This window comes from Gossypium arboreum, chromosome 1 (assembly GCF_025698485.1).
Source record: "Gossypium arboreum isolate Shixiya-1 chromosome 1, ASM2569848v2, whole genome shotgun sequence".
Taxonomy (NCBI): domain Eukaryota; kingdom Viridiplantae; phylum Streptophyta; class Magnoliopsida; order Malvales; family Malvaceae; genus Gossypium; species Gossypium arboreum.
In genome coordinates this window covers 5,380,398-5,524,576 of record NC_069070.1, presented here as the reverse complement: position 1 = coordinate 5,524,576, position 144,179 = coordinate 5,380,398, and the positions used below count along the sequence as shown (strand labels likewise).

The 144,179-nt window shown below is 33.0% G+C and overlaps 9 protein-coding genes and 2 pseudogenes across 17 annotated transcripts; 3 read left to right on the top strand and 8 right to left on the bottom strand.

Moving 5' to 3' along the window:
• Window positions 1–5,152: 5,152 nt before the first annotated feature.
• Window positions 5,153–8,127, bottom strand: LOC108481583 (cell division cycle protein 48 homolog; annotated as a pseudogene).
• Window positions 8,128–31,690: 23,563 nt separating this feature from the next.
• LOC108483631 (ABC transporter G family member 3-like) lies at window positions 31,691–38,491 on the top strand. Of its 5 annotated transcripts, none has more exons than XM_017787130.2 (13): window positions 31,691–31,907; window positions 32,474–32,497; window positions 32,602–33,232; window positions 33,346–33,425; window positions 34,054–34,340; window positions 34,524–34,695; window positions 34,971–35,084; window positions 35,385–35,513; window positions 36,061–36,252; window positions 36,903–36,989; window positions 37,087–37,359; window positions 37,481–37,588; window positions 37,721–38,491. In XM_017787130.2, exons 3-13 carry the CDS (start codon window positions 32,761–32,763, stop codon window positions 37,967–37,969), a joined length of 2,163 nt encoding a protein of 720 aa, XP_017642619.1. In that variant the 5' UTR covers window positions 31,691–31,907; window positions 32,474–32,497; window positions 32,602–32,760; the 3' UTR covers window positions 37,970–38,491. The 5 variants fall into 5 exon arrangements, with proteins under 5 accessions (XP_017642619.1, XP_017642617.1, XP_017642618.1 ...); XM_017787128.2 differs by having other exon boundaries at window positions 32,581–33,232; XM_017787129.2 differs by having other exon boundaries at window positions 32,474–32,533.
• Window positions 38,492–50,607: 12,116 nt separating this feature from the next.
• LOC108482115 (UDP-glycosyltransferase 86A2-like) lies at window positions 50,608–53,256 on the bottom strand. Its single transcript, XM_017785223.2, has 2 exons — window positions 52,579–53,256; window positions 50,608–51,661 (listed from the first exon to the last, which is right to left on the bottom strand). Exons 1-2 carry the CDS (start codon window positions 53,096–53,098, stop codon window positions 50,745–50,747), a joined length of 1,437 nt encoding a protein of 478 aa, XP_017640712.1. The 5' UTR covers window positions 53,099–53,256; the 3' UTR covers window positions 50,608–50,744.
• Window positions 53,257–69,530: 16,274 nt separating this feature from the next.
• LOC108483714 (dolichol kinase EVAN) lies at window positions 69,531–74,191 on the top strand. Of its 2 annotated transcripts, none has more exons than XM_017787270.2 (14): window positions 69,531–69,912; window positions 70,039–70,151; window positions 70,316–70,522; window positions 70,647–70,751; window positions 70,851–70,921; window positions 71,014–71,094; window positions 71,166–71,380; window positions 71,730–71,919; window positions 72,029–72,094; window positions 72,352–72,440; window positions 72,529–72,643; window positions 73,216–73,267; window positions 73,380–73,480; window positions 73,780–74,191. In XM_017787270.2, exons 1-14 carry the CDS (start codon window positions 69,728–69,730, stop codon window positions 73,900–73,902), a joined length of 1,713 nt encoding a protein of 570 aa, XP_017642759.1. In that variant the 5' UTR covers window positions 69,531–69,727; the 3' UTR covers window positions 73,903–74,191. The 2 variants fall into 2 exon arrangements, with proteins under 2 accessions (XP_017642759.1, XP_017642760.1); XM_017787271.2 differs by having other exon boundaries at window positions 73,682–74,191.
• A 720-nt stretch (window positions 74,192–74,911) lies between these two features.
• Window positions 74,912–78,577, bottom strand: LOC108483360 (ABC transporter F family member 1). 3 transcript variants are annotated; one of them, XM_017786712.2, is made up of 6 exons: window positions 78,317–78,577; window positions 77,995–78,227; window positions 77,271–77,344; window positions 76,957–77,167; window positions 76,624–76,858; window positions 74,912–76,403 (listed from the first exon to the last, which is right to left on the bottom strand). In XM_017786712.2, exons 2-6 carry the CDS (start codon window positions 78,217–78,219, stop codon window positions 75,346–75,348), a joined length of 1,803 nt encoding a protein of 600 aa, XP_017642201.1. In that variant the 5' UTR covers window positions 78,220–78,227; window positions 78,317–78,577; the 3' UTR covers window positions 74,912–75,345. The 3 variants fall into 3 exon arrangements, with proteins under 3 accessions (XP_017642201.1, XP_017642202.1, XP_052882509.1); XM_017786713.2 differs by having other exon boundaries at window positions 77,995–78,245; window positions 78,317–78,571; XM_053026549.1 differs by having other exon boundaries at window positions 77,995–78,251; window positions 78,375–78,571.
• An 8,041-nt stretch (window positions 78,578–86,618) lies between these two features.
• LOC108483251 (ABC transporter F family member 1) lies at window positions 86,619–90,324 on the bottom strand. 2 transcript variants are annotated; one of them, XM_017786538.2, is made up of 6 exons: window positions 90,144–90,324; window positions 89,780–90,030; window positions 88,976–89,049; window positions 88,662–88,872; window positions 88,328–88,562; window positions 86,619–88,104 (listed from the first exon to the last, which is right to left on the bottom strand). In XM_017786538.2, the coding sequence occupies exons 2-6, from the start codon at window positions 90,002–90,004 to the stop codon at window positions 87,047–87,049; spliced, it is 1,803 nt and encodes a 600-aa protein (XP_017642027.1). In that variant the 5' UTR covers window positions 90,005–90,030; window positions 90,144–90,324; the 3' UTR covers window positions 86,619–87,046. The 2 variants fall into 2 exon arrangements, with proteins under 2 accessions (XP_017642027.1, XP_017642029.1); XM_017786540.2 differs by having other exon boundaries at window positions 89,780–90,012.
• Window positions 90,325–91,100: 776 nt separating this feature from the next.
• On the top strand, window positions 91,101–94,779 carry LOC108481009 (uncharacterized). The gene is made up of 3 exons (XM_017784169.2): window positions 91,101–91,404; window positions 91,906–92,020; window positions 94,163–94,779. Exon 3 carries the CDS (start codon window positions 94,184–94,186, stop codon window positions 94,565–94,567), a length of 384 nt encoding a protein of 127 aa, XP_017639658.1. The 5' UTR covers window positions 91,101–91,404; window positions 91,906–92,020; window positions 94,163–94,183; the 3' UTR covers window positions 94,568–94,779.
• Window positions 94,780–99,343: 4,564 nt separating this feature from the next.
• LOC108481963 (heavy metal-associated isoprenylated plant protein 3-like) lies at window positions 99,344–101,044 on the bottom strand. Its single transcript, XM_017785067.2, has 5 exons — window positions 100,900–101,044; window positions 100,630–100,765; window positions 100,306–100,538; window positions 100,123–100,216; window positions 99,344–100,002 (listed from the first exon to the last, which is right to left on the bottom strand). Exons 1-5 carry the CDS (start codon window positions 100,906–100,908, stop codon window positions 99,551–99,553), a joined length of 924 nt encoding a protein of 307 aa, XP_017640556.1. The 5' UTR covers window positions 100,909–101,044; the 3' UTR covers window positions 99,344–99,550.
• Window positions 101,045–118,431: 17,387 nt separating this feature from the next.
• LOC108482491 (probable CoA ligase CCL7) lies at window positions 118,432–122,011 on the bottom strand (annotated as a pseudogene).
• Window positions 122,012–125,169: 3,158 nt separating this feature from the next.
• LOC108480448 (probable CoA ligase CCL7) lies at window positions 125,170–128,632 on the bottom strand. Its single transcript, XM_017783456.2, has 6 exons — window positions 127,198–128,632; window positions 126,700–126,889; window positions 126,039–126,184; window positions 125,758–125,825; window positions 125,540–125,642; window positions 125,170–125,435 (listed from the first exon to the last, which is right to left on the bottom strand). Exons 1-6 carry the CDS (start codon window positions 128,212–128,214, stop codon window positions 125,322–125,324), a joined length of 1,638 nt encoding a protein of 545 aa, XP_017638945.1. The 5' UTR covers window positions 128,215–128,632; the 3' UTR covers window positions 125,170–125,321.
• A 7,332-nt stretch (window positions 128,633–135,964) lies between these two features.
• Window positions 135,965–136,477, bottom strand: LOC108481582 (uncharacterized mitochondrial protein AtMg00810-like). Its single transcript, XM_017784694.1, has one exon. It carries the CDS (start codon window positions 136,475–136,477, stop codon window positions 135,965–135,967), a length of 513 nt encoding a protein of 170 aa, XP_017640183.1.
• Window positions 136,478–144,179: the final 7,702 nt, after the last annotated feature.

Genomic DNA, 144,179 nt, shown 5'->3' with positions numbered 1-144,179 from the left:
GTGGAAATTTGGCTTTTTCAAGTCTTTTTTTCTTAATTTGTACTTTGATTGCTATTGAAGAATATAGACTCATATCTGCCTTGAAAATCTGGTTCCTTTGCCTTATCATTCATGCAATAGTTAGACTGATGAGATATGGTCTAATTATGATTTTAGTCCCTTTATTTTTATAATAATATTAAAGGTCTAAATTGATAACACCATTACTTACATGAACTTTTTTTTAAAAATAAGTTTAAGCATTCGATATGTCCTTGAAGGAGGCCAACTTTGTTGGGAGAAGTTTGTGACATATCATTTGTCACTCTCTCAAAAGTTAAGAACTTGAAGAGACAGTAGGTTAACAAAGTAAAAATGCCTCGTCAAGTGCTTGAAAAAGAAAACCAAGCAAAATTAGACTCAAACCCTTGCCTTACAGCTTGTAGGGCATTTTTGGAGAGAATGCTTCGTAGACTTTTTCTAAAGAAGTTGCCCTTCCCTTATTACAAGTAAATTATTATTGGTTAAATATGGCTGACTAAATTACCATGTGGCCTTGATTGTGTGTATGAATAATAAAAAAAATCAATTCCCATCACTTTAACAACAGCAATTGGTAGTGTCATCAATTTAGATCTATTAGAAAAATAAAAAGACTTGATTATGCTAAATTAAAGTTTGCTTAAAAAGTGAAAAAGAAAAATTAAATTCTCAAAATTTTGCATGACTAAAACCAGAATTAGGCCCATGAAAAAAGGAAAGATAACTTGAGAGACGAAAACCGCTATTTTTAATTGTATTATTATATGAGGTATTGAAATTAATTGATGTTCCCCAAGTTGCAGGAGAAGTTGACCAAAACATATGATAAGCTATAACAGTTTGTTTAAACGAAAGGTACACTTTCTTTTTTGCTGTACACATGCCCAAATCTTTACTCTTCCGTTTTGCACATTAATTAATTCATCTATTTTAGTACCGCAGAGCATATAAATATTATTTTATTTTTATTTTATATACATTTAATATGATGGACGAAATCAGAAATTTTTAGAGAAATTAAAATTAAATTAAATATTTTACGATAGTAAAAATATAATTTTATTATTTTAATAATATATATTTTATAATTTTAAAAATTAAATTAAATTTTTATCAAGAGGTCAAAATGTAATTTTGTTTTTATTAATTTAAAGAATTTAAAATTACGGGATGGGTCACTCTAAGACAAAATAAATCTGAAGCAGTGGAAATTCCTGTTTTTTTTTATTTTAGTTTAAGAAAAATAAAAATTAAATTATTGAGATTTTTAATATGCATTAATTATATAAGATTAGATAAAATATGAAAATGAATCGGATGGTATATGCTGGGTGTATTCTACCAGTGGCATTATGCAAGTTTCATGCACCTAATTAGTGTGGGAATATTTTTATTTAAAATTAGCAAATATCAATTATTGGCTAAATTATGTTAGAGGTCACTCAACTATAATATTTTATTTTTAGTTATCCAACTATGAAAAGTTATAAAATACCGTTCAATTATTAATAAATTTCTTTTTAATCATCCAACTATAAAATGTTACAAAATGGTTACCAAAATATTCAATTTTATCTTTTTACTCGCCTACTAACTAGCGTAAAAATATAACCACCAAAGAACTTAAAATAATTAGATGGCAAAAAAAATTGAGTGACCATTATTTAAACAATATCAAATCAATTTTCACATTTTATATATAAAAAGTTTGTATAATGTAATTCTTTCCTCAAATTATCAAATATGTTTAAAAATAAATAATTGAAAATATTAATTTTAAGTTGGGTTTTTTAACGAATTATTAAACGAGACCCTGTTATCTTGATTCAATTTCTTAAAAAATAAATTCTTATTAAATAGATATATAAAATTAAGAATAATAAATCAATTTAACGTGTGAATGTAACGTGTAAGCTTTAGATTCTGCTTAGAAACTAAAATACTTTTCATTTAATTAAATTATTTGCTTCATATGAAAAAGGCATTGAAAATTATAAGAGTAGGTGAGCAACTCAGTAGATTCTCAATCCCGGTAATCTTTGAATGAAGCAATCCAATGGTACCAATATTTCAAAAAGTCATGTACTTCCACTCTATCTACCACCCTCTTTTCGAGGATTTAGTACATGACTAAAATGAAAGTTAAGTCTAAACCACGTTATTTGCATTGAGTTGCTAATATCTTCCTCTAAAAGTCTTTGTACATGTGACGGTGAATTAACGAGTTCAATCAATTAATTCATTCCACCTCTCATTGCCTTTGCGAAGTAATCAGCAGCATTGTTACTTTCCATCAAGACATGTCGAAGTTCAACTTGACATTCTCTGCTGTTACATTTGAAGTTAAAAAGAGAGAATTTTATTACATTGCTAGCGGGAGTAGTCAAAAGTTAATAGCTTTGGCTACGACATGGGCAAGATCATTTGGAAACAATGGCAGCATAAAGCAAATGGTATGCAAGTCAAGGACAAAAAATAGTTGGCAAAGGCTTGAACTGAAATGGGTCAAGATTAATATTGATGGCTAGATGTCGACAAGCAGACGGAGAGCTGTAATAGGAGGAGCGTTGAGAGGGCCAGGCAGAGGGTGGTTGGTGGTTTTGAAATGGTAACAGGTATAACTGATATCTTCCAAATTGAAGCTGGACCAGGCAGAGGGTGGTTGGTGGTTTTGAAATGGTAACAGGTATAACTGATATCTTCCAAATTGAAGCTTCCTCTTAACGCTCCTCCGATTGCCGCCCTCCGTCTGCTTGTCGACATCTAGTCATCAATATTAATCTTGACCCATTTTAGTTCAGGCCTTTGCCAACTATTTTTTGTCCTTGACTTGCATACCATTTGCTTTATGCTGCCATTGTTTCCAAATGATCTTGCCCATGTCGTAGCCGAAGCTATTAACTTTTGACTACTCCCGCTAGCAATGTAATAAAATTCTCTCTTTTTAACTTCAAATGTAACAAAATTCAAATCATACAATCATTTCAATTGGTATTTATAAATCTTTACCTAAATTCGGGTTGAGTTAAGTTGGATGAGTCACTCCATTCATGAATAATATTATTCGTATTTTGAGTCTTAATAAAGTTTTGGCAATACCGATCAAATTTAAAGTCTTAAAAATTTAAGCACTTAAATTTGCTCGAGTGTCATATATTTATTATTTTATATCTAAGTTTAGATATTTTATTGTTTCTCTAATTCTTATTAAAGTCGAATGTCCAGCACTAATAAATAACTATTATAATAGAAGTAGATATTTCAATTATAATTCAAAAATTTAATTGGGATAACTTGAATGTAACTCTGGATTTGAATAGAAAATGTTCATAATTTAAATAAAGATAACTTAAACCCAAATGATCCGGACAAAAGATAAATTGAATAAATAATCTAATTTAATCTGAAATTGAAATGATTCGATAAAAAACCCGAATATCCCAAACTCAAAATAATTTAAATTTAAAATATTCAAACTTAAAATAATCCTAACTCAAAATAACTTAAAATTTTTAAAATTTAAACCAACCCAGATTTATAATAACTTGAATCAAAATCAATCCGATAGGTTTACATAAAAGTGAACGAAATGGGCAATAGCAGGTGAGATTATTATCTTGAGAACTTAGAATTATAGTCTTTTTATTTGACAATGTGGACTACGTATTTGATGAACTCAAGTTCGCAGGAAGAGAAGAAAGAAAGAAAAACTACTTCCTACTTCAGAAAGTCGTACAATTTCCAACTTTTCCACGATGGTGTGTCAGATGAAGTTGAATAAGTGTTACAAATTTTTAGTATTTTTAAATAAAATCTCCAATTTCAATATTGTAAATGGAAAAAACAGTTTTGAAAATGCTTGCCTTCCTTCTCAATTGTCGAAATTTAATGTAATTACAGAATATTCAAAAAAATTATTACAGAATTTAACCTTAGGAAAATCTTTATTTAGGACTTAAAAGTTTTTCAACATTTTCAGTTAAGTTGTTACATTGGCAGCCGTTGCCAAATTTGAATAATAATCGTAAGACAATATTCCATACACATTATTTTTTACTTGTCATCTAAAATTTTTTAATCTCAAATCGTGATCTATCGGTTGAGTATTTATCATTTCCAAGAATAATTTTGATTTGAATCATTGTTATATTAAAAGACTTATAAATTTTTATCTTTTGCTTATTGATAATATGAGTTGTTACAATACGATTACGATAAATGAAACTTATGTATTGAGCGTCGTTAAGTATTATTCATTTAAAGATTAACCATAAAACATATTAGAGAAAATATATCTTAAAAATGTTGAAACATGTCATAAATCCATATACTTTTCAAAAATTTAAAATTTAGTCTATCTACTTTTTAGATTTTAAATTTCGAAAGTGCAACTGTTAATATTGTTATTTTTTGTTGTTGTTGTTAAATTTAAGTTCATTACAACATTTCTTTTTTTTTAATTACATGGCTATGAAGTGAGTAAATCGTTTTAATTCTAAAATGTCACACCAATAAATTTAACAGTTGAACCTGAAAAATACAAAAATTAAATTCCAAATTTATGAAAAAAATACAAGAAACTTACAGGATATTTTAAGCTCATAACAAATATAACTTGAAATATCATACGCCCAGCATGATCAACATTGAGGTTAAGCAAATTAAGAACATGATTGATAAGATGAGGATGTTATTGCAAGTAGAATGAATACAACTTTGGCTTATAATAATATGTATGCCAGGACGTTTTACTTAGAATTAGGTGTTAAATTACTGATTTGAGTCTTAATTTGATTGGTGTTGATATTATTGTCAGTGCAGGAGGTCGTGGGTTTGAGTGCACTGAAACATATTATTCTTCTCTTTAAGAATCGGGGAGAGACTATGAGTAGTTTTAGACATTATAAAAAAACATAGATATAAGAAGAATCTATAAAAAAAAAGAATTAAGTGATAAGAAATAAGAAAAACTTTGTATAATCATATTAAGAAATCAATGATACAAAAGCCCATAGGGTCACACCACCCTCAAAAACCATGTCATGTAGTTAGCAATTTAATGGCCCAAAACTATAAAAACTAGTACTAGTAAATAAATCTTAAGAGAAAATATACGCTGGGTAACATAATCCTAGTTATACAAATCGTCTTGGTCACGCCCAGCAGCAGTTGCGGATGTTGAAAACTTGAATTCGGATCCGAAACCTCTCGACTGCTACAATGCCTGAGCAAATGACAAGTGTTTTCGGATATCGGCATCGCTAACACTCCTTCGAGCGGACTTCATGGACTCCTCGAAATGTGCAGCCTTGATTTTTGCAACCTCTTCCTCATCGATTGCCTCAGGATCCTCTCTTCTTCTCCTTTCCTTCTCTATGTCCTGCAAATAGTTCCATTTTGATTTAATGTTTAGTTATGAAGTTATTGACATCCCCCTAGCATCTTAAAACATGCATATCAAATATAGCTCGAGCTTTCTATAACCATTTATAATGAAACTACAGGCAGCAAAGTGTACCTTCTCAATGTTCTCTCTGATGGCATATTTGCATACTCGTTGGCAAATCTCAGTAATATCAGCCCCGCTAAAACCTTGGGTGTAAGTAGCCAGTGCACTCAAATCAACATCTTTAGAGACGGGTGATTTTCTCAAACAAGCCTTGAAGATTTGATGACGTGATTCCTCGTCAGGGAGAGGAATATAGATTAACTGGTCAAGCCTTCCAGGCCGCAAAAGTGCCGGGTCTATAATGTCGGGTCTGTTGGTGGCGCGGATGATAAATACAGTCTTTTTGGCTGACATGCCATCTGTTTCAGATGAGTTAAAATACCCCCAACACTGCTTCCTCTCTGCACCAATTACATAATGTCATCAGATGAGTTAAAATACCCCCAAAACATATGCATATAAGATTGAAGTCATTGATGGAGCAAATAAAATACCTGTATAGCAATTGAATCGAGCTCATAAAAGAAAAGGACACAAGGTGCAGACTGTCTGGCCTTGTCGAATATTTCTCGAACATTGGCTTCACTCTCACCGAACCACATGGTGAGCAGTTCAGGGCCTTTGACACTGATGAAGTTTGCTTGGCATTCATTCGCAATAGCCTTTGCGAGGTGAGTTATACCACATCCGGGAGGACCGTAGAAAAGAACCCCTTTTGAAGGTGGCATACCGAATTTCTCAAACTTCTCCGGGTGCTCCACTGGATATTGCACCGTCTGCCACAACAAACAGAAACACACAAACACAAGTGTTAGCAACAAGCTTGAAAGCAAATTTTATTAAAAAAATAAAAAAGAAAGTTAAGGCTACAAAGTGATGAAATAATGATAAACACCTCTTGAAGTTCTCGTTTAACATTCTCAAAGCCTCCAATATCCTCCCAGCTCACATTAGGCACTTCAACCACCTGAGTCACCAAATCAAGCACCCAATTTAATTTCAAATGAAAGTAAATCACTTACTGCTTCACGCAGAGCAGAGGGACTGCTAGTTCCATGGGCAGTTTGGAAATGCTCGTTTGTAAACGCCATTGAGTATGTCGGCATCAATGGAATCATCCTCCAAGTCAATCACATCCATCTTCTCTCTGATGCATTGCAGCGCAGCTTCCATGCATAAAGCAGCAAGGTCGGACCGACATTAGCATGAGTGTCATTTTCAATCCGTTCTAGATCAACCTCATCGGAAAGCTTCATATTCTTGGTATGGATGCCAAGCACTTCAAGATGACCGACTTCATCCTGAACACCAATCTCTATCTCCTTATCAAATCTGCCCATTCTTCTCAAAGCAGGATCGATGCAATTTGGACGATTAGTAGCCCCAATAACAATCACATGAGCGCTTGATTTCAATCCATCCATGAGAGTCAAAAGCTCCGAAACGGTCCTTCTCTCGACTTCACATTGGTCTTCTCACGCTTAAGAGCAATCGAATCAATCTCATCCAAAAAGATGATAGATGGAACATTCTTCTCAGCTTCTTCAAAGGCCTTCCTAAGGTTGCTGTCACTCTCTCCAGCCATTTTGGACATAATTTCTGGACCATTAATGCAGAAGAAGAAAGTTCCAGTTTCATTAGCAACTGCTCTGGCTATTAAGGTTTTGCCAGAACCCGGAGGACTGTAAAGCAGAATCCCTTTAGGTGGCTTAACACCGATTGATTTGAAAAGTTGAGGATGCCTTAATGGCAATTCCACCAACTCACGAATCTGAGTTATTTGCTTCCTAATGCCACCTACATCATCATAACTAACTTCATCCAATCTATCCTCATCTTCTCTTCTAACAGGTTCCCCCTCGCAAAAAAATTCGGTACCTGCTGCAACAACACAATACTGTGCTGGGTCGGTCTCCATAACCTTAAACTCGACACTCCTTATCCCTCCTCGAACCTGGAATAGGTCTCCTTTCCAAACATTACGGTAACAATCCGACAAATAAGCAAACAACAAACTAATGATACAAATATATAATACAAGAACAGCAATCATATGTGCAGGGAGCAGATTTAAAACTTACGCTTCAAGTATGTATGAAATAGATTCCCCGAAACCCTTCAACAGTATCGTCGATGGGAAGGATGTGAATACGGTTTGCGTACGGAATATCAGCGCATAGATGTACAGATACGACATCTCCAAGTCGAACTCTCAGATTTGACCGAACAATTTTATTCATTCAAATTTTTTATAACTCGCGTGTCTCATCACCACAATGCAAATGGTATCCTTTTGTTTCTTTCCCTACAAGAAACCAAATCCCATCATCAACCAGAGATAACATTAAAACTTTTCAACTAACATCACTTTATTCAATAAAATCTAACTATTACCTCAATATTCTAAAACTACAAAGCAGGCTTGATGTAAAATTAATTAAAAAGCTTTGAAACTTAATAATTCAAATAAATATAATAGTAACTCATTGTACCTTGATGAGAATAGTGTTCCCATGGAAAAACTGCAAGCTGTCTATGGTGTCGTGGTGGAAACAAATAACGGAGTTATCGTCGTCGACTGCTTCATCAACTACCTGTCGATTCGACGACCTTTTCCTTTCTAAAATTGCTGTCGAGTAATCTTTCGTCATCGAGTTGTAGCTATGTTAGGGAGACTCCAGCCAAGTCATTAATACCTGCAAGCTATTTGAGTTTAGTTAATAAATAAATAAATTTGATTCAGTAATTACCAAACTAAATTTAAGCTATTGATTGAGTCAAATTTAAGCTTAGTAATACTCGGTTCCAATGTTTTACCAGCCTTATCAAACTTTCCATTTTTAGTGTATATATGTTAAATATTTTATATTATTAAATTATTTTATTGCCTTTAATATATATTATTAACTCAACTTGATTATTAAATCAAGCTCGATCTTGAATATGTACAAACTTAACTAAATTCGAACTTAAAAATAGATATTTGATTTACTAATTTCGAGTTGAACTCAAAACTCGAATGAGCTGAATGATAGTTATAAAGTGACTTGCTATTGTTTTATCTTTTTACTCATCAAGTTTGTTTGATAAAGTGTTAATAAATAATAAAATAACTCAAAATAAACAATTAAAAAATTGGATGAAGGAATTAAAAGAGTTGCCTTCAAAATTTAAGATTAATCAATTAATAAATAAAATTATAATTTAATTGGTGGAAAGTGATAATTTATTTAGAAATGTAATTAGTAGAAGAGTGATTCTTATATTAACTTTTTGGGGATGTAACATTTTTTACCATAAAATTATAAAACTATTTAATTTTATATTTATTTTAAATACGATTGATTCAATTTAATCATATATTAATGAGAATAGATATATTAAATTACTTGTTTGCTAATAATAAATGTCACTAAAAATGTTAATAATAAGTTAACTTGTGTTAATAATAAAATCATTAAAATGTCAAATTAAAAATTTTATTTTATTTGATGGCACAATTTCAAATTTTAGTATCACATTTCTAATAAGTATATCAATCAACTTTTAAGATTTTAATTAATACTTTTCAAGAGACTAAATACTGAAATCTTACCATGCAAATGTACTAAACACCACTATAATTTTTACTTCATGTAATCAAATATAAATGCATGCAATCTTAACTCATTTTTAAATAAGATCTTAACCTTTCGCAACAAAACGTCTTAAATTTGATACCTTCCCCGTACCAATTTTCTCAATATCAGAATAACCTCTAGCCGCCACTTCTTTCTCCATCATCCTCGTCGTTAGTTGTTTTGTCCCTGGAGACGTAACACACCAAAATACCCCTTCTATCTCTTCTTCTCTTCTCTGATATAGTTTCTTTTAAACTGAATGTGAAACCCTTTAAATCTATCACTTAAACTTGAAAGTACTCTCCTAATTTACACACATTACAAAAAATTTGACATTTCACGACTTTTTTTTTAGTGATTTTAAACATAAAGTTAAGTCATATTTTCAATTATTTTTTTTTTTGCGAAAAGATAATAGTAAAAAAAACATGTCAAGATAGATGACACTTTTAGTGACGTTTTTGGGTAATAGTCAGTGGCATTTTTAAAACGTGACACTTGAACATATTTCGTGACGTTTTGCATTTTGGTGATATTTTGTATATATTGACATTTTGCATTTTTGGTGATATTTTGGAAGACTCACAAAATTTATTTTTTAAATAAATATTAAATTTATTGTTTTCCTACTTGTTTTTGGCCTATTGATTTATAATATTTTATTTTTATTATATAATAAGCATGTGGTTATAAAACTAGAGTTTTATATAGTATAAAAATATTATAATATATAGTTCTAGGCAATGATGTTTGAATTAGATCGACCGATTGGAATAAGAATCAATTGGGGTACTAGTCTGGAGAATGATATCAGTTCAGGTTTTTTGTTTTTAATATTTTTATGGTTTTTATGATTTTTAATCGAATTGGTTGGACAAGTAAATCGACAATTTGATTGATTCTTTTATTGGTGCAGTTCTAAAACATTTATTATAATTCATATAATTCTTATTATAATAAAATAATAATATTAATAATAATATTGCTTTTAAAAATTTGAACCTATGACTTTTTTATTAGTAATCTAATTCTTTAACCACCCACTAATTTTAAAAATTTTAAAATTTATATTAGTTATTATAATAGATATAATATTAAGAAATTTTAAAATGCCCAAAATGTTTTAAAACCTTGCACTCTTACTTAAAGACTAATACAACATTCATCACACCAAGACGCTAAAAAATATAAAATTAGACTTTGGGTTGCCTCCTTAATAGATCCTTCAATTTTTTTTCTTTCACTTCAACCTTTTATTTCATTTCTTTCATCTTAAATTTTTTCTCAAAACCCTAGCTATACTATAACAGTTTGACTTTTAGTGGTACCAGAAAAGGTGATTTCGAAGCTCTATTTTCGTAAACCGGGTCCGTAAATATTTATGGAATTGGTATAATAGAATATTAAAGCTTGATCCAATAATTTTGTTGAACTAATAGTTAATTTTGGTGTAGGGACTAAATTGTAAAAGTATTTTTGCTATAGGTTTTAATTGGCCAAAGACTTAAGGACTTAAATTGCAATTAGCCAAAGGTTCAAAAAGGTAACTAAACCATTTTGTAACATGAATTAGTGGCTTATGATGACATCTTCCAGGGCTTAGTATCGTGATCTCAAAGATAGTAGCCAAACCTCCCAACCTGAGCACCAAATTGTAAAGTTTATAAAATAATTTAGGGCCGATATCGTGATATCCAGTGTTGATATCGCAATATTGAAAACAGTCCAGTAAGTCCCTGTTTTAGGTAAAATACCATTTGGTACCTTTTTCAAAACTTTCTTCAACCTTACACATTCAACTCAACAATGCACCATTTTCACTTGAATCAACCATACCAAAAACATGCCACAACAAACTATTGAATCATTTCTAATCAAACAATTTATTATAGCTTCATTTTAGCTCAAATCATTCCATTTTAAATTGTTTAACTATAAACATTCATCTAACCAACTAATCATTTAAGAATCAACTTCTCTATTTGCAATTTATACTCAACCATGCTAATTAACTGCCATACATAACTCAATCACATTACCCAAAGCATACCATTTCATGTAGGCTTTATCCTTACCAAAACCAAGCATTATAAATATTGCAAGCTAGAGTTTATCATTTCACATTAACATATACAAACACCTATGTACATGCAACAAAACCAAATTTTAAAACGATTGAAAAGCTACCGAATCAATAATGGGATAGTGTGAGCTTCTTGACGATTAGATAGACAAGTTTTGTAAGTTGGCAATCTACAGGGGAAAATGGAGGCAATGGAGTAAGAACATTGACTGCTTAGTAAACCCATATAAAATTTACTTAACTTACCTTAACAATTCAATAAGCTAAGCATTAAACAGAATAACAATCAAATGAAATTCTTTGACATATCTTGAAATAGCTAACACATAAAATCATATACAACTAATAGGTTAGCCCATTTGCATATCAAGAACATATAATACAAATCATATACAACAATTCAATTTAGTAACATGTACAAACCAATTCATATTCAATTGGACAGCATATGTAATTCAATCCATTTCAAAAATTCCATTTCCTTTAGGTTACATTTTCGCCCAAGAAAACCTTAGTAAATCGAACTCAAATACACGGGACTATAGTGCTCACACAAGCTGACAGTGATTAAGGTTGCTCATACAAGCTGACATTGCTCACACAAGGTAACATTTATGAATTTGCTCATACAAGCTGACATTGTATCGAGGTTATCAGTCTAGGCTAAACTAATGATACATATAATCCGAGAATCCACAACAAATGTTGGATCTCATATAACCATGTAAATCCCTAATTGTTTCCATAATTGACCCGAATGACATGTCATATGTATCCTAATCTTTTACTAAGTTCGTAGGGCATTATTACTATAATCATATCATTTTAATCCCTGTAACAGTATATACATGTCATATCAATCTTATAAACATTCCATTTCCATTTTGGTACCTTGTACATATACAAAAATACCATATTTTTCATACTTTGCAATTGAATCCAATTGATGCCAAAATCACCAAGTTCACATTTCTATAAAATAATTAGAAAAACAATTACAATTCAATTATAACATGAAATAAAACATTAAGTTCCATATGAACTTACCTGGAAAAACAATAAAAGAGCAAGTCTTTAAGGACTAGTCAATAATTTTTCTTTTTTTCCCGATTATCTTCGATTTGGTTCAATTTCCGATCTATAAAAAAATTCGATTCGATTTATAAATTCCAACATTTTAAAACATCCTATTAAATGCATGAATGAGTCCAATTTCATTTTTTGAATGCCCCTAATATTCTGCATTTTATTCAATTTAGTCCCTAAAACAAAAATTGTCATAACTTATAATTTTGAGCGGAGTTTTAAAAACGATCTTAATTACAGTCTTCTATGACCCTCTAGTATCTATTATTACAGAAATTTCACATTGTTAGAATTAAGTGACCCAAATTCTTATTTAAATAAAATACGATGGAAAATAAAATAAAAGTAAAATCCATATAGAACTAGACTTCTTTTATTTTATTTTAGAATAAGGTTTTTAAACCTTATTAAACTTTATCTATTTTATATTGATTAGGATAAGGTGTTTCAATCCTACTAGAATATGGCTTTACAAGCCTATAAATAGACATAGTCTATTCCTCTTGTATTGATTCAAATTTTCGACATAGTGAATTTTCTTCTCCTCTGCCCGTGGTTTTTTTCCCGAAAGGGTTTCCACCTAAATTTTGTATGTGTTCTTTATTTTTATTTTATTTTTTCACAAATTGGTATCAGAGCTTATGAGTTATTCATCTCGATCACGGTAATGGCGTCTTTGAAGTATGAAATTTCGCTGTTGGATCGCAACACCAGATTTGCGTTGTGGCAAATTAAGATGCAAGCAGTTCTTACACAGATGGATCTGGAGGATGCCCTGCTAGGGATAGATAAGATGCCTTCGACATTAACAGATGAAGAGAAGAAGCGTAAGGATCGAAAGGCGTTAACACAATTACATCTGCATTTGTCCAACGAAATTTTACAGGATGTGATGAAAGAGAAGACTGTCACTGCATTATGGAAGAGGCTAGAACAAATATGTATGTCGAAAACTCTAACAAGCAAGTTGCATATGAAGCAGCGTCTTTATGCTCATCGTTTGGAGGAAAGTGCGTCTGTACACGAACACTTAACAGTGTTTAAAGAGAAAGTATGATAAGAAAGATCTAGGGTTGATTCTACTTTGTTCGTTGCCCCCGTCTTATTCAACCTTCAAAGACACGATTTTATATAGCTGCGAGTCTCTCACAGTTGATGAGGTTTATGATTATTTAACCTCGTATGATGAAGCATCTTGTGGTTAAACCCGACTCTCAGGGAGAGGGTCTCATTGTTCGTGGGAGACAAGATCGGAATGCTGATGATGATCGTGGTAGGACACAGGAACGAAATCCTCATGGTAAATCTAAAAGTAGATCGAAGTCTTCAAACAAAGGTAAAACTTGTAACTTCTGCAAGAAGAAAGGGCACATTAAATCTGAGTGCTATAAGCTACAAAATAAGATTAAAAGGGAGGCTGCAAATCAAAAGGGAAAACAACCAGAAAATTCCGGTGAAGCTGATGTTGTAGAAGATTACAGCGATGGTGAACTTCTAGTTGCTTCTATCAATGATTCTCAAGTAAGGGAGGAATGGATACTTGATTCAGGCTGCACCTTCTACATGAGTCCCAATCGAGATTGGTTTACAACTTACGAAACAGTGTCTGAATGTGTTGTTTTGATGGGAAATAATGCTTCGTGTAAAATCGCAAGTGTTGGAACAATTAAAGTTAAGATGTTTGATGGAGTTGTCAGAACACTTAGTGAGGTAGACATGTTCCAGAATTGAAGAGAAATTTAATTTCGTTAAGTACTCTTGATTCAAAAGGGTACAGATATACAGCTGAAAGTGGGATTTTAAATATTTCCAAAGGTTCCCTTGTTGTGATGAAAGGGCAAAGAAAAACTTCCAAGTTATATGTTTTGCAGGGTTCTACTGTTACTGGTGATGCAACTGTCGCTTCCTCTTCCTTGTCAGATGATGATATTACTAAACTTTGGCATATTTGCCTAAGGCATATGAGTGAGAATGGCATGGTAGAATTGAGTAAAAGAGGACTTCTTGATAGGCAAGGAATTTGCAAACTAAATTTCTGTGAGCACTGTGTTTTTGGGAAGCAAAAGAGAGTTCGATTCACTAGAGGAATCCATAACATGAAGGGAATATTGGAGTATATTCATTCTGATCTGTGGGGGCCATACAGAGTGCCTTCGAGAGGTGGAGCTAATTATATGCTAACCTTTATTGATGATTTTTCCAGAAAAGTTTGGGCTTTCTTCCTGAAGCAGAAAAGCGATGTGTTTTTCGCATTTAAGTCTTGAAAAATTATGATTGAAAAACAGACGGGAAAACAGATAAAATACCTCCGCACAGACAATGGCTTAGAGTTTTGTTCTGATGAGTTTAATAGATTGTGCAAGTCAGAAGGGATCATGAGACACTTGACAGTTCGTCATACTCCACAGCAAAACGGCGTTGTAGAATGAATGAACAAAACGATCATGGAGAAGGTTCGATGTATGTTGTCAAATGCCAACTTATCGAAATCATTTTGGGCAAAAGCAGCCTCTACTGCATGTTTTTTAATCAACCGATCTCCATCCGTTGCCATTTAGAAAAATACTCCACAAGAGGTATGGTCTGGTAATCCTGCTAATGATTCTGATTTAACGATTTTTGAGTGTCCTGCGTATGCTCATGTTGATAATGGAAAATTGGAACCGAGATCCATTAAATGCATTTTTCTTGGTTATAAAGTTGGTGTAAAAGGGTATAAGTTATGGTGTCACGAAAATAAAAAGTTGTGATTAGCGAGAGATGTTGTTTTTGATGAAGCGCTATGCTACCTAACTTATCTCTTAAAGACTCTTTCAATAAAGAAAATCAAAAGCGGTGGAGCATCGAGTTAATCTGAGTTAACTCCTCAAGCCGAACAAAAGTTGAGAATAGAGTTGCTTCTTCACCACAATACTCTATCGCCAAAAACAGAACTAGAAGAGAAATTAAACCTCCAAAAAAGTATGTCGAGGCTGATCTAGTTGCTTATGCTTTAAATGTGGCTGAAGATATAGATGCGAATCAAGAGCCATCTAATTATTCTGAGGCGGTTAGCTGTGAAGACTCAAAAAAGTGGATGTTTGCTATGCAAGAAGAGATGGAATCACTCCACAAAAACAGAACATGGGACCTTTTGAAACTTCCTAAAGGTAAAAAGGCTATTCGTTGTAAATGGGTGTTTAAAAAGAAAGAAAGGACTCCAGGAGTTGAAGAACCCAGATATAAAGCAAGACTTGTTGCAAAGGGTTACAGTCAAATTTCAGGAGTGGACTTCACAGATGTGTTCTCTCCAGTTGTTAAGCATAGTTCAATTCGAGCTTTACTTGGTATTATGGCCATGCATGATTTGGAGCTTGAGTAGTTAGATGTAAAAACTACATTTCTGCATGGAGAACTTGAGGAGGATATTTACATGCAACAACCAGAGGGTTTTATAGTCTCAGAAAAAGAGGATTATGTTTGCTTGCTGAAAAAGTCCCTTTACAGTTTGAAACACCAAGACAGTGGTACAAGAGGTTTGATTCCTTTATGACTTCTCATGATTTCAAAAGAAGTAGTTTTGACAGCTGTGTTTACTTTAAGAAAAACAGTTATGGTTCTTTTGTGTATCTACTTCTTTATGTTGATGACATGTTGATAGCAGTAAAAAATAAAGGAGAGATAAGAAATGTCAAAACCCAACTAAGTAAAGAATTTGAGATGAAAGATTTAGGACCAGTAAAGAAGATACTTGGAATGGAGATTCTCAGAGATAGAAAAACAAGTAAATTGTACCTAAGTCAGAAGGGGTACATTGAGAAAGTTCTTTGCAGGTTCAATATGCAGAGTGCTGAGCCTGTTAGTACTCCTTTAGCAGCCCATTTCAAACTTTCATCAGTTTTGTCTCCACAATCAGATGATGAGATTGAGTACATGTCACATGTTCCATACTCTAGTGCAGTGGGATCTCTCATGTATGCTATGGTTTGTTCACGTCCGATTTATCATATGCGATCGGTCAGGTTAGCGAGATACATGGCGAATCCCGAAGAAAGAACAACGGAAAGTAGTTCAGTGGATTCTAAGATACTTACGAGGTACTACTGATGTTTGCTTACAGTTTGGAAGAACTAGAGATGGAGTTATAGGGTATGTTGATGCTGATTTTGCTGGAGACCTTGATAAAAGAAGATCTCTCACAGGTTATGTCTTTACAATCGGAGGTTGTGCAATCAGTTGGAAAGTCATTTTGCAGTCTACAGTCGCTTTGTCTACCACTGAAGCTAAGTATATGGTGATTACTGAGGCTTGTAAAGAAGCTATTTGGTTGAAGGGACTCTTTAGTGAACTCAATGAAGACCTTCAAATCAGACACGATATTTTGTGACGGTCAGTGCCATCTTTCTTACAAAAGATCAAATGTTTCATGAGAGAACAAAACACATTGATGTTCGGTATCATTTTGTTCGTGATATTATTGCTCGTGGTGATATTGTTGTGAGCAAAATTAGTGCTCATGAAAATCCTGCAGATATGATGACTAAGTCACTTCCTATAACCAAGTTTGAGCATTGCTTAGACTTGGTTGGTGTTCATTGTTGAAGTTAAACCCTTAAGGGGTTTTATGGAAGAGGTGGAGAACTTGTTTATTGAAAGTTCGCGATGAAGAACTTGTTCATTGAGAATTTGTGTCAAGGTGGAGATTGTTAGAATTAAGTGACCCAAATTCTTATTTAAAAAAATACGATGGAAAATAAAATAAAAGTAAAATCCATATAGAACTAGACTTCTTTTATTTTATTTTAGAATAAGGTTTTTTAAACCTTATTAAACTTCATCTATTTTATATTGATTAGGATAAGGTGTTTCAATCCTACTAGAATATGGCTTTACAAGCCTATAAATAGACATAATCTATTCCTCTTGTATTGATTCAAATTTTCGACATAGTGAATTTTCTTCTCCTCTGCCCGTGGTTTTTTTTCCGAAAGGGTTTCCACGTAAAATTTGTGTGTGTTTTTATTTTTATTTTTATTTTATTTTTTCACACACATCAATTTCAAAATTTATACATTTTAGTCCTTATGTTCAAAAACTAGCAATTAAACATTACAATTAGTCATTTTTCATTATCTAAGCTTAAAATTTATCCATTTAACAACTATTTCTTCAAGAACTTATCAATAGAAACTTTCAAAAAATTTAACATTTTTACAAATTGGTACATGAGCTAGCTAAATTAAGCTCTCATGATCTCAAAAACATAAAAATTACAAGAAAAAGACTTAAAATTACCTATTAATAAAAGGGCCGAATGCCATAAAGCTTCAAAAATGGCTTCTTGGTTTCCTTTAGGTTAATTTCGGTGAAGGAAGAAAGATAAAAGATGACAAAAAAGCACTAACAATCCTTTATATACTTGTTTTAAACTTAAGCATAACTAATTAATTAAAATATAATTACTTAAACTTTAAGCATCTTAACCATAATTACTTAAACTTTAATTTCATTAAATAATTAAATGTGTTTAACCTTACAAATTAAAATATATATAGGTAATTTGTGTTCTTCATAGTGTTCTTCCACAATTATTTTTTTCTATTTGTTCTTCATCTACAAATTTAAAACCAATATGCTAAAATTTATAAAATTTGCCTAAATTCTAATTAGAAAAAAAAACTCAATGTAAATAAAGACAACCCAAAATTGTTTATAGTAATTTAAGAATTCTTTTGTACAAAGTCAAAAATTTTCCAGAAAATATATATCAGTGTGATAGACCCAAACAAATCTAAACAAATCTAAACAAAACTAAGTGAAAGAGCTGCAAAAAGTGGAGACCCCTTCAACGATAAGAGATTATTGCTTGCAAATAAATGGTCAACAAGGTCCAAGAAACCATCTTTCTATTCATAGCAAAACCCCAATTATTTTATTCCATGGTGAGAGATAATTAGCAGAGGCAATGGCGATGATACAATGGTCAACAAAATCTATCAGTTTTTCTTACCTTTCTGTTGTTGTTCTTTCTGCAATGGTGTTTTAAGGATTAAAAGGAGCCATGAGTGAGGTAGAGAAATGGGTTAGGGGTGAGTTTAGGTTAGGCTTTTTAATAATATAATGTGTTAGGATTAAGAGGAGGCATGATTGTCTGATTTTTTTTTATTTTTACGTTAGTTAAGTTTTGGATTTTTTCTTCTTTTTGCAAATAAGTTTTGTATTAAAAATCATAACAGAACAATACTTTTAGTTATTAAATTGGGATAAGAAATTTAGGTATCAAAATGTAAAAAAAAGTATATGTTAAGAGCAAATCATGAACTAAGCCAATTTAAAATGAAGATAATATTTAGAAGTTATATATATTATATTACAAGGTTTTAGGCTCCCGACCGACATAGAAGCCTAATATTTTAGCACATAGCATACTTATTTTGTCGACATTTCACAATTTTTTATACAACCAGATTTTAATTCCACATTAACTAGAAGTGTCTTTTATAACTCACACTTACCCTATGTAGCGACGTAAAAGTTTTTTTGTTTTCGGTCGCTAATTGTGACAATTTAGTGAAAACTTGAAAACTGAAGTTTGATTTTAAAATAAAGAGGAGTCGCCACCGATCCTTTTTTCTAGGTGTGATCGGATACCTAATAAATCTTCATTTTAACCAAAAGTTTTATTTTTGGTAAAAAGAAGGCCAAATTTAGGTCTACGTTACAATCCAGAGGAAAATAGAGTCCGGGAGTCAGTTACGCACGAGGAAGGTATTAACACCCTCATGACGCCAAAAATTGGTATCTTATTAAACATGCGCCGTCTTGATTTTCAAAAATACAAGTTCAATGTAGCATTTAATCGTGATACAATTAAAACACGAGAATTTTTAATTTTTGATTTTTGAGAAGGACATATCGTTTTAACACGAGTCGATTGAAATTCACCCAACATAGCGATGAAATCGATGACTTAATGTTAAATCGGTATGTTGCCTTGCTTATTGAAATTAATTTTAAAACATGAATAAGAATATATATATATATATATATTTTAAAAGCGATAGAAGCTTATAATAATGTTCTAATAAGATGCGATTTACGAATATATGAGGTAGATGATAAAATAATAATTATAGAGTATTCACGATGCATTTGATATTATGCATGATAATAATAACATTAAACACGAAATAAAACAATGGATTATATATATATACATATAATATATAATAATATGTAAGGTGACGGAAAATTTAATATTAAAATACTAATAATACTACGTATAAATATGTATATATATATATATATTAAAGATATGTACATAATAATAGTATTGAAATATGCATATAATATATATAAATGTAGTGTTTAAAATATATACATAGCATAGCATTCAAAATGTACACATAAGATAGTATAAAAAAACTAATATAGTATAAATATATACATATATAATATTAAAAAATGTATATGCATAATATATAAAAGAAAATATATGCATGTAAATATATGTACATAAGATCGTATAAAATATATAACTATGATACTAAAGTATATACATAATATATATGAAAACATAATATAGTATTGGAAATACATATACATAATATAGAATAAAATATATATATATATAGCACATGTTAAAAGAATATACACATAAGTATGCATATATATGTACTAAAACATATATGTAATACTATTATTTAAAGAAATACATATTAGAAATGTCTATACGTAATATGGGATTTAAAATATATATACACAAATAATAATAATAAGTAATGAATAATTATAATGAAAATAGTAAATATAAAAGTAAAAAGGAGAAAATATAATATATAAACAAAACCTAAGTATAATAATGATATAAAGAAAATAAAATAATAATATGTTAAAAATAAATAATAAATATAATAATGTAAAATAGTAAAAAGTATGTCTATACGTATATAATAAAACATATATTAATAATAATAATAATAATTATAATACCAATAACAATAAATAATAGTAAATATAATTAATTTAATAGTAAAGAAATGAAAATAAACTAAAAGGACTAAAATTGAATAAAAAACAAAGTTTTGGGGCTGATTTGAAATGAAAATAAAAAGAAAAGGATGAAATTATAACATGCGTGCAACCTGGAGGGACCGAAAGCACAATAAATCCCCCTGGTCAAAACGCAGTACAACACAGGGGACCAAATTGCAACACACTACGTATTTTGGGCCAAATTAAAATAACTAAAAATTTGATTGTAAACTAATAAAAATGCGGAAGGGCCAAAAGCGCAATTAGCCCTTCCGCTATAAAAACACGCAGATCCTAGCGGGTCGGGTCGGATCAATTCGACACGTGGCCAGAACGACGTCGTTTTCTTTTAAATGGAGAGGACCAAAACGCACCGTTTTGGTCCCTATAAAGGACAAAAAAAAATTTAAAAAAATTCATTTGAAACGGGGAAAAGAAAAAAAAAATAAGAGAAAAGGGAGAGGGGGAGGGGGAGGGAAAAGAGATTTCCGGCCATGGGCCGGTCACCGGTCCGACCATTGGACCGCCGTCTGTCGCCGGCGCGGCCGCCGTGCACGGTGGCTGGAAAAGGTAAATCTCCCTCTTTTTTTATTTTTTTATATGTTTTAATATATATATGTGAGAAAATAGGCCCAAAAACGAAACTAAAATGGGATTAAAAAATCACCTTGGTTCTCGGTTTAGGTTTTTGGTGTTTGCTTCTCTGATTTCAAAATTTTTTTTAAAAAAATTCATTTGAAACGGGGAAAAGAGAAAAAAAGGAGAGTAAAGGGAGAGGGGGAGGGAAAAGAGATTTTCGGCCATGGGCGGTCACCGGTCCAACCATCGGACCGCCGTTCGTTGCTGCACGGTGGCCGGAAAAGGTAAATCTCCTTATTTTTTTATTATTATATTTTTTTTATATGTTTTAATAAATATATATGTGAGAAAATAGGCCCAAAAACGAAACTAAAATGGGATTAAAAAATCACCTTGGTTCTCAGTTTAGGTTTTTGGTGTTTGCTTCTCTGATTCGTGACTGTTCTTCTGCTTTGACACCACTATGGTCACTTGTTTTTGCTTTAGTTTTTTTTTTCTATATTAGATCTGCTCTGGTATTGCTAAAAAATTGCTAGTTCCTATCGTTTTTGTATTCAAAAATGCCGAACCCCTTACAAAGCTTTTTTTATCGGCTTTTATAGCCATTGTACAAGCTTTTTCTATTATTACTTTTGCTATTTCTTTTTTTCTGTCTTGCTTGTTTGCTTTGTTTTTGTAGGGTATGACCGGTGGAGGTGACTGGTAGAGCAGGTGATGCCAGGGGTGATTGCGGCTGTCAGTGCAAGTGGGGAGGCTAGGCAGAGGCTAGGCAGAGGCTGGGTAGGGACTAAGGTTTTGGGTTTGGGCTTAGGTAGGTTTAATTTGGGTTTGAAGATGGGTTAAATGGGTAATTGGGTCTTGTTTTGGGTTAGTGGGTTTAGGTGAAAGTGGGTTTTGTAAAATGGGGTTTGGGTTTCTATTGGATTAATTGTTTAGGTTAGTTTAGGCATTAGTTGGGCTAATAGGGTGTTGGTTATTTGGGTTAAATTTTGGGGTATGGAAATAGGTTTAAACTTGGGCAAATTTTGGGCTATACACCCTATAAATAAGTGTAAATTTCTTCACTATTTTCATAAGTTCTATAGAGTTTCTTCCTTTGAAGAAATTTATTGGTTTAAATTAAAAAGTAATAAAATTTCTTTTCTATTGGTTCAAAAATCATTTAGAGCTGTCATTTATTTTTAAAAAATTTAATTTACAAATAAAATAATAAAATAAAAGGATACATAATTAAGTTTTGATAAACATTCTAAATAGATTTTTTAATTTAAAAATAAATTAATAAGATAAAAGATACATATTTTTAGATATAATGTAAGAAATTAAAAGTTAATTTTAATAAATTAATAAGACAAAAAGATAGATACTTTTAAATTTAATTTAAGAAATTAAAAATTAATTTTAATCTTACATTAACTAAGAGACCACTCATATATTATAATTATCTTATAATTAAGTGATAATTTTCATTAAAAAAGTTAATTTTAATCTCACATTTACTAATGAATACTCTCATCAATGCTTCACTATTTTTATTACAAATTAATTTTTTTTGGTGAAAAAAAACAAAGAAACCATCTAATTGATTACATCCATACGATCAGAGAAAAAACCTCTAGACTGGTCAATATCCAAGTAATTCTGAACTATAGAAGGGGGAATATCAAAGAATTACAAATCAACTGTAGAAGATAGAACTCCTTTTGCCAAACAATCTGCTACTGCATTTTGCTTCCTGGGAATATATTGTAATAACCAAAAGTTCTTCTGAGAAAAGATGCTTTGGATACGCCTAATCAAAGCGGAATTCGACGTGGCTGGACCACTCCCTTGAATGGCTCGAACAACGTCCAGACTATCCGATAGGATTATTTTACAATCATGACCTCTTCGTTGGACTAGCTTAGGTCTTTAAAAAATGCCTCAAAGTTTAACTTCGAAAATCGAGCACTTTTCAATATATCGATTAAAACCAAAGAGCCACTTTCCATTCCCATCTCTCGCAACCCCCCCAGCAGCTGCAGTTTTAGTATCCAGTCACACTGCCTCATCTATATTGAGGAAGATCTTAAACCCATAAGCTTCCTCTTCCAAAGAAGGACCAAAACCACCACAGGTAGTAACTCTTGAGGGTAAATAACATTGAGTAGCCCAACACAAAGAATTATTGACAATCTCTCTCGAACTCCAAGCATGACCTTGAAAAATAAGAAGATTACGATTTTTTCAAAGCCTCCAAATCAAAATTCCAAAAAGACTAGCTCAACTAGCTCCTCCCTTTGGGATCACACATTCAAAAAAATCCAATCTTGTAAGTTAAGAGATAAAAAATTCGTTAAATGATTACCTGTTATGACCCTGCTCCACACATCCTTAGCTACATTACAATCTTTGAGGATATGAAGAATATCTTCTGAAGGAGAACCATATGTAGAGCAAGAGGGATCTACTGCTAAACCTCTTTTGACCCTTTCAACATTACTGAGGAAACGCTGCTTAAGAACCAACCAAATAAAGAAACAAACTCTTTGAGGGCCTAGAGTATTCCAAACACACTTCCATTTTTTATCATTCAAATTCCAATCATCATGCTTACAAATCTTATAAGCGCTTTTGACCGAGAAGTTTCCAGACGAAGTATGGCACCAAATGATTCTATCTGGCCCCTCAGAAGGAAGAGGAGGGGGAATACCCATAATCAACTCGATCATTTCCTCCGGGATCCAAAGCTTGAACAAATCAAAGTTCTATGAACTATCCTCATTGACCCTATCATTAAGACAGCACCCTGAGTCAATATTAACATTAGCTAGAATATACTTGATAAACTTTCCCACAATAGGAATCCAAACATCTTCTGAACAATGATTTTGACTCCCATTACTAACAGACCAACATAAGTTTTCTCGAAGCAACAACCAAATTTTAGTGAGGGAATTCCATAGAAACGAACTCCTGTCTCGCTTAATAGTTTCAGGAAGAGTATTCTCCATACGATATTTAGCCCTGATAACCCGAACCTAAAGGGCCTCTTTATTAGTAACAAGATTAAAACCTAGCTTTAACAGGAACGAGATATTCTGGTTTCGAAGTTTCCGTAAACCAAGGCGTCTACAACATTTAGGTTGACAAATGGAGTCCCACCCAACCAAAGACTTCTTCCTTTTATGCTTAGAAGAACCCCAAATGAACTGCTTCACCAAACTCTCAATTTCATCACAAACTTTCCTAGAGATCATCACGGATTACAGAAAGTAGCTAGGAATAGATAGAAGAACCGACTGTGCCAAAGTGGTGCAACCAGTAATGGATAATCTTTTTGCATCCCAGCTTTGGAGCTTACCTCTAACTTTCTCAACAACGAAATGCATAGTACTATTAGTCACCCTTTTATGAAAGAGCGGAACTCCAAGGTAGTGACCAAGATTCTGAACTTTCTGGAAACCAAACAAAGAATTAATTGAGTCCACCACCGTCGTCTCCACACCTTTAAAAAAGAAGATGCCCACTTTCCTAGCATTTATTTTATGACAAAAAAAATCACAGAAACTACCCAGAATGCCCTTTTATGAGTCTACTATGTTTCGTATCAGCTTTACTGGAAATAACCAAATCATCCTCAAAAAATAAATAAGAGATAGGAGGACCAGAATGGGATAGCCGAATAGGGCTCCATTCATTCTCCAAGATAGCCGAATGAATTGTTTGGCCAAGCCAATCCATACATAATACGAAAAGATAAGGGGAGAGCAGGCATCCTTGTCAAATTTCTCTAGCATGCCTGAATTTAGATAGAGGAACACCATTCCACAAAACCTACATCATAGAATTAGAGATAGAGGACATAATAACATTTATGAGAAAAGTAGGAATACTGGCTGTTTGGAGTGAGTGTTGATAAAGTCCCATTGTACTCTGTCGTAGGCCTTTCCCAAGTCAATCTTGATAGTCATCCATTTTCTTTTAGAAAAGCTCCATATTGAGTGGATTACCTCTTGGGCAATAATGACATTGTCAGTAATATTCCTTTCTGTAATAAACCCAGCCTATTCGGGACCAATAATCTTAGGAAAAATAACTTTAAAATGATTCGCAATAACCTTCATCACAAGCTTGTATAAAACAGAGCAGAGGTTGATCGGACGGTATTAGGCAAAATCCTCAAGGTTGTCAACCTTGGGAATAAGGACAATTAATGTATTATTCAGCTCAGCATCAATGTTGGCCCCATTAAAAATACTCCTAACCTAATTGCAGACTGCATCTCCGACAGTATTCCATTGCTTCTGGAAAAAGAGTGCATGAAAACTATCACTACCCAGAGCTTTAAGAGGAGACATGTCAAAAAGAGCCCCTTTAATTTCCTCATTAGTTACCTGCTTCCCCAAAAAGGAGATATCATCTTGAACAAGACGAGGAAAATTACTAGGAGGCAACCATCCCATAGGACTAGGGAACTCCCCGTAAAAATTCTGAAAAAATTTATTAGCCTCAGCTTCAATATCTTCTGGCTCATAAATCCAGTCCCCACAATCATTACGGGTTGCAGTAATACGACTATTCTTCCTTTGACGCAACGTATGAGCGTGAAAAAAACTTAGCATTGCGGTCTCCAAGATGAAACCAATCACAACGAGCCTTCTGTTTTCAAATGAGTTCTTCATGATGAAAAACATTCTCCAACTTCTGCCGAATCTTTAACTCCACCTAAGCTAGACAGTTAGAACCAGAGAGATCCATAATCTTCTGAATTCTGGTAAGCACCTTAACAACAATTTTTTTCTGAAAAGTGATGTGACTATAAACCGACTTATTCCAATCTTTAAGATCATAGGAGAAAGTACTTAAAGTAGTCACCATGTCACCGGAGAAACCCTAATTATCTTCTACAAATTTTCTAAAATCCAGATGCTCAACCTAACCTGCCAAAAACCTAAAAGGCCTGCCTCTAAGAAGAATAATCTTCAGATTTAAAGAAATGAGAAGAGGCCTATGATCAAACTTAATTTTTGAAAGATGGGTGACCAAACTATTTGGAAAATGCTGGACCCAAGCATCATTTTCCAGAGCCTGATCAAGCTTCTCAAAAAGCAAACCTTTATACTACGTAAAAGGGGGTCCTCTGTACCCTAAATCATGAAGCTCTGCTTTATCCATAAAATTGCCAAAAAGAGGGCAATGCCTACCTTTAGACATACCACCTAATTTCTCTGAGGAAGAAAGAATAGCGTTAAATTCATCGATTGCAACCCATGGGTGATTTTCCATTGGGATCGAACGTTTCAAGGTATCCCACAAATCCTTCCATTTTTGCCTATTTGGGCTCCCATAAACAAAAGAGATGAAAACTGAATTTGAGGAAGACGTCGATCCCACCGAGCCAGAATAAACTGAGAGTGATCATAAATGATCTCAAGGCGGACAGAATCCTTCCACCCAATCCAAATGCCTCCCGAAAAAACCAATCGCTTCAACGCGATAAGAATAAGGGAACCCGAGCTTAGCAATAATATTATCAGCTTTGGAATCACTAACTCTCGTCTCAAGCAAACTAATAATATCATACCTATATTCCCGATTATACTCTCAAAAAATACGAGGAAACTTATCGCTAGCACATCTTTAACAATTCCAAGAAAAATAGTATAATTCATAAAAAAATTATAAAAAATAAGGAAATATACCAGTTACTGTGGAGAGACAGTATCCCCATCTGTGATCAAGGTCGCGCCGTCTGAATCAGAGTTAATGTCATTACTAAGATTCGGATTTAAAATGAGTTTGCCATTTCTTCCATAGATTCAGCTAATGGTACTCTAGAGTTCCCGGAAGCTTTGAAATGACTTCCTCAGCCACGCAACACATTGGAAACTTTTTGACTACTATGCCCAAAGGAATCTTTCCCTCCATGCCTCTCTTCAGGAATGGAAATTCCGTCACCTTTCCTTCCCCGGGATAAATTGACCGAAATATTTTTTTCCCTTCTTTTAAGAATTATCCTTAAAACTAATTGCAGAATATTTCTCGAGGTTCAAACCACCATCAGAAATGGGAACAGGAGAACTTTCAGAGCCTTCAAAAGAAGGATTGAAATGAGCTTTTATTTTATCAAAAATTTTAGCATTTAAATCCCCTCGAGCCTCAATAGAAAAATCACCACGATTAACATCCGTCAAAATCACATTCTTACCCGTAGACAATTGAGGTGAATATCCTGTAACACTAAAATTTAAAATAGAATTAGAAACAAATTTATTAGTAGAGGGATTTTCATTCGAAACCTGTACGTTCTCATTGCTCATCATTGGCCTTTTCTCTATATTTTTCCCTTACTCCCTAATATTCTCCTGGCCTAGAAAACCTTGCTTAACAGACTCCACCATAGGCCCAACCCCTAGATGACCCGAACCCATTAAAACCAACTCTGTTGTAGCATTCCCCTTAGAAGACCCAACGCCCGAAATGGGCTTGCTGTTTGGACCAGCAGAAGAGTCCAAATCTCTCAAATTTTTGTCTCCAACCCTAGTAATAAAAACCCCTACTCCCCCAACATTCATTTCAACATCTTTCACCGGCAAATTATTATTAGTTACAGCAAGTATATCGTGATTCTTATCCCCCTCCATTAATGCCGAAAAATGTGAGTTTAACATCTCCTTACAATTTTTGGATCCGTTAATCACTCCATTGTTCACTCTGGTAGTGCCTCGCCCGTTCTTTAAACCTCGTCGGGATCTACGCTCGACCAACATCCATGGACCAAACTCCGATCCCGTTTTTCAGCAACACCACTAGCGGCCGTAGCCGACCCAACATTCACCAACTCCGACGGATGGTCAAAGGTACGATCCGCAACCACCGTCTAACAGAAGTCCTTGACGTGTCCATATTACTCCACCTTCTGAACGGCGTCATCAACCAAGACCTAAGAAACTAGGGGCTTCTCGAGGTTCAAGAACATTACAAGGCAAACGAAATGACCTCTGGACCTATTATCCGTCTGGAAGTTTAATTTGACAACCTTATCAATAAGCCCCCCAATAGCCTCCATAATTTGTCGACGAAACAAAAACCCCGGGAGACTTGGTAGCCAAATCCAAGCCAAAACCATACTAGGATACGGTTGCGAAGGGCTAAAGCTTTTTGTCCATGGCTGAACAGTGAGATATTGCCCAAAGATTATCCAAGGTCCCTGTAACAAGATACAATCATAGTCAGCTTTATTCATAAAACGCACCAAGTAATAACCATTCTCAATATCCATAAGATGAAACGGGGAAATAGATTTCTAAAGACTAATAATGCGATTACGTAAAATATTGTAACCAATATTTCGCCCTAAGAGTTTGATAACTACAGTTAATTCCATTTCTTTGAACATAATTTCTTTAACTTGGTCTGAAAAATTAATGGCCAGAACTCAATTGATGATGGATGTTTATACATTGCCTGCTCGTAAATCAAAATCACCATCACTTGCATTATCTCTTCCAAAGGAAGAAACATTGCATTCCATCGTAAGATGGTTTGAATTTCCATCCAATAGCTTATCCTTCCACGAAGGCATTGTAGTCAGATTAGGGTCCACGACCATATCTTCCGAAGCTTCATCAGCTCTACCCTTAAACCTCACTTTCTTAGTGGTCTGATCCTTAATAGAGTGGGGATCTCCATCGTCTCCATTAACAGCCGGTGACAAAGAAGAGGGGATTTCCTTAGACATTCTTTTTTTGTTTCATAAAACTCAATATTTTTCAGTTTAACCCTATTACAAATTAAATTTAATCCTTTAAAAAGTAATTTATCCTACATTGGCTAAACAACACCTCCATATTCACACTTACCCTATAAATAAGTGTCAATTTCTTTCTTATTTTTATTATAAAGTTAATTTTAATCCCAGATTGATTAGAGATACTCTCATAACTCATTTTTTACTATTTTTATTAAAATTAATTTTAATACCACATTGACTAAACAACACTCTCATGTTCACACTTACCCTATTTTTAATTATGAAAAATATTAATGTTTAAATTTGAATATTCAAAAAATTATTTAAAAATATTGAATACATTTAATATTTATTTTAAATAGTTGCAATTGGTAGATGATATTTTATAATGTTTCACATTTTATTTAATATTTGATCTTTCATGTCCAAATTAATGTTAAAATTATAAATTTAATTAAAAATATTTTGGTAAATAAAATTAAAATATAATTTAATAACATTTTAGAGAAGTTATGAACTTTTAACTTATACAAAGTTTAAGTATCTTCTTTTAAAATTGTAAATATTATTAAAAATTTTAATTATATATTCATAAAACCTAATATATTTACTACTGCTATCAATTTGTTGTGGGAAAAAAACTAAAGATTACGATTATCTTTTTTTTTTACCTAAAATCTATCCTTTGAAAGACAAAGATAAAGAGAATGGAAAAAAGTAGATATAATATTAGTACTTAAACTTGTCAAATCTTAAATTAAAGCTGCAATCACATCTCTAATTACAACTTCTTTTCTTTTTAGGACATTTTCTCCATCAAGTGTTTTGGAGCATTATTGGGTAAGAGAAAAAAGGTCTCACATGTTTCATATATGTGTCCCACACGCTTTTAATTTTTCCACCTTTATTTGGTGGTTTAAATGTTTAAAATTTAAGAGTTTAGTCTTTTATTTTTAAAATTTTAAATTTAAGTGACACTGTTAATTTTTTATTAAATTTATTACTGTGATATTTTTAAAATAAAAAAATACTCACTTGATAGGTATGTACTTAAAAATGACTTTATAATTAATTTAAATTTAATAAAAAATTTTAACAATTTTAACAGTTAGATCTAAAATTTAAAATTTAAAAAGTAAATAGACTAAATTCGTAATCTTTGAAAAGTACATACACTTCTAGCACATTTTAACCTTATTTTGATATATGATTGTACTATTTTATGCGTTCAAATAATAGTACTATTTTACACTAAAGAAAAAAGGTAAAAGCAAATTTCTAAAATGATTGATATGAAAAACAACAAAATAGAAGAGTGGCAAATGTTGTAGACACAATTTCTTTCGAAGGGCTTACAAAAATTTGTCTATAACCCAATAATTCCAAATTGTTTCTTTAAAGGAAAATTATAGGATTTTTTTTGGTGAATTATAAAAGAAGGGTAATGTCTTAACAATAATTAATTAGCATCACTTAAACTTAGATTATATTTATGAAAGTGAACACCTAATCATTAGGTCAACACAATAAATTTTAATATATAAATTTATTAATGATCGTGTTTATTATTCGTACTTTGTTTTATTATTATAATTCAAAAAAAATTATAAATTTTTACTTTTTGGGATGAATATAATAATGCTGAAAAGGAGATAGGAATTAAACCCTTACTTTTGGAATTATTGAGTGGTTTAATTGGCGGTGTTACTAATTAATTATTTAATTGGTTTAAATGTCAATTCTGTCAGATTTTTATCTTACAATCTACACCGTTCAATTTTTATATCCAAATTAATATATTGATCCAATTGGTCAAATCGATCCTGTTCTTTATTTTTTGGGCAAAATCAAGCACATAGTATTTCCAATTTTGGAAAATGTTAGCAAGATGTAATTTTCCCCATTTTTAAGAAAGTTAAAATTATAAGTTAATTTTTTTAAAAAAAAATAATAGAAAGATGGATTATTTAATTTATAGAGAGGTTGTGGTTGGGTTATAAAATATTTTGAAGTCTGGATTTGAGTTTGGTCTAACTCAACTCATCAAAATGAAATATTTTATTCTTTGAAAATAATAAAAATAATTTTTAATAATATATTAATAATTATATATATTTTAATTAGTTTTGAATATAATTTTTGGGAATTAAAATGAAAGCAGAAGTGAAGAAGAGAGGAGCGCTTTTTCATATGCTGAGTTGGCAAAATAAACATCATTATGTTCTTCCACAACAAAAAGAAATTAAAGGCCACCCCTTTAATAAAAAGAAAAGAAGAGAAATATCAAAGACTATTCGTGGTCTAATTCCATAAAAAATCACTAAATTATGACCTAGGTTCTAAATTAGTCCCTAAATTTCAAAATATTTTAATCCAATCATCCAAATATTATCAGTCTAAGCTCAAATTTGAACTGAAACGTTTGAAAACTTAGTTAAATTTCAAATACGTGTATACTTACGGTATAGATAGTTCGGATTTGTTGTGTTAAAAAATCAATTAAAATATGCTTCAAGTTCTTGTATTCTTCGTACATTTGAAATTTAGTCTTTTTACTTTCTCGATTCCGGAGTATAAGTCTAATTGTTAACTTTGGCTAAATTATTCTATTAAATTGATTAGTGTGGCATTTTAAAATAAAATAAAACTCACTTGATAATCACGGGGTAAAAAAAAATGTTGGAATAAACTTATATTTAACAAAGAGAATTGTAGCGGTGTTGATAATTGAACTTATATTTTAAATTTGAAAAATAAAGGATTAATTTTCTTGAAATAAAAGTAGGATCAAATTTTAAATTTACAAAGAATGTAAGAATTTGGAGCAGATTTTAATCTAAAAATCGAACATTGTGAATAAAATTTAAGAAAATTAATACTTTTCTTTAACACATCGACTTTAAGTAATCCATGCAATATTTATAATTCCAACTGAAATTTAATGTATAAATTGATTTTTTAGATTAACAAAGGAATTTGAATGATACTGCTAAATTAGAAAGACTTGAAGTTAGGGATGAATTTAAAAACTAAATCATAGTTTAAGTATGCAGGATGGAATTAATCATATATAAATGTTTATATATAAAGAATTTAGTGAAGTACTCTCTCAGTAGACAGAGAGATGCCAGCAGTAGAATCAAAAAAGAGACCCGACAAAAGCGGGTCAAGTAATCCAGGAAACATTTACCGAGTTTTTAGTTTCTTTATTTGTTTCATTTAACTCAGTGACTCACTCGTCACCCTACACTCTTTTCTTTTTCCACATCGAACTCTTTCTTTCTCTCTCTACCATTGAAGTTCTTTCTTACTCAGATCCAGGTTTGTCTCTTGCACTTCTTTTTTACTTCTTAATTCTTCTTCTTACTTTTTTTTTAGTTTATTGTTTTGTCTGCTATGGGTACTTGAGATACTATTAGAACACCAAAACATTCAAGGTTTGGGGTCGTTTGTTGGTTGGTTGTTTGGTTGTATGTAACTCAGCATCTTGACCTGAATAAATTTTTGGGCTCGTCTCAATAATCTGTTGTTTGTAAAAAGAAATAGTGGTTTATGTTTTAGTTACTTAAGTTGCTTATTTTCTTTTGTTGAAGCTTTCAATTTTGGAGGATTTTCCTGCATTATTTTGTTTTAGTTATGAAATTTAGTACTGGGTAGTTTGAGTTTATCAAATAGATGGTTAATATGTGGTCAAGGGGAAGGTCCAATGCATTAGTATTTTGCTTTCACATGCTGGCAAACATGTTATGTTGCTGTGTGGATTGATGGATTATTTTAATATTAAGCTAGTAGTTTCTTTTTTTAACTTTGTGCTCCATTGTTGGTGTTCATTCTCTCCATGGAAGTTGAGAGCTTTTTGTTTAATTAATTCCTTCCATTGAATGCAGGCTATGCTTTTCTCACACCTAATGGTAGACTTTAAGCTTTTGATCTCCTACAGTACCTTGGTACGAATTCTGTAATTGTTGCTTAATATTTTGTTTTCGTTTAACAGGTGACATATTGTTTTAATTAGGGTTGTGAAAGTGTGGATGGTACAACAACTCAGTGTGCAGTTATCAGCCAGTCTCATCCCTTAATTATTAAAGTGGGGGCACTAGGAAGTTTCCCATAGCATTTGCCAGAGGTATTTCTACAATTGGAATTTAGAAGGTTTAGAAATCAGGAGTGAGCAATGGAAGAAATACAGTCTCAATCGGACAATTATAGGTCTTCTTCCTCCTCAGCCAGTAGTCCTGCAAGTAGGGTGCCCTCTAGTAACTTTTTCTATCTTCGGAAACCTGGTTCTCTTCGACAACCCATCTCATTTGAGGATTCGCCTGAGTGGGAAGATACAGATGCCGATGTCAGGGTGGAGGAAGGAGGTGACTCTATCAATGCTGCAACTGCGCCAGTCTCACCATCTCTCTCAAAACTCAATAGTGGGTCCTTGCCATCACCGCCGATGCCAGAAGGTACAGCTGTTACAAGAAAAACTGCCGGTGCATCAGTTGTGTGGAAAGACTTGGCTGTTACCATAAAGGGAAAGCGGAAGTATTCTGATAAAGTTGTGAAGAGTTCCAATGGTTATGCATTGCCTGGCACGATGACAGTAATCATGGGTCCTGCAAAATCCGGGAAGTCCACGCTACTGAGGGCTATAGCAGGTCTTTTAGTGTGACACTTGTATTGGCTACTTATCAAACAACAAATTTTTTTAAGCTTTTATGTTGTTTCATTTCAGATTTTTAAGACTGAAAATTTCTTTTCTTGAATTTAGGAAGATTACATCCTTCAGCTAAAATGTATGGTGAAGTATTCATTAATGGGGCGAAAACACGCTTGCTTTATGGTTCATATGTGAGTTTCAGTTACATTTTCAAGGGCAGTGAAGTTTCTAGATGTTACTTTTGATGCTTCACATGGTTCTTGTCGTGACAGAGTGATTTCTCTTGGTGAAAGTGATTACTCTTGATTGTCTCTTTTCTTTTTGGTCCAAATTGATATATAAAACCTTTTGGATTTGGTATTTTGCAATTATAATATGTCCAACTGACTTTAGAGAAGTTGAAATATACAAGCTCAAATCTCATTTCAGTTTTGAACTATAGATTATAGGAAAATTTCTGATGAGCAATCATCTTATGTAGTACATAGGTCCTTTTTTTTTTCGGTTTTACTTGTCTCATATTGTGAATCCGTTTAGGTGATACATCTTTAATGCTCAATCCCACTTAGGTCCGCAATTTAACTAGCATCATGAGTACGGCTTCTGTGAATTCCCTTATTTAAACCAATATTTGATTTTTTTTCCTTATACCTTTTATCATTTGTGTTGAAAGCAGTCTACTTTTTCTCATTGTAAAAGTCGTAGTTTTAAACCCTTTCCTTATCAAAATTATTTCTCTTTTAGTTCAGCAGAAACTGCAAGGAAGCATTGAGTTTCAAGGTTGTTTTTTATTTTTACTTTGTAACGTCCAATTTGCAGGGATTTGTTGACAGGGAAACCACTCTAATTGGTTCACTCACAGTCCGGGAGTATCTATACTACTCAGCTTTGCTCCAACTTCCTGGTTTTTTCTGTCAGAAAAAGAGTGTGGTAGAGGAAGCCATCCAAGCCATGTCCTTGGGTGACTATGCAAACAAACTAATTGGTGGCCATTGTTATATGAAAGGCCTTGCTAGGGGTGAAAGAAGGCGTGTTAGTATTGCTCGGGAACTTGTGATGAGGCCTCGTATCTTATTCATAGATGAGCCTCTTTATCATCTTGACAGGTAGACTTTTTATTATTATTCATTTTCCTTAATTTAATTCTTTAAATTGTTTTATTGTCTCTTGTTCCTCATCTCCTGCATGCTTCACAATGCTGACCGTATGATTGGTGTGCTATCTACTTTCCATAGAATCAAGATCATTTATAATGTTTCAGCGAAAATTTAAGACTATATGTTTTTCAGTGTCTCTGCCCTTTTGATGATGGTAACACTGAAGAAACTTGCAAGCACAGGATGCACTCTCATTTTCACCATTTACCAGAGCAGTACAGAAGTTTTTGGTCTCTTCGATCGTATCTGTCTACTCTCAAATGGAAACACCCTGTTTTTTGGGGAAACGTTAGCTTGCTTGCAGGTAAATGATAATATGAATATAATTACTTTTTATCTTGTCTTTGTTTTGATTTTCTATTAGCAGTGACTCCATCATGTAAGCATAAGTTGGTATGGAAGATTAAAAGATGTCTATTTAAAGGTTATGTTGTATGTGCACTTGGTTCCTGTAATGTGGAGTGAGGAGAAGAAGACAGAATCCATTTTAAGTATCCTAATTGTTTTTCTCTTAGTGTTCCTTAAGAGTATCTATTTTGCCTCCTTTTATTCTAATTTATCTCCCTTTTCTTGATGAAGCACTTCTCAAATGCTGGATTTCCTTGCCCGATTATGCAAAGTCCTTCTGATCACTTTCTACGTGCCATAAATACAGATTTCGACAGGATCATTGCGATGTGCAAAAATTGGCAGGTATTCAATGATTCTCATTTTGTAAGTTGTAGTTCAAAACCTGAATGGTACTTACAGAAAACAAGTAAAACCCGAAAAAAAAAACAAGAAAAGAGTATAAAACTTGTGAGTTGGATCTTAAAACCTGTTAGATGTTGTACACTTGATGGTAAATTAAGAGGATTAGAAATACTCGTATGGTATGTTATATTATTTGGCATGAAACATTTCTTTTTACTGTTTTACCTTTGAATAATGGCTTCTAGAGTTTACTATTGCTACTTGTGAACTTTATTTTGTATGAACTGGTACACTGTGCAGGATGACAATGGGGACTTCTCATCTGTGAACATGGATACTGCTGTTGCAATTCGCACTCTTGAGGCAACATATAAATCATCAGCTGATGCCGCTGCAGTTGAAACTATGATGCTGAGACTCACCGAGAAGGTGCAATATGTATTCTTTTTTGTGTTGAACCATAACCATTTATCATTTATTGGCCCTTACTAATTGGATAATAGGAAGCTTTTAGTTACATGTGTCATCATGTATAACTGGTTCTTGTTTGGGGTGTGTGTTAGATTCTAACCTAATGGTGCTCTCATATCCTTAAATTGTTTTATCATACACAAGGAATAGTTGTTTTTGGTGCAAAGGAGGCTAATGCCTATGGGAAATTAGGAAAAGGAATCTTCAAGTGCTGAGGGTCAAACCCCGTCCTTGTGGGGATCCCCCTAATGGAGGTGGGTGAACCATTTGGGTTAAGCCTGGGGTTCAATAAATAGTTTAACATACCTCACTTGTATTCTTTAAAGGTTAAAATGAGCAAAGGTAAGTGAATGGTGGAGTATAGCTGGCTGACATCTGTTGACAATGTATATTAAATTATTAAGCATTTTTCTTGCATGCTTTCCTGGAGCCTAATTAATGGTGGGCCCGGTGACTGTAAGTCACCCCTTTTAAGCATTTTTGTTCACTTTATTGCATTCTACAGGAGGGTCCTCTTCTCAAAAGCAAAGGAAAGGCTAGCAATGCCACACGAATTGCAGTATTGACTTGGAGGTCGTTATTAATCATGTCAAGGGAGTGGAAATACTACTGGATTCGCCTTATCCTTTATATGATCCTTACACTGTGCATTGGAACAGTATTTTCAGGCTTGGGGCATTCTTTGTCTTCAGTTGTGGTGAGTAAACCATTCGTTCTCAAGTCAAAATATCTCTGCTCTTATGTTTAAGTGAATTGGACTTAATTTAATCTAAACGTGTTCGATAAGCATTTATACCAGTGTGATGCAAACATTTGTATTTATTAAATTTGCATCTTGTTTATTTTCTGTAGAATATTTTTCTTATGTTTATGCCCTCTAAAGATGGTTTTTCATAATCAGCATGTGCTGCATGCTTTTATTGCAAATCTCCAATGTTTTTGAGCTGCAAAAATCTACTTCTACTAGCTTTCTTTTGTGAATGTGGAGTTTTCTCAAGGAACTTCAATTTAAAAACCATCATTGGTGTATTTCCGAATTTTCTTTTTCTCAATACACCGCTTTATCCAGTTGATGAAGCAATAGTCCCATAGATGCATTTCTTGGGAATGTTTTCAGTAAATTATATTATGAGACCTTCTTGTGATAAGCAAATAGAAGTAGTTTGATTAACACGCATGTGATATTCATCATTAATTATTACTCCTCTCGGATGCATGGTGTAAGTTGTTCTCTGTCCTGCTTTTGAAGTTCAACTTATTTTTTGAACTTTTTGTTTCTGATTAATATAATTGATTCACTCATGAAGCATGGGCGTTTTTCTGACTTTTTATCTTTTCTCATCTCAGAAAAGAGTCGCTGCAATTTTTGTATTTGTGTCATTTACTTCACTTTTAAGCATCGCTGGAGTACCTGCACTACTCAAAGAAGTCAAGGTGATCCCCTTGTTTTCTGAATTTTGATTGATCAATTCTTTTCATTTCCGTCCCCCCAATTTTGAAAGTAGCATAATCGCTGCTATTCAATTTGCAGATTTATGCGAGCGAGGAGTCAAACCAGCATTCAGGAGCTTTAGTCTTTTTGTTCGGCCAACTTCTGTCCAGCATCCCATTCCTGTTCCTCATCTCCATATCATCGAGTCTCGTCTTCTATTTCTTAATAGGATTGCGAGATGGATTCAGCTTGCTGATGTACTTCGTGCTGAATTTCTTTATGTGCCTCTTTGTTAATGAAGGATTGCTGCTGGCAGTTACTTCTTTGTGGCAAAATATTTTCTGGAGTATCTTAACACTTGTAACGATACATGTGAGTTTTCACTTATTCATTCGCCATTCGTTTACATTCTTATAATCATTTTGCTTTCCACTCTTTACCTTTTTACCTAAGCATTCTCAAATCTTACGACCAAAATGCATGATGTTTTCAGGTAGTAATGATGCTTTCTGCAGGCTATTTGAGAATCCGCAATGAGCTGCCCAGACCCATGTGGAAGTATCCATTATCATATATTGCTTTCCACACTTATTCCATCCAGGTGTGTGTAGATTCGTTACTTCATCTATTTCTTGTCACAAACCATATCAGTCACTTCATGCTTCACAGAAACCATTTGGGGCTGTTTTATATTTTCCGTATGGATCATTAATTACCTATGTTTTCGCCATAGGGACTTTTGGAGAATGAGTACCTCGGGACCAATTTTGCCGTCGGGCAGGTGAGGACGATATCAGGGTTTCAGGCACTCCATAGTGCTTACGACATCTCTCAAAGCAGCAACTCCAAGTGGGAGAATTTACTGGTATTGTTCCTCATGGCTATTGGATATAGAATCCTTGTGTTTGTTTTGCTACATTTTCATGTTAGGAAAAATGTATCCCTACATAGAATTTGGCAGTGCCGCAAATCAACAACCTGAGATGAATGAAAAAGGTAGAATCGATCTTTAATCTTTGCCGGCTTTTCGAATCGTATAATCCCTTTTTTTTGTAAGTTATATATCTCATTCATATATTAGACTGTGAAAAGTGATGTTAAATGGTATGCCCATTGATGACATTGATGCTACTCTTCACGACGACAGTGACAATCCTTCTAATCCAGTCATGGATTTAGTATGGTCTAATTATGGTCTTCATCCCTCTAGTATGCTATAATTTGAGATTTAATCTCTTTAATTGGTATAATTTGGTCTCTCTCCTTTTATAATATTGTTAGTTGTTAGTTGTTGAAGTTGTGATGTGAAATTTAATTTTATTAATTTTGACCTACTAATAACATTATAAAAGTTGAGGGACTAAAGTTTGTCAAATTTAAGGGATTAAATTTCAAATTTCAGCATAGTAGTGCTAGGATCTAATGCCTTTAGTATAGTGATTACGTCTATATACTTGTATATTTTCGAACAATTTGGTGTAATAAAATTACATCGTTATCATTAGTATTTTTTTATATTGTCCTCAACTATTTTTACGCACAAAGCAAAATGAAAGCAAATATTAGCCTATTGATTATCTAACATTTAACTAATAATAATTTAAATTATGTGGTTGGATTATGATGCAAAAATATAACTTATATTAATAGATAATTTAAATGAAATTGAACAAGTTGATTAAAAAATTAATATGCCGTCTATCAAGTACAATTAATGAAATTTTTTAATTTGGGGATTAAAGTGGATGATTTTCAGATAATACAGACATAGATGTGACTGTCTAGATTGACAATACATCGGACAAGATCTAAATAAAATAAATTTAATATTTGTTTATGATTTATTCACTTGTGACAATTATAGTGTGATTTACCTCAATCTTGGGTAAATGACAAATTATATGTTGTGACTCGTATATTTTGATGTAGTGATAGTTTGAGTTCAATTGATAATAGAACCGAAAAATGGTACATTGGGTATACGATTTCTCTATAACATAGTTTTACTTACAATAGTGAAATTCATAGCCTAATAAAGTGTAAATGACATCGTTTCATCAATATTACATGATAGATGGAAAAGTAATGCGGTCACGGGTCATTTGTTTTAAAACGAATGATTTAATTGCTATCTGTTAATAATTGGTTTTTTTAAGGAAGGAAGACGTAATGATTATCATAAGATAAAATATGATTATTTATTGAGAATTTATTTTATCCCAAAGAGATCAATAATCCTAATTAATGAAGAGTCGTAACTTAATTACAAATTATTTGAGCCCTAATTATATATGTTCAATTGATCTCTTCGCTAGCTCGGTATAATCTTAATAGTTTATATTAATCAATGATATGAAAATGTGAAACAACAAATTAGAAAAATAGATTGCATATTTCTTTATCTATAATGAAAGTAATGAAAATGTGGAATGACTTGGTAATTAATTAATTTTTCAATTATTATTTAATAGATTTATAATTAAATAATTGAAATTTAGAAATTAAATTTATTAAGTCATTATAGTTTCATAAGAACAAGTTAATTAAATAAATCTACTCATAGATTCTAGTATGCTAAAATCATCATTATTTTAATAGAATTGAAATTGAGTTGAGAAAATAATTTAAATAGTTTAATTAATTTAATTAATTAATATTTTAGGCATAGAAAATATATTTATTGGGTTGGATAAATTATAAGTTGGTTTAAAAATTAGAAAACACATTTAATTGATCTAGTACATGACGAGATCCAATAAGGCCTGGTTTAATAGAGAGGAGCGACAAACCTTAGTTCTTGATAGGGTGTGCTATTGCCCCTTCATGTACTCTCCTAATGGAAGTCGATTTTCCTATTAAAATACTATTAGATTACTGTTTACACCTTATTCTATTAGGCACCATTAGTTTGACAGAAAATGGCTTTCAGAAATTGATTTCTGGAAAATGACATACTTTTCTAAAAAATTAATATTTTTTCTGTTATTTGCCAGATTTCCTGAAAATTCAAAAAAACTATTTTCAATGAAACAAACATGCATTCGAAATTTTCTTGACTTTTCATTGTTTAGCTAAATTCACTAAACAAAATGTATTGAGTTCACAATTTTTTTTTACATGTACATATACTTACATAAATATAAACATGTTACACAAGGCACTTGCACAATGAAAAGGAATAAAAATTCAAAAATCCATTAATACACAGGCTGTGTCCACAAGCAAAGGAGCATTCCCATATTATCATCATCGTCTTGCTGTAAGGGACCAATGAAAGATGGCATACTTAAAATCCCAATTTCAATGACCTTATTATCTCTTATGCTTATTTGGTAATGGCTCTGTTTGTGCTTCATTCTAAAAACACACAATAAAAGATTCCATGTCAATTAGATAACAAAAAAAAAAAAGTTAAAAAAGGGTCTAATGATGCATCGAGAAGTAGGAGTAGACCTATCAATTTTTGGGTTTGGATCATTCTAGTTTGGGCCATCTAGTGTTTTTCAGGTCTAGTCATTACGTGTCAGGATCATTTTAAGTTCAAGTTAGTTTCAAGTTTCAGTTTGTTTGGATTTGTATTGTTGACTTTTTATGATCATAAGTGAATTAGAATGTGAGATCTTATGAGGAAAGGGTAGCAGATACAAAGCTTAAACAGAAATTGAGGATAATACTGAATTCAGTTATGTCAAATGATGCGCATTGAATGATAGATAACTGTAGTTAGTAAAGGAAGAGTATGCTCACAACATTTGAAAGTTACTTTTTAATGTAGGCTATTGATCTCAACATTGCACCTAATGTATCGCTCGATATTAGGAATTTAACCTCCGATTCTCCGGTAAGAGTCTCACTGTCTTGAATCTATAATAGAAATGATAAAAAAAATCTAATAAGCAAATGACTGATAGTTGTTTAAAAGGTATTAAAAAAGAACAACAGAAGCCTTACTTTGTTGTCTAATGGAAAGCAAAAAAATCATTGACCACCACTGCATCATCGAATACAGGTGTTAATGTAACACCCCCTACCCGTATCCATTGCCGGAATAGGTACGAGGCATTACTGGAGTTTACTGAATATTTTTAGATAATTCTGAGTTATTTATTATTCATATTTTGAAGATAATCATAATGTCTCTCTATTGGGCCCTCGAAGCCCCAAACATACATTAAAAACCAACCAGAATTAAATCGGGATCATAAAAAAATTCGTAAAATCTTAAATTTTATTTTCATTTAAGTACTTACCATTTCAATGCTTCTTATAATTAAACATGTCACCATTCAATCAATAGCTTGACACTTGTCTAAACGTCCAACGACATCATTGTTAGTATACTTGCACATATTTCATATAAATTCAATATTGATATACTTATTTTCTCAACATGTCACACTTGAGTTTAATAATTGTCTTTACTTACATAATTTCCTTGTATCAACATATCAAAGATAATCATATATGTACATGTCATGAAACATATCATTCTCTTACCGTTTCTTCATAAGTATACATCAATCATTTCATTATATCAATATTTCATGCTCCATCATTTCCATATATTTTATGTATATTTATTCCGGTAAAGTTTATATCAAACTTAATATAAATTATATTCTATGTACTTATTCTTATTTCGTTTATTTATCTTCATAATTATTTCACACAACTATTTTGTACATATATTTCCATATGACCAGTTCTTGTAAACATTTCACACAACCATTTCATATAACCATTTGTCATCTGATACATATTACCTGAATATCAATTGTTTAATATATGTCATCGCGTCTCCCATCCACGGTCTTATTTATCTTTGACATGATGCCATAGTGTCTTTCAACCATGGTCTTACTCATTTTCTGTCATGTTGCCATGGTATCTTTCAACCATGGTCTTATTCATTTCATGTCACGCTGCCATGGTATCTTTCAACCATGGTCTTATTCATTTTCCGTCATGTTGCCATGGTATCTTTCAACCATGGTCTTATTCATTTCATATCACGTTGCCATGGTATCTTTTAACCATGGTCTTACACATTTCATATCAGTTTGCCATGGTATCTTTCAACCATGGTCTTACACATTTCATATCGAGAGCACACTCCATGAACCTCATCCTTACAATGGGATTACCGGTCCAGGCTAAATCACAGTAATATAAACTCATAGAGTATTGTCGGGATTACCGGTCGGACTAAATCCCCTGCAACGACAATTACTCTAATGAGCTTGGATCTGAATTACTAGTCCAAGCTAAATTCAGACCCTAATTCGGATTACTCGTCCGGGCTAAATCCATTTACAAGTATTTTTCGGGAGGGCTATATTAGGATAGAATCACCCGTCCGGGCTAGATCCTTTTTACCGTCAATTCCTTTTCAGAGATCCATCGAATTTTCCTTTCATTCAACCGGGATTTCTTCCACTTTTTATCATATATGTTAATGTTTCATCAATTTTCATACAATGAACATTCAAATCATGTTCATATCAAAAACATACATTTCAAGCATTTAAGAATATAATTCAAGTTATACGAACTTACCAAGCGAAATTGCAGAAATATCAAAATTCAGATACATTTTGGTAATTACCATTTTCCCAATTTTCACTCGATCTTAAATTGAAAATTTCATTCAATTTATTAATTTAGATAATAAAATAATTTATTCCCTTCAATTTGGTAATTTTGAATTTTTTACAAAATTACCCTCAAGTTTTTCTTTTATTCAATTTAGTCTTTAAGCCTAAAACATGCAAATTAGCCATGCTAGCTGAATATTTATATATATTTTCCTCCTTCTCCTTTCCATTCCACATCCTTAATTTATATAACACACACTTGTAAGTAGCATTATCTATAATCTTTATTATTTACTTTTATGAATATTCAAGTTGTCCATCTGTATCATAGTCACTAAATTATTTATATCTAGAGCTATAGAACTCAAAATTAATATCTAATAATTTTCCTGAAACTAGACTCATATATATTCTTACCATACAATTTTCAAAATTTTTGGTTTATCCAATAAGTACATTTTATTCTTTAAATTTACCCCTGTTCAGCTGTCTGAAAGTTCTGACCCTCCTTCACTTAAAATTAATTATCTCCTCGTACAGAATTATAATGATATTTCCGTTTATTTCTCTTGAAACTAGACTCATTCAGGATTATAAACATATAAATTTAAGCCCCTAATTAATTTTATCCAATTTTTTATGATTTTCCAAAGTCAGAACAGGGGAACCCGAAATCATTCTGACCTTGTCTCACAGAATGTATTATATCTCATGATTTACAATTCCATTGCTTACATAATTTCTTCTATAAGAAACTAGACTCAATAATATTTAATTTCATATTTTATTCATCTTATAATTCGATTTCTAAAATTTTTGGTGATTTTTCAAAGTTAGACTACTGCTGCTGTCCAGAACTATTTTAGTGCAAGATATTAATTACCATGTTTATAACACCCTTATTTTCTTTTTCTACACTATTTCTCATCACTTTCTCTTATTTTCTCTTCACTAACATGACAAGAACATAAGACCATATATAAGAAAACTCTAAATCAACATCAACTCCATGCTTTTTCAACAATATTAAACTTAAAAACATATTGAAATCTTGATGTTCTTACCTTTTCTTATTGACTTCAATCTTTAACTTGATTTTTTTCTCTCCTCCAACTTCTATTTCTTGAATCCAACTTGACATTTTGCTCCCCACCATTTCCTTGCTATCTTTCTCTCTTGATGGCTATGGAAATTCTTTCAATTTTTAGGTGAAAATAATGAATTTTTGGTGGAAGGACTAAATTGTAAAGAAAGAAAATTTCTTTTCTTCTTCTTCTTCTCTTACGTGGGTTTGCATGGGAAAGGAAAGGTGATGATAATTCTTCATCTTTCCTTCCTTTTATACTAAATAAATAATAATATAATAATAAATATCTCATAAAAATATTAATAAAATAATATTTATCTAATTAATTAATTTAAAATATCATCAACATAACCATTACATTCTAGAATTCTCTCTCTTACTAATTGACCATTTTTCCCTTCATGATCTTTTAGAATTCCATCATTGAGTCATCACTTAATTTGGTAAAATTGCGATTTAGTCCCTCATAATTTTTTACCTATTCAATTTGGTCCTAATTCATTAATTTTTCTTGGTTTCTAGATCATTCCACCCTTAAAATATTCTTAAAATATTTGCACCATTAGTCCTTCAATTTTTTATATTTACACTTCAACCCCTTAAATTTTGAGTATTTACTCTTGTGCAACAAGACTTTTCTCATCTTTGCAATTTAGTCTTTTCTTGAATTAATATATCATAATATACTTCCCAATATTGACATAACTCAAAATTTCCCTTTTTGTCACTTTATTTCCTTATTTTCCTATATTACGAATAATATTTTACTGTAAAAATTTTCGGGGTGTTACAGTTAAAGCAAAAGCCAAATCATTAAAAATTTAGATTTGGCACGATTTTATTAGAAACCCAATCTCACAAGTCGATTAATACATGATAAAACACACATGAAAATGTTATACAATCACAATTGGTCAGAAAATATCATAGGTTTATTTGCTCAAATATCGTAATCATTTTGGAAGAGACTATTGTAACACCCCTTACCCGGTCCAATCGTTTGATTCGAGCTACGGAGTGCTACAATAGTTAACAAAACATATTATATATAAAACCGACTTCACACATTCAAATAAATAATAAAACATTTCATAATTCAAATATAATATTCAATCCACATCGGTTATTTCAAATAAATATAAAATTACTTCATAATCAAATCAATGCATAATCACCAAATATAATTTTTTTCTCGGCTTTATACGAGCTTACATAGGCTCTATTACCGACCTAGAATTTAACTAGATGTGAACAGTTAAATTAAAATAGTGTTCAAATCCTTAACCAATGAGTTTGCTGGTTTTAGGGCCGCTTACAACTTGGGGAACAAGGCGTTTACCTTGGCTCAACTTATGAAGGAATTACAATCCTATGAATTGATGCTGAATGGTGATAAGATAGTTCAGGAGAAACCTGATGCAAACTTAGCTGTGAGCCCTTCGTCTTCTAAGGGAAAACAAAAAGCTAAGGGAAAGAAGAAATTAACTAAGTCTTCGATTCCATCTTGTGTGGATAGGAAGAATGCTAAGAAGTCAAAAGATTCTAAAAAGATCAAATGTTTCTTCTACAACAGGAAAGACCATTTCAGATCAAACTGCAAGAAGTATTTGGATTACCTAGCATAAAAAGGGTAAAGGTATGGAACTCTTTGTGGTTGAAGCCTTTTTAGTGAAAGAATCAATTCAAAACTAGGTTATTGATTTTGATGCCATTAACCATGTATGTGTTTCTTTACAGGGATTCAGCGAAACGAGAAGTCTGTGTGACAGGAGCCTCTCGTTCAGACCAGTGAAGGGAGTTATGTTTTAGCTGAATTAGTGGAAGAAGTTATTTTACATTTTTGATAATTTTAGAAAGATTGTTTTAAATAATGTATTTTATGTACCTCATTTTAAGATGAATTTGATTTCTGTAGCATGTTTATTTTATGAAGGTTATACCGTTATATTCAATAAAGGGATTGTTATTTACAGAAATCGTTCTTTAATTTGTAATGAATGGAGGGAAAACAATATCTATTTTATCAAACCAAATAACTATTCGATGCTTCAAACTGAAATAGTGAATAAAAAGCTTAAAACTTCTCACTCTAATGAGGGGTACTTATAACACTTAAGGCTTGGTCACATTAACCAAGAAAGAATCACTAGACTCAGGAAAGATGGTCCCTTAAGTATATATGCTTAAGAAATTTAATTTTACACAATATGAATCTTGCTTGGAAGGTAAAATGACTAAGAGGTCTTTTCATGTAAAATGTACAAGGGCTAACCAGCCTTTAAAACTTGTACACATTAATGTATGTGGTCTCATGAGCATCAGTGCCCGAGGAAGTTACGATTGTTACATAACTTTCATTGAAGACTATTCTCGATATGGATATGTGTATCTAATGTACCGCAAAAGTGAAACCTTTGATAAATTTCGAGAGTTTCATACGGAAGTGGAAAATCAATTAGGTTTATCTGAAAAAAATCTTTAGTTTGACCAAGGTGGAGAATAATTGTCCGATGAGTAATTAAGATACCTCATAGAGAAGGAATAGAACCTTACTTCACATGGTTCGTTCAGTGTTAAGTTATTCACAACTCCCTACTTTCTTCTGGGGATATGAGATACAAACGGCTTGCTATATTCTGAATGATGTGCCAACCAAGTCTGGCATAAAAAGAAACCCACTTGTAAGACACCTTATGAACATGGCATGAAAAGAAATTCGCTCTAAATCACTTTAGAATATAGGGTTGTCCAACACACATTCTAGATAAGGATGCAAAGAAGTTGGATGCACGAACAAAATTGTGCATGTTTGTAGGATATCTGAAAGGAACAAATGGTGAATTATTCTACAATCCAAAAGATAATACGATCAAAGTTTCTACTCATGCTACTTTCATCGAGGAAAGTTACGTGAATAACTTTAAGCCTTGAAGTAAAATGGTACTCGAGGAACTTTTAGGAGTTGTAGAACAATCACCAAGTTCAATTCTTGAGAAAGTTGTAGAAAGACATGCAAACAATTAACAGCATAGGGGAATCTGTCGTAGTGCGAGGGTTTTTAAAAAAAATCAGACTTCTTCATCTATGATGATAATATTTATAATATGGAAGTAAATCATTAGGATGACCATCCACTCACTTACGTGAAGGCTATACATGACGTTGATTCCAAGCTCTGAAAATAGGCCATGGATGTCGAGATGGATTCTATGGAATCCAATATGGTGTGAGAACTTGTAGACTTACCAAATGAGATTAAACCCATAAGGTGTAAGTGGATCTACAAGAAGAAAAGAAAAGTGAAAGGCAAAGTGGAAATACATAAAGCTAGACTTGTAGGGAAATGCTATACACAGAAAGAATGCATAGATTACGATGGGACCTTCTCTCTGGTTGCCATGCTTAAATCTATTCGCATACTCTTATCTATTGCCATTGCTCTTGATTACGAGATCTGACAAAAGGATGTCAAGATGACATTCTTGAATGGCTATCTTGATGAACCCATTTATATGGTTCAAGCCACTGACTATGTGTCAAAGGAAAGGAGCAAAAAGTTTGCAAACTGCTAAGATCTATTTATAGACTTAAGCAGACGTCCCACTCATGGAGTAAAAGATTTGATCAAACGATCAAGACTTTTGGGTTTGAGCAAAATGCTGATGAACCTTGTGTTTATATCGTATAAATTACAAAAAGATGGTCTTTTTTGTTTTGTGTATCGATGATATTCTACTTATCAAAAACGATATAAGGGAATTGTCATAGGTTAAATTGTGGTTACCTCAGCATGAATGACTTGAGTGAAGCTAGTTATATTCTTGGAATTTGAATCTTTAGGGATCAAAAGAACAAACGATAGCTCTATCACAAGCTTCAAACATCGATAAGGTACTAGAACATTTTGCAATGATCGATGAGGAGTTAAGCACTCAGCCAACCACATCAGGTTTTCATCTTTCTTTAAATGATTGTCTTAAGATAGCAGAAGAAAGAGAGCATGTGAATAAGGTTCCATATGCATTGGCAGTTGGAAGCCTTATGTATGTGATGCTTTGCACAAGTTTAGATATATGTTTCACAGTTGATATCAGGCAAATCCTGCTTTCAAGCATTGGCAAGCTATAATGCATATATTAAGGTATCTTAAAAGGATCAAGAATTATATGCTTGTGCATTCTGAGGAGAACCTTACTCCTATTGGATACACAGACTCAGACTTCTAAACTTGTAAAGATTCGAGGAAATCGACATTGGAAAAATGTATTCGTCCTAAGCCGTGGAGCCATAGTATGGAGAAGTGTAAAACAAACTTGCATTGCTGACTCTACTATGGAGGCCGAGTATGTGGCTACTTCTGAGGCAACGAAAGAAACAATATGGCTTCAAAAGTTCTTAACTGAAATTGAAGTCATTCCTGATATGGAAAAAGCTTTAACAATGTATTGTGATAACAATGTTACAATAGCTAGTACCAAGGAAATGAGAAGTCACAAGAGGACGAAACATATTGATTAGAAGTATCACTTAATATGAGAGGCAGTAGCAGAAGGAATTATAGATGTGGTGAAAGTAGCTTCTGAAGATAACCTTGCGGATTGGTTTACTAAGACTCTTGTAACTAGGAGTTTTAACATATCGATGATATGAGAATGCGTAACATGACACATTTACTTCACTAGGACAAGTGAGAGATTGTCAGGAAATGTGTCCATATTGTAGTAAACATGTAATTATTTTTTATGTATTTGAATGATAATTTCACATTTCATTGTTTTGTCATTTGTATTTCTGTCTTTCATATTTTGCATGCATAGCAAAATTATGACAAGCAAATATTAGCTCATTGATTGTCTAAGTTCAAACTAATAATAAGTGGCATTGTAAGAACGTTTGAATTGCGAGAAAGACAACTTACTTTAGTAGATAATCTAAATGAGTTCGTAATCTCGTAAAAAATTCAAAGTAAGCATTTGATTCAAATACTAGGAAAGATTATTATGTCGTTTACAATTCCAATTAAGGAGATGCTATTTTTGGTTACCGTAGCAATTGACTCTACGGGTAGAGCCATAGATGTATTTATTGGAAGAATGATACATTGGATTAGACCCAACATAAATTAATTTTGAACCCATTTGTGAATTAATTCACTTGTGACATTTATGGTGTGATTTACCTAAATCCTAAGTCAGTCACTGACCATGCGTATGTAACTCATGTGTTTTGATATAGGTAGCAGCTTATGCTTTAAAGATGGTCGACCCGACAGCCGGTATGTTGGGTACATGAATTGTGTATGGCATGGCTTTACTAGAAACAATAGAATTCATAACTCAATTAATGAGTTAACAATATCCTCTCATTGCATTGTGTGGATTGAAAAATATAGAACGTGGCCATGGGTTGCTTATTCTCGAATGAGCAATTTATCACAGTCATTTGTTGACAGTGATCATATTAATCATTAAGAAGACAAAATGATGACAATGAGATAAAATAGGAGTGTATGGAGTGAACAGATTTAACTCAAAAGAATCAAGAATATCATATAAGGGTAACACACGCATGATGAGATCATTAGACAAAGCAGTTGGATGAAATGCTTTTGTAAAACCTTCAAATTGATGATGACAATCCTGCTAGCTAGGGTGGAAAGTTGTTCGCTAATATAAGCCATAGTCCTCAGCATAAGTTCTAAAGTAACCCTTAAGAGCTGAAACTTAACCTCCATTTTAGCTGATGGGTTCTTTCCATAATCTTGCAACTGTATCAATGCATAAGAGAAGGGTTTGGAATAAGTTGAAAATAAGGAAAACATATTTGATTAGGCATTTTGCTACAAACCCCCAAAATTTCTCAAAATATTTTCTATTTTATTAGTCGATGAAACTAAAATCACAAATTCTCAACTCGCAATCATCGTCCAAACAATACAAGTCCCTTCACACTAATAAGTTATGATAAATAAACTAGCAAGCATCTTCAACCCAAAAAGAAAACAAAAATCGAACAAAATTGAAAACAAATATAACAAAGTAATGAGAAATAGCAGTAGGATCAAAAAAAAAAAATCAAATATAACAAAGTGATGGAGAGGCAGAGGCAAAGACTAGAGAACACAAACTGAACCAATCTTCAAATTACTTTAAGGATTTCAAAAATTACCTTGTTTTTCTAGTCTTTAGCTAGGTTGCTGGAAACTTGAAGGCAAGAGAAGGGTTAGGTCACTGGTTGAAGGCGAGGGAGGGATTGAAGGGACATGTGAATTTTTTTGGTTTGTTTGTTGGGGGACGTGAGGAGGAGAAACGGTTGGAAAATGTCTTACAAGACATTTCCTAAAAAATGCCTTCATTTTACCGTGTTTTGGAGAATGATTTCCTTTGGTAACTCATTTTCCACCAAACAAACATGGGAAAACAATGAAAATATTTTGTGTAAAATCTTTTACATGTAAACAAATGGATCCTAAGACTTTTGTTATTTTCTCTATAAATAGAGACTAGGGGTTAGGTCAAACATGTCTTTTTTGCATTGATATTCTATCAAAATATAATTTAGTTATTTTTACAAAATAAATTATAAGGATTAAATCTATCTAATCCAAAAATACAAATATAATTTGAGAAAATAAATTATTACTATAAATATCACAATAACTCAAATCTTTAAAATAATTTTTTAAAATGTATCTAAAGATTGTTTTAAATAAATTATTCTAATAAATACACTTCTATGGTAAGTTTTTATTTTTCCTATATTTTGGTAATTTGTTGCTTATCAAGAGTTACATAATATATCGATAGTATAATTTCTTAATTCTACAAACATAATTATAAATTTGTCACGTATCTTATTTATATAAATATTAATTTTTTATTATATTCTTATATATGCTTATTATTAACTAAATTATTATGTACATTTATGGAATTATAATTTTAAATAAAAAATTTACAATTTTATTTTTAATGTTTGAAGTATAGAGATTGAATATAGATATGAGAACATATTTTAATCTAATAAAATCATGAAAACCCTATTGTAAATAAATGGTTGACAAATTGTTGTAAAGACTATTGAGAGATGGGTTTGATTTGACACTTAGCCTTGAGTTGCTTGATGAACAGGTCCAGATTAGTCCCTGATGACCCATTTGGTGCCAATGCATTTTCTAATGATTTCCTCACCTCTTTGACTTTCACCTTGTACTCATCCCCTGATTTCCAACTCATCAGACAGTTGACATTATCCGAAACCTCCTCCTTGGTGATGGGTCTTTTATTGCTCAAATTAATCCCCATCTTCCAATCATCAACCACTAATTTCCTATTAGTGAATTGATCCGTCAACAAAGGGAAACACAACAAGGGAACCCCGCACCATGTACTCTCCAGTATCGAATTCCACCCACAATGTGTTAAGAACCCTCCTGTTGCAGGGTGGGCCAGCACTGCATTTTGACAACACCAAGGTATGATCATCGAACGGTCCTTAACTTCCTCTTTGAATCCAACGGGCAAGGGATCCGTATCATCAGAACTGACAATATCAGGCCGAAGCACCCAAAGGAAACTCACTTTGCTAAGGGCAAGCCCTTTAGCTATCTCTATTAGCTCGCTTTTTTTAACGTGGGCGTAGCTACCGAAGGACGCGTACAGAACGGAGCCATGGGGCTTTTTGTCGAGCCATTGGGAGCAGTCAGACTCGGACCATAGACTGGTAGCGACGTTGCTCTTGGTGAAGCCGGGTGGGAAAATGGGTCCGATTGCATAAAAAGGGACTTTGGCATGTAGAGCTGATATGGTTCCAAGCTCGAGATCTTGAACGGTGTTACACAGAACAAAATCGGCATTTTTGGCATCTTGGAAGGCATTGAAAATGATTTGATGACAAACGGATGTTGTATCGGTGTCTTGAAGGTATGACATCATGTCTCTGGGTTCAACCGCTTCCACTCCCGGTATGTATTTTATGGTGTCTTCCCGACATTCTGATCAAAAAATTCAAACCCAAAATACTTATATCTTAAAACATTAGATTTGTAATAATGAGTTAAGCTTAAATTTCAAATTATGATTTTCATCTGTGACATAACTTGGTCATTCTTATGTTCACGCACTCAATCTTGTCCTCAAATTTTGCAAAATGTTGTTCATATTTGTAATCGCTGAGTTTTGAATATTACAGCTTAAACATGGATTATATTTTAATTAGATTTATTTTTGTACATAATCTTTTTATTCAAATAGACAAATTTTAAAATTTAACAGGTAGCTAGGCTTTTAACTAGTTCTACTATTATTAATGTTATTCCTTACTCTAATTGAAATTAGAGGTGTAATTGAGTTGAGCCAAGCTTGAATTCTATCAAGCTCGAACTTGACTCGATATATAACCAAATTATTCGAGTTTGATTAAACTCATTTATCTATTTTTATACTTGAGTTCAACTTAATAAAAGCATAGATTTAATGATATATATTAAAGGCAATAGTGTAATTTAGTATTATAAAAATATAGAAAACTCGATAAGGCTCGTGATTCATTCGAATCAAATATTATTAAGCTCGAATTCAATTCGATCGATAACTTGAGCTACTCAAGCTCGAGCTTAGCTTGATAATTATCAAATCAAATTGAATTTTTTAGTCAAATTTAAATAACTTGTGAGCACTAGTGTCTTTAATTTAAACTAAAATTCTTCAAATTTGTTAAAATAACTTTAAAAAAAACTACCTTAAAACCCAAAACTAGTAAGTTTATAATTATCAAAATTTATCATTTTAAAGCAATCCTAGCTTAATTGATTTTTATATAACAGTGGATTAACAAATATTTTAATGATATTTATGATTTAATATACAATAATGTTATCAAATTATGTTAGTTAAATTAAAATAAAGTTACCTTGCTGACCAAAGTGACCATTTTCCCTAAGAAGATCCAAGTGATGGTACAAAGTAAACACCAAAGCTGGTTCCGTCCAATACGAGACATAAAGCAACCCAAATTTCTTTGCAATCTTTGAAGGCCAAACGAAGAAAGTGTCAGCAATGAGGCAATGAACCTTCTCCCCGGACCCTACTATTCGGCTGACTACCTCGTCAACGTGGGCCGAGAACTCATGCAACAACGAAGCCATGAACTGGTCGTGGTTCAACGACCGGTCGAACTCCACGGGGAGACCGTCAGAAACGGTGGCGTACCGTATGTCGAGGCCCGATTCCCTGACCTTAGCGAAGATGTCGGAACCAATGTCGGGGTGAGCCTTGGCGGTCTGGTGGTGGACGGCGTGGGTGTTGATGAAGGTGATGGTGAAGCCCTTGGATGCTAGCTTGATGGCTAAGTTAACGGATGGGATGACGTGGCCTTGGAGAGGGTATGGTATGAAGATTGCATGTGACTTTTGGCTTGATTCATCCGCCATTGTTGGAAGATTTTTCTTTTATAAGTTGCAGAGAGCAATGAAAAAAACAAGGCTTTTCTTCTTCTTTTTTTCAATAAAAGAAGAGATAGATGAGGTTTTTAAGGTTCATTGTTATGGACGTCATAACTAATTTCGGGGGAAACGTAGTCCAAAATGACCGACTTTGCCTCCTTTGCGGATATGGATGGATAGTAAGCTTTTTGCTTATTTTCTCTTTCTATCATTAATTAGGGTCACACCCCTATCAATCTGTATCTTTTAATACATCATCCCAATTTTTTCCCTTTAAATATGCCTCTTAAGATTTTTTCTTTTTTAAGTGAATTTTTATTTTTAACTCAGCTTTCATAGATTCCACTTACAATAATTGAGGAAAATTCCTCTAATTATACTTTTTTTATATACAGATATCAATTCATATTCACAACACTTAAATAGAAGATAATTATATTTTTACATTGACAATGATACAAATACTATCCAAACTAAAACTCGATTGAAAAAATTTATTTTAATTAGTACACAATAATGAGTGTTTGTGGATTTTATTATTAGAATAATTATATTATTTTGTTTTGCTAAAGTATTCTACTTTTTATCAAATTATAATTGATAGTGTATTTAATATATATATATATATATATATATATATATACATTTTAATGAATTAAATACCCGATTCGATCAAGGTTGCTTTAAAATAGATGAAAATATACGATTATATAAAAAAATTATTTTTATATTCTAATTTGATCAATTTTAATTTTTATAGTGAAAGCATGGGCAGATTCTTAGCTGTGAACATCGGTAGGTTTAAAAGAAATTCAGCAAACTATTTTTTTTTTTGAAAAACAAAAAAGAATGGCTAATTAGTTACATCTAGAAAGTTTGAGAAAAAAATCTCAATTTGGTCCAAACCTAAGAAATTCCGAACCCTTTAAGAGGGGGAATAAAAAAATTGCAACTCAACTTTAGAAGATAACGGTCCTTTTGCCATACAATCAGCAACTTTATTCTGTTCCCTGGGAATATAACGCAAAACTCATAAATTCTCCTGAGATTAAATACTCTGGATTCGCCTGATTAAAGCAGAGGTCGATGTGGCTGAGATACTTCCTTGAATGGCCCGAACGACGTCTAGACTGTCCGAAAGGATCATTACACAGTCATGACCTCTTCGTTGAACAAGCTTAATCCCTTCAAAAATGTCCCAAAGTTCAGCATCAAAATTCAGCAATGTTTTTTCTTCCTCAACATATGTAAACAATGGAAACTTTAGAAAAAAGAGAGTTCTGAAGGATTGAATAGCTCTCCTACTCTTTAGTTTCATTGACTAATGTTGTTGGTAATAACCATCTTTGATATTTGTAACTCACTTGAGCTCGTATAATTAAATATGATGAGATGGGGTCTTAAGTAAGTCCACAAAGGTAGGACTCAATGAAGTCATCAATCGGTGATATACTTTATATATAGGAAGCCATAGCCATTATAAAGGCGGCTTCTATTATTAGTTTTATCTTTTTGTGGGTGCGAAAAGGAACAAGATTTTATTAAAAGTTAACCAACAGTTCAGTACAAAAGTTCTCCATATGCATCATTCAGAACAAACCTAAAGGTGGCATGGTACAACTAGACAAAAGATCAGCACTTGTGTATCGATTCTTCTCACGAAAGACGTACTTGATTGTCCCTCGAGTGTCCTGCAGTAAGAAACAAGAGTAGATAGCAAAAATTTTATTATTAGACTCATTATATATAAGACTAAGGCTACGTCCGGGATTACTTGTTGAGTCCCAAAAGCACTTTTGGGCTGCAGAAGCAACCCTAAATACGGTATGTTTGGGATGTAAAAACACTTCGGAGAAATGCTTTTAGAGACAAACGAAAAAGTTAGAGAAAGGTGCTGTGGCTTTTGGGTTTTGAGATGTTAAAATATCATTTAACCCTTATTATCTTCGTTCAAGCAAAGTTGTTGGTTATATGCAACATACATTTTCTCTCCCCTGTTTCACCAAGAAATTGTAGAGCATGTTCTTCAGCTTTCATTAGTGGCTCAATCAACTCCCTCATCTGCACTTTCACAACATGAATCAACCTTAATTTCTAAGGTCCAACAAATTCATATATTTGCAAGTTTAAGATTATCTAAGACCTCAAAGCTCCACTTTTAAATTGTTTGCACGAGATATGTGACGATAGGAACCTATAGTCCATTTATCCTTTTTATCTCTAATAAGAGTTTCCGTATTTTAAAATTATCTATCATCATTAGTGTAATTTTATTATACGTTACAAAAAAGTATATTACAAAGGTTCTAATTAAAGCGTTACGCTTTTATGTAAACCTTAAACATTTTGGTATTGGTATAGTATTAGAAAATTTGGTATAACTTTAGAAATTTTGATAATTTGTCATTATTGTAATAACTTAAAAACATATGTTTAAACACACTTACATACATAATATTTTAGTTATAAATGATTAACGTGTTTTACTAGATAGAATGATAGAAATAAGTCTTGACTTATATAGAATGATGATTAAAGCTTTTATCAGACACTAATTTGATGAGAATGGATTGCATGAAACTGTGATTCCACATCAATAGGAGAATAACAAATCAAATTTTTCCTCTTAATTTTCAACTTTTTTCCCCTGAAAAAATTTAAATCCAACTAAAAATGATAAAAATTACGAGGAAAAATCTAATTTATCATTTTCCTATTGGAAAGAGATAGGAATGACGTTGAATTATAGTTTCATATAATTCTTTTTGTTAGTTTAATATAAATTTAACCGAGTAACTCCTATCCTTATCCTAATATCAAAATAAATAAATTAATTAACAAATATAAAAATCATTAATATTTTAATAACTCGATTGGCCCTTGCAAAATCCCAAGAGGTTTTCTATTTCGTTTTCTTCCTTCAAACGAAGTTATTAGCAAATTTGGATGAAGCAATGGATGTAAATTCCAAATTTGCATTGGACTCCAAAATCCTCATCTAGTGTGTTCTCAATTGTCAAAGGGGGTAAGAGGCTTGTACCTTACACAACAAAAATCAATCTTCAAATATACCTATTTATTATTATTTATCAGTGGATCTCAATCGGGTTTTGCTCTGGTTATTGCATTGTATTGGTATAATTTATATTTATTCAAATTTAGTTTAGCTTAAAATATCAATATCAATTTTATCTCTGTTCAAACTGTTCATAATTTTTTATTTTTATCTTACAAACAGTTATGTTTAATTGAATATTTAATAACTTTATATTTTTTTCTTTTATTAAGTTTCTTGAGGTATTATATATTTATTCCACTAGTAATATTTAAAAATTTTCACATGCCTTTTTTAATATTTATTTTTAATATTTTACTATTGTCTTGTAGGATATTGGTCAATCCTAATTTTATTTGTGGTGTCTATCAAATATTCTCCGCCCTCCCCTCCCCACATATATTATTAGATTCCCAGTTGACATAACAGACTAAATTTTTACATGTGACATACTTATTCTATCAACACATGACAATGCAATTTATCTATATATCCATTTTTTAAAATTAAAAGAAAATAAGATTCTAAAATTATTAAATTTCAAATAAAAATATATAATAAATAATTAAAATGCAATTCAAGTGAATAAATTAATCCGAATGATACAAATACAAAAAGAAATTAATTAAAAGAACTGAATAAATAGATAGTCTAAATATATATAATAAATTAACTCATAGTACACATAATATGCTATGTATATTAAATAAAATAAAATAAGTGAGTATGTGGTTATTATATAAATTAGTATAATGATATTAAAATATAAAATTAAATATTATATAATTACATGATATTAATATTAATAAATTATTACAATATACATATACGAGTATATGCATATCATATAATATATTTATCATTTAATTAAGTATATACTAACATAAACATTAATATATTAGTAATAACAATTGATAATGATTGTAAGACCCAAATTTTGCCCGGGACCCAATAAAACCAAACCCGAATTAAACCTAGCCTATTATCCAGTTACAAGCCCAAACCCAATTTTGGCCCAACCTAATCCCAACCCAAACACAAAAAATAAATAAATAAATAAATAAAAACCTTGGCCACCTACTCCACCACCTTTGTTGGCCACCCACCTTGGCCACCAACTCCACCACCCTTGGCCACCTAAACCACCCCAACCACTCCACTTGTAAAATTTGGCTATAAAAGCCATTCAAGATTTTGTTTTTAGGGGGGTGGGTTTTTGGTTTTTTGGAGGAGGATTGTTCTTTGTTTTGGAGGAGGTTTTTTTATTTTTTGGAGGTGTTTTTTTTGGTTTTTTAGAAAGAAGGTTGTTTTGTTTCTTGGAAAGGCTAGTTTTGAAGATTAATCAAAGATCAAAGCAAAAGAGGTTTCTTTTGTTTATTCTCATCTTTAGTTCTTTGTTTGTTTATTGTTTTCCTTTCAATTTTATTTTGTTATTTTTATACGAAAGTAAAAATAAAAGTAAGAAGCTTAATCATATTTTCATTACCGAAAAAAGTTTTTTTTTTGAGGTCCGCCGCCGATGTCTGGTGGCGCTGATGGTGACCCATGGGGTCCATGACGAAGTAAAGCGGACCAACGGCGGATTTAGAAAAGAGGAGAAAGAGAGTTGAGAGCTTTGTTTTATTATTTTATTATTTTTACTATTATTTATATTATTATTATTATTTCTCATGTATATATTATTATTTATATTATTATATTATATATGCCCTCTCCATATTTATTTATATTATTACTATCATTATTGTTACTTCTATTATTTTTATTTCTAACTACTATTATATATATATATATATATGTATTATTGTTTGTATTATTATTATTATTATCACCCTATTGTTATTATTTTACTTTTGTATTCTAATATATTATTAATATTACTCATATTTTCATTATTTTTGCTATTACTATTATTATTATTATATATTAGTGTATATTTTTATGTATATACATATATATATATTTATATATAGTATTGTTTTTATTACTTTAATTTAATATTTTTATTAAATTTTCTTTTTGTATTTCTATATTTATTATTATTATTATATAGTAGTGTGTATTTCTATTATATACATATATATATATATTTATATATAGTATTATTGTTTACTTTCTTGTAATATTATTCTTATTATCATTATATCCAACCCAATAATAATTCTTTCATAAAGTAATATTCCGTATTTGGTAATTCGAGACAATCGTGCCCTAACTTATTGGGTTTCGATTTTCTCCTTTAACCTAAATAACGGAATACTCTTTTAAATCATGACATGAGTTTTGAAAAATGCTTATTCTGGAGATACGAGGTGTTGTGCCCTAACGTCTTGGGTATGGCATTTTGTTACCTCGAAATAAGATTTTTGCAAGTAAAGGCAATATTCGGTGTTTGGGAATTCGAGGAAACGTGCCTAACTTACTGGGTTTCGATTTTCCTCGTTCACCTTAACTAACTGAATAACCTTTTGAAATACACGAATTTTTATATAAAAGGCAAGCTCGCTCTCGAAAATTCAAGATGTCGTGTCCTAACTTACTGGATGTGACCTTTTATATTGTGAGACGAGAAGGTCCTTAACATTTGAGCATTTTCTTTACAAAGAGGATCGTATTTTAAATTCTTTCAAGTTTTCAAATTTTCGACACTAAGACACTAATTAATCAACTAGGTACCAATTTTGGGCGTATCGAGGGTGCTAATCCTTCCTCATGCGTAACCGACTCCCGAACTCATTTTCTGATTTTCGTAGACCAAAAATTATCGTTTTAGTAAATCTTAACTTTTATTAAAATGATTAACTCAAGGTGATCCGATCACACCTAAAAAGATTGGTGGCGACTCCTGTTTTCGTTTTTTTTCTCCAAGTCGATACCCGTTTTTTTTTTAAAAAATAGTTACGACAGCTTGGCGACTCCGCTGGGGAGTTTTATAAGAGAGTCAAGCCACAAGTTAATTAACTTTTGTCTTTTTTCGAAAATTGAGAATTTGGTTTTGATATACGATCACTTTATTGCGTTTCACCCGTTTTTCGTACTGTTTTCATCATTTTATTCCTATTTTCTTTAATTGTTTCAAGTTTTTATACATATATCTTCTCGCATTACATTGCATGACCGTTGTGGTCACACCCTTAAGTGGGAGTGAGAAACTACGCCTTCGTGAGGTTTTCACCTCCGTGCAGGATAGTGGATCACTTTCGGAATACATCCGTACATATGGTTTCGTGAGATTTTCATCTCCGTGTAGCCATAGGGAAATGTATTCTCCTGAATTGAACTCGATTCAAATGAGCCTATAATGGGTGAGGATCGAGGAATCTGTTGGTTCAGGTACCCTTACTCTAGAACCAAACCACATATAGAGAGACCTAGGAGCCCACCCTAGGTAGAGCCACTCCGAACCCCTAGTGGTCATCCGAATTGCTTTATTTGTTATTTATTTATCCTGCACTAACGTGTTTTATTTTTGTTTTGTTTATAATTGCATTACATTACATCATCCTAGGAAGGAGGTGTTGATTCATATTTGATTGCTAAATAGAACAGGTTTGTCATAAGAAAACGAATTTTTGATAAAGTGGATTATAATACGGTTGTCTAAATATGATCCAAGTGAACACATGAAAGAAGACTGATAGCTCGTGAAGAAATACAAGACTTCGCTTCATTGCCTGAAGACAGAAACTGACAAAGATTATTCGAGAGCCGTCACATCTTGACCTTCTTAAAGGAGTGACAAGTATCACAAGTAATAAGTGAGCAACGAGTCGTGACTGGATCGAGCAAAAAGGAGTTAATATAGACATCTCTTGGAGAATTCGTCAGACTCGACCACAAGATCCGGATATGAAGAGGAAGATAGGTGTCTTCACTTGGAATACAAGAGAAAAGCCATATATGTAGTCCGTTTTATGTAAAAGAATTTGCTTTCTAGAAAAGTTGTTCTAATGAAATTAAATTTAGAATCAATGCCTTCCTTTTTTTTATGTTCATGCATTTGCATTACATTACATCAAAGAAAAGAATGTGTTGATTCAAATTCAATTCCTAAATAGAATAGTTTGTCATAAGGAAACGAATTTCTTGATAAAGTAGATTATAGTGCGATTGCCTGAATATAGTCCAAGTAAACACGATGAGAGAAAGCTGGTAGTTCACGGACCTGATGTAATTGCCAGAGATTCAAGCCAACAAAGGCATGACGAGAGAAAGCTGGAAGTCCACGAAGGAATACATGACTTGATTTAATTGCCAACGAAGATTATTCAAGAGCCGGCACTTTTGATGAGTATCATGGAGATAAGTGAGCAAGAGATCGAGGCTCAGATTAAGCAGCAAGGAACTAGTAAAGGTATCTTTTAGAGAATTTATAGGATTCGACCATGAAGAAAAGATCAGCGTTTACTTGGGATATGAAGGGCAATACCGCATACGTAATATATTTTCATGTAAAGAAATATGTTTTCTAGAAAAGTTATTCTAATGGAATTGAATTCAAGATCAACATCTTCCTTTCTTTTGCATTCATTCCATACATTTGCATTACATTGCAACATTTGCATTAAACTTTCACTAAAGAACCCTGATTAAACAAAATTATTTCAGTTAATCTGGAAACCAACGAGAATCAAGCAACCGAACACAGCCACTATACCCGCCGTAAAACCAAAGCAATGGACCAGAGATTAGAAAGGATAGAACAAATGCAAAGGGAGATGCAAGAACAATTACAAGAGCAGATGCAAGAGCAACTGGCTAAGATACTGACAAGATATGAGGACCATATGTTAGAGTCCCGAAAAGCATGATGGATCAATTAACTCGTCTATTGGCTGGCGGATTAGAAAAGGGGAAAAGCCCTTTGATCAATGCGGGAGAAGATAATGAAGATCCTACCTACCCTCCGGGTTTTACCCCACCTCATGTGCCCCTGCAAACCGAGGCACCTCCTAGAAGGCCATCTGTCACAGTGAGGCCTCAACATGGGCCGATGGATCTTGGAATCCCATAAATTTCCCATCCGGGTTGGGAAATAATTTGGGTGATAGCTCGGTCAACCCTATTACTCCCGATCTGGATTTAATAGAGAAGGAAAAATGGCCACTGAATCCTCAAACAATTGGAAGATCGTTGCGGTGGTTAGAGGAGAAGTTTAGGGTTTTAAAAGGCGCGGCAATCATCGGGGATCGATGCCAAAGACTTAAGTTTGGTTCCGATTTGGTGCTTCCTCATAAATTTAAGATGCGAGTTTGAAAAGTACAACGGACTACTTGCCCGAGGCGCACATAACAATGTTTTGTAGAAGGATGATCGGCTATGTGAACAACGATCAACTATTGATCCATTGTTTTCGTGATGACCCAATGGGAGCAAGCTGCTAGGTGGTACAATCAGTTGAGCCGTGCAAAGATCGGTTCATGGAGAGATCTTGCACAAGCTTTCATGCAACAATATAACCATGTGGTGATATGACGCCAGATAGGATCACACTACAAAACATAGAAAAGAAGCGAGTGAGAGTTTCAGCAAGATGCACAACGGTGGAGGGAAATAGCGATGCAAGTCCAGCCACCTCTTTTGGAAAAGGAAACGACCATGCTCTTCATTAATACTTTGAAGGCCCCATTCAAAAGTTTTTCTGATATGGTAATGGCAGGCGAGATGATTGAGAATGCCATAAGAGGTGGCAAGACTGAAGTTGGAAAAACTACCAAGAGGTCAGTTACAAAGAAAAAGGAGAATGAAGTGAACAGTATGAGCTCATACAATAGAGATCACTCAAGGTCAATAACTGTCAATCAACCAAAGGTGACTACGAGGGGGCAACAAGGTTCGACAAAGCAGGAATCAAGTGTAAGGCAAAATTTTGAAAAGCTCTAATTTACGCCAATCCTAATGTCATATAAAGAGTTATATCAAAGTTTATTTGATTCACACGTGGTGTCCCCATATTATATAAGGCCGTTGCAACCCCCATACCCCAAATAGTATGATTCAAACGCTCAATGTGATTATCATGCGGGAGTATCGGGGCATTCAATAGAAAATTGTACTGCCTTCAAGAAGACGGTTGAAAGACTCCTCGAGATGGGGATTGTGAAGTTTGATGACACCCCTGGTACAAAGAGTCCGTTACCAAATCACGATGATAAGAGCAAATGATTAAAGGACTCTGTCAAAGATAGAAAAATAAGAAGAGGATTAGTAGCATCGGATCCTGAGTAGAGAAACTTGTGAGGCATTCGTCCTTACAAACCTGGAAATGTTTTGAATGATTAGTCTGTAGAGGAACCTCTTGTAGTTTTTAGAGCTAATCTAGAGTAATATTCAAAACACGCTTGTTGCTTTAAGCCTGGAAGCAATTAAACCCCTTTTGTGAAATAGGCTTGTATCCTAAGTCTTTATTTCAATAAAATGCATCTTTTTGAGCAAATATTCTTTGATTTCATCTCATACGGTACAAATAATTGTTCTTAGATTCTTTTGTTCTTTGGAATTTATTTCAAATATTCATTTATTCTTCATTCATGATCATACCATACAAATAATCATCCTTAGAATCATTTATTTCTTTGAAATCTGCCTTCAGCGGGTCCCCAGATATCAATGATGTGAGTAACGCTGTCATTGACTCCGAGTCTCCTTTTGAGCAAAATATGGGCCTAAAGGGATCTCAACACTCTGAAGATGATAGAGATGTAGACTACTCTCTAATTTGTTAAGGATGGTAGAGTAAGATGAAAACAGATCCTCTCTTACAAAAAGACAGTAGACAGTAGGCCTATGACAAGAGAAAGATGCAAACATCGGAGTCTGCATTACCACAAAGGCAAAGCGAGACGTCATTGAGTCACTTCCTAGAATTTAAAGATTTTTTGCATGATCATATCAAGATACGCCTGGCTACTAAGATAGGAGGATGTTGCAGGGTTTTGAATGACATATGCTAATGGTTTTACGATGGCCAGGCTAATCATGAGATTTGGGTTCTGCTGACCCACCATAGAAAGGGATTGCATCAGTATGCTGTAAATGCCAAATTTATAGAGAGAAAATTCATGTGCCCCTTCATGTGGGGCATGGAGGTTATGGGCCGATCTCTTTGAAAGCTTCTAACCAATACCGATTCGCCTTTGGGGTCATCGTTTACCCCGCGAAAAGGATAAAAGTTGTTTCATATGCCAATGTCACTAGGTCGACAGTCATCAAATTTCAAAAAAGGGGTGCCAATAAAGAGTGTCAGAAAATCATGTCTAACACAGCTGTACAATATCAAAAGGTCGCAGTCTGTTTAAAGATTAGGCGTTATATGGCAAAGGTAGAGGCAAAGGCAAAGGCAAAGGTAAAAAAAAAAGAAAAAAAACACAAAAACACAAAAACACAAAAACATAAAAAAAATTCTAAAAAAAAAGCGAAAAAAAAAAGAGAAGCTAGGGCGAAACCCGCAAATGGAGCCTTAAGACTAAAAGGGATTCAAGTTAAAAACTCGAAAAGGGCAGCTCAAATTTGGATCAAAGTGGGGGCATACATTAGTCTTGCTATGCCTTAATTAACAATGAAGAAGTATGTTACGTCTTGGGGCATCGAAAAAGTACTCCGGATCCCCTAAACACATATTAAACTCAGAAAGGTCCTCAAGAAGTTGGTACAGAAAAGCTCAGGCTGCGATATCTGGGGCATCTAGCTTCCATTTTGCCCATTTTGAATTTGTTATCTTTGATTCTTCTCAAGATATGTCCAAATAAATTTTCTTCTTATTGCATTGCTATCTTTGATTAAATCATTCGTTTTGAGTTGATTTCATTCTTATTGCATTTGCAATCTTTGATTAATTTATCCATTTCGAGCTATGCTCATAATCAATTTCCTTCTTGTTAATTGTTTTGATCTTTTTCAAGCATTTTGCATTGAAATAATGATTAATGGACTAATAACACTTTCACAAAAGAAGTTTTGCATATTACTCTGGAAGTTTCTAAATAATACAAGAACCTGAAACAGGACTATTATTTAGAACTCACCAAGCCTAAAGGTTGGAAATATTATCTCTTTGGACTCTTTATTAGTTGAACTAAAAGACGAGACATTTCATCAGTGATACAACCTCGACAAATGATGAGTAATGTCAACCTAAGTGTAAAAGAGGGTCATTCTCGAGAAAAGAATTGATACTTTGCATTCATGTACATCTGGTCATTACACCTAGGGAATAGTGTAACAGATCAAACTGATTGAAGATGATACAAATACTATGCCTTTGAGTTGCAGCGGAATGGATGGAAGAAACCAAATGTTATTCCTCTGAAATTGCAGTAGGAGGCACAAACTTTATGTCCTAAAAGGTACAGTGGAAGGGACTCTAAAATTATAGTGGGGCAAGCTTTCCGAGCAAAATGTGATTGTTTCTTTGACTTTTCATCAAGAATACCGGTGAACAAGATGCCAGTAATGTCTGGCGGCGATAATGTCCTAATGAACAACGCACGATGATACCTTAGGCCTTTTTAAAAAGGGCTCATGACATTTCTACATTCATATAATAACACATCTAGTTAGGAGCATTTGATTCATTTCAATCATAGCATCCTAATTATTTGACACATTCATAACACATCTAGTTAGGAGCATTTGATTCATTTCGATCATAGCATCCTAATCATTTGACATAAGCATAGATATATGGAACTGATTCTACAGGTGATGTCCCTAGAATCGATGAATTCACAAGTCTTAACCCTCTAGCGGTAGGGTAACAGTGAAGATTTACTGATCTTAACCCCTAGCGAAGGAAACAGATCGAAGACGAAGGGTCTTAAACCCCTAATCGGTAGGGTAACAGATCAATTGCAGATCTTATCTCCTAAGCAAGAGGGAAACAGATCAAAGATGAAGATCTTAACCCCCAAGCAAGAGGGAAACAGATCGAAGATGATGGGCTTTAACCCCCAAGCAAAGAGGGTAACAAGCCAAAATTACAAGCCTTAACCCCAAGCAAGTAGGGTAACAGTCAAGATTTCTGATCTTAACCCCAAGCAAGAGAAATAGATCGAAGACGAAGGGTCTTAAACCCCTAATCGGTAGGGTAACAGACCGAATTGCAGATCTTATCTCCCTAAGCAGTAGGGAAACAGATCGAAGATGAAGATCTTAACCCCCTAAGCAGTAGGGAAACAGATCGAAGATGATGGCCTTTAACCCCCTAAGCAGTAGGGTAACAAGCCAAATTTACAAGCCTTAACCCTCTAAGCAGTAGGGTAACAGGCTGAAGATTTACAGATCTTAACCCCCTAAGCAGTAGGGAAACAGATCAAAGATGATGGGCTTTAACCCCCTAAGCAGTAGGGTAACAAGCCGAATTTACAAGCCTTAAACCCCTAAGCAGTAGGGTAACTGGCTAAAGATTTACAGATCTTAACCTCCTAAGCAGTAGGGAAACAGATAAAAAATGATGGGCTTTAACCCCCTAAGCAGTAGGGTAACAAGCCGAATTTACAAACCTTAAACCCTAGCGGTAGGGTAATGATCAAGATTTACAAATCTTAACCCCCAACCAAGAGGGTAACAGGTTGAATTTACAGATCTTAACCCCTTAAGCAGTTAGGAAATAGATCGAAGATGATGGGTCTTAAACCCCTAAGTAGTAGGGTAACAGGCTGCAAATTACAAATTTCTTTTTCCCTGAAATGGCATTGGAGCGGCTAAAAGCCACGGCAGATCTCCTTGAAGTTTCAGAGGATCTTTTCTTCCTGAAATGGCGTTGGAGCGGCTAAAAGCCACAACAGATCTCCTTGAAGTTTCAGCAAACCTCTTCTTCCAGAAATGGCATTGGAGAGGCTAAAAGCCACAGCAGATCTCCTTGAAGTTTCAGTGGAAGAAGATCAAAATAAGTCTTATCTCCCTGAAGTTGCAGAGGAGCAGACCGAAGATAGCAGATCTGACATTCCTGTGCTTACAGTGAAGCAGATCGAAGATTTCAGCATGGCATCCCTGTGCTTATAGGGAACAAGTTGAAAACAGCAGATTTGGCATCCCTGTGCTTATAGGGAACAAATCGAAGATAGCAGATCTGACATTCCTGTGCTTACAGTGAAGCAGATCAAAGATTTCAGCATGGCATCCCTGTGCTTATAGGGAACAAGTTGAAAACAACAGATTTGGCATCCCTGTGCTTATAGGGAACGGATCGAAGATAGCAGATTTGGCATCACTGTGCTTACGATGAAGCAGATCGAAGATTTCAGCATGGCATCCCTGTGCTTGTAGGGAACAAGTTGAAAACAGCAGATTTGGCATCCCTGTGCTTATAGGAACGGATCGAAGATAGCAGATCGACATTCCGTGCTTACAAAGTGAAGCGGATCAAAGATTTCAAAGATGGCATCCACGTGCTTATAGGAACAAGTTGAAAATAGCGATTTGGCATCCCTGTGCTTATAGGGAACAAATCGAAGATAGCAGATCGACATTCCTATGCTTACAAAGGAAGCGGATCAAAGATTTCAGCATGGCATCCCCTGTGCTTATAGGGAACAAGTTGAAAACATCGATTGGCATCCCCGTGCTTATAGGAACAAATCGAAGATAGCAGATCGACATTCACTGCTTACAAATGAAGCGGATCAAAGATTTCAGCATAGCATCCACGTGCTTATAGGGAACAAGTTGAAAACATCGATTTGGTATCCCGTGCTTATAGGAACAAATCGAAGATAGCAGATCGACATTTCTGTGCTTACAAAGTGAAGCGGATCAAAGATTTCAAGATGGCATCTCTGTGCTTATAGGAACAAGTTGAAAACATCGATTGGCATCCACGTGCTTATAGGAACGGATCGAAGACAAGAATCGACATTCCCGTGCTTACAGTGAAGCAGATCAAAGATAGCGGATATCGCCTTCCTGAGTTGCAGTGAAGCAGATTGAAGCCGTCAAGAGGCCATATTAAAGAAGATCAAGAACTCAAGACTCGGCGAGCCCTGGCAAAATTGGTCTTTTTGTAGTCTTTGCTCCATTCTCGTTACACGATAATGAGCAAAGAGGGGCAGCTGTAAGACCCAAATTTTGCCCGGGACCCAATAAAACTAAACCCGAATTAAACCTAGCCTATTATCCAGTTACAAGCCCAAACCCAATTTTGGCCCAACCTAATCCCAACCCAAACACAAAAAATAAATAAATAAATAAATAAATAAATAAATAAATAAAAACCTTGGCCACCTACTCCACCACCTTTGTTGGCCACCCACCTTGGCCACCAACTCCACCACCCTTGGCCACCTAAACCACCCCAACCACTCCACTTGTAAAATTTGGCTATAAAAGCCATTCAAGACTTTGTTTTTAGGGGGTGGGTTTTTGGTTTTTTGGAGGAGGATTGTTCTTTGTTTTGGAGGAGGTTTTTTTTTTGGAGGTGTTTTTTTGTTTTTTTAGAAAGAAGGTTGTTTTTGTTTCTTGGAAAGGCTAGTTTTTGAAGATTAATCAAAGATCAAAGCAAAAGAGGTTTCTTTTGTTTATTCTCATCTTTAGTTCTTTGTTTGTTTATTGTTTTCCTTTCAATTTTATTTTGTTATTTTTATACGAAAGTAAAAATAAAAGTAAGAAGCTTAATCATATTTTCATTACCGAAAAAAGGTTTTTTTTTGAGGTCCGCCATGATGTACTTGGTGGCGTAGATGATGTGACCTATGGGGTCCATGATGAAGTAAAATGGGACCAACGGCGGATTTAGAAAAGAGGAGAAAGAGAGTTGAGAGCTTTGTTTTATTATTTTATTATTTTTACTATTATTTATATTATTATTATTATTTCTCATGTATATATTATTATTTATATTATTATATTATATATGCCTCTCCATATTTATTTATATTATTACTATCATTATTGTTACTTCTATTATTTTTATTTCTAACTACTATTATTATATATATATATATGTATTATTGTTTGTATTATTATTATTATTATCACCCTATTGTTATTATTTTACTTTTGTATTCTAATATATTATTAATATTACTCATATTTTCATTATTTTTGCTATTACTATTATTATTATTATATATTAGTGTATATTTTATGTATATACATATATATATATATTTATATATAGTATTGTTTTTATTACTTTAATTTAATATTTTATTAAATTTTCTTTTTGTATTTCTATATTTATTATTATTATTATATAGTAGTGTGTATTTCTATTATATACATATATATATATATATATATATATTTATATATAGTATTATTGTTTACTTTACTTTAATATTATTCTTATTATCATTATATCCAACCCAATAATAATTCTTTCATAAAAGTAATATTCCGTATTTGGTAATTCGAGACAATCGTGCCCTAACTTATTGGGTTTCGATTTTTCTCCTTTAACCTAAATAACGGAATACTCTTTTAAATCGCGACATGAGTTTTGAAAAATGCTTATTCTCGGAGATACGAGGTGTTGTGCCCTAACTTATCGGGTATGGCATTTTGTTACCTCAAAATAAGATTTTTGCAAGTAAAGGCAATATTCGGTGTTTGAGAATTCGAGAAACGTGCCTAACTTACTGGGTTTCGATTTTCCTCGTTCACCTTAACTAACCGAATAACCTTTTGAAATACACGAATTTTTATATAAAAGGCAAGCTCGCTCTCGAAAATTCAAGATGTCGTGTCCTAACTTCTTGGATGTGACCTTTTATATTGTGAGACGAGAAGGTCCTTAACATTTGAGCATTTTCTTTACAAAGAGGGATCGATTTTAAATTTTTCAAGTTTTCAAATTTTCGACACTAAGACACTAATTAATCAACTAGGTACCAATTTTGGGCGATCGAGGGTGCTAATCCTTCCTCATGCGTAACCGACTCGAACTCATTTTCTGATTTTCGAGACCAAAAATTATCGTTTTAGTAAATCTTAACTTTTATTAAAATGATTAACTCAAGGTGATCCGATCACACCTAAAAAGATTGGTGGCGACTCCTGTTTTCGTTTTTTTTCTCCAAGTCGATACTTGTTTTTTTTTTAAAAAATAGTTACGACAATGATAAATATATTAATAATATGAATAATTATCTATTGAGTATATATCATATATATATATATATACGAAATCGGTGTAGTAATAAATTATACAAAAGTATTATATATAAAATTATTAATTCCCGTGAAATATTTGTATAAGATTGGGGAGAAATTTAGAGAATAAAAATTAAGTAAATTAATCTTCATGTGTTAACTTAATAATTAGAATATTTATCGTTTCAAGTGTAATTTAAATTGAATTGTATTAGTCATCATATTATTTAGACTTTTTTTCTTTTATAATTAAAAAAAAAGTGAATAAATCTGGGCTAAAGAATATTCAATAAGGTGGGTCCCATAGCCAGGCCACAGTCCAACAAAATTGCGGGTCGAGCAAAATCCGATCCGATGCACCTCGATTTCCGAATTCTGAAAATCTAGCAATTGAAGATAATTTTATTTATTTACTTATTTTTTATTATTAATTATTATCCAATCGATTCCCGTGTAGAATCGTCACCGTTTCCATGGCGATCTCGCCGTTGAAGGCGATGAACGGAGAGAGAGTCGTGGTTCTCATCTTCGTTCTCCGTGTTCTCTCCTCTCTCCCACTCGCCCTCCTTCCCCACGCGCTCTCACTTTCTCTCCTTTCCCTCTTCTCCCTCGTCGTCGAGATCCGCGTCGACAATTCTCCATCCCTCTTCAAAACCAGGTAAGAACAACCGAAAAAGAAACAAAAAAGATTTTCAATTCGAGAATTAGGGTTTTAGAGAATCTCAATTCGTTAAATTCTTTAATTTCTAAATGTTAAATTTTGAATTTTTATTTGTTTTGTTAGGCCAGGTGCTTCATCAGGAATAATATTAGGAGCAGTTACGTTGCCAACTGTAATGCTATCGAAATTGATCCAGCTTTCCAGAGCTGTCTCTTTGCAACAAATTGAGATTGGAGGTACTTCATTTCCGCCTCGAAAAAGATTCAAGAGCAGTTTTTTTAAATGACAAATTATGGATTCACTAATGAATTCTACAAGGAATTGTAGGGGATATATATATATATATATAATAAAAGTATGGATTACTTTGATGTTTTTGTGTTCTAAACTTTGTATATAGAGCTTGAACACATGACAATGCAATTTTGGGCTGCATCGGCTTGTAGCTGCGGTGTGCTTATATTCCTCTTCATAGTTACATGGTGTGCTGCCAACAAGAAGAATCCCCACTTCTCCTGTAGTGTTTGGGATGCGAAGTTTAGCTTAAGCTGTGTCATCTTATATTCGGCGGTTTGCTGTATATCGCTTGCCACAATATCTCATACTGGTGAGTTAGTTGTTCTGTCATGGTTCTATGTTTTCCAATTCATGCATTGGGTAAGCTGTGAAGGTTTAAATTAGCATTGGTTTCTTGCATTGAGTAACCAATGGTTTCCTTTTTATGCATACAGGATTTAACACAGCTTTAAAGTTACTGTGGTTGCTATGTCATGGATTTGCAACAGTTAAATTAATTCAACATCTTCTCTCTACATTCCCATTTTGTGCTTCAATCGGTTTGTTTCATGCTACTATTTCTTTATGTCAACTTTTATGACCCAAATGTTTGTTATTGAGCAAAATGGAAATGTTTTCTATGTCCCTTCATAATGCAGGGGAAGCGAATTTGGTGACTTCAGGTCTTGTACTCTATTTTGGTGACATGCTGGCATGTACTATTTCAAAGGTTAGAGCTGCTTTATCATACGGATACAGCATGCTATGGCTGAAATCTCCTGCAGGCTTAGCTTTTTAATGTTAACAACATTGTTAGAACAGGTTTGTAGATTGTTGATTCGACCAGAGTTGGTGTCCATACGATATGGAATTAAAAGAAGTGAGATAGGTATTGTTATCCAGGTACGGATCTTCAAGTGTTGAAACTTTCATAAATGGTCTAGCCAGATGGTAAGAGTTGTTTTTATATGCAGGGTGTGCTGCTTGGACTTCTTATTTTTTCAGCAGTATTTAAATTTCTTATCCACTTATGGGAATACTTCTGGGGAGCTAACAACTCTGAATCAAGAGAAAGAAAAGAAATTTGGAGATCTCTTATATTTTTGACTTCCCTTGGATTTATCATGATTGCAGTTGCACCATCTTGGATGATGATTGTCCTAGATTTTGATGTACATCCTGTACTATGGTATGACTTTGCTCAAATATTTTCTCATTACGACTTTTGTTTATCCCCTTCGCATTTGGTTTTTGTAATATAATCTGATATGGAGGTAAGTAGATGTTTATGAAGAGATTTTGGTGACTTCAAATTTAACTGTTTGGTGATGTATATAGATATTATTTATGTAATTGCTGGTTTGCTTGCCTTGGTATTTGATGATCCTATGTTGCTCTGGTGATGGATAGTGAAAGAAAACAGCAAACTGATTTATGCTAATACATGACTTTAAAGGAATTATTGTTATAAATAAAGATAGCTTGCTTTATCTCCAACTTTCCAATTATCTCATCTTTACATCATCTTTTTTTAACAGGATATTCCAGTTTATATTTTCGGAACCTTTTAAAAGACTTTCACTATGTATCTACTGGTTGGTTTTGATATATGCATCTGTCTTGAGGTTCTACAACATTTCTAAGAATAGTAAGATTGAGAGGATTCTTCTTCGGAAGTACTACCATCTGCTGGCTGTTCTAATGTTTTTGCCCGCTCTTATTTACCAGGTGAGCATCCACTTGAGTATCATGTATAAATTATTTAACAACTTTTTGCTTCTTCGTCCTTATACTTACTTGCTTAGATGTCATATTGACTTTATAAGTTCTTTTCCAGCCAAAATTTCTTGATCTAGCATTTGGTGCTGCTTTGGCTGTTTTCTTGGTATTAGAGATCATTCGAGTAAGTTCACTAAACTTGCAAATATTTTGTAGTTGACAATTTATCAAGTAATTATGTCGGCCGAAGTTGCTCTACTTTTCGTCCAAATGTTCACTAGTTAAGGATTTTAAAGGGTAATATTTTTGCAAGTGTCATAAATTAGCAACCATATCCTAGTCCTTACAATTTACAGTCAAGGTTTATGTTCACTAATGTACTGGGGAACTGCTGGTTTTTTAGAAGTTTCTTGGTTGATGTAACCTTTCCTTTGTAGCCAGGTTTGGAGAATTTGGCCTTTAGGGCAACTTGTACATCAATTTATGAGTGCCTTTACTGATCATCGTGACTCAGATCTTATCATTGTCAGGTATGAGATTTTAACCATTACTGGAAACTAAATTGCATATATTTGCTGCAAGCAATCCTGAATAAGGTCCCTTTTTTTGCTTATGTAGCCACTTTTCACTATTGTTGGGATGTGCACTTCCTATCTGGATGTCCTCTGGGTTCAATGATCGACCTCTTACCCCTTTTGCTGGAATTTTAAGCCTTGGCATTGGAGATACGATGGTGAGTGTGATTATTATTTTTGCCATTGTGGCCTTAAATTTCTTGGATGTTTGTTCTTCTCTACCACTTCTTCTCTCTCCATCTTCAAATAATTTTGCTAGCATGTTCTTTACTTTTTACTTAATAAAGAAAATGGTCGCATTATGATCCTAATTATTATTTCTTGCTGATATTGTGCTACATGTCACAATTATTATGATGTTTTCACTTGCTGCTCTTTTGGTTTTCATTGATGTCAAATTTGGCTCTTGAACTAAAATCTTTTACAATTTTGGATTTGCTCAATATCAAATAATTGACAGTATGAACTGCTTACATCCCCATGCAAACATGGCCAGTGTTTCTAAACCTAGGCAAGCATTCTACTCCGAGCCAATCCAAAAAGAGAGAGAAGGGGAAAGTCTTAGCGATTTTATAAAGGATTAAAAGAACCACAAAATAATTTGAAACATAATTGAGAATTAGCAGAGGTATAAATATGAAAAGGTCTAAGAAGTAATAAAATTGGCTACCTGCATGGTGCTCCTTCCAAGTGGATCATAAATATGTGATCATTTTGCTTTTATGCTTAGGCATCAATGGTTGGCCACAAGTATGGTGTCCTTAGGTGGAGCAAAACTGGCAGTTAAGGATTTTCTTTCTTTATCTCTACTTTTATTAATTTTTAATGCTTAAGCTTTCTTTTGAGGGGCTTTATGACATACCTGCTAATTCTAGCAAATTTCTTACACTTCAGAGAAAACTATTGAAGGCACTGCAGCTGGTATAACATCTGTCCTTGCTGCTTGCTCTGTTCTGCTTCCACTTTTGGCAACCACCGGTTACGTTCTAACTCAGGTCTCTCTCTCTCTCTCATCCTACATGTCTCTTCAGGATGTTTCTGTTATTATTATATGTGCATATATAACCCTGCTGTTCTGTTACGTGAATTGCATATATAACACTACTATATAGTTCCAAGGGCATGGTTTAATATTTGGATTATTAATACATAATGGATATGGTGAGTCGTGACGACCCAAATTCCAATTTCCACAGCATTGGTTCCCTATTTTCATAGCCGTGACCACAAGTGGTTTGTTGGAGGCCTACACAACGCAACTCGATAATGCTTTTATACCACTTGTCTTCTACAGCCTTCTTTGTCTGTAAGTGCACACTTCGACCTTCAAAAAGATACAGGGATGGTTACAAACAAATCCTTCCCCACATGCTTCCATTTGGAGGCTTTCTTAAAAGGAAAAAAATTCATTTACTAGAAGCTACTAACCGCGGTCAGGGAATCCAAAGAGCCTGTTGTATGGCATGCCATTTGTAGTGTCAAATTAATACAGAAATGCTTGGAAGATGAGGCATCAAAAAGAGGTGGGTTGCAACATAAAACGATTGGTTTGTAGAGTTAAAAGATTGTTTAGTGCAAACTTATTACATGAATAGAATTACTTTTACGTCATATATTGTGTCATTGTAATCTTTTGAAAACAATTTTTGCTAACATTACTATTAGTATTTAGGGAATCTTGCTGCAATCCACAATCATTTTAACAAGTCATGGTGCAAATATTATTCATAGCTTGTTTGATGTTTCCCCTAATTTCATTTATTGAATCACTTTGAAACCAACATTTTGTTTTATTTCCTGCCTTCCATTGGATAAATGATCTTCAAGTTTTTGTACTCTATACGAAGTTTTTGTTAAATTTAAGTTCGTGACCTTTTTCTGTAATATAATTACCAAATTTTGTATTTTTCATTTCAAAATATCATACAACTCGTAACAGAAAAAAAAAATCATAATATTAAAAATTGGAGTCTGAATTTTGAAATATAAAAAATAAGAAAAATTTGAGGGATTAATCTCAAATGTAGTAAATGTCAATAACTTCGGCCTATATTAAAAAAAAAATCGGTTCTGTTTATCGAAGATACTTCGGAATGATCTAGGAAGCACAACTTAAAGACATATTGTCGGTTATTGATTATTTTTAAATTATTTAGTGATAAAGAAATATTTAGTTTCCTAATGACTTCTAGCTTTTGAATTTTTCCATTTTCAAATTTTTATCCATTTAATATTGTATCTCCACATCACTTAAATATTATTTTATAAAATATAGAATGAAGTACGTGCTATTCTACCACACATTACCCAAAAATAAACATAATCTCAGTTCCATATCATCATCACAAACCATAACAAAAATTAAAAAAAAAAGGAATTAGTATGAAAAAATTAAAAACAATTTCAAACTTACCATATTCGAATACTTTTATCACAATTATTTAATCAATTCATAAACATCGAAAATTTCAAAATAATTATGAAATACCGCTATGTATGAAGGATATAATTAACAGAAATACTAGTATTTCGTAGAGTTAATTGCAATAAGTATCTATAAAATATAAGCCAAAATTTAAGTTACTCTATATTATAAGTATCACCGAAAAACCAACCCCTCGGAGAAAGCAAACCAAGGTTTGAAAAGCAAATGGCAACAAATGCCTGCTTTGCGAAACCCACCAAACAGAGGTCACGAAAACTCGATAGCTTCAAACAATAACAAAGCCTTTCCTCGTTACCACTGCTCTATAAAAATACTAAATAGCAGCTACTAAGCTTAATCCACCACGCGAGAATAACCCATCTGGGATGGTGGACACCATCTGCTTTAAAGTTATATGCTAATTACTGCTTTGTTTCAATCAGATAAACCAGCTTTACTCTTGAGATGCTGCTTGAAGTCCATGATGTCCCCTTCCCATCGTGTTGCAGCTTGATTTTCACACACCCATATCTCCTCGGCTACCTGGTTTATCAGCCGGAAATCGTGACTCACCAGTACCAATCCACCATCCCACTCGTTCAATGCTTCCGCCAGTGAATCGATCGTCTCGATATCCAAATGGTTAGTGGGCTCATCTAGCAGCAGCAAGTGGGGTTGTCGAAATGCTAACCACGCGAAGATGACTCGACTCCTCTGTCCATCAGATAGGTTCTTCATTGGCATCACTTGCGCTTTCCCTGACAATCCAAACTTCCCAATTGCACCTCTCATCTTCTCTTCCTCATTTCCAGGGTATTCTCTTATCATGTACTGGAGAGCTGACATTTCCATATCCAGTTTCTCTGCCAAATGCTGATGGAATTGTGCAATTCGCAGATGGTTATGCCGTCGGACCATTCCATCAATAGGAGTCAATTCACCTGTCATCAGCTTCAGCAGTGTACTCTTCCCTGCACCATTAGGTCCTACTAATGCTATCCTTGAGTCCAAGTCTACCCCAAAGTCCAAGTTCTTGTAGATCAGATTCTCAGGCGTGTATCCGAAAGTAACTTCCACAAACTGCAGTACCGGTGGAGGAAGTTTTCCAACATCAACAAATCGAAACACCAGAACCTTGTCCCTGACTACCTTCTCCGTGAGTCCACCTCGCTCCATCTTTGCCAATGTCTTCTCCTTACTCTGTGCCTGCCGGGCTAGTTTGGCTGACCCGTGACCGAAGCGAGCAATGTACTCCTTCATTGAAGCAATCTGTTCCTGCTCCCACTTGTATTGTTTCATCTGGTTCTCTTCCAATTCAGAACGAGTTTGAACATACTGATCGTAATTGCCGGTGTACAACTTAAGTTTTTTGTTTTGCATGTGGATAATGTTCGTACAAACTCCGTTCAGGAAATCCTGGGAATGTGATATCACCACAAGGATACGATCAAATTTCTTCAAATTTTCTTCCAACCAGACACAAGCTTCTAAATCTGTTTCCCATTAAACCAATTGTAAGCATCAGAATTGAGAATCATAGTGAAAATGTTCTCCATGTCAAACTTAGGCCGTCTAACAAAATGACCATTAAAGACCTAACTAAAAGATCGGTGGGCTATGAAGAAAAAAAAGGGTGGATTCAAGAATAGACTTCATTAATTAAAAATATTAATAAACGGCATGAAATACACATAAAAAACACAGAATACCTACCTAAATGATTGGTTGGCTCATCAAGCAAAAGAATGGTGGGATTCATGAATAGAGCCCGTGCCAATGCAATCCTCATTCTCCAACCACCAGAGAAATCTCGGGTTTTCTTTGCCTGCATCATCTTGTTGAAACCGAGTCCAAATAAAATTTCAGCAGCACGTTTCTCAGCAGTTGATGCATCTAAGGCATCCAATCGCTCATAAATACGTTCAAGTGCCTCTCCACCACCATCATCCTAAAACAAAATTAATGGATAACAAAACAGAAAACGAGGTTATAATGCATTTTTTTATGAAACTTAGCATGATTACAACACTGGGTTTGCTGAATAACCTGTGCTGCCAAGATTTCTGCCTCTTTCTCCAACTTCAACCTCTCTTCATCACAACTTATGACAGCCTGCAATGCAGACATATCTGAAGCTTCAATCTCCCTCGTCAGGTGATAGATATCCATGTGCTCCGGAATTGGAAGTTCACGCAACCCTATTGCAGTAAGCAGCGTGGATTTCCCACAACCATTTAATCCTAGCAAACCGTAGCGTCTGCAAAGATAATATGAAATAGACAGGGGTCTCATCAGATAAATATCCCAAAAAAGATTTTACAATGAATATTCCTAAGCAACATGATATAAGGTCATCAGACCTGCCATAATTAAGCTCCAATGTTGAATCAACAATAAGATCATGTCCGTGGAAAGTAACTGATAAGGACTCTATCTGCAACAAGAAAATCAATTCACCATCAACATAAATTATGATTCAAGGACACATCTTGAATCAATCAAATACATCAAAACTTTTTAACTAATTTCTCTATATTCATAAATGGATCATCCTAAACTAATGAATCGTTCCAGTATTAATTTTTGGAAGCTAAAAATACAAGCTTTACACTTCTCTTCTTTCCCTCAAACAATTTAGCATAAAAAGAAGAGTGTGCCAAAACAATTATTTGGAAATATCCTATTTTTAAGCATATGTTGTTCGGGTTGCCTGGCAGCATCGAGATTTTACTGTATTTAATAAAAACTCCATATTAAGTCTGGGTTTTAAATCTTCAAATGGATCATGACTTCAAATTTTGTAACTTAAAATATGACTAATTTAGTAAATGATACGCAAGTGGACTGAACAGGTATCGAGAAGGTTTTGAGTTACCGTTTAGAGAAAATGATTTATTTATTTTCGTACATGATTTCAAATAAGATTTTGATTATCTTTAGGACTTCGAGTGGATTAATTCCTATTCATTGATTTCAGTTTAAGGATTTCAGGCATGCGATTAGATATTGCTTAACTGTATTTTAAGAAACAAATAAAATACAATCACATTTAATCTCACAAAGGAAGGAATCCTTCCAACTTACACGAATATCTCGGGAAAGAGGATGCGAACAGAGAACACCGGTACAGGTCCGATCGGATATCTGGAGCATACTAACTTTATCAGAAACCTTATCAACGCCGTTCTCCGCGGTCGCCGCAGCTGCCGCCTTGGAAGATGCAGCGGCTGCAGCAGCCTTCCCTCCTCTTTTCGCAGCGGCAGCAGCCTTCTTCTGAGCAGCCTTCTTCTTGCTCGCGTCCGACACCATCTTCAAATCTAACCACCACAACAGACCTAGAACTGCAATTAATGCAAAAAAGAAAAAAAGAAAAAACAGGAAAGTTAAATCCGAAAAGAATCAATACCTCCGTTACTCGAGGGAAGATCAGAGAAGGTGATAATGGATCAAAGGTTTGGGCGTACGGAAATTTGGTGCTACTGTGCCTTGCTGGAGAGATACAATTAGACGTAAAACTCCGAAAAATAGGGTTTCTGAATTATAAAAGCTTTCAGAAGAGAGGAGAGAGTTTTGTTTTTGAAGCGAGTAAGAATGATGGAAAGAGGTGAAAACACGTGTGCGGTTTCGATTTTTAACGGACTCAATTCCAACCAAACGGTATCGTGTTATGTTTATAATTCAACCACGTCTCTTTTATGTTAAACTTTGATTGAAGGTTGCCTCCCTATCTTCCAGCTAAACGGTGTCGTGTTATGTTTATAATTCAACCACGTCTCTTTTAGGTTTAACTTTGATTAAAGGTTTTATTCACATTTTAGCCCCTAAACTTTCCCTATTTTCCCATATAGGTATGTAAACTTTTTTATCCCAAATAGGTACGTGAAATTTAACTCCGTTAACTTTTTTAGTCCAAGTGAATAACGTCGTTTGGAAAAAAATCCTGACCAATCCAGCTTTGGCACGAGTATTATTCTTCCATGTCAAATATTTAAAAGTATTTACTGTACATAAATGTTTTACTTCTGTAAAGTAACAGAGAAAAAGAGATTATATTCATATGTTTGTTTTCTTCTTGTTCTATTACAAGAATCTTGAAAAAAAAATCTAGATTTTGTTTTTATTTCCGTCGTCCATTTTCGTTATCAGATTACTAGAATTTTAAAAATAAAATACTGAAAAGTGTTATAGAAAAATTAATAAAATAATAAATAAAAGTTGATAAAAATATAAGAGAATTTTTCTCATTTTTATTTCACTCGTAAGGATTCTATTTATAATCTATAAGTAATTAACATTCAATATTAACATTCAAGCAATACCATAAATGAAGCTTACTTAAGTGCTTCATTAACGCATATATTAAACATTGCATAATGAATGGGAGGTTTTACCTAAAAAATGAGGGGATTAGAATATGGACATTCACATTTATTTATAACACTCCTCTTTAAATGTCCACTAGAGAAAACAGTGTCTCATTAAAACCTTTATTAGGAAAAACCCTGTGGGATAAAAACCTAATGAAAGAAAAAGAGTACACAATCTCCTATTACAAGTTGCCTCGTTAAAAAACTTTACCAGGAAAACCCAGTGGGACAAAACATTAGTTAAAGGAAAAGAGTACAACGTGTTTTAGACTCCCCTAATGACGACATCACATTATATCTTTGAGTCCATACATTCCAATCTTGTTTCGTAGTCTTTCAAATGTTGAAGTTGGCAATGCCTTGGTAAAAAGATCTGCTAAATTATCACTAGAACGAATTTGTTTAACTTTTATGTCACCTTTTTTCTTAAGATCATGACTGAAGAATAATTTTGTAGAAATATGTTTCGTTTTGTTACCTTTGATATAACCACCATTTAATTGAGCTATACATGCTGCATTATCTTCATATAAGATAGTTGGCATATTTTCCTGTAAAGGCAAATTACATATCTTCTGGATATGTGGGGTTAATAACCTTAGCCAAACACTCTTTCGGCTTGCCTCATGCATTGCAATTATTTCAGCATGGTTTGAAGAGGTGGCAGCTAATGTTTGCTTTGTCGAACGCCATGATATGACAATACCTCTACATGTAAATAAATATCCCGTTTGAGATCGATCTTTATGTGGATCCAATAAATATCCAGCATCAGCATAACCAACTAATAGGGATTTTGAATCATTTGAATAAAATGACCCCATATCAATGGTCCCTTTAAGATATCTAAATAAATGTTTAATTTCATTCCAATGTATACGTGTTGGAGAAGAACTAAATCTTACTAACAAGTTTACAGCAAAAGCTATATCAGGTCTTGTGTTGTTTGCAAGATACATCAATGCTCCTATGGCACTTAGATATGGTACTTCAGGACCAAGAAACTCTTGACCATTCTCACAAGGATAAAATTGATCTTTATTCACATCTAATGATCGTACAACCATCGGGGTACTCAATGGATGTGCTTTATCCATATAAAATTTATTTAAGATCTTTTTCGTATAAGTTGATTGATGGACATGAATTTCATCTTTTAAAGGCTCAATCTGCAGGCCAAGACAAAATTTTGTTTTTCCAAGATTTTTCATCTTAAATTATTTTTTTAAAAAATAATTTACTGCATTTTGAAGCTCTTCAGGAGTTCTAATAATATTTTGATAATCAACATAAATAGCAATTATCACAAAATTTGATTCAGACCTTTTTATAAAAACACATGGGCAGATTGGATCGTTTTTATAACCTTCTTTTAACAAATATTCACTATGACGATTGTACCACATACATCCAGATTGTTTTAATCCATATAAACTTTTCTTTAATCTGATTAAGCATTTTTCCCGAGAAACTCTATATCCTTCAGGGATTTTAAATCCTTCTAGGATTTTCATATAAATTTCACTATCAAGTGTACCATACAAATAAGCTGTAACAACATCCATTTGACGCATGTCCAGTTTTTCACATGTTGTTAGACTAATAAGGTATCTAAATGTGATTGCATCCACCATAGGAGAATATGTCTCTTCATAATCAATGCTAGGTCTTTGCGAAAATCCTTGTGCTACAAGTCGTGATTTATATGTTACGACTTCAGTTTTCTCATTTCGTTTTAGTACAAATATCCATTTATATCCTACCGGCTTTACATATGTAAGAGTTTGGACTATAAGTCCAAAAACCTCATGTTTAAAAAGTGAATTTAATTCTGCTTGAATTGTGTCTTTCCATTTAGGCCAATCTTTTCTATTTCTACATTCCTTAGTAGATTTAGGTTCAAATCCTCATTTTCTTTTGCTATTTCAATAGCAACATTATAAGCAAAATTATTGTCGGCAACTATATTTTTTCGGTTCTATCTTTTTCCTAAAGTAACATAGCTTATTGAGATTTATTTGTTATCACCATTTTCAAGTACCTGAACCACTTTTGGGGTTTTTTGATTAGTTATATCTTTGGTCTGTTCTGGCGCAGTTGCCTCTACAATATTACTATCTTGAATAATTGTTCATTTCCTTTTACAAGGATTTTTAACTTTGGAACCGATTGGCCTTCCATGCTTCAGGCGTAGATTACTTTCTTTTGCACTAACAATTTGCCTTATTGGGATATCAATTCGTATTGGAGTATTTTCAGCTGGTATGTGAGATTTTGTAATTCTCTTTAAGTCAGTAAATGAATCTGGCAGTTGATTGGCAATGTTTTACAAATGTAGAATCCTTTGAACTTCTTGTTCACATTAACTTGTATGAGGATCTAATTGAGATAATGATGATCCATTTCATGTAACTTCTTTACCAATTGTACTTTCTCTTCCCCTAATGTTGGGAATGTTGTTTCATCAAGATGACAATCAATAAATCATGCAGTAAATAAATTTCCAGTTAATGGTTCAACATATTTAATTATAGAAGGAGATTCATAACCAACATATATTTCCAACCTTCTTTGAGGACCCATCTTTGTGCGTTGTGGTGGAGCAATTGGAACATATACTGCACATCAAAAAATTCTAAGATGAGAAATATTTAGCTCCTGACTAAATGCTAATTGTAATGGGGAGTACTTATTATAACTTGTTGGTCTTAAGCGCACAAGTGCTGTTGCATGCAAAATAACATATCCCCAAGCTGTAACAGGAAGTTTTGTTCTCATGAGTAATGGCCAAGCTATTAGTTAGAGGCGTTTGATAAATGATTCAGCTAAAATGTTTTGTGTATGAACATGAGCTATAGGATGTTCAACTTTTATCCCAATTGACATACAATAATCATTAAAAGCTTGGGATGTAAACTCACCAGCATTATCAAGACGAATAGTTTTGATTGTATAATCTGGAAATTGTGCTCTTAATCGAATTATTTGAGCAAGTAGTCTCACAAACGCCGGGTTGCGAATCAATAATAAACATACATGTTACCACCTACTAGATGCATCTATTAATACCATAAAATATCTGAATGGTCCATTTGGTGGATGAATGGGCCCACATATATCACCTTGAATACGTTTAAGAAATGTGGGAGATTCAATCCCAACTTTAGCTGGTGATGGTCTAATAATCAATTTTCTCTGAGAACAAGCGACACAAGATAAATCTTTGAATTCAAGAATCTTTTGGTTCTTTAATGATTCTTCGCATCATAATAGATCCAGGATGGCCTAATCGATCATGCCAAATAGTAAAAGTATGTGGTTCTACAAACTTCTGGTTTGTAGTAACATGTGACTCAATTGCATTAATAAGTGTATAAAGCAGACAACCTCTCCAAAATAGATTTTTTTCCACATTCAACATTTGTAATATATAAATATTCAACAATTTTTTCATTTATAGTCTCAATATGATATCCATTAAGACGAATATCTTTAAAACTCAATAAATTTCTTTGAGACTTAGTGGAATATAAAGTATCATCAATGACAAAATTTGTACCTTTAGGTAATAATATAATAACTCTTCTAGAGCCTTCAATAAGTTTTGAACTACCAGATATTGTATTAACATTGGCATTACTCATTTTCAAATGAGAAAAATATTTTTTATCTTTGAGTATCGTATGTGTTGTAGCACTATCTGCAAGACACATGTTTCCATTGATTTTGGGTCCATCGAAATTTTGTTAAATATTCATATTCTTTATAAAAACAAATAAAATATAATATGAGAAACATTGCAACTATTTATTAAATATATAAATTATTCTTTATGCAAGAAAATAAAATATACTTTAAACAACATAAAAATGTCAAAATAACATCAATTTTTCTAATAATTCTCAAAGAAATCTCTCACATCTAGGTGAGTTATATTATTAAGGTCATTAAATTTACCACCCTTGTAGGCATAGTTAGTTTTAGTATTTTAGTGAATATCTTCATCTTTTGTCTCCATTTCATCATTTTGGGATATAAAATTTGTCTCCATATACTTTCCCTTCCTTTTAATGGATGCTTGATAAAGTTTCACTAAGTGCTCAGACGTACGACAGGTACGTAACCAATGCCCCTTCATACCACATCGGTAGCATATATTCTCAACAATCTTTGAAGGATTATTTTGACCACTTCGTTCTTATCTTTCATTGTTATTCTTTTTCTGGTGGTTAGAAGTATCATTGTTATGACCACCATGATAACGATTACTAATACATCCTAGACTACATCCCCCGCTACATCCACGACCACGGCCATGACCTCTATATTTTCTATTTTCATAATTATTGTGTACTGCTACATTCACTTCAGGGAATGGTGCAGAACTAGTGGGACGAATTTCATGATTTTTCATCAATAGCTCATTATTTTGTTCAACCACCAAAAGGCATGAAATCAATTCAGAATATTTTTTAAAACCTTTTTCACGGTATTGCTGCTGTAGGAGTACATTAGTAGCATGAAAGGTTGAAAATATTTTCTCCAACAAGTCCTCATCAGTTATGTTTTCTCCACATAATTTTAGTTGAGAACTAATTTTGAAAAGTTTTAAATTGTATTCACTTACAGTCTTAAAATCTTGCAACCGTAAGTGCCTCCAATCATAACGAGCTTTAGGGAGTATCATAGTTTTTTTTTTGGTCAAATCGTTCTTTCAAATTTTTCCACAACTCAAGAGGGTCTTTCAAAGTGAGATATTCTATTTTTAATCCTTCATGCAGATGATGACGGGTGAAAATCATTACTTTTGTCTTGTCTTGATTAGATGCTTCTTTATCTACTAATATAGTATTTCCTAGTCATTTGACATCTAGGTGAATTTCAGCATCTAACAATCATGACAAATAATGCTTGCCTGAGATGTCTAAGGCCGCAAATTCAAGTTTGGCAAGATTTGACATTATAATCACTTGAATCAAAATAAAAAAAATATTAGTAAAATAATAAGTATTCTCAATCGTAAAATAATTCAATTATATATACCAAATTTGCTAAATAATAATATGTATGTCAAATATTGGCATAAAGAGGAATAGTGAAAATAATAACTTAACATAAATTAAATTAACTGAAATTTCTTTTAATAAAAAAACATGTATATATAATTATCATTATTAGATTTTAATTGTAAAAATAAATGTGCAAATGTTACCCAAAGTAAATATTTCATCCGAAAATAAAATAAAAGAATTATGAAAATCATTATCGTATATAGTTTAACAAGAGTTATATATGGACAAATTATATAAAGTCGAAATGACGTGAACTTCACTATGAACTCGTAGAAGCTCGTACTGATAACGTGCTATAGAAAAATTAATAAAACAATAAATAAAAGTAGATGAAAATACAAGAGAATTTTTTTCGTTTTTTATTTCACTCAAGTAAGGACTCTATTTATAATTTATAAGTAATTAACATTCAATGCAATACCATAAATGAAACTTACTTAAGTACTTCATTAACGTATATATTAAACATTGCATAATGAATGAGAGGTTTTACCTCATAAATGACGGGGGGATTAGAATATAGACATTCACATTTATTTATAACAAAAAGGACAATATCGAATTAATTTTTTATATTGCATGGAAAAAAATTGAATTCAATTGGAATCAGATTCTTTTTTATATGAATTGGATTGAATTTTTCCTTTTTTAATTTTAATTTTATAAAAAAAATTATGGCGTATAAAGTTTTGGAGTTCGTATTGGTCAATTTTTTTCATAAATGGTCTATTGAACTTTCAATATCTATTTTAGGTGGTTCTCATCCAATTAATATAGTCGTCATGTTTTCTCATTAATGGATTTAATATATGCTTTCATGCATGCTTTCTAAAAATGCATAATTGTCAACCTCTAGTATAGGAGGTTTTGAAGTAGATTAATCTTCTGTAGCTTGAGTTTAGTAATACTAGAGATCTCCACTAGCTACTTAAGTGGCAAACTCTGATACTAATTGATACTTGAAAATAGTTGTTGAGATATAAGTTATGTGCTTAAAAGCACTACGTGAAATAGAAAATAAACAAATGAGACGAAAATTGTCTACGCAGTTCGATTTCCTTACATCTACAAAGTCTAGCTCAGTGAAAAATATTCACTATCTTTTAACACTTATAACAAGTGATCCTCAACTATCACCCGTCCATAGCAATTTCTTCACCTTTGCACCTTAAAAATGAACCTTTCACCTTTAAATTCAACGCTTAAACTCAACAAAAAAAAAATTCATAACACAAAAAAGTTTACTATCAGTGGACATTTCCTCAGTGCACTCAATCTAACATTATTTATGGTTACAAATCTTTTCAGGGGCTTTGAAACATGACAGATGATGTATTGAAATATTATTCAAAGTTGATCTAATGTTTTTAGTAATAAGCATTTCAGGTTTACAATTTAAGCAAGTTCGGGCTTTATTTTATCTCATCTGTTTTATTTCATACAAAGAGATAACATTCCAATGGAATTTGGGTCTCTTTCAGTCTAATTCAGCAGCTTCTCCAGATTTTCGTTCAATCTCCATTGCGAACCCCATCAAAAATACTTCACCAAAATCCAACCTCAAACTAGAACAAGTTTTCAAACAATTCCCTCATCATCTCTATTTGAAGAAGTTTAAAAAGCTCTCTATTTGAAGAAGTTTAAAAAGCTTAAAAGGGACAGCACTTTTATTTCTTTAATTCTTTCTAATCTCATTCTCTGTTGCAACAGAAGGCTAAAAGAACAAATTTTATACTAGGATTCTATTGACATTGAAATTTACTTAAATTATAAAATGAATAATTTAATTAGTGAAATTTGCAATGGCATCATGTGGCTTACAAGCCTTTGTTGCTGGAACAGCTTCGAGAAGCCTTTTCGGTTTGTGCTCCACTAAAATTCATATCCCTGCATCATCTGAACATGCTTCCATCATGCGCTCCCTCGGCCAACAACTCTCCTATAAACAACTCCAACAAAATGATCAAAGACATCGACGCTGACGGTGATGGGTTCAATAATTGTGAGGGATTTGTCCAGCAAAACACCAAAGGAGTCAATTCCAACGCAGTGAGAAATTTTGGATGAAGCCATGAGAGAAGAGAGGAAGCCAAAGATGATTTCGGTTTTGGGGGAAGATTTTGATGAAGTTCAAGAACTTTTGGATGGAGAAGAGGGGAAAGTTTAGGGAGCTTCGGCGTAAGAGAGGGGTGATAGAAAATATCGGGTTTAAGAAAGTCTCTGTACTTTTTTATCCTTCTCATGCATTCTGCATATTGTAATGCTTAAATTATTCATAACCCTCTTTTTTTAAATAGAGAATAGAAAATATTACACGCATAATACCGTTCAATCTGAAATCCAAGTTAATGCAAGAAAAATACAGCATAGGACTGATTATATGATGCCAAATCCTCAGCAGCACAATGCCTCAAAAGCTTTAAACCTAGAACAGGTATCACCGAACAACCAACCCCTAGGAGAAAGCAAACCCAGGTTTAAAAAACCAAATGGCAACAAATCCTGCTTTGCTAAACCCACCAAACAGAGGGCACGAAAACTCGATGGCTTCAAACAATAACAAAGCCTTTCCTCGTTACCCCTGCTCTATAAAAAGACTAAATAGCAGCTACTAAGCTTAATCCACCACGCGAGAATAACTCATCTGGGGTGGTGGACACCACCTGCTTTAAGTTATATGTTAATTACTGCTTTGTTTCAATCAGATAAACCAGCTTTACTCTTGAGATGCTGCTTGAAGTCCATGATGTCCCCTTCCCATCGTGTTGCAGCTTGATTTTCACACACCCATATCTCCTCGGCTACCTGGTTTATCAGCCGGAAATCGTGACTCACCAGTACCAACCCACCATCCCACTCGTTCAATGCTTCTGCCAGTGAATCAATCGTCTCGATATCCAAATGGTTAGTGGGCTCATCTAGCAGCAGCAAGTGGGGTTGTCGAAATGCTAACCACGCAAAGATGACTCGACTCCTCTGTCCATCAGATAGGTTCTTCATCGGCATCACTTGCGCTTTCCCTGACAATCCAAACTTCCCTATTGCACCTCTCATCTTCTCTTCCTCATTTCCAGGATATTCTCTTATCATGTACTGGAGAGCTGACATTTCCATATCCAGTTTCTCTGCCAAATGCTGATGGAATTGTGCAATTCGCAGATGGTTATGCCGTCGGACCATTCCATCAATAGGAGTCAATTCACCTGTCATCAGTTTCAGCAGTGTACTCTTCCCTGCACCATTAGGTCCTACTAATGCTATCCTTGAGTCCAAGTCTACCCCAAAGTCCAAGTTCTTGTAGATCAGATTCTCAGGCGTGTATCCGAAAGTAACTTCCACAAACTGCAGTACCGGTGGAGGAAGTTTTCCAACATCAACAAATCGAAACACCAGAACCTTGTCCCTGACTACCTTCTCCGTGAGTCCACCTCGCTCCATCTTTGCCAATGTCTTCTCCTTACTCTGTGCCTGCCGGGCTAGTTTGGCTGACCCGTGACCAAAGCGAGCAATGTACTCCTTCATTGAAGCAATCTGTTCCTGCTCCCACTTGTATTGTTTCATCTGGTTCTCTTCCAATTCAGAACGAGTTTGAACATACTGATCGTAATTGCCGGTGTACAACTTAAGTTTTTTGTTTTGCATGTGGATAATGTTCGTACAAACTCCGTTCAGGAAATCCTGGGAATGTGATATCACCACAAGGATTCGATCAAATTTCTTCAAATTTTCTTCCAACCAGACACAAGCTTCTAAATCTGTTTCCCATTAAACCAATTGTAAGCATCAGAATTGAGAATCATAATGAAAATGTTCTCCATGTCAAACTTATGACGTCCAACAAAATGACCATTAAAGACCTAACTAAACGATCTCGGTGGGCTATGAAGAAAAAGAATGGTGGATTCATGAATAGATTTCATTAATTAAATATATTAATAAACAGCATGACATACACATACAAAAACACGAAATACCTACCTAAATGATTGGTTGGCTCATCAAGCAAAAGAATGGTGGGATTCATGAATAGAGCCCGTGCCAATGCAATCCTCATTCTCCAACCACCAGAGAAATCTCGGGTTTTCTTTGCCTGCATCATCTTGTTGAAACCGAGGCCAAATAAAATTTCCGCAGCACGTTTCTCAGCAGTTGATGCATCCAAGGCATCCAATCGCTCATAGATACGTTCAAGTGTCTCTCCACCACCATCATCCTAAAACAAAATTAATGGATAAAAAAACAGAAAATGAGGTTATAATGCATGTTTTTGATGAAACTTAGCATGATTACAACACTGGGTCTGCTGAATAACCTGTGCTGCCAAGATTTCTGCTTCTTTCTCCAACTTCAACCTCTCTTCATCACAACTTATGACAGCCTGCAATGCAGACATATCTGAAGCTTCAATCTCCCTTGTCAGGTGATAGATATCCATGTGCTCCGGAATTGGAAGTTCACGCAACCCTATTGCAGTAAGGAGCGTGGATTTCCCACAACCATTTAATCCTAGCAAACCATAGCGTCTGCAAAGATAATATGAAATAGACAGGGGTCTCATCAGATAAATATCCCAAATAAGATTTTACAATGAATATTCCTAAGCAACATGAAATACGGTCATCAGACCTGCCATAATTAAGCTCCAATGTTGAATCAACAATAAGATCGTGTCCATGGAAAGTAACTGATAAGGACTCTATCTGCAACAAGAAAATCAATTCAACATCAATATAAATCACGATTCAAGGACACATCTTGAACATACAGAAAGGTTCTTTTACCTTCAATAATGGAATATATCAAATATATCAAAACTTTTTAACTAATTTGTCTATAGTCATAAATGGATATTCCCAAACTAATGAATCGTTCCAGTATTAATTTTTGGAAGCTAAAAAGACAAGCTTTACATTTCTCTTCTTTCCCTCAAAACAATTTAGCATAAAAAGAAGAGCATGCTTCAGAAGAAATATTTGGAGATATCTTATTTTTAAGCATACGTTGTTCGGATTCCCTGGCACCATCGAGATTTTACTGCATTTTATAAAAAGTCCGTACTAAGTCCGGTTTTTAAATCTTGACATGGATCATGATTTCAAATTTTGTAACTTAAAATATGACTAATATAGTAAATGATACACAAGTGGACTGAACAGGTATCGAGAAGGTTTTGAGTTACTGTTTAGAGAACATGATTTATTTATTTTCGTATATGATTTTAAATAAGATTTTGATTATCTTTAGGACTTCGAGTGGATTAATTCCTATTCATTGATTTCGGTTTACGGAGTTCAGGAATGCGATTTGATATTACTTAACTGTTTTTTAAGAAACAAATCAAATATTAACATTTTCTGCAACAATCAAAAAAAAAAAAGAAAGAAATAAATCACATTTATTCTCACAAAGGAAGGAATCCTTCCAACTTACACGAATATCTCTGGAAAGAGGATGCGAGCAGAGAACACCGGTACAGGTCCGATCGGATATCTGGAGCATGCTAACTTTATCAGAAACATTATCAACGCCATTCTCCGCGGTCGCTGAAGCTGTCGCCTTGGAAGATGCAGCGGCTGCAGCGGCCTTCCCTCCTCTCTTCGCAGCGGCAGCAGCCTTCTTCTGAGCAGCCTTCTTCTTGCTCGCGTCGGACACCATCTTGAAATCTAACCACCACAACAAATCTAGAAATGCAATTAATGCAAAAGAAAGAAAATTAAATTCGAAAAGAATCAATATCTCCGTTAGTCGAGGGAGGATCAGAGAAGGTGAAAATGAATCTAGGGTTTGGACGTACGGAAATTTGGTGCTACAGTGAGCTGCTGGAGAAATACTATAAGACGTAAAACGCCGAAAAATAGGGTTTCTGAGGTGTGGAAGCTTTCGGAAGAGAGGAGAGTTCTGTTTTTGAAGCAAGGAAGAATGATGGAAGGAGGTGAGGACACGTGTACGGTGATATCTCCACCGGTTTCTTTTTTAAACGGACCTCAGATTGCCTTAGTCAAAACAAACGTTGTCGTTTCGAGGTTTTTAATTCTACCACTTCTCTTTTTTGGGTTAATTTCTCCATACATCTTTAAATTATTATTAAATTTCAAATTCATCTCTATGCTTCAAAACATTATCTAAAAGTACAATTATTGTATATACCCCTTGATGGGTTTATAGAATGTGAATGATTAGTTTCAAGTAAAAGATGTGAATGATTAGTTACAATTAAAGGTGTTCATGGGCCTAACTGGTTTCATGCTAGACTTAGCTAAAAATTTAAGCTCGTTTATTAGGCTCGGACCTAGTCTGGTTCCAAAAATAAACCTAAAATTTTACCTAAACCTAGCTTGAATAAAACATTAAAACCTGTGCTCGACTTGGCCCGTATTAATTTTATATTATTTTTATATAATTTTAAATATATATAATACATCAAAATACAAAAACATCAAAATAAATATTTCCTAACAAATTGAAATTAAATTTTAAAAAATATGTAAACACTAATATAGATACAACTTAATAAGCTAATGTGTCTAAAATAATAATAAAATTAACAACAAAATAAATTTTATACAATATCTAAATAATAATAATAAAATAATAGTTACATAACAATAAAATAATAACAAAATAAAAAGAAAACATCAAGAAGACAACATTAATTTTTTTTATCTTTTAATGATTTCGGGCTCAACCAGACCCAGACCAAAAATATCCTGAGACTGAACCGATTTTTTAAACGGGCTATATTTTTCTGTCCAAATCTCTTTTTTTTTTTTTTATCTATATTTTTTACCAAACCACTCTTCACGAGTGGGCCGTCATTTTTCCGCCTGAAAGCCGAACATCCCTTTCCCTTTTCCTTTAGCTGTTCGCCGGCAAAGTTTTGTCATCTATTTCCATCAGCTTTCCGTTTTCACTGCTTATCCTACGCCACTAGGTCCACCACCTCTTCCGTTGTGGTAATCATCCTTCTCCATCGGGAACATTGGTACTCATGACCCAGTTTGTCTTCTGTCTCTCTCCACCTCCCTCATAACAAATCCCGCCACCTCATCCACAAGGTAAATCGTTTCCCCCCTTTTTAGTCCCTCTGTAGCCATAATGTGTGACGATTCATTTCCCCCCTAAGCAGTGTATAGAAACTTGCAGCTATGGAAAACCTCTCTTAACCTCTGTATATCCTTGATAATAGCCCCAATAACCGAATCATCTTCCCGATCGCTGCACAACTTTTTCACTACTTTTTCACAGCTTTTTTAAAACATCGTATTGAAGTTATTAATACGATATGTACAAACATGTTTACAAATTGATATATATATATATATATATATATATATATATATTTTTAAATATTTTCACGATAAATCCAAGTTATACTTAACTAACAAGGTTAACAAAAATATCTGATTAATTCATTGTTGATATTTTGAAAATTCAAGTAGGATATATTGAAGTTTGGACTAATTTGAAATTGTAACAATAGTTGGGGATGTATGGTAAAATTAATCTTTTTAGGGCGGATATGTTGGCCTGACCCATTTATCTGTTCTCACTTTCAGTTTTCACTGATTGTATCTGCAAAGACTGCAGTTTTCTTCTATTCGCTAATTGCTCTATCAGTGCATCAGTGGTTTCCTTTGGATTCTTCTCTTGATTTGGGCTTTCCGTTTTTTGGTAAGTTTTTTCTTTTCTTTTTTGGCCTTTTTTGTTTGTTTTGGGTTTGAAGTTAAATTTTATTTTGTAGCGAAGTTCATTTCTCTGCTGCCTGAATTTGCTTGTTTTCATATTTGTTAGAACGTAAAATGTTTGATCATTTGCCTCAATGAAAATTGAACCTTGTTTAGCTAAGTAATTTTTATATTCCTGTTAAACCCAAGTTCTTTTTTTAATTAATCTCAATTTTCTAAATTCCGAATCTTTGGTCATTGGGTTTCTGGTTAAGTAAAACCTTCTCTTTTGAATGAAAGATTTAAGTTCAGATAGAAAATATATGTTTTAGTTTTCTGTTTGTGTTGTTTATGGCTTTGCCTTATGCTATACATTTTGTAGTAGTTCTAAGTTAGAAGATTTAAACCCATAGTGGCATTGCTTGAAAGGGTTCAGTACTTGAGGCTCTATAAGAAGCTTAATTCACACTTCATGCAAGCATTTGCTTTTTTTCTTGTCACATTTTCTCTTCTTTCTGGAAACAAACCACTCTGGACCATCAGTGTATTTTAAGCTTCATGATATACTTTCCTTTTCCTTTTTCTTTTTATGAACAGGTACCCTTACTATAAAACCATTCATCGAAGATGAAGAGTGGAAAAAAAAGTGCACCTGTGAGGTCATTCACTAATAAGATTGTCCATACATAACCATTGATCAATACATTTAGGCAGATCATGCTACCATATAAAATTACAACCACTTCTCAATGTAGCAAAACTAGCTAGAAGATGAGTTGGTTGATTCCGTGACCTAAGTACATGTTTAAAATAAACCATCCCCAAACTAGAATAAAAGGACTTAATGTAAGTAATTAGGTGCCCTAGGCCTGACACTACACGGTCAGTGCTTGTAAAGTACCGAATTATCACCAAGTGAATCACTTTCTATAACGATTTCTAATACACATTTCTAAAAGCCATTGAACTCCAAACAAGATAGCATAAGCTTCCAACATAAATATATTGGCAGTGCTAATTTGCAACCGGCACCTTGCATTGACAATGTCTCCATTTGCATCTTGAATCACTGGCCCGAGCCCCAACTTATTATTACTATACCTCTGCCAGCATCAACATTAAGCTTTAAAAATCCATGCCATGGTTTTTCTTATTTCTTTGAGTTTCAATAAGTTTAACGGGTTATCGAAGATTGATGTTGCTCTTTCTTCCTTGGATGTTGGTGGTCTAGTAAAACCTTCCATGATATGGCATAATGTTATTGAAAAAGTGTTTACTCTGCTTACAGAGCTTATTGAGATGCTTACATGTAATTCTTGCTTTCTCTTTACTTCGTCATTTGAACTGCATGGTGAAGATAAACTATTGGAGATAAAGTTAGAAGTTGGGTTCATTTAATATTATATTGACTTGAGAATTTAGGCCGAAGCCTTGTGTTGTATGACATGACAGTTACTTTATTTGCTATATACATTTGCAACACATCCTCAAGAATTCAGATACACCTCCTCTGCATCAACTCAATTGAAACACCGTTTCTTATCTTTTTCTTTGTTATGAAAACGCCCATTTCGTGAGTGAATGAGGGATAGAAGAATCAAAGAAGGGAGATTTATTCAGGTCCAAGTATGTAAATATACATCTTCCGAGTTGACCTTGAGATGTTCTTTTGTCATGATTCCTAGGGTGACTGTGAGGCAGTTCCTAAAGTTTTCTTCAAAATTGGCTATAGTTTTTCTAGTAGTCTTATTACATAGAATGCATCACTCATTGTTGAAACTCAATTAATTGCTATTAGTTCACTATAATGATTTTGTTAAAATAGGGAAAATGCACAGATAAATAGAACAATGATACCGTTGTAGGACTTGGTAGTATGCCACAAAGGGCAGATAGAAAAGGAAATTTGAAATCCAGTGTTATCAGATGTCTTGAGGTAGTGTAACAAATTAACTTGGAAAGTTTTCAAACTTAAATTTTGTCAATAATGTCTGTGGATTGACTTTAGAAATGGTGAATATGTTTTTGCCACCATTGTAGCACAACGGTATGCTATTCTTCAATTTGGCTGCAACTTAGTGAAATGAAGCGCTATGTTATTATAACGCATAAACGGCTAAACTTGGTATTGTTTTGTTATGTTAAACAGATTGTTTGGGAACTCAAAAGGATGACAGTTCTGAAGAGGTATGTGCTGAGGTTGTTCATATCACTTAAGTACATAACAGCAAATGTCGTGGACAGAAATAATGGACGGATAGTTGCAACAGCATCAACAGTTGAACATTCCATCAAGAACTCATTGGAGTGCGGCCGGTCTTGCAATGCCAAGGCAGCAACCGTTATCGGTGAAGTATTGGCTATGCGACTCAAGGTGGAAGGTCTTGAGCAAGGACAGGGAAGAGGGATTCATGTTGATGTAAACAAGGAGGTCGAGAAGAAAGGCTTTAAGAACCGAACCAAGGTCTGGGCCGTTGTCAATGCCCTTAAGAACCATGGAGTTAAAGTCGTTCTCGAAGATAATGAAGACAATCCATCACGGCCAAGTTTCTGATATAGTTTTTGACACAGTACAGGGAAAAGAAACAAAAGCTAGATAATTTATGGATGTATATTGTATACTACTCTTGTTTCATAAGTAATTTCCAAGCCTGGGAGTTCCACAATGGAACCCTGCAACTTGGAAAATAAACATGTTTCAAGACATGTTTGAGCTCCAGTTTCATGTTTCCCAAAAGAAATAAAATATTTTTTTATGAAATTAAATTGAGTGAAAATATTATATTATTATTATTGCTTAACATTGTGACAAACAAAATCCAACCCCAGCGAAAAGTTAGTTGAATCATAATGACCAAAGGATACTTCCATGTTCATATTCCAAAGAAGTTTGTGCTGATTCTGCATCTGGAATAAAGTTCAAAATCCATGCAAAGTTATAACAATAATAACTGCACTAATTTTAAATTTTTTTTCAAAATTCTATAAGCTATATTAATGTCTGAATTCAAAAAAGGAAATACCTTTAACACCTTTAACATATAACTTTTCTTTAACACTTTTTCCTTTTTATTTATCGGGCAATATCCATATAAAATTGGATTCTTTTCTCATGCATGAAAAATGAATCCTTTTTTCTCTTTAACTCTGTTTTTTTAATGTTATCTACTTCTTTCTCACATGGGATTGAGCTTATGCAATCATCACTTCTTTAAAGGATTCAAAAGACTCTTTAATCACATGGATTTGGAATCTTTAAAGTAAATTTCCCCCCCTTTTATACTCTTTACGTTACAAGGAAGAACAGTCTCTATTCATCCATGACATTAAACACTCTTTTCTTTTTCTTTACAATGTCAAAAACTGTAATTTTTTTTTTTCGTCTAAGATATCTTAATCATGTTGGACCACAATTAAATCTAGAATTGAAATGAACTGGATTCCCGAACAGAGACAACGCTTTCTCAATGTTATTTTCTCCAATCCACGAGACTCGAACCTGAGATCTTACTTAAAAAGACACGTGGAACTCCTTATAACTTAATAAACATTATTAAATTCTCAATTTCTTAATAGTCAACTTGTATTCATTATTAAACTCTAGTCTCGAAATTTCTTGGTAAGTAGGTGGAATATTCCTCCATTTTCTAAAGCTCCAACCCTTTAATTTCCCTTTCTTGTCTAGCAAACAAAGAAATTTTGGAATTATTACAGACAACACTAAACTTGTAAAAGAACATAAATTGCTACCTTTCCCACTCCTTTGTGGAAGTTTCCCCTTAATTTCACAAGGGAAAATAGGGGCACTGGAAGGAGGGTTTGAGCTGCTATATGCTGCATGAAATGGCACATTTAGGCATCATCATCACCATGATGGGATTCATGTACATGCATGCCACCCACATCATGACTTGACATGTGCACATGCAAAAGAGATAAGCTTGGGAGGGGAAAAAAGGGGTTAAATCTACATGGCACTAAATGATGGGTTTCATTGAAAAATGGAGAGAAAATTGAATATGCTTGCAGAAGGAAATTGTTTGGAGAAAATGGAAGCTCAAATACTGCCAATAAAACATTTGATTGAAAGAAAGAAAAAGTAACACTCACATCATCATGAATTTTCTTTCTCATGTTCACTTTTACAAATTTTAGATAATATAGGTCAAATACATCATATTCAGCTCCAAGAATTAGTCATTATATTTTAATTTATTATAATTTGGTCTATTTACTATTGTTAGTGCTATACCTACCCTATATCATTTAAAAGGTGAAATTATAGTTATCAAAATAATTAATTTTCACTAAGTTGTTCTTTTATATAAAAAAATCAATTGCTTTTTTTAAAGCGAAAATTATAATTCAATAATATATAACAATATCCTAAACTGTACCAAACCTTACAATGGGGGTGATGGCAACATCCAACATGAAGCATTGGCTTGTTGGGTGACTGATTGCCTAGTGTTTGTCCCTTTTTAGCCTTTTAGTAAACTTTGTAGTAATAAGTTATATTGTATTTTTTAAATATTAATTTTATTATAGGTTTTTATCATATATGTTCCTTTGATACAATGCCTAGAACTACTTACGTCTTCTTGGACTGACAACAATACCGATACTAATCGAGTTAAGACTCAATCAGTAATTATATTGCATTTTGAGCATCAGAAACTTACGAATTTATAAATTGTAAAACGGATATAACATAAAATTTCAGGAAAGGGAGTAGAAAGAGCCAATGTACATTACAGCAAATTGCTCTTATCATGTATCCTGTTCCCTAACCAGGACAGCAAAGAAATAGGTTAAAAAATGGCTTGATGCTGAGCACACCTAATAACGACACACAGAAAGTAAAGGGGTTTTATTCACAAGGTTCATAGGCCTGCCTGTTTTCTTTGAAATAATTTGGTAGGTTCTCTCCTCCCCTATTATTCACACCCTTTTGGTCTAAGGGTTTTAAATTTGGGATTTAACTTTTTTTTATCTTAATTTGATTTTTTATTTTTATAATGTTATAGTAAGTCCAAATCGATGTGTTAATTCCTGTTGTTAAAGTGTTAACAATATTATTTATTTGATTTTAGAATGTTATAGTAATCCCTCTCTAACCCACAAATAAAAGTATAATATATTTTAGTGCACTCGAGCTCACTCCATCCTGCATTAATAACAATACTTACGTTAATCGAGCTAAAATATAATCAGTAAGTATTAACAATATTATTAGTTGCTAATAATGTTAATAAATTCGTGAAAATCATTGAAATATTAATATTGTTATCCAACTTGTGAATTTCTTTTTTGTTGTTGTTGAGTTAACTTACGAAAAACATGATTAAAATAGAGAATAAAATGATATCCAATTAAAGCAAACAAACTAAATTGGTTAAAATACGTCATAAATTTTTGTACTTTTCAGTAACTTTGGAATTTAGTTCTTGTACTTTTATTTTCTAAGAATTTAGTCTTTCTATTTTTAAATTTTAAAATTCAAGTCAAATTATTAACATCGTTAAATTTATTGGTATGACATTTTGAAATTTAAAAAATACTCACTTGATAGCAATTTAATTAAAAAAAAATGTTGTAATGAACTTAAATTTAATAAAATAATCTTTAGCAATGTTAATAATTGAACTTAAATTTTGAAATCCAGAAAGTAAATAAACTAAAACCCTAAAAAATAAAAATACGTGGACTAAATTCTAAGTTTACAGAAAGATACAAGAATTTATGGCATATTTTAACTAATTAAATTCTACAAGAGGGATTAAAACTGAATTAGGCCAACCCTTTTAATGACATTTTTTATGCTGTCGACCCAAAGAGTGTCTCTGCCAATTCATTTGTTTTGGTGATTCAGAGTGGGAGGGAAAGCTTTTGCATATTCACAAAAATTCATGCAAATATCAAATTTGTTCAATCTTAGAAGTTTTTCACTGATACGAGATTTATACATGTGAATTTGGCAGTAGGTTGGATTGATTTTGGATCGGGGTCATTAAAGTTGGGTCAATTCGAATTTTAAAAAAAAATTATATTATTTCGAATTTGAGTCATTCTAGACTCTGCCCATTCAAAGTTACTTGAGAGTATCTGAAATCATTTTAGGAGGAGTACAAAAATGAACAAAAGTGAATAGATTTGCAAGCAAATTTGAGTCAAAGAGGAAATAAAGTGTGAAGCTGTTATGATTCAAAGAAAGCAGCCTCGTAAGGTTGCAGACATTGATTGCGAACTGCAAATCTTAATTGTTCATCACATTGAATGGGGTGATGGGTAGGTGTAATCTGTACGTGCGTTTATGACCAGATGTTTTAAAACAATCGTGTATGCTAAAATCCTCTCAATAATCATGTTTTTAAATTTTCGCATTTATTTCAATTGCTTGAAAAACAAAAAGAGTGACTCCACTTTATCTTCTCCCGTCTCAAATAGTAGTGAATATGAGTTGAGTCTCGGTCTAAAATATATAATGTAAGTGTTTGGTCGAATCAAGTTTAATCAAGTGAAAAAATATTAAATTGATTAGTCTTATTTTATCAACTTAATTTGATTCGAAAATTTTTCGAATCGAGTCGAATAAAATTAAGTGAAATTGTTCAAGTTAAATTAAAAATATTAAACATGTCAATTTAAAATTTTGTTACAATATAATTAATTCCATACTAAAACACATAAATTTAAAACTATATATATTTGAAAACTTTTTCAAAGCAAATATATGTATTTTAGTATAATAAACTTAAATTGTTAATTAACTTATTTAGGTCCATAAAATTATTATTTTAAAATTATTTTAAAATTTTAATTTTCTTTATATATTTGAAAATATTTGAAAATTATTTTGAATTATTTTTATATTTTTGTTGAGTGATACCAATTTACTCCTTTTTGAAATTAAAATATTCATACAAATCTATTATTCAAGTTATTTGAATTATAAAATTTAATTCAATTTGAACTCGAAACTTAAATAACTTGATTCAAACTCGAAATTTAAATAACTCAATTCAATTAATTCAATTTTTATTTTTACACCTAATGTCATATTTTCATATTCTCGGGAAATGGTGACATACGAGCACTTAATTCGATTTATTTCTTTATCTCCCGTGATCAAATTTTACTATCCTTATACAAATGTTAATGGATATACATGAGCATTGCCCCTTGGGTGGACATTTATGTCAAACTGACATCAACAATTCATATGATGTGATGAGGAAGTAGGGTACACCAGGATCCGGGCATGCTTATGTATTCAGTTGCCTCAATCCAAGATCGAAATATGTTTGTTACCAAATTATAAAACTCCAACTTGTTGGACATAGGCGCAAAACAACACTAATCGCATTGAAAATGGCAACACCAAATTACAATATCAAAACCCTAAAATTAACATTTTATAAACTGCCATCCAAGTTTAACCCAAAATGTTGACTTCCAAGTAAACTCTCTGCTTCTCTGTTTCTTATTTACACATTCCTTAACATAAAACTCTACGCTATTAAAAATCCATTTCTCCTCACATAATGGCACAAGCATTAGGGTTCTCGTCATTGAACATGTGGTGAGGAGGATGAACAGATACTGGGTAACCCGGCACGTACCCGGAGTAGCCGTGCCCGTAACCGAACCCATAGCCCGGGTGCTCATATCCTGGGTAAGCGGGCATGTACCCAAATTGGGGTTGAACCATAAATTCCATCTTGCTCCCTTCCATCTTACCACCACTACCACCACCATGTCCACCATCTTCGGCACCGCCATTGCCACCTTTGTTCTTCTTTTTCCCTCCATCACCGCCGCCACCATTCTCGCCACCCTCATTTTTGCCATCTTTCTCTTTCTTAGGTGGCACAATCTCAACACTCTTCTTCAGCTTGTCCTTCAATGCCTCAGCCAAGGCCTTAACATCCATAGTCCCCTTCACTGTGACCATCTCCTTCACCTCGTCTACTTTGAACTCATGCACACCTGCAAATTACAATGCCGTCAAAAAAATATTTTAAAAAAACCATAAATTAAAACATCTTAACGCACGCCGCCTTTATAGCAACCTACCAAACAGTCAAAAATACATAAAAGGGTCATCACCTTTGGTATCGGACACGATTTTGCGAATCTTAACAATGCATCCCTGGCACTGGCATTTCAGTTGCACCTTCAAATCTGCCGTCGTTACAGGGGGCTGAATCAAAATTATTCAAATAGAAACAAGAAAATTAGTAACAAACTTTTTCAGTTTTCACATTCGAGATCAACATGTAAAACGTTTACCTCTTTGGGTTTCTTCTCTGGTTTCTTATTATTATTTTCATCAGAAACTTGATTTTTCTCTGGTTTTTTCTCCTTTTTCTCTTCTTTGTTATCATCTTTCTTCGGCTGAGGAGAAACGAGGTCAACATTCTTCCTCGTTTTCTTCACGAGTTTCTCTTTAATGGCGGCCGGATCCACAGCTCCCGTTACAGTCACTTTGTTCGAGTTGCTCTCTGTTTTCACCGTCTCCACCCCTTCCATAAAAAAACAGAGAAAACCCAGAGTGAATAACGGGAAAACCAAGCGGGAAAACAGAAATTTAAAACGTTAAAACATGAATAATACCTTGAAATTCACGAATGCATTTGAGGATTTTGAAGGAGCATCCTTCACAAAGACAATCGACTTTGAAAACGAAGTTCGAAGAACCCTTTTCCTTCTTTTCTCCTTCATTCCCTCCTTTCTTGTTTCCATTCTTTTTCTGCAACAAAGATACGAGATAAAGAGATGGTGTGTAAGTCATGAACTATAAATCTAAGGAAATGAAACGGCAAAAAAAGAAAAACCGAGATTAAAAGAGATGGGAGAAATGAAATAAATTGTTGCTTAACTGACCTCCCCCATTGTGAATCGAAAAACCCTTTTACGTTATGATGAATTGGGTTTTTTTGATGAGTGGAAAATAGGAGGAAAGGAAGGTGCAGAGAGTTGCAGTATTTAAAGACTGTGGGATGGGATGGTACTATGGTAGAGTTAAATGCTGATATGATGATGGGTGGATGTATGTATGCATGTATGTATGGATTCAAACGTGGATTGAGTGGATGGCTTATACGGGTGAGTATTATATCGTATCTAGTCTAATTAAGTAAAAGATTTTAAATTAATTGACTTGATGATAATATAATTACTATCTTATCTCTTTTTTTTAATTAATTTCATTATAGAAAAATAAAGATGAATCACTAATAACAATATTAATATAAATCGAGTTAAAATTTAATTGATATATTTTATTATTATTAAGTTAATATATTTGCTTAATTATGAATTCCTTTGTCTTAAAGTTATCATATCATTGATATATAAGTGATAACTTTTATTAAATTATTCCAAATAATATAGTTAAGATATTTTGTGGTTTTAAAGAGTTAATTGCATCATATATTTTTAAATTATGATTTTTAATTTAAACTGGTCCTTAAATTTTAAAATATTCTTATTATATCTAAATTATTGGTGTTATATTAATAAGGTCCTTTTGTTACTAAAATCATTAATTTAATCGATGAATGACACTCAGATCTTATGCAATATAATTTAAATAAAAATTTTAAAGAAAAATAAATATTGTAAAAATCTTGGTTTTGAGATTTTCAAATTGCTTTTACAGAAACTATCATTCTCTCTCTCTCTTCAGTTTTACTTTATTTTTAATTTTTAATTTTAAAAATCACGTTACAATATTTTACTTTTCTTTAAAATTTTCATTGTAACTATAAGAGTTCATGTGACATTTAATGGTTAAATTAACATTTTCAATAATGAAAAGACTTGTTGAGTGTTTTTTCGTTGTGCCTCATTGAAGGGGACAATCAAATATTTATATACATGGTTATTGGTCATGGTATTGATGTTCTTGATAGGCTTTATGCACGTAGGACACGTGTGTTGTTTTAGTTTGCTTGCTAGACTTCGTAGCCCGCCACATGCGAACTGGGATCGCAAATTCCCCTTGCAAGCCCTTCTGGCAAACCCCCACTACAAGGCTTGCACGCATCCAACTAGTAGGGCTCAACCGGGCCGTGAGTAGGTGACTGGACTTTATCTGAGTTTCAAGTTGGTGATCACGAATACATAACAAGACCTAATTAATATAACATCAATAGGTTGTGGATATAATTAAAACATATTAAAATTTAAAGACCAATTTAAAATGAGAATCATAGTATGAGAATATTTGATACAATTATCTCGGTTTTAAATTATATTAAAAGATAACGTATTCACATGCAGAGCAGTTTTCAAATTTATAAAAATAAACTCAAACCAACAATATGTTTTTTTTTTTATACTTAGTTTAGGCTCAAAAACATTATATATATTGATGAATTATTTACTTTAATTTTTATAAAGCATAATATGATTACTCAATTATTTTTAAATTTTCAAAAAGTTGAAATGTTACTAATTCAAGTGAAACAATGAACCTTTCCTTTCTTCTAAAGATATGCTGCAATTTTTTGGTAATGGCTGGTGTTTTGTTTTAGTGTCTTGGCATCTTTAGTTCATTTTGATGCTTCTCAAGGAGTCTGATTGGTCCTTGGTTGCCATGTTGTTCTTGTCTTTTGTATTTGCTTTCGTGATTTGTTCTCTTTATTGGGTTTTTGCAACTTTCATGATATTATTTTGCCTTTAATTTCAATAAACATATTCATTGTCCTAGCTCCAGTAGAAAGTTCCGCTCAAAAAATAGAATTAAGCAAAAAAAAAAAATATTATTTAGAAAATGGGTCGGGTCTTAAGTAAAGTTGTTGACCCGAGCTTGACCCGAGCTAAATTTTCAATAAAAAAATCCTGTTGTTTTTGTTGCTGTTTTCCCATTTTTTTTCCACTATTTTGCTACAATCTCACTATTATGCTGCCACTATTTTATTGTTAATATTTGAATATTGTATAACACTTGTTTTATTGTTAAGTTGTACTTCTCTTGGTATTATTTAAGTAATAAAGACTTTTTTTTAAATTTATTTTTAATTTGTTGGGAAATATTTATTTATTATTTTTGTGTATTTGGTGTATTGCATTTTTTTTAAAAATATATAAAATAAAATTAAAAAATAATATGGGCCGGGCTTAGATTTTAGCATTTTATCCAGTTCGAGCTTTGACAAAAAATCTAGACCCATTTTTCAGGTCGGATTAGGCTTGAGCTTAAAATTTTATTAGGGTCCGGCCCAATCCACAGACAACTCTATATTGGTTGAGAAAAAAGAAAACAATTCACCAAATTTATAATATACATATATATGGAAAATTAGGCATATACTGGGAGAGCCTTTTTTGCCCTGTCCTGTGACATGTCACCTGAAAATATGTTTTATATGACGCATTTTTGCCTTCTCTCTTTAAAATCAACTTAATTTCTTAATTTTCAAATAAAACAGTCTAAAACCCTAATTGTTGTTTTAAATCGTTATATATGCCTAATTTTACCATTATAGTTTCCTATTTAATTTCTAATTGATTGAAAAACAAATTAAAAATATAAAAACATGAAAAGAGATAACTTACATTAAGCATTTCCAAGTGGGCGCTACTTATGCAAAAGTAGTTATAATTTGCTAATTTAAAATCTATTAGAATTAATATTGCTTTTGTTGTTTCCACACTATAAATTAAATAATGTATTTCTAAATTATAGTTTTTATTAATTTTAAAAGATAGTTATATTTTATCAAGACAACAAAAGCTTTAAGAATTTTTTTATAAGTAAAGCTTTAAGAATTTTAAGAATTATATTTGAATCTTATTACGTGTAAATTTTGCATGATTTTTTAAATTTATTAGATATGTATTATTTGTAACTACATTTTTACTTGTACATTTAACTTCCTAAAAAATAAGAGAAACACGTAATATATGTTTTTATTAATGTTGTTAAATAATTATGAATATGTATAAAATAAAAAATATTATTACAAGCTGACCTCAAATTTGTAAAGAAACCAAGAATTTTAGTGAATTTGAAATTAATTAAATATTTATAATTACAACATGCACATTAAAATATTGATACATAATATATTAAATTACATATACAACTACCGTTGCCACTTTCTTGAAATGTAGCTCTTTCCTTTGTATCGGAAGAAGTTGCAGGTGAAAATCTTGAGATGTCACTATCGACTTGTTTTGAAACAAGTCTCACTAGGTATCGACACAACTCCAGCTTGTTCGATACAACTACCCCTTTGTTCCGACACAACTCCTTTGAAATCTTTAGAGTCCTAATTATCTGACTTGTATCGATACAATTTAACAGTTATATCGATACAAATCCTCCAAACTTGATATAATTGATTTTATGAGGATATTTTCAAAGTTCAAGCTCATGAAACATATTTTTAAAATATGTTAGTTGAAATTACTTAAAATAATTTTATAAAATTTTATCATTAATTTTACAAATTTGATTTATAAAAAAAAAAGGCTGACATATATTTAAGATGAAAATTTCACTATTTTTATTAAACAATATTTTAAATGATTTTATTTATAAATAACTAAAAAATTTTGAATTTTATAAACAATATTATTTAAAATTAAAATTCACATGTATTAAAATAATGTTAAAAATATAAATTGTTAATTATAAATTAAAATTTAAAATGATTATTTTTATAATTAAAAATTGTTTAAAGTCAATAACTATTATTTAATAAATAAATAACATTGTTTAAACATCGTTTAAATTTTAATTAAACACTATTTTAATGTAATAATTTTAAAAATTGTAAGCAGTTAATAAATATGATTAATCTAACCAATTCCTAGAAATAAATAATTTAAATAATGTGAATAATTTAAGTAATGAACAAATAATTAACTAATCTATATCCAACATAACCTAAATAATTAAAGTAATCAAAATAATAAAACTAAACAAAATAAACCAAGAAACTAAATCATGTAAATAATCAAATCTTAATTTACCTCATGAAAAAAAAAATCAAAGAAATAGTTAATTGAGTCTGAACTCAATTGATATCAGTATTATTGTCAGTACAAGAGGACGTGGGTTCAAGTACTTTAAAGTGCATTATCTTTCTATTTAAAGGTTAGAAAGGGGTTACAAATGATAAAAATTTATAATTAAATTATTGTTAAAAGAAATTTATTAAATCAAAAAATAAAAATAAAAAGAAGTACTTTCTCCTTCCATGAGAACTAAAAAACCAACATTCAGTTTCTCTTTGAAAACCTGAAACTACATTCCTTTTCTTGATCATTTTGTTTGATTTTCATAATTTGGAGAGTCATATCTATACTTGATCATGGGTCATGCTGGGATGATACAAAATTTTAGGTTAAAATTTTTAGTTTGGTTCGAAAAATAGGCCTCAAATTCTACTCAAATTGGATCCAAATTAAAAATGTTAAATCTAAATCCGACCTGACTTCCTTGTATTTAATTTTTTTAGATTATTTTTATATAAAAATAATTTTTTTAAAACAATACATTAAATGCACTAAAACATATAAATAAATATTTTCCCACAAAATTAAAAATACATTAAAAAAACTTTATATTTAAATAACATTAAGATAGTTGCAAGTAACAACTTTATAATAAAATGTTAGCGAAAGACAATTGATTCAAGTTAGGCTTGGACAAAAAAAAAATCCTACTTGAGGCCTGAATCATTTAGAAAATAAATATTATTTTTTTGTTCAAATTCATTTGTCAAGCCTATATTTTTACTCAAATCTTACCACTTTTCGAATGAATTTTTGGACTTTAACAAATAACCCGACTCATGACCAGATCTATTCATCACCTTCTACTACTTTTAATCCTGGTGAAGTACCAAAGTCTTTAAAGGCTACTTCACATTTACTTTTTTTTTCTTTAAAGGCTACTTCACATTTACTTTTTTTCTTTTTAAGGATTTTTTCTTTTGAGATTTTCAAATGGAAAAAAAAAAAAAAAGATTGTTACTATTTCGATTTTTCTAAACTAAATGGTTTTCTTTTCATTTTTTTGGCTTTCAACTTTTCTAAGATTCAAGGTGTTGGTGTTGTTTAAAAAATGAAAAGGAAAAACCTTTTAATAAATAAACAAATTTATAAAGACATGTTTGGATGTTTCAATTCCAGATTTTGTGTCTACAATTTGGTTCATAAGATTAATCTCACAGGATTCGAAATTTGTATTTTCTTTCTAAACGTTATTTTACTTTAATTTATTAAATTTTCCCAAAATTATTTGAATGTGTGCAAAAGATTTAAGCATAAATAAATAATGCAAGAGTAATCTATGAGCGATTTTCTATTGTGTTAAAGAAAGGGTTTAGATAATTGAAGTGCAAAGTGACAATGTTATTCTGATTGATATTATCAGCAATGATTATACAGTAGATAATAATCTTTCAGAGGTACAACTCATCTATTATTTACTTGTGAAAGGTTGGCAAGTTAAATTCCAACATATTTCAAGGGAACAAAATAATGTTATGAATTGGGTAACGAAAATGACTACAGGAGATTTAAACACAATTTACACTTTTACTGAATATGGTATTTAATTTCTTCGAGAACATATTTCAAAATGATATTGTTCTCGTCCTACAATTTCGAATTTTGCACTATATATTAGGTAAAAGAAGGGATAGAAATGAAATGGTAAAATTTGTAACAGACTATGCTAATGCATTTATTTGGGAATAATTTATAGTTTAATTTTAATGGTATAATGATAAATTTAGTTTTTAATGTTTACATCTTTTTCAAATTGAATCTTATTCTATTTTTGAGCTTTTAATTTTTAAAAGAATCAAATTTAATTATCAACATTTCAAAAACATGATCAAATTATTATTTTTTAATAGAAATACTGATTAAAATATTATATTTTTAAACGCAGATGCCCACATGGCAATCTATATAGGGGATATTTTTAACATAATTCCCCTGCAATTTTAGTGTTGTGCAATTACGTCCCTACATGCGATTCCAAATTGATTTATTTAAAAATAATATTTTGAGAAAAATTAATTGTGTACCGAGATAGCAAAGTAGAGATTTTGCTTGCTTTGCTAAACTCAATTTTTTTGTGTAAAAGACTGGGCTTGAGCTCTTTAAGATAAGTGGATCAACGAAGAACTAACGGCCTAATTAAGTAAAGCCGACAAAAACTGGGAAACATGATCATGCCATATTCACATTGCGAAAAACTTAACGATTTAGTAAACATTTTCCGTTAAAAAACCAGTAAATCTACTCTAACATGAAATATTAAGGGTTAAATTATTTAAAACAAATAAATTATAATTAAATTTATCAAATTTACATAAGGGAAATTAAAAAAACTTTAAAATTTATTTCCAACTTTTATTATTACGACACAAAAGCATTATATCTAAAATCATTTTTAAAAGCACTTTATAAGTAAAGTTTTGTATATCATTTTCTTTGGTAAGATGATCAAGCATTTTTTGGTAAGATGGTCAAGCATTTGATTTTTCGTTCGAAGCTTTTTAACTTTAATTTTAATTAATAAATATGTTTTCAAGATATTTTATTTTTATTTTTAATTATGTTTCAATTATTAACTCTTCTATTATATAAACAAAATAGTAATTATATAATGACAATATATTTTATATATCATTATACTAAAAAATTAATTAATAACTTATTTATTTTTATAAATAAAAATAAATATGTAATTATATAACGAAAACATCTATATATTTTATATATATCATTATGTAAAATATATTTTATTTTTTAAAATATTAAAATTTTTGATAAATTTTTATATATAATTTCTATATGTAAAATATTTATTTTTTCACTTAAACTGTGAATATGATGAATTCTAATATAATAAAATTAAATTATTATTTAAAATATCATTTCTTTTTCACATTTTCACAAAGTTCAAGGTAGCAATCGCCTCAAAGAAGATCGTCATAAAAAAGTCTACTCAAACTATTCCTCCAAACCGTTCGATTCCATCATTAAGCACCAATGCATATTCCTCCAAACCGTTCGATTCCATCATTAAGCACCAATGCCCTTGCTTTTCCCTATGGCACTAGGCAGAAGACAAAACCTCTTTTGGACAAACTTTTTCAATGCTTAGTGACAGTCCATTTTTTTATGCTTCCTCACCTACTCATGATCCAAAAGAAATTTTGACTTGATTTTAGGTATTTAAGTCATGTTTTAGGCAATCTATTCCCGTTGCTACGACATTCACTAATCAATGTTGCAACATTGGGCAATTTTGATCTTAGTGTCATGACACTACAAGTCAGTGTCATGACATTAGAGCCATTGGAGTATTTTGCTCCCAATATCGTGACACCCAATTTTCAATGCTACAACACTAATAATATTTATCCTGATTTGCTCCGAAAAGGTCCCAAATGACCTCAAAATGCAACCAAACTATAAAGAAATCCTAGAGATGACTCAAATAACTTCAAACAAACTTAAATATGTTATTATAAAGTGTTCAACATAATGCTTTAAGTTAAGTGAGCTTTGTGCTCATATGTGATATCCCTTACTTGAGATATATTAGTTTAATCTAAGGGGGTGTTCCACCACGTTTCAATTGCGAAATGGTCATTTAGTGTCACGTCATTTTCCATAACGGCTTGGGTTAAACTAGTGGGCAGAATTATTCCACAAGCACCAAATTCAGTACAAAAAAACCATATGTACCACATTAAAGAAAGTTGTTCAGTTTTGGTACTAAACAACATATTAACCCTTGTAAAAAAATGATATATAACATCTTTTTGGAGCATTGGTTGAAATTTCTTTTTTAATACCTCAATGTTTTAGGTTTCAAGTTTCAACCTTGGTATTGTAATATTTTTTTTAAAAATTATATAAATTATTAAAAGACACAAATAATCTTATAATAATATTTATTATTTATTAAAAAACACTTTAACTATTTTTATATGAGTTTGTGCCCTATTAACTTGTAACACCAATTCCAATAGAAATTTTATTATAATATTACTATTAGAATTAAGCTGTAACTCAATTTATGGTTCTAAAACTAAAAATATATATATAAACAATTTTATATTAATATGCATATATTTTTATAACTAAACAACGAAATTAATCATTTGAATAAGCTTGAACTTTAAATTTCTTTTAAGTTTGATTTAGCCCATAGAACACCTCTAATTATTCATTGTCACTATAATTCAAAGTGAAGTAAATAATCATTTATGTGATAAAAAATTTATTAAAATTAAATATAATAAATTATTAATATATCAAAAATTTTTAAAGGTAAATAAATTATTAGAAGTACTAAGGATTATTTGAATGGACATTTACCTCCAATGTAGTGTGTTTAATTTTTTTATCTCATGTTAAAATATTACTACAATCTAATTTCACTGTCGTTACTATTTTTACACTAATAGTATGTAAACACACTTTCCATTCAAAATGAACCTAAATCAAATAACTAATAATAAGCTCCATTTGCAATTGCTTTTAGATAAAGTGAGATTCAAATCTAAAACTTGGACCTCAACCTTTGATTGAAGCAAACCTCATTCTAATATATCAAATATTTGTTTGCAATTGAAAGAGAAAGAGAGAATATTTATGGAAGATTTCCTCCACTCCACCAATTCCTTTACCTTTTTGACTTTTTCCTATTATCACAAAACCTCAAATTTCAAGCCCACGAGGCAACTTTGTGAATTTGCTGACGTGGCAGTTTACGATTAGTAGGGACCCCAATGCCCACGTGATCCCAAGAGTTGCATCACGTGGCCTAGGAGGTACCAGCCTCTGCTGGTAACTGGTTCATATCATAGGACACACATATATAAATATAGGTCTAATTTTGGTTTTAGTCTCTATATCATACTAAAATTTAGTATTTAATCATTTTACTATAATTGTGCATAATTTATTCTTTTGTTTTTATAATGTTATTAGTAAATCTCAATAAAAAGCATCATTAGATATTATATTAAAGTGATGATGTGTGTGTGCTTAAATAGCCTTAAGCATTAGGCTAACATGTAAGTCTATTATTTGAATATGGTTAATTGAATTTTCACATAGTCTTGATTGTATGATCCAATATCAATAAAAGAATTTACTAGACATTAATTGTGTGATTGAATAACAGTATAAAAAGTCCATTTCATTACTTTAACCATAGCCATTAGCAGAGGAAGAGTTAAATCTAAAAAATTAGCATAGTAGAGGGGGTAAAACTAAATTAAACCTATAAATATATAGTTTGCTTCAAAAAGGCATTAATAATGGAGGCTTGGCTTGTGCTTATCAAATCTTTATCCCTTCATAATTATCTTCCTTAATAGTTTCTCTCATTTGTCAGATTTATAACACTCTAATTTGCCTTTGCCCTTTGATTCTTTGATTCTTTCTCTCCCATTATAAATACATATACATTGATATATACAGTTTTGCGAGGTCTGGCTGGCTTGCTAAGATGTAGCCTTAATCTGCATTTGCACCTGCACCTTCTTGTTTTCTTCAGTTTGGTTCAGCTTCAGAAACTAAAGCATGACAGTCTCATGGCAGATCATGTGTTTATAGCGGTGAAGGAAGATATATTGGAGAGTACAAAGAAGGTGCAGATGTAATTGCAGGTGAATGCCACTTCTACCATGGAAGCTAGCTCCAGCTCCTATCATATATATATATGTATGTATTTATGTTTTTATTTCCATTGTGTGATTCTTAAAGAAGGGCCAAAAGGGCTTTTTAAGTTTTTCAGGTCTTCTTTAGATAAATAAAGATCCTAGCAGCAGCCGTGGGTAATATACTAATGAAGCTTTGAAGAGGTTCCATTAGAATTTACAACATTTCTATTTTCTAGAGCTTCTTAAAATAAGGGTGATCTTAGATTAAGATGAATTTTTTAAAATCCTTCTATATTCTCTCAATTAAATTTAATATGAAATTAAATCAAATCTTTAAATGGAATAGAATTAAAAGCTTTACTTAACAGACATTAAACTCAACCAAGTATACATGGTGATATACATCACTGATTTCCTAAGCTTTTTAATGGGTATTTCTTCCCTCCATCTATCCCTTTCTTTGTCTTTCTCTTAACCTTTGTGGTCCTCCATCTTCTTATAAAATATTATACGTTGATTACAATTACTTGTCAGTCTTTGTATTTATAGAACCTCATGATCACAAACCTCCAAAAGGGCTTGAGATGTTAGTATTTTTCATCTTTGGTCTTTAACCCTAACTATCTATGATATGCTGAATAAATAGTTTAGTATCCCTTTGCAATTTATTATAAAAATATAATATGTTTAAATTTATCTAAAAAATATATGATGAGTTTTAGATTATTTAAAAAAATATAATAGTTTTGTTCTCTCTAAATGATTTTATCATGTCAGATGACATGTTTATTGTGCGTGTGACATATGTCACGCTTCATAATCTTTTTAGAAAAAAAATTGGATTTGATTGTTGCATTTTTGTTTACGGTAAAACCACCATGTCTAGTGACAATTTCACTTAAAAGTTCACACATGAAAATTCAAGCAAATATTATTAATTTTAAAATTTAAAGTGTAACATGTGTCTCATACATAACAAATCTGAAAAAGATTGGCTATACACATGCATATATATGAAGCCTGGTTTTTACCCAGATGTGCAGAAGTGCCCCCAAGCCTTTTCCTTGTTTAGCTCCTTCACTAAAATTTTCAGCTGTTGTTTCCTTTCTGGTTCTCAATCAACTTTACTGCATTACAGAGGTTGTCAGTTTTACAAGATAATGCATAGCTAATAATCTTTTTACTTGAGAGATGTGGCTATCCGTTGTAGCGTGCTTTTGAGTTGAGTTCATTGTTTTGAAGTATGTTATGTGTTACAATGAAAGGTAAGCAGCTATACACTGTCATGGTATAGGATCTTCAGAGGTTATAATTATGTTTCTTCCATTGCTCAAGGAAGGACATTTAAAGAAAATATATGTTTGTAAACAACAAGGATGGCTACAACTCGTATTGCAACAATGGGTTTTTTGAGTGTGTTTTGTTTTGGGAATAACTTTCTTTCATTAGTATTTACTGTCTCATTCTCAGGTTTTTCAGTTGCTGGCAGGTTCCCTAGTTTTTTTGAACATATTTAAGGCAAATTTTAGTAAATCTTTATATTGCCTCTTGTTTTCTTGTTGCTATGATAAATAAAGTTCAGATATTGCCTATGTAGAGTTTTTCACACAGGAAGAGAAACAGATCTATTTTACTTGGATAAAATATGAACCTCTTGTTGAAACTGGAGCAACAAATTAATAAACCCGAATAAAGTATGTGTTAAGTTTCAATCAAATGATCCATGAAACAAAGCAAAGAAATTTTGTGTTTGAAAGCTCAAAACAGAAGCAAAATCGGATGAACAAATTGAGAGAACAAGTTGGCTATGCTTGATACTTGAAAAGTTCAAAATTACATGTATATAAGTAGATGAATTACATTGGTAAAAAACAAAGCTTGTTTGTGCAAGTAAATAACCTGTTAAATCAGCATAATGACTTCCTAAACAGCTACTAAAACAACTAAGTATCTAACTAAACCTTAGCAAATACAAAAGGTTACATTGAAACAACAAAAGTCAACTGTCACATGGACATGCCAATTGGATTACTCCTTGGACAATAGCATGCTTCAGGTGTGATGCTTGTGTTGAAAAGTCAACAAAGGTAGGAAGCAACTTGTTAAAAAGGTGAAGCAAGTTGCACCGAATGTTGAAAAGTTGAATGGGATAATTGCAATTTTGGTCCCTAATTTTTTAGGCCATTTGCAAGTTAGTCCCTGAACTTCAACTATAAATAGGCTTTTTCATTTTTCATTTCAACGATCCCAACCAATCTTTCTCTCTTAGTTTTCTCTCTTCTCCCATTTGAGAATTCTTAAAGAATTCTATTTGTTTGTAATATTTTGGAGATAGTAAAGTTATCATCGGTGTTAGTGCAGGGGCGTAGGTATAATTTACGAACCTCGTTAAAACTCTTGTGTTCTTTCTTGTCCTATTTTTCTTTCAATATTTGAGGGTATAATAGTAGTATTTAATTGTGCTATTAAATTACTATAAAAGGGATATTCTGACTAAGGAAAGACTTGGTATTTAAGAGATCCTTGTGATCCACCTCTTTTCCCAGGAATTGAACTTTGTGTGATTTTTAGTACAATAATTTACACGCTTCGACCCTATTGAAACAACAAGTGGTATCAAGAGCGAAGGTTAATCGTAGTATGCTCTGTGGTTGCGCTTTAAACGATCTTCCACATCGAAAAAGATTTCCTTAGGTATATTGAAAGATTATGGAGAAAGCGGTCGGTGTAGGAGCTTCAACATCGTCCATGTGGACAAGACCGACAATTGCAAATGCAAGATTGGCGTGGAGATCTTTGATGGCACGGGCCATTTTGGTATGTGGCAAAGTGAGGTTCTAGATGCCCTTTTTCAGCAGGGTCTAGACATTGCCATTGATGAAGAGAAACCAGATGATGTACAGGAGAAAGATTGGAAGGCGATCAATCGGTTGGCATGTGGCACAATTCGATCATGCCTTTCTCGAGAGCAGAGGTATGCTTTTTCAAAGGAGACTTCTGCAAATAAGTTGTGGGTGGCACTTGAAGAAAAATTTTGAAGAAAAACAGTCAAAATAAGCTCCACTTGAAGAAAAGACTTTCGCTTCACTTACGTCCCAAGTACCACAATGAATGATCACATCACCAAATTTAATCAGTTAGTCACTGATTTGCTTAATTAGGATGAGAAATTCAAAGATGAAGGTTTGGGTTTTATGCTTTTGGGGTCAATTTCTGAGGAGTTTGAGTTCCTAGAAACTACTCTACTTCATGGCAGGAGTGATATATCTCGGCGAAAGTGCATGCGGCCTTATACGATTATGAACAGAGAAAGAAGGACAAACAGAAAAACTCAATCAGAGATACAGAAGCTTTAGTAGTCCGAGGTCGTTCATACACTCGGAAGAAAACTCAAAAGGGAGATCAAAGTCAAAGTCCAGACTCGGGAAAGATGAATGTGCCTTTTGTCATGAGAAAGGCCACTGGAAGAAAAATTGTCCAAAGCTGAAGAATAAGGGAAAAGCTGCTGTAGATGCTTGTGTTGCAAAGCATGATACCGTGACTCGAATTATCCTTTGGTTGCATCATCATCGTCGTTCCATTCGGATGAGTGGATATTGGATTCGGGTTGTACCTATCATATGTCCCCTAACCGGAGTGGTTTTCGATTTAGTAGAACTAAATGGAGGAGTTGTTTATATGGGCAATGACAATGCTCTGAAACTGTTGGGATAGGTTCAATCCAATTAAAGAATCAAGATGGATCAACCAGAGTTCTAACTAATGTTCGGTACGTGCCCAGTTTGAAGAAAAATCTCATCTCATTGGGAGCCTTGGAATCCAATGGTTCAGTTATTACTATGAGAGATGGAGTTTTGAAAGTGACATCTGGCGCACTTGTGATATTGAAGGGCATCAGGAAAAATAACTTGTATTACTACCAAGGTAGTACAGTTATTGGAGCAATCATTGCGACTTCCTAGTAACAAAGAATTGGACTCAATGCGGTTGTGGCATATGAAGTTGGGACATGCGGTGAAAAATCCTTGCAAATTTCGCAAAGCAAGGATTGTTGAAAGGTGCAAAGGCTTGCAAATTAAAATTTTGCGAGCATTGTGTTCTGGGAAAGCAAAGAGAGTGAAATTAAGACTGCTATCCATAATACAAAAGGTATTTTGGAATATGTTCACTCGAGATGTGTGGGGCCTTCCAAAACACTTTCGTTGGGAGGAAAACACTACTTTGTTACTTTTGTTGATGACTTTTCCGAAGAGTTTGGGTGTATACCATGAGAACTAAGGATGAAGTGCTTAGAGTTTTTCTTAAATGGAAAACTATGATCGAAAACCGACGGCAAGAAAATCAAGCGGTTTAGAACGGACAATGGAGGCGAATATAGAAGTGATCCGTTCTTCGATGTGTGCCAAGAGTATGGTATTGTTCGACACTTCACGTTAGGGATACACCATGCAGAATGGAGTGGCAGAGCGTATGAATCGAACACCGCTTGGAGAAAGTTCGATGTATGTTGTCCAATCTTTGGGTTGGGCAAGCAATTTTGGTGAGGTGTGACATCGCCGCCATCTTGTTAATCGTTTGCCATCATCTGCATTAGAAAGAAAAACTCCTATGGAGGTATGGTCCGAAAACCGCTCTGATTATGATTCCTTACATATGTTTGGATCCACCGCATATTACCATGTGAAGGAGTCAAAGTTAGATCCGAGGGCAAAGAAAGCTCTCTTTATGGGAATCACTTACGGAGTGAAGGGATTTCGTCTTTGGTGCTTAGACACAAAGAAAATGATCTCAAAGAGAGATGTTACCTTTGATGAATCGCCACATTGAAAAAGGTAGCAGATAAAGATATTCAGACGAGCGATACTCCACAAGGTGGAGTGTACTCCAAAACAGTGGAGTTTGAGCAGATGGGGATTTTCCGATTAATAAGTCTAATTCTCCAGCCACAATGGAGGAATTAGAGGTTGAAGAGGTTTTGACCCAAGAACCATTAAGTACACTGAACCGATTGCTGGTTGCAAGGCCAAGGAGAGAAATTCGTAAACCCGCTCGATTTTCGATATGGTGGCCTCACGCCTTCCCGTTGTTGATGATGATATTCCTATCACTTATCAAGAAGCAATGCAAAGCTTAGAAAGTGATAAATGGAAAAGCGCCATGGATGAAGAAATGCAATCTCTCCGAAGAACAATACTTGGGAGTTGGCGCAATTAAAGAAAGGTAAAAGGGCAATCGGATGCAAGTGGGTATTCGCAAAGAAAGATGGATCTCCTAGCAAGAAAGATGTTCGCTACAAGGCAAGGTTAGTAGCTAAAGGCTACGCCGAAGGAGGAATTGACTACAATGATGTTTTTCCCTGTTGTGAAGCATTCCTCCATTAGAATTTTGTTGGCCTTGGTAGCACAGTTGAATTTGGAGCTAGCTCAACTTGATGTTAAAACGGCTTTCTTGCATGGTGAGTTAGAAGAGGAGATCTATATGACTCATTCAAGGATACAAAGATGCTGGTGGTAGAAATTGGGTTTGTAAGTTGAACAAATCGCTATATGGATTGAAGCAATCCCGAGGCAAGTGGTACAAGCGATTTGATAGCTTTATGAAAAGCGTAAGTACACAAGAAGCAAATATGACAATTGTGTGTATTTGCAAAAGCTACATGACGGATCTTTCATTTATCTACTCTTGTATGTTGATGATATGTTAATCGCTTCGAAGAGCCAAAAAGAGATAGATAAGCTAAAGGCTCAGTTGAATCAAGAGTTCGAGATAAAAGATCTAGGTGAGGCCAAGAAGATTCTCGGCATGGAGATAAGTAGAGATAGACAGAGAGGCAAGCTTTGTTTGAATCAGAAGCAATATCTGAAAAAGGTATTACAATGTTTTGGTGTAAATGAAAACACAATACATGTAAGTACCCCACTTGCTTCTCATTTGAAACTTAGTGCTCAATTATCTCCGAAAACTGAAGAAGAAAGAGAATATATGGCAAAAGTCCCATATGCTAATGCAGTTGGGAGTTTGATGTATGCGATGGTGTGTACGCGGCCTAACATTTCACAAGCTGTTGGAGTTGTGAGCAGGTATATGCATGATCCTCGAAAGGGACATTGGCAAGCTGTGAAATGGATTCTGCGGTATCTTGAAAAACCGTAGATGTTGGTTTAGTTTTTGAGCGAGGATGAAACACTTGGTCGGTTTGTAGTTGGATATGTTGATTCCGACTTTCTTGGTGATTTAGATAAACGTCGTTCAACTACGGGTATCTGTTTACTCTTGCTAAAGCCCAGTGAGTTGGAAGTCTACCTTGCGTCTCTGATGGTTGTGTCTACTACTGAGGCGTAATATATGGCGATTCTGAAGTCATTAAGGAGGCTATTTGGCTTAATGGATTGTTGAAAGACTTGGGAGTTGTTCAAAGTCACATTAGTCTATATTGTGACAATCGAGCGCTATTCATTTAGCGAAAAATCAAGTCTATCATTCAAGAACCAAGCATATCGACGTAAGATATCACTTTAAAGGGAAGTCTTTGAAAAAGGAAAATTCTACTTGAAGATTCCGAGCAGATAATCCTGCAGATATGATGACCAAAGTGGTAACAACAATCAAGTTTAATCATTGTTTGAACTTGATTAATATCCTGAGAATTTGAGCACCTTCAGGTGTATGGCGCTCGAGAGCGCATTTGGAGGCACTACAAAAGATAACTTTATCGAATTTTGGGAGTTGAAGGAAGTGTGTGAAGATGCGATTATCCTAATCAAATCTTCAAGGTGGAGATTGTTGAAAAGTCAACAAAGGTAGGAAGCAACTTGTTAAAAAGGTGAAGCAAGTTGCACCGAATGTTGAAAAGTTGAATGGGATAATTGCAATTTTGGTCCCTAATTTTTTAGGCCATTTGCAAGTTAGTCCCTGAACTTCAACTATAAATAGGCCTTTTCATTTTTCATTTCAACGATCCCAACCAATCTTTCTCTCTTAGTTTTCTCTCTTCTCCCATTTGAGAATTCTTAAGGAATTCTATTTGTTTGTAATATTTTGGAGATAGTAAAGTTATCATCTGGTGTTAGTGCCCGAGGACATAGGTATAATTTACCGAACCTCGTTAAAACTCTTGTGTTCTTTCTTGTCCTATTTTTCTTTCAATATTTGAGGGTATAATAGTAGTATTTAATTGTGCTATTAAATTACTATAAAAGGGATATTCTGACTAAGGAAAGACTTGGTATTTAAGAGATCCTTGTGATCCACCTCTCTTCCCTGGGAATTGAACTTTGTGTGATTTTTTAGTACAATAATTTACACGCTTCCGACCCTATTGAAACAACAGCTTGGTCACTTGCATGCTCGTGCATGATTGCATGGTTGCATGCATGTTGCTGCTGTAGTTGCCACCTTTGAACAGCCTATGATCTGCAATAATATTCAATGTTTCAAGCAATTCAATGAAATAATAGATTAGGGTCCCATTTGAGCTTATCAACGTGGTGATGGGGTATTTTGACACTCCATGAGACCCTGTAGGTTTAATCCAATCTCTTAACCTCTCCACTTTAGCTTCCCTTACAATAAAGGAGTCTCCGGACATTTACGAAGTCGGTGCCTTCTGTCTGGTCGTCCTTGGGCAGGTCTCATAATCATATAGCGACCGTTTAGTTTATTTTGAAATTGCTGTAATCTGCACCAAGTGTCTCAGCAATGATGTTCATGTTCCATATACATACATAAAATGCACAAACAATGGTTTACAACACAAATGATGTTTTCGAGGAACTGAAACATTTATTGATCCAATAATCTGTTGTTCGTTGTAATTTTACCCCAATAATATAGTTACAAATTTAGACAAAGACAGCTTTAACTTAACCACTAGTTTGTATTCATGCTATGTGCCTAAAACAGAATCATAGAATTTCACATTTTGGGTCTTAGTTTGGCTTTAAGTTCTCTCCTCAGGGATTTCCCTGGAATCGACTTTGGGAAACTGCTTATGGATGTGACCTTCCATAACCATTTCAAAGGTGCTACCTGCAAAGGCGAAAAACAGCTTAGGTTTTATCAGGTCTTCCTATTTCATTGGAAGGAAAAGACCACTTAAAAGTGGCTATCGATTTATTTGGATATCGTACCTGTTTAGCAATAAACTTTTGAAAAATTTCTTTGGTTAACGAACTGTTGGGCGAGCGAACAAGGTATGCAACTGGGACCTCACCAGCTTCATCATCAGGATATCTGTAGTGTGGTGACATATGTGTTAACTCTCAATGATGTCTTTACAAGGACGAACTAAGGTATTTTCCCGGATTTAGATTACGCAAACAGTTAACAATTTTCGGATATAACTTACGGGATAGTGACAGCATCCAGTATTTCAGGGTGAGATACAAGTAGACCTTCAAGCTCTGCTGGTGCAATCTGGTGAGTAATTTATGAAGCAAATCAAAAGGCTTTAGTTTAGAAGGAAGCACATTAAATCATGCACATATTAACTTTGGGATCACCACAAAGACTTATATATATAGATAGTTAAACCAGAACACTACAGCACAGGAACTGTCTATGCAACTGTAACTGTTACGTGAAAACGAGCATTCCACGTAGAACCAATTAGCAATTGAAAAAAGTTACCTGGAAACCTTTGTACTTGATCAACACCTTAATTCTGTCAACAAATAGAGATAACCGCTCTCATTGAAGTATCCAAGATCTCCGGTATGTACCCAACTCTTTTCATCTATTGTCTGTTTAGTTGCCTTAGGATTGTTGAAGTATCCTGAAAATAGTAATTGGAAATTGCAGTGTCAGAGAAAATAGCAGAAGTTATAACAGAAGTACAAGAAAATAAAAATCTATTGCAATTATACAAATACAGGTATAGGTAGATTACTATGTATTGACTAACCAATGACTGTACATGATCCCCTAATTGAATAAATGTTTCAAACTAAAGGAACGTTATGGTAAAACTTCATTTGAATGATGTGATAGAAAGCAACATGCGAGTTGGTCCAAACTAGAGGAACGTTATGGTAAAACTTCATTTGAATGATATGGTAGAAAGCAACATGCGAGTTGGATGGCATGATTGGCTGTGGATGACGAAGCCCACCACTTTCCTTTAACCATTTAACTCTTGTGCCTAGCTTATTTAACTGTTAGCATAATACATGCACCTTTACTATATCACAGATCAAATTCTTAACAGACCACAAATAAAGGTTATTATGAATTTTACTGATCTACATATGAGATGCAAAAGCTAGAAGTTATTGTTATCATATCAAAGAGGCTGAATGATTAGCATATACAAATAGCTGGATGTTATTTATACCAAAAGATCGATCTTCTTTTATTTCCACAGGAAAGAAGAAGCAAGTAACGTTACCTTGCATCATATTAGGGCCTCGAACCCATATTTCCCCTAATTGTTTTGGAGGAAGACACTTTGGATTTTCTGTACTGACTATCTGAGCTTCAATACATGGAGCAAGCAGTCCAGCTGAGCCAGTATGTCGGACACCAAATGCGGGACTCTCCATTGAGATAATCGCACAGGTTTCAGTCAATCCATAGCCCTGAAAGCAAAGAAAGCTTCTTTAGGAGAAGGCAGCTTCTCTACTTCCAAGTTATTCCAAAAATCCAAAGAATCATGACCTTGGAACAACTTCCAAGCTAATACAATTACAAATCCTACTTCATAAATGCTAACAGGCTAGTCACCATTCATTGGTTCCCATTAGAATGTTGCCCAAGGTATCAATTTGGATTGAAAGCAACAGTGACTAACACAATATGGATATTTAACTGAACATTTTTATGCATGCAAAGGACCATATCAGCTTGCAGATTTGAAATGCTTTCCCCATTAAGACAACTAAATTACCTGCATAACAACTGCTTGAGGGAACTTCTTTGCACACTCCTCCATCAACTCTTTTTCCAAAGGTGCAGCACCAGAACCAATTTGCTTCAATGAGGAAAGATTAAACTTGTCAACCACATTCTGCTTAGCCATAGCAAGCACAACAGGAGGCACAACCCACAAATGGGTGGCTCTATACTTCTCCACATTCCTCAAAAACATCTCAAAATCGAACTTCGCCATTGACACCAAAGCATTTCCTATCTGCACCTTCGCCTACACCATGACGGCCAATCCAAACACATGAAACATAGGCAAGATGCACAAGTAAACCCGGTGGATATCCCCTGCAAGTTCTTGATCCTTTGTCACCATCAAAGATGATGCAATGAAATTCCCACGTGTCAGAACAACACCTTTACTGACACCCGTCGTCCCCGAAGAGTAAAGCAGCACTGCTGTATCGGTCTGCTTGACGGAAACCAAGGGAAACTCTGTTACGTTACCCGCTATATCAAGAAGATCATGAAAAGAAAGGATTTCGGGGGTGTATTTTTACATTAAATCCTCGTTGGTTCCGTTTAGGACCAAGGGAGATCAAAGGGATGTTGAAATCCTTAACTTTGTCGAACAATTCAGGGACGGTGACAGCAAACTTGGGATTGGAATCGTTGAGTTGTTTCGAGAGTTCGTTAACAGGGTAATTGGGGTTGGCAGTTGTAGCAATGGCACCGATGGCTGTTATTGCAAAGAAACAAAGAGGGAAGTGGATTGAATTTGGAGCAAAGATCAATACTCGGTCGCTTTTGTTGATACCCAGATTTAGAAATCCATGGGAGAGCTTGATGACAGTGGATTTCAACTGAGAGAAATTGAGGGTTTCCCCAGAATCTGCATCGATGAGCGCTGGTTTGTCAGGGTAACAAGACACGTTCCTCAACAGAAACGAAACCATTGAAAGATTTGGTTCCTTGGGAAAATCTACCGGTGGCCTTAAAGACCTGTAAATCCCATCTCTTCCATACCCAGATTTCTCCATCAAAACCTGATCTTTGAGCTTTGATCCTTTCGTGATTCTTTTAGATAATGAAAAGCTGGAAGCTTGGAATGGATTAATAACAAAATAGAGTAAGGACTAACAATGTATGGAAGATCATTTGGTTGAAGAAGCAGCGGTACGTGGGGACAAGTTGACGAGAAACAACACTAACGAAAAATGACCAATATAGGATACGTGAACAAAATTAGGCAATAATTTCATGCTTTTCAACCAACAGAAAATCATGTGGATATTTTCAGAGCTTGATTTCGTTATGCATCAGACTCAAATGAGTATCAAAAGGCTGGATTTATTAATACTTTTGAGTATACTATTATTTTTTCCCCTTATTTGACAACCTTTTTCATGCTAGAAGTTTGGAAGAAAAGAAAAAGATGATTGGTAACTTCATTGAAAAAGTCCAATATTGTCTCGGTTCTCATCCATAAAAGTAATATGGAGTTCAGAGTTAAATTAATTATATTTTACTTTTTATTTAAAAAATAAAAATAAATTTATATATATTAGATTAAAAATAGCTTTTTTGTTAATTTTTTTATGGTTAAAACAAGTTCTCAACATGACACCTTACCTGTCACTATTTAATTATTTTCTCAATATACTAGTTTTTACCCTAAAATCTCCTTTCTTATCATTTAAACTTTTAAATAGTTGGCAAACAGCAAACGAAATTAATAAAAGAAAAAAGAAAACAAAAAAGTCAATAGCTTTAAGAGTCAATTTTGCATTGCTCTTACTGTGTATTCAAAAGTTACATTTGGGTAAAATAATATATTTGAACAATATTATAAAAAATACAGTTGGTATTTGGTATTGTATATTTTCATGTATTTTAAATTACATAATATATAAAAATAATATAATGTAAAATATTATAAACTTAAAATTAGATCGAACGAAGTTTTAAATGTTTAAGTCTGAATTTAGCTTAAATTTTTAAGTTTAATATTTTATTTAAAACTTTTAAATTTCGACTAAATTTTCTGGTCTAAGTAAATAATTCAACAGAAAGGATCTATTCCTGATTTGAGCAAAAATTCAGTGTAATTTTGTCTTCAACTAAGAAAAAGGGGCAACCTTAGACATAGTTTAAATCGTTACAATCCTTGACCAAGGGAAGTCCCTGTTCATCATCGAGCACAAGTTTAACATAAACTTACCAGGACACTATGCTTTAAATATATTTCCTACTGCAGGAACTGAGAACTATAAAAAATTTACGAGAATTCTACTGTATGTTTCTATTCATTCAAAATTATTTCGGCATAACATAAGAAAATTTTGATATGATTTTTGTTTTTTAGCGCACAGTAAAATGGACACTTGTTTAACTTCTACAAAGAAAATCGGATGCAAAGCTCCAAATCACAGAAAAGAGAAGCCAAGCAGCAAACTGTAAGCAGAATGAAGAAGAATCAAAATGATATTTTTGTGTCCCCAGACCTGAAGAAAAGAGTAAAGTGTCGTTGTTTGGGTGGATGAAATAATGAATAAGGGTGTTTAGGTATTTTCACTTCTAGACTCTATATGCCACAAGATATTTGTGTGTTTGAGAATGCTTTTGCTGCTGTGTACAATTCATGAGTTAGATTATTTGTCTAAATTTAGAATTTACTCAAAATTTAAAAGGTTTTGTACAAAAATTTTAGGTTCAAAATATGAGATTAAACAAAAAAAATTAGGTCCATTTAAATTATGGGACGGGATCGGACTTAAACATTCAATATCTAAACTTGACTTAGCTCGACCTATTTTAAGTTTATAATATTTATATTATGTTATTTTTATATATTATGAAATTTAGAATACATTAAAAAAACAATTTATATTAAATATATAATACTACTCTAATGTAAACATTAAAATAATGTTAAGATGACTATATAAAAAATTTAATAAATAAAAATGTAAAATTTATTAAATATTAAAATAAAATAAAATAAATATATTTTAAAAATTAAAAATAATATGAGTGGACTTAAAATGAATTTAGATTAATCTTTTATAAATATGAGCGAGTTTGCGTAAAATTTTAAGCACAAATTTCGAGTTGGACCAATTTTAAATAAATACAAAATATATTAATATCATATTTAAACTCGAATCCAACTAATCTAAAGGAGTTGAAACACCCAAAAGTTGAGTGCACCACCGCATGTCACTGCACTATCAAGTAAATAAATAAGCTTTTCAATACATAATATAAAAAGTAAGGTGACAAAAGATCTTTTTACCGTTGATTTGTTGAATTCATATATATAGAATTAATCTCTTTAAACATTTAAAGAGTTTAGTCTCAAGTATTTCATATTAATTTTATTATTTTTCCACAATTATTAGATTTTGTTTCTATGCTTTTTGGAAAAAAAAACATTAGGGATCTAATATTTGAGTTGAGCTTGTTTTAAACACCTAGTTAATGCAAGAATGAGAAGATGAGATTGAACTGAAGTTAAAGTCACGGCACAAATGTTTTTGCCATCAACTAAAGAGTTGGACTTCACCAAATCACACGATTAACTGCCTTTGAAGTCGTAGCACCAACACTCGTGCTCACAAAATTAGGCCAATGATGTTGTAATACCGACCACAACCCTGATGATGGAGAATTGAACTGGATTGAGAGCAATGTCACAACACTAGATGCTATGGTTGCGACACTAAGGGGTCAATGACACCAAAAGTTGAAACTATCGAGGATGTCGCTATATTAAGATGTGGGTGTCATAATACCAACTTTGACTAAGTCAAAATTTTGAACAGCATTTTTCAGTCCAACAAAACTTAACCCAGCATACAATGGAGGGCAAAATGTCATGCAAGGTTAAATTAAAAAATAATATAAATACTATTTTATAAGTGTTTTTATGGTGGAGAAAAATTAGGATAGACATTAAACAATTTTTTCTCTCTATTTTTCTTCTCTTTTCTTTTCCATTAGAATAGATTTTAATTTTGGTTGTTTCATTTCTTCTTTTTTGTTGAAGACTTTGTAAAAGAGAAATGATTAAACTCCTACATTTCTTTGGATTTTCATCAATTGAGTGTAAAAATTTTCAAATCCTTTGCTTTTATATATTCCACACCATGCATTTGATGGAATGCCTTTTATGTGATTGAGTTTAATTGTATGCTAAATTGGTTGTCGGGTTAATTGATTAGTTATTTGGCAAATTAGGTTGATAATTATTCTTGATTAATTTGTTGTTTTTTTTAGATCGAAATGCTTAATAGGATAGAATTGACGGCTCTAGTAGAAAATCTAGATAAATGAAATCAAGAGAAGAGTTTATCATTGATAGGTCAATATAATCCTACCAAATAGTGAGACCTTGTAGGTTTAATCCAATCTCTTAACCTCACCACTTTAGCTTCCTTTATCAGTAAAGGAGGCTCCGGACATTTGCGAAGTCCGTGCCTCCCGTCTGGTCGTCCTTGGGCAGATCTTATAATCATATGGCGACCGTTTAGTTTACTTTGAAATTGCAGTAATCTGCACCAAGTGTCTCAGCACTGATGTTCATCTTCCATATACATACATAAAATGCACAAAACAATGGTTTACAACACAAATGATGTTTTCGAGGAACTGAAACATTTATTGACCCAATAATCTGTTGTTCGTTGTAATTTTACCCCAATAATATAGTTACAAATTTAGATAAAGACAGCTTTAACTTAACCACTAGTTTGTATTCATGCTATGTGCCTAAAACAGAATTATAGAATTTCACATTTTGGATCTTACTTTGGCTATAAGTTCTCTCCTCAGGATTTTCCCTGATACCGACTTTGGGACACTGCTTATGAATGTCACCTTCCTTAACCTTTTGAAAGGTGCCACCTGCAAAGGTGAAAAACAGCTTCGGTTTTATAAGGTCTTCCTATTTCATTGGAAGGGAAAAGACTTCACTTAAAAATGGCTATCGATTTATTTGGATATCGTACCTGTTTAGCAATAAACTTTTGAACATCTTCTTCGGTTAATGAACTGTTGGGTGAGCGAACAACGTATGCAACTGGGACCTCACCAGCTTCATCATCAGGATATCTGTAGTGTGATGAAATATGTGTTAACTCCCAATGATGTCTTTACAAGGAAGAACTCAGGTATTTTCCCAGATTTAGATTATGCAAACAGTTAAAATTTTTTGGGTATAACTTACGGGATAGTGACAGCATCCAGTATTTCAGGGTGAGATACAAGTAGACCTTCAAGCTCTGCTGGTGCAATCTGGTGAGTAATTTATGAAGCAAATCAAAAGGCTTTAATTTAGAAAGAAACACATTAAATCATACACATATTAACTTTGGGATCACCAAAAAGACTTATATATATAGATAGTTAAACCAGAACACTACAGCATAAGAACTGTCTATGCAACTATAACTGTTACGTGAAAACGAGCATTCAACGTAGAACCAATTGGCAATTGAAATACGTTACCTGGAAACCTTTGTACTTGATCAACTCCTTAATTCTGTCAACAACATAGAGATAACCGTTCTCATCGAAGTATCCAAGATCTCCGGTATGTACCCAACCCTTTTCATCTATTGTCTGTTTAGTTGCCTCAGGATTGTTGAAGTATCCTGAAAATAGTGATTGGAAATTGCAGTGTCAGAGAAAATAGCATAAGTACAAGAAAATAAAAATATATTGCATTCATACAAATACAGGTATAGGTAGATTACTATGTATTGACTTAACCAATGACTGTTCATGATCCCGTAATTGAATCAATGTACCAAACTAGAGGAATGTTATGGTAAAACTTCATTTGAATGATGTGGTAGAAAGCAACATGATTGGCTGTGGATGACGAAGCCCACCACTTTCCTTTAACCATTTAACTCTTGTGCGTAGCTGATTTAACTGTTAGCATAATACATGCACCTTTACTATATCACAAATCAAACTCTTAACAGACCACAAATAAGGGTTATTAAGAATTTTACCGATCTACATATGAGATGCAAAGCTAGAAGTTATTGTTATCATATCAAAGAGGCTGAATGATTAGCATATACAAATAGCTGGATGTTATTTATACCAAAAGATCGATCTTCTTTTATTTCCACAGGAACTAAGAAGCAAGTAACGTTACCTTGCATCATATTATGCCCTCGAACCCATATTTCCCCTAATTGTTTTGGAGGAAGAGGCTTTGGATTCTCTGTACTGACTATCTGAGCTTCAATACATGAAGCAAGCAGTCCAGCTGAGCCAGTATGTCGGACACCAAATGCGAGATTCTCCATCGAGATAATCGCACAGGTTTCAGTCATTCCATAGCCCTGAAAGCAAAGAAAGCCTTATTAGGAGAAGGCAGCTTCTCTACTTCCAAGTTATTCCAAAAATCCAAAGAATCATGAACTTGGAACAACTTCCAAGCAAATACAATTACAAATCCTACTTCATATATGCTAACAGGCTAGTCACCATTCATTGGTTCCCATGAGAATGTTGCCCAAGATATCAATTTGGATTGAAAGCAACAGTGACTAACACAATATGGATATTTAACTGAACATTTTTATGCATGCAAAGGACCATATCAGCTTGCAGATTTGAAATGCTTTCCCCATTAAGACAACTAAATTACCTGCATAACAACCGCTTGAGGGAACTTCTGTGCACACTCCTCCATCAACTCTTTTCCCAAAGGTGCAGCACCAGATCCAATTTGCTTCAATGAGGAAAGATCAAACTTGTCAACCACATTCTGCTTAGCCATAGCAAGCACAACAGGAGGCACAACCCACAAATGGGTGGCTCTATACTTCTCCACATTCCTCAAAAACATCTCAAAATCGAACTTCGCCATTGACACCAAAGCATTTCCCATCTGTACCTGCGCGTACACCATGACAGCCAATCCAAACACATGAAACATAGGCAAGATGCACAAGTAAACCCGGTGGATATCCCCTGCAAGTTCTTGATCCTTTGTCACCATCAAAGATGATGCAATGAAATTCCCATGTGTCAGAACAACACCTTTACTGACACCCGTCGTCCCCGAAGAGTAAAGCAGCACTGCTGTATCGGTCTGCTTGACGGAAACCGAGGGAAACTCTGTTACGTTACCCGCTATATCAAGAAGATCATGAAATGAAAGGATTTTTGGAGTGCTTTTTGCATTAAATCCTTGTTGGTTCCGTTTAGAACCAAGGAAGATCATAGGGATGTTGAAATCTTTAACTTTGTCGAACAATTCAGGGACGGTGACAACAAGCTTGGGATTGGAATCTTTGAGTTGTTTCGAGAGTTCGTTAACAGTGTACATGGGGTTGGCAGTTGTAGCAATGGCGCCAATGGCTGTTATGGCAAAGAAACAAAGAGGGAACTGAATTGAATTTGGAGCAACGATCAATACTCGGTCGCTTTTGTTGATACCCAGATTTAGAAATCCATGGGAGAGCTTGATGACAGTGGATTTCAACTGAGAGAAAGTGAGGGTTTCCCCAGAATCTGCATCGATGAGCGCTGGCTTGTCAGGGTAACAAGACACGTTCCTCAACAGAAACGAAACCATTGAAAGATTTGGTTCCTTGGGAAAATCTACCGGTGGCCTTAAAGACCTGTAAATCCCATCTCTTCCATACCCAGATTTCTCCATCAAAACCTGATCTTTGAGCTTCGATCCTTTTGTGATTCTTTTAGATAATGAAAGCTGGAAGCTTGGAATGGATTAATAACAAAATAGTGTAGGGACTAACAATGTATGGAAGATCATTTGGTTGAAGAAGCAACGGCACATGGGGACAAGTTGAAGAGAAACGACACTAATGACAAATGACCGATGAAGGATATGTGGACAAAATTAGGCAATAATTTCATGTTTTTCAACCTACAGACAATCCTGTGGATATCTTCAGAGGTTGACTTCGTTACGCAGCCGACTCAAATGAGGATCGAAAGGTTGGATTTCCCCTTCTTCTATAAGTTTGGAAGAAAAAGAAAAAAGATGATACGGTAACTTACTTGAAAAAGTCCAACGTTGTCTCTGTTCTCATCAGAGCCTTAAAAGTACAATGGAGTTGGATCTATTCGGACTAAAAGTGTATTTTATTTTTTATTTAAAAATAAATAAATTATTTTTTATGTTAATTTAAAGAGTAAATTAATTTTTATTAAATAATTAAATAATTATTATTATTAAAATTGGTCTTTTACATCAATATGTAGGGGTTATTTGAGAGTATAACCGTCTAAGGGCCAAAACTAAAAGAGGCTCAAAAAATATTTTTTCATTTTTAATATGGGAAAGAAAATTTTTAAATTAAAATAAATTAATTAAATATTTAGAGCTTTTAAATTTTAGCCATTAATGCTTTATCTCTTAGGGCTTCAACTTTTTTAGTTTTTATAGTATTATATTTTATAATTTTTTAAAAAATTTAATTTATTATTTCGCCTAGAGTCCCAAAAATGTCAAAAAGCGGGTCAATCGAATAAGATACATATGACACATTACGTGTCATTATTTAATTATTTTGTCAATTACATTAAGTTTTAATAGTACAAATTAATAAATTTTTAATAAAAAAGCTAACTTAATTTCCAATTTAATGTGTAAAATTAAATTTATTAAATTTTAAAAAAAATAAAAAATAATTTAACTCTGAATACAATAACCTCCTTATATTTTACACCTAAAAACTCATTTCTTCATATTTAAACTTTAAAATAGTCAGCAAAAAACAAACGGAAGTAAAAAGAAAAAAGTCAAAAGCTTAATAGTCAGTTTCACATTGCCGTTACATAGTATTCAAAAGTTACATTTGGAAAAAATAATTTATTTGAAAAGTATTATAGAAAAGTACAATTGATTAATATTAATTTTATTCATTACATGATATTTAAAAGTAAAATTCATAAAATAACAAGTGTTATTAATTTGATGATAATAATAATTAAATTAATTAATTTAAATAATATTTATAAATTACATATTAAATATTAGTAATATTATAACAATTATTATTATACAAAATTTAGTTTCTTTTAGATCATTTGTTAGCAACGTGGATGTTGATAAATATGCCAAACACTAACAATAATTTCATAACGAGAAATTAATACGTTTTTTTTTGTGTGTGTTTGTGAGAATAAAGACGAAAACACAAACATTTTGCTTTAGATTTAACGACGAGGCTATCTTTGAATAAATTTGTAGTTCCTAGTGTCACGGGCTAAAGTACAAAGTCCGTGACTAGGGCACAAGATGCGCCCATGGAAGTCGATGGATTAGATGGGGATCATTTAGCCCATGAGAACTAGCACTATTCCAAGAACTGTTTGAGAAGCCTGTCAGATTGAAGCCTGGTTGGCCCGATAATGAAGATATGGCAACATAGGTTATTTTTAGTAAGTGAGGAAGTCATTTCTTGTAGATTTGATATGATATGATGTAATCTTGTAAATCTCCAAAATTAAAAGATAGGCTAATCTCGTTCGTCAATGTAATTGGATCTTGATCGTCTGTTTTGGGGGAGCTCAACAATAAATAGAGAGCCCCCCTTACTTGTAAATCATCCATTGTATGTTGAATTCTTAAGAGTAATAAAATTATTTGAGTATTTACTCAAACACTTTGTGTGCATTCTTTTTTTGGCTTTCTGTTGTTCATTTGTAACTTCTTTTGGCACAATCGCTTTCGCTATACAAATTGGTGCCTTAGAGGAATTCTAAAGGAATCCTCACTTTTGGGAGTGAAGGTTGATTTATGCGAGTTTGGAGCGAACGGATCGCCTAAGGTTGCACAGATCATAAGACGAAAGATCTAGCCCCGTGACAAGTGGTATCCGAGCTATTGGTTCGAAGGCACCGTTGGGATGTCGGAATAAGTTGTTGATTAGAATGAGCTAATGCAGACTCGTGGAAGGGCCAGAAAAGCAAGTTGCTCAAGGGACATACTGACAGCCTTGTAAAATTGAGTCGATAATCTCGAGGAGTCCGTAGGGAACATGAATGAGACGCTTGAGTTGGTCGAGGGATGCACAGATGGGTTTGACTCAATGGAAGAGCAACTCAGAGAATTTGTGTTGGATTCTCAGTGCCAATGTGGAAAAGATGAATGAATTAGTCAATTCCACTACGGAAAAACTAGCAGAGAGGGATGAGACTCTTGAGGATATGGTGTTAACCAAGAAGAAGGAAATTGAAGAGCTTAAGGGAGCTCATGATTTACAAAGTTGCTTTGAGTAAGGGAATATTGTCTTCGAGGCCGAAGCAACAAGTAACAGATGTTCCTAAACCAAAGAAGTTCAAAGGTGCAAGGTTCACAAGGGATGTAGACAACTTCTTGTAGGAAATGGAGCAATAATTCTGAGTTATGGGCATCGAGGATGATGCCATTTAGGTAAACACTGCTTCAATCTATTTTACTGATGTAGCTTTCTTATGGTGGCGTCATAGGTCTACGGATGAGAAACGTGGTGAAAACGCGATTGGGACTTAGGAAGAGTTCCAAAGAGAGTTGAAGAAGCAGTTTTATCCACAGTATACTGATAAGAAGGCTTGGATTAAGTTGTGCCATCTTATGCAACAAGGTACTATTCGGGAGTATGTTCGGGCATTTAGCGAGTTGATGCTTCAAATCTTTGACTTGAGCTAGAAAGAAACGTTCTATTGGTTCGAATATGGGTCAAATCCGTGGGCAAAGCATAAGTTGAATAGGCAAGGAATCACCAAACTTACTGTAGCCATGGCTAAAGCAGAGCCCTTTGTTGAGTTTGGTCCAACGAAAGACAAGTTCGAGTCGTTTAAGCCTAATGGAAAGGGCAATGGTAAGAGAAACCATGAGGAAGGTAAAGAGGGACATAACGATGATGGCAACAGTACCGATAGCACAAGTGGCAATAGGAAACCATGAGATACGAATCAGGGATCTAACAGCCCAAGGGACAAGAGGAAGATGATAAAATGCTTTCTTTGTCAAGGACCACATATAGTGTGAAAATGTCTAAAGAAATCAATAATTTTGGCTATAAAAAAAAAAGTGAGCTAAAGAAAGAGGCGAAGCCTATTGAGAAAAAGACATCGAGTAAGAAAAGGAATAGTGAAGAAGGGTTGATGTTTGTAGACATCAACATTGCAGGTTAAAAAAAGAAGTGTTCTTATCAATACGGGAGCATCGAACTTGTTCATATCAGAAAGGCTGTGGAGAAACTTGGACTCTCAATTAAGAAATCAAATAGAAAGATCAAGATGGTAAGTTTTGAGAAGGCCTTAACTGTGGGAGTAGTTCGTCATGTGGAGCTACAAATCAACAAATGGAAGGGCAATGAAGGCTTTTGTACTTGGCTTAAACTTCCTTGACAGGATTCAGATAGTTCTGTATCCATGGGCCAATCAGTCACTGGTCCGTTATCAAGCATCGGGATATGAAGGTTGGGACCAATGTGTTGTCGTCAATCCAACTAGTCGAATATGTTTAGTATGGGAGAAACATTAACTCGATAGAACGGAATACTACGAAAGCCCCTTCAGAAAAGTTAGTGGAGCATGAAACCTATATGAGACCTATAAGGTCTACTGTGTAACCGTCACCTTTAGGAAATATAGGTTGTGTATCGGACTTCGAGAGGAAAGAAGCAATACAAAAATAGTCGAAATGAGTAAATGCTGCGGGAAAGGTACATTACGAATACTCTGATAGTGTTTTGAATTCTAACTTGTTGACTTGACAAGATCGTAGGGGATATGAAGCCAATATGTGAGAGTCCAGGGGAGTCTAATGGGAACAACTAAAAAATAGGGCAAGCTAGAGTGGAGACTTCTTACCAACGAGATGTACCAACGAGTATAACGGTTCAAGTTAAGAGGCAACGAAAGCCGAGGCAAAGGTTTCGAAGGAAGGGATGACCCGACCACAAGACAAGTCAGGAAGAGTCTAAGGAAACGAGAGAGTTCCAAGGTGAATTAAGTCAGTGCCATTCGAAAACCACAACGAAGGCGTTACGAAAATGGGTGGGGAAAATGTCATGGGCCAAAGTACAAAGCCTGTGACTATGGCATAAGATACACCCCATGGAGGTCGATGGATTAGATGGGGATCATTTAGCCCACGAGAACTAGCCTGATTCCAAGAACTATTGGAGAAGCTTATTAGATTAAAGCCTGGTTGGCTCGATAATAAAGATATGGCAACATAGGTTATTTTTAGTAAGTAGAGGAATCATATCTTGTAGATTTGATATGATATGATGTAATCTTGTAAATCTCCAAAATTAAGAGATAAGCTAATCTCGTCCGTCGATGTAATTGGATCTTGATCGTCTGTTTTGGGGGAACTCAACTACAAATAGAGAGCCTTCCCCTCTCTTGTAAATCATCCATTGTATGTTGAATTCTTAAGTGTAATAGAATTCTTTGAGCATTTACTCAAACACTTTGTGTGCATTATTTCTTTGGCTTTCTATTGTTCATTTTGTAACTTCTTTTAGCACAATCGCTTCTGCTAAACAAATTGGTGCCTTAGAGGAATTCTAAAGAAATCCTCACTTTTGGGAGTAAAGGCTAACTTAGGCGAGTTTGGAGCGAACGGATCACCTAAGGCTGCACGGATTGTGAGACAAAAGATCTAGCCTCATGACACTAGGACCATTATTTGAGGCATGGGTAGAAAGGATATACTCTTGATTTAGCAAAAACCCTTTGCTTTTATTTCTCGATTTAGTTTGATTATTTGTTAAATTAGTTGTTTGTTGATTGATTAATTTTTTGTCAGATGAGGTTGATGATTATTTTTGATTAATTGGTTGTTCTTTTATATCAAAATGTTTAATACGTTAAAATTGATATCTCTAGTGGAAAATCTAGAGAAACGAGATCGAGAGGAGAGTTTATTCTTGATAATTCGATATAATTGTACCAAATAATGAGATCGAGAGAACTTAATTGGAAATTCTGAATTAAGAAAAGACCAAGAGAATAATTTTATTGATAATTTAAATTTAGTTTCAATATATTTTCATATTTGGTTTGCACTAATAATTTTTACTCGATTAGATTAGTAATTGCTTAGCTCGTAATTAAGTTAATAAATACATTTACCAATTTAAAAATCTATTAGGTTCAATCATCTGAATATTTCCATATTTTATTGTAAAAATTTTTATATTACAACTCGACGTTGTACGATTGCAGTTAAAACAGTTTTTCTAATTGTTATATATTTTCATTATTTTCTAGCACGCAATGCAACGATCAAACCTATATGTGGAGAAATAGGTCCCACCTCTTGACCATTTAAAGAGATCTAATAATTAACTGTAGTGACACACATCATGATCTAGTTCACCCACAATATAGAAAGACTCATTTTTCGCATTGTAAACCAAATAAAATTCCAATCAATATGGACATACTCTTTACTAACATCAAGCTCCTGAGCTATCACACCCACCTTACCACAACCTTTGTTCTTCATGTAATGGATAAGCTCAGAAGCGATTGAAATGTTATTCATGATCAGACGTACCGGAACAAAATGAATTACATAGGAAAAATGATGGAAAGCTGAATTTCCTTAAAGCGATTTGCAATAACTTTAGCCACTATCTTGTAGAAAATGTTGCATAGCACAATGGGCCTCAAATCTTTTAAGCTATTACGTTTATCCTTTTTTAGGAATAAAAATAATCAAATTTTCATTAAGAAAATCATGAAAAACACCATTATTTAATTATGAACAACATTGATAAAAAACATTGGTACCCAAAATAGACCAACACCTTTGAAAGAATCCCATATTCATTCCATCATGTCTTGGAGTTTTATTGGGTTCATGCTCATAATCGCATCAAAAAATTCCTCAATACAAAATTGGGCAACAAGAGACTCATTCTGGCTATAAAAAATGTAAGCAAGAAGATTGAAGAAAACAATGAAAAAAAGTCGAATAATGTGAGAATAGATTAGGAAAGTACCTCTAAATTATATTGCACATCCCATTGGAATTAGTTTTCATCCTTTATCATCATTGTAAAGCATACGAATATGATTGTCTTTCGTCCATTTAGAAGCTTGGGCATGAAAGGACTAAGAGTTAGCTTCTCCATGTTTCATCCAACAGATTTTTGAAAATATTAGCTTCTCCATGTTTCATCCAACAGATTTTTGACTTATATTTTCAATAGACCTCTTCTCAAGCTAAAAGCACATTTAATTCCAAATGTAGGTTCACCAAATCAAGTGTATTAGAATGTTGCATTCGGGTTGCCTTAATTTGATTTTTCAAATTATTGATGCATGATTTATAATTTTTACTTTAATTACTTTTCCATTCCATGAGTCGTTCACCACAAAACTGTAACTTGGACATAACATCATTAGAAGGCATTCATACCAGCTTGAGTTTATAACATCCCTAAAGCTTCTTCACAAAACCACATATTTTGGAAATAAATTTATGAGCATGGCAGACCAGCATCTATTTACTTGCAACAAGCTTGTTGGATCTTAGTAAATAGAATAAGAACTTTCGGCTGAAACTTAAGATTTAAGCTACAATATCTTGATGAACAAATAAAGAAATTAAGCTTAACCTATAAGAATAGAATGCTTAACAGAAAACCAAAAGAAGAAAAAGAGTTTGCTGAAAGATTCATCATCATTTCATTTAGAGAAAAAAACATTACATATACCAAGTAATCAGCTTGTCAAAAAATGAAAATGTTACCTAAACATACCTAACTCCACTAACACATTGTTGAACTTAGAAAAAACATTGCTTGCACTCTTGGTTAAGCTGATTTATCAAATCTATCAGTACAAAATTACATCAAACATGTCACTAACTTAGTTCTAATCTAACGAAGTAACAATCATTAATTGAAAAGTAACAAAACAACAGCATATGCTTCAACTGCTACTTGTATGGCTTGAACTGCTTTGGTTTGCATGTAAGCCATCTTCTAACACTCCTCATTGGCTTGCATGCTGCAAACTCCTAACTTGGCTCTCAAATTCTTGAACCTTAACACATAAAGAGGTTTTGTTAAGATATTTGCTAACTGATCTTCAGAACTGCAATGAACCAGTCTGATTTATTGAGATTGTTCCATTTCCCTAACAAAATGAAACTTGATCTTAAAATGCTTTGTTTTCCCATGAAACACTAGATTTTTTGCAATTGCAACAGCAAGTTGGTTATCACATTTGATTTCTGTTGCTTCTCTTTAGTGCAAATTCATATTTGCAATGATCTTTCTTAACCAAATTACTTTGGTTAACAGCTCCTGCAGTTGCTACATATTTTGCCTCAGCTGTTGATTGAGAAATAAGAGTTTACTTCTTTGAAGTCCGGCAAAAAATAGCCGAACTAAGGGTAAATAGATACCCTGAGGTGCTTTTCATGTCATCTATTGATCCTGCCAAGCACTGTCAGCAAAACCAATGAGCTTCATACTGTCAACCTTGGTAAACATCATCCCAAAGCTCAAAGTGCCTTTAATGTACCTGAGAACTCTCTTAGTAGCTTGAAAATGGTTTACATTGCAGCAGTGCATGAACCTAGATAAGAGACTGATTGCAAACATTATGTCTAGTCTTATAGCTGTCAAGTAGAGCAGACATCCAACTAGGCTCCTATAGGTTGAATTATTCACTTTCTCGAAATCACATTGGCTTGTTAACTTTTCTCCAATAGTAACTAGAGTACTAGTTGCTTTACAGTTTTGCATGGAGAATCTATTAAAAATTTTCAAAGCAAATGCCTTCTGGTTTAAAAAAATTCCTTGCTGAGTCTGAAACACTTTCATGCTAAGGAAATAAGACATTTCACCCAAATCTGATATTTCAAACATGCTCTCCCTTTTGCCTTTGAAATCTGATAGTACATTTTTGTTTTCACCTGTTACCAACAAGTCATCCATATACAGGGAGACTATAAGTAGTTTTTCTTCACCTTTCTTTTTCACATACAGTGTTGGCTCACTAATGCTTCTCTCGAACCCCAACCTTACTAGGTAGGTGTTGATTCTGTCATACTAGGCTCTTGGTGCCTGTTTTAGGCCATACAAGGCTTTTCTTAGCTTGAACATTTTGTCTTTTTCACCAGCAACCTTAAAACCCTCTAGCTATTCAAAAAATATCTCATTATCAAGAAAGCCATTGAGGAAAGCAAATTTTACATCAAGTTGATGTATTTTCCAATATTTTTGAGCAGCCAATGCAACCAGTAGTCTGATTGTATCAAGCCTAGCCACTGGTGCAAATGTTTCAAAGTAGTCAATTTCATACTTCTGACTGAATCCCTTCACTTCTAACCTTGCCTTCAGCTTGTTCAAAGTTCCATCAGCATTATGCTTAGCTCGAAACACCCATTTTACTCCTATGACCTTCCTATGAGCTGGTCTTACAACTAACTCCCAGGTTTGATTTTTATGAATCATGCTCATTTCATTAAGCACGGCTTGCCTCTATTCTTTTTGAGCTTGAGCTTCTTCAAAGTATGTTGGTTAAACAGTAGCCACATCTGCTCTCTCATATATTTCACTTAGTGGTCTGGTTCCCCTAACTGGCTTATGATCAATGTCCATCTCAAGATCATTTTGATCAACTTCAGTTTGCTCTATATCTAAGTCTTCAATAGTACATTCTGGTTCACTTTTATCATAATTCCAACTTGACCTCTCATCAAAGACAACATATCTGCTCACAAAAACTTTGTAAGTTGTAGGATCCAGAATCTTGTAGCCCTTCTTGACACTGCTATAGCCCATTAGAATTCTAGCTTGAGCCTTCTTTGCCAATTTGTCCCTCTTAACTGCAAGTATGTGTTTATAACATATGCAACCAAAGACCTTTAGATGATCAACAGATGGATTGAACCCAAACTAGACCTCAAATGGTGTTTTTGAAACAATGCCTTGGTTGGTAGCCTATTTTGAAGGCAAAATGCAATGTTTACTATTTCAGCCCAAAAAATTTTAGGCAAATTCCTCTCAAACATCAAGCATCTGGCCATATCCATCAAAGTTCGATTTTTCCTCTCACTGACACCATTTTTCTAGAGGTGTGTAGCTGTTTGTGAGCTGGTGTTTGATCCCTGGTTCTTTATAAAAACTTTGAAACATTACTGATGTAATAACCCGATTTAGACCCTATTCAGAACGGTGGTTTCGAGACCATGAATCTGACTCAAAAAAATTTTTAAAAATTATTTTCTGTGTTTATTATGTGTGAATTTACATGTGTTAAATTTTCGTATTTTAATTTTACCGTTTAGATGTCGATTTAAAAATAAGGGCTTAATCGCGTAAATAAAAATTTTATGGTTAAATGTGTAATGGCCGAATTGTGGTTGTCTTTATAATTTGAGGTGTTTAAGTTGTAATTAGACCATATTTAATGTGATGGACGGGTATGACCATATGTTATAATGATTTTTCATTTATTTAATAAAGGTTAAAATTGTGAAATGATAAATATGTTATATGATATAAAACATAAACTAAAAATGACATGCATTCATCTTTTATAAGACCGAATATCAAAAAGAAAGAAAGAAAAATAAAGTTTGAAAGTTTTGGCCATGGTTTTGCTTAATTAAGGTATGTAACTAGCTCGGTTTTTGATAATTTTTACGTTTTTGAGATCGTTGCAGTGTAATGTACAAAGCCCATGCTTTAATTTTTTATTTTGATGAATATTTTGAGTTATGCCATTGATGAATAATTGAGATTTGTGATGTTAGTTGATGAATAATGAAATATATGTTTTGGATTAATATGTTTTGTATTGGAATTTTTGATGAAATTGAGTAATTAGGGCTAAATTGCAAAAAAAATAAATTGAGGGACTAAATTGTGAAATAAACGAAATGTGAGGAATTGTATTTGTATGGGGAGTATTCGGCCTAAGCATGACATAGGCAGATTATGTTTGTTTTGTGTTTTGTATTTTATGAATTTTGGATTAAATTGCTAAAAGTGTAAAATATCTAGGGCAAAAGTGCAATTTGTCCATTTATGTGTTTTTGAATGAATTTGATTGAAAATTTGATTAAATAAGTTTAATTTATGTCAATTTAGATCAAGAAAAGAGAAAATCAGATTTGGATCGGGGAAAGACCAAAATAGTCGAATAATCGATTAATACTATTCGTCGATATCCGAGGTAAGCCTTTAAGCAATTAAACATCGTTAATTTTGAATGTAACTTAGTTTAATATGCTGATTTGGAATTCATAGATTTATAGTAGAGTTAGCCGAATATGATTAAGCATGGAAATAATGTATTTGAGTTTAATTCGACTGAGTTATAACATTTGAAAGTCCGTATGAACTATATGGAATATCTGGAATTTTCGATATATGAATTGTTTATGAGACAGCTTATTAATAGTGATATTCGGGCTTTGAGCCTAGCAAGCCTTTTGCTGGTGAATTAAATCGGGCTTTATGCCTAGCAGGCTTATTGCCGGTGTATAAAATCAGACTTTGAGTCTAGGGCCTTGTCTTGGGTGTGAGATCTGAGCTTAGGCCTAGCATGCTTTATGCCGGTGAATTATTATAAGTTTATGCCTAAAAGAATTTATGCTGATGTGGTAATTGAATACGTTAAACGAGCTAAAACGATCAGGTACGTGATAGTTGGTTACCTATTTGAAAATAGGGTGAAATGATTTCTTGATATGTGATGAAAAAGGATGCATGAAGTTGTTGTAGTATATGTGTTGATATGAGAAAATATATTTGGCCTTAGAGTTGTATATGATGTAATGTTAAAGTTTGAGTGATGAATATATGTCTATAAATATATATGTATATTCGATTATATAAGACAATATGGTTTTGAAATTTGGGAATATATTGATGATGTATACATTGTTGAGGCCCAATTTTAGCCCAACTTAATACCTAACCTATAATACCCCTACCCGTATTCATTGCCGGAATAGGATACGAGGCATTACCGGAGTTTACGAATTAAATTTTTTTTTTTATATTCAATATAGCCCTTTTATAAATATCTAACCTTCCCTGTAATATTAAATCGAGACCAATCCACATCAACCAAATCAATTCAACATATTTTCAAGATAAATTCATACATATTTATAAGATAACGTCATCACATATCTAAAACCAGGTTTGTTAACCATACTAATGGCTAACTTTACATTCATTTCACATTAACATTTACTTTGTTAGCTTATACATGCCATTGATTTCCAAAATAAAGTTTCTTTATATACCGAAATCCCGAGGTTGATAAATGTGATGTGTCTCCACCAAATCCGACCTTCGAGCTCTTAACACTACAAAACAGGAAAAGGAACGGGTAAGCACTTCGTGCTTAGTAAGCTCATGTAACAAGAATTATACTTACCTAATATTTTCAATACAATACAATAAACATCCATATATCCATTCAATGCATTATTACCCTAATATGCACAAACTCAACATTCGACTTAGTACAATAATTTCCATGTACCAATAATATATACCATGATTGATGAGCTCATCAATATCATAATTTCCATTTCCTTGTTATTTTTTTATACTTATCCCGTTGAATTTATCGGAATTTCGATGGATTTTCAGAGGTACATATTTATTGTACAATTCCGGGTCCGTCAATTAATATTCATGTGCGCACATATCCATTTCAGAGAGCACACTCATGAACCTCAACCTTGCGGCGGGATTACTAGTCCAGCTAAAATCGCAATATAAACTCATAGAGTATTGCCTGGATTACCGGTCCAAGCTAAATCCCTGCAACAACAATTACTCTAATGAGCTTGGATCTGAATTACAGTCCAAGCTAAATTGAGACCTAATTCGGATTACTGTCCGGCTAAATCCATTTTACACATATTCTTCTGGAGGGCTATATCAGATAGGATCACCCGTCCAAGCTAGATCCTTTTTACCGTCAATTCCTTTTCAGAGATCCATCGAATTTTCTTTTCATTCAAATGGGATTTCTTCCCATTTTATCAAATATATCAATGTTTCATAAATTTCCATATAATGAATATTCAAATCATATTCACATCGAAAACATGCATTTCAAGCATTTAAGAATATAATTCAAGTTACACGAACTTACCTTGATACTTGTTTGTAAACAAGAAAATCTATTAATCCCGAACTTTTCCTTTCCTCGATCTAGCTTCAGATTTAAATCTTCTGGATCTAAATAAATAAATTTAATTATCAATTCAATACATTTCATGTTCATATGCATCATTCTCTATAATTCAACTATTATTTATAGTTCATTCAAAGTGTCTACTTGAGTCATAGTCACTATATTATTTATAACTTGAGCTACGGAACTCCAAATTAAGATCCGTTAATTTTCCTGAAACTAGACTTATATATATTTTTACCATAAAATTTTCATAATTTTTGGTTTAGCCAATTAGTACAGTTTATTCTTCAAAGTCACCCCTGTTCTGTTGTCTAACAGTTCTGACCCTTCTTCACTAAATATAAATTATCTATTTATACAGAATTCAAATTATGTTCTTGTTTGTTTCTATTAAAAATAGACCCATTCATAATTCTAGACATATAAATTTAAGTCCCTAATTATTTTTATTAAATTTTTTATAATTTTTCAAATTCAGAATAGGGGAACCCGAATTCATTCTGACCTTGTCTCACAAAATTCATTATATCTCAAAATTTACAAATCCATTGCTTACACTATTTCTTCTATGAGAAACTAGACTCAATAATCTTTAATTCCATATTTTGTTCTTCTTATAATTAGATTCCTACAATTTTTGGTGATTTTTCAAAGTTAGTCTACTGCTGCTGTCCAAACTGTTTTAGTGCAAGCTGTTTATTACCATTTTTCTCCTAAGCTTTTAATAAATGATAATTTCATCCCTACTCAATTAGCCTCTCAATTGAGCTGATTTTTCTCAATTAACATTTTATTCTATCACTTAAACTAGTTTACAACCTTTAGGAATCAGAATTTCAGCAATAGACTTTAATTCCAAACATTTTCACAATTAGGTCCCAAAAATCAATTTCCATTGAAATTGCCTAATAAAATCATCTCATAAACAAATTAAAGCTTTAATTTCATTCTATTTCATCATAAACTTACAGCACTCAACCATGGTGACTTTAAATTTCATCCATGAAATCAAAAACTAATGAATTCAATAGTAGGATCTAGTTGTAAAAGTCTTAGAAACACAAAAATTACAAGAAAAAGGCAAGGATTAACTCACTTGGTGAAAAAATTATGAAATACCAGCTTAGAGAACCCTCCTATGGTGTTTTTAGCTGCTGGAATTGAAGAGAAATGAAGAGAAATCTAGATATTTCCTATTTAGTCCTAGTTTTATTTAGTTAATTTTGCAATATTCCAATTTTACCCTTAATTTATCAATTTTTCTGCTGATTTCATACCCTTGCCGTCCAGCCCAAATAACTTTTGGGTCTAATTGCCTTTTATATCCTTTCTCATTAGACTAATAAGCTATTTAATCACTCTAGCAACTTTTACACCTATTACAATTCAGTCCTTTTCATTTAATTGACTACCCAAACATTAAAATTTCCTAACAAAATTTTAATACCACATTAATAATATTTCATAAATATTTATAAAATTATTTTCGACACGGTTTACGAGATAGAGGTCATACCTTATTTTACCCAATTTCTTCAATAATTTCTTTTTCTAACTAATTACTAAATCGATAAAATTTTCCTATCAATATTTTCATACTATTTTCCTATCATATCAATTTTAAACCAAAAATATTGAAATAAATTTCCCTTTAAATCGGATCTATGGTTACGAAACCATTGTTCCGATAACCTTGAATTTAGGCCATTACATAACCCTAGCCCAATACCGAAAAAAAATTCCTAGGTGTGCCTCCCTACTGTCTGCCACCATAACCCACTCCATAGTTGGCCACCCACCTCCATTTGCTCCACTTGCCTGCAATGGAAAAGGCAAATAAATTAAAAAAAAAAAGAACAAGTTGTAAAAGCTTATATAAAGCCACAATCACAATGTAAGGAGGGGGTTTTTTGAACACTAAAGAGCATTATATTACAGATATATTTCAGAAATAAAAGAGCAAAAAAAAGAGAGAAAAAGGTTACGTTTTTTTTATTTCTTTTTTTTCATTTTTGATTTTGCCTTTAAGCTTCAAGAACAAGAAATAAAAAGGAGAAGAAAAGAAAAGGGAGGGGGGATTGTATTATACACGATTTAAGGAATCAAAGAAAACGGAGGTTGAGTTTTATTTCCTTTTTTTCATTTCTTATTATTTTTTTCCCTTCTATGTTCAAAAAATCAGTTTTAAAACGAAAAAAATAAAAAATGAAGAAAGGGGACTTACCCAAACCTCGGAGTCGCGACATCGGAGCCCTACTCCATCGTTGAAATCGGCTCTCAAAAAGGAAAATGGGGGTCTCTCCTTTCATATTTTCGGGCTAGGAAAATAGGGCCTTCGGGCGCCCTAAAATCAGGGTCAAAAGACCCATTTGCGCAACCCCGACCACCATCTACGGTGGCTCCATGGCGGCAATGATGGGTATAAATCCTAGCCAAAGGGAAATGAGGAGAGAGAGCCAAGGAACTCTCTGTTTTGCTTTTCAAAATGAAATGAAACACAAATAAAAAAGGGTTTTAAGTTTTTTTTTAAAAAGAAGGCCTGCACTTTAACCCGCTTAATGTGCCTAATATGTGCTTTTTAATTGAAAATGGGGAAATTGTGCATTAGGTCCTTCCCATTTGCGCAAACATTCAATCATGCCTCATTTATTTCTTTTCTTTTAATTTGGCTTTGATACTTATGTATATTAGCATTTCGGTCCCATTTCTTTTTACTTTACTATTTTACCCCAAATTTCTATCTAGAGTTCAAATTAGCCCTTTTTCGTCCTTTTCTTTTATATTTTATTTTATTATTTAACATTATGGTATTATAATTGTATTTCATTTTCTTGCATATTATTTACTATTATTATTATTACCTTCATTTCATTATTATTATTGCTATTGCTATTTTTTTTTTGTTGTTTATATTTTTATTATTATTATTATTATTATTATTATTATTATTATTATTATTATTATCTCCGTTACTATTATTATTTTTTATATTACTATTATTGTTATATTATCACTATTTTTCTTACTATTATTATTACTACAACTATTATTACTATGATTATATTTTCTTTTATACTCATTTGCTTATTACATCATTAATTTTATATCATTACTATTATAATAATTATTATCATTGCTTTTCATCGTTATATATATATATTTTTCTTTTCTCTATTTTATTACTATTATTTTTATTTTTATTTTTATTACTACTACTGTTATTTTTATTAACATATTTTTTACCATATTATTATTTCCTTTTTTTATATATATCATTATTGATATCAACATATACTATTATTATTAATGTACTATTATTTTCTATTTATTACTATTATTATATTTATTACTATTATTAATATATATTTTTCTTTTCATTTTTTAGTGCTATCACTATTATTATATTATTTGTCTTATTAATGTCTTGTTACTATTTCCCACTTAGCTATTATTACTATTATTATTTTT

Excerpts from the sequence above, each read along its gene's own strand:
- LOC108483251 (XM_017786538.2), bottom strand. The coding sequence starts at position 90,004 with ATGGTGTCCGACGCGAGCAAGAAGAAGGCTGCTCAGAAGAAGGCTGCT. Across the intron at positions 88,563-88,661 it reads CAGAAATCTTGGCAGCACAG|GATGATGGTGGTGGAGAGAC; the intron begins GTTATTCAGCAG and ends ATTTTGTTTTAG. Across the intron at positions 88,105-88,327 it reads TGAGCCAACCAATCATTTAG|ATTTAGAAGCTTGTGTCTGG; the intron begins GTAGGTATTTCG and ends AATGGGAAACAG.
- LOC108483631 (XM_017787132.2), top strand. The coding sequence starts at position 32,761 with ATGGAAGAAATACAGTCTCAATCGGACAATTATAGGTCTTCTTCCTCC. Across the intron at positions 36,253-36,902 it reads ATTCTTTGTCTTCAGTTGTG|AAAAGAGTCGCTGCAATTTT; the intron begins GTGAGTAAACCA and ends TTCTCATCTCAG. Across the intron at positions 36,990-37,086 it reads CACTACTCAAAGAAGTCAAG|ATTTATGCGAGCGAGGAGTC; the intron begins GTGATCCCCTTG and ends TTCAATTTGCAG.
- LOC108483714 (XM_017787270.2), top strand. The coding sequence starts at position 69,728 with ATGGCGATCTCGCCGTTGAAGGCGATGAACGGAGAGAGAGTCGTGGTT. Across the intron at positions 70,752-70,850 it reads CCCATTTTGTGCTTCAATCG|GGGAAGCGAATTTGGTGACT; the intron begins GTTTGTTTCATG and ends TTCATAATGCAG. Across the intron at positions 73,268-73,379 it reads TAGGTGGAGCAAAACTGGCA|AGAAAACTATTGAAGGCACT; the intron begins GTTAAGGATTTT and ends CTTACACTTCAG.
- LOC108480448 (XM_017783456.2), bottom strand. The coding sequence starts at position 128,214 with ATGGAGAAATCTGGGTATGGAAGAGATGGGATTTACAGGTCTTTAAGG. Across the intron at positions 125,826-126,038 it reads TCAAGTACAAAGGTTTCCAG|ATTGCACCAGCAGAGCTTGA; the intron begins GTAACGTATTTC and ends ATTACTCACCAG. Across the intron at positions 125,643-125,757 it reads CTGGATGCTGTCACTATCCC|ATATCCTGATGATGAAGCTG; the intron begins GTAAGTTATACC and ends ATCACACTACAG.
- LOC108483360 (XM_017786712.2), bottom strand. The coding sequence starts at position 78,219 with ATGGTGTCGGACGCGAGCAAGAAGAAGGCTGCTCAGAAGAAGGCTGCT. Across the intron at positions 77,345-77,994 it reads CTCTTTCCCGAGATATTCGT|ATAGAGTCCTTATCAGTTAC; the intron begins GTAAGTTGGAAG and ends TTCTTGTTGCAG. Across the intron at positions 76,404-76,623 it reads TGAGCCAACCAATCATTTAG|ATTTAGAAGCTTGTGTCTGG; the intron begins GTAGGTATTCTG and ends AATGGGAAACAG.
- LOC108482115 (XM_017785223.2), bottom strand. The coding sequence starts at position 53,098 with ATGGCGGATGAATCAAGCCAAAAGTCACATGCAATCTTCATACCATAC. Across the intron at positions 51,662-52,578 it reads TGGTCACTTTGGTCAGCAAG|AATGTCGGGAAGACACCATA; the intron begins GTAACTTTATTT and ends TTTTTTGATCAG.
- LOC108481009 (XM_017784169.2), top strand. The coding sequence starts at position 94,184 with ATGACAGTTCTGAAGAGGTATGTGCTGAGGTTGTTCATATCACTTAAG.
- LOC108481963 (XM_017785067.2), bottom strand. Across the intron at positions 100,539-100,629 it reads ATGCATTCGTGAATTTCAAG|GGGTGGAGACGGTGAAAACA; the intron begins GTATTATTCATG and ends TTTTTATGGAAG. Across the intron at positions 100,217-100,305 it reads CAGAGAAGAAACCCAAAGAG|CCCCCTGTAACGACGGCAGA; the intron begins GTAAACGTTTTA and ends ATTTTGATTCAG.
- LOC108481582 (XM_017784694.1), bottom strand. The coding sequence starts at position 136,477 with ATGGATGACTTGTTGGTAACAGGTGAAAACAAAAATGTACTATCAGAT.